Here is a 144,179-nt window from a genome sequence, read left to right as displayed (position 1 = left end):
ACATCTGATGCAATAGTGGCAACAGCCCTTGACTTCAGCCTGCATGCAGGGCCAGTAGAATCGGTCCCTCACCAGGTGGAAAGTCCTCTCAGGCCCTAAGTGGCCATGGTTGTTGTGAAGGGAAGTTAATATTATCTCCCTGTGTTTTTCCGGTAGAAATAACTGCCATTATGATCCCTCTCTCGGTGCAGTAGACGGGCCTCCTTCAGGCAGTCAGTGAGGAGCATGTCAGGGCATTGGCTCTCCAAGGCCTTCAATGCTAAGCTACAGAGAGGATCTTCCAACTGGTCCTTTTGCAAGTCCTTCTTAGAAAGCTTTGGTAGACCATCATCCCCTACTTGGGTGACATTGCAATAACAATTGGGGACACCAGCAGCTGAAACTCCAGCTTGGTTTTCTGCTCCTTGACACAAGGCTCAGACCCCTTCAGGTGTCAGCTGGGCCCATTCTTCTGGAGGGTCAATGTGGCCTTCTTGACAGAGCATCTGCGCCTTTTTTTCCCGATCCCCGGTCGATACTTCAGGCTGAAAGTAAACCCCGATAGAGAAGCCAACCATCTGTGACCTGTGGCATCCAACTTGGCAGTGGTGAGGATGTAGGTGAGGGGATTATTGTCGGTCTTAATCACGAACTCCGCTCCATATAGATAATCCCTCAGTTTATCCACTACTGCCCACTGCAAGGCCAGAAACACAAGTTTGTGTGTGGGGTTGTTCTTTTCGGTGGGTGCCAGGCTCCGACTTACATAGGCAATGGGCCGTAGGTGGCTGTCGTGTTCTTCATACAGTACCTCGCTTAACCCATCTCACCTGGCATCAACGTGTTGTTCATATGGCAAACACATACCTGAAGTCTATATTTTGACTTTTTGGGGAATAATTAGGGATACAGGAATTGGGAGATCAGGGAATGTAGGTTATGGTTTTGAAGCACTCTGCACTGACATTTTATTAAACTTTTAAGAAAATACAATGTGGTACTGTGATAAAAGAAGCTCACAAACTATGCTATTAAATTGTTGTGCGACTAACCAATTTCTTAAAATGTTAGGGCTTTAGCTGTGTTTTATTTATTTTTATCTTTTAGTAAACTGTCCTATAGCATTTAGATCTGTTGTGGCTGCTACCACCTCTGTTTAATTCTGCACTCTTACAGCCGAATAAAAAAAAAATCAGGTAGCACAGTCACAACTACCTAAGCTTTTTTGTGTTAAATTGGATCAGATTGGGGGCATGCTGCTAAATTTAAGCCAAGCTAAATGTAAGAAATTAAGAATCAATTACACACCCAAAATTTGTAATGCCAGAATACAATGTCACTGACGATGTCTGTGAATATTGCACTGTTGCATAATACCACATATGCTTTACAGCATCTCCCAAATGTTTAATATAAAGTATTGTTGTTTTTCACAAGTTGCCCTCAAAGTTGCATTAAAAGTACCCTCTATCTGCTGTACATTTATTTTTAATTTTGTTTTGTAAATGTCCACCATGTCAGCGTCCTTTTTGACAATACTTAAAGCAGGATTTGACAATCTCCCCAAGAAAAGAACCTGGGCAGTGGCCAAGCTCTATTGCATAAAGAGCACCAGTTCTTTGTTGCTTTGGTAAACCCCCTCCTGCATTAGAAGAAAGACGGGCTTAAAAGGAATTTAAAATCTTACATTTCATATATATACTCGAGTAGAAGCCGACCCGAATATAAGCCGAGGCACCTAATTTTACCAAAAAAAACTGGGAAAACTTATTGACTCGAGTATAAGCCGAGGGAGAGAAATGCAGCAGCTACTGTAAGTTGAAAAGAGGGTCAACAATGCCTATTTGCAGCCTCACTGTGCCCATCTGCATGCCTCAACCTCACTGTGCCCATATGCATGCCTCAGCCTCACTGTACCCATATGCATGCCTCAGCCTCACTGTCCTCAATTATGTAACGCTGCATTTACTGTGGGGGTTTACAGGCATCTGCAGTGGGGTTTAATTGGCCATCAGGGAAAGCTCCCTGCCTCATGTACCTGATCTCCCGGCACAGCCTGTGTCCATCTGCAGTCTTATAATCTTCCAGCTGTCCTGTCAAGGTTTCTGCCTGCAGTGTGGTAATGAAGGGTAATGGTCTGGGGGAGGAAGGAATTAATTCTCTACGATCTCCTGGTGTCCTGCTGAAAAAGGTCCCCCGGCGGATAATGCCCCCCCTGTACTGCACAAGCGCAACGCTTGTGCAGTACGAACCACAACCGCCAAAAATAGCTGAAGATGAACAGCTGTAGTCTAGTCGGCGGCCATGCAGTGTACCAAAGCCCCACCTCCACCTTGTCCGTGACAGAACACTGACTCAGTTTCCCAGCAGGGAGTCAGTGTTCAGCCTATCACGGACGAGGACAAGGAGGAGGCGGGGCTTTGGTACACTTTGGTACACTGCACGGCCACTGACTAGACTACATATCACAGCGCCGGGAGATCGTAGAGAATTAATTCCTTCCTTCCTCCCCCAGACCATTACCCTTCATTACCACACTGCAGGCAGAAACCTTGACAGGACAGCCAGGAGATCGTAAGGCTGCAGATGGACACAGTGAGGAAGGAGACTTGAGTATAAGCCGAGGGGTGCATTTTCAGCACAAAAAAATGTGCTGAAAAAATCGGCTTATACTCGAGTATATGAATATATATATATTCATCTAACTGTGAATATAACTGTTTGTTCAGCTTTAGGCTTGCATATAACAGATTAACAGCTAGCATTTAGTGCCTACACCTTGGGAACTCATTTACTAAAAGTGCGTCTAACCGATAAACAAAATAATAAAAAAAAATATTCACTTATACTTTAACTCTCAGATGCATACACAGGATGACACAGGAATCTGAACCTGCATTGTGCTATGCTGTGCTGTGTCATCCTGTGTATGGATCTGAGAGTCAAAGTGTAAGTGGAAATTGCTTTTTGTGTCATAATAAATGCTTGTTTTTAACCACTCCTATGCCCTTCTTTTTGTCTTTTTTTTTTTTTTTACATTTCTAGCTTTTCAATGTAACCTTAATGGTACTTTGGCTCATTTTATTGTGCATATTTCTTTAAAGAAAAATCTGAAAAATATATTTGATTTTGTTATTAGATGTCTGCACTAGGTTTTCTCTCTTTTTGACTGAAACATACTATTAAAGTTAATATAGCACAAGAATTATAGTGTAGAGGCGAATACACAATAGATTATATCACTGTAGCATTTCCTAAACATTTACATTCAGCCAAGAAACAGTGGGAAAAGTATGAACCATCTGTCTGTAGGTTCTTGGCATCATATTCTAATTAAAAAGTCAGTGGGTTTCCTATTGAGGTAAGACTGAAGATCTGCTGATTACAGCAAACACTGCCTTTTTTAGACTAGTATAGTGTGAGTAGAGTAACTATGTCCCATTGGTGCATGCCACTGTTTTATTCTCTTTCAAGAATAACCTCCTATGGTGGATTTTCATAAAAGCCAATACAGCTGAGAAATACTTTCACATAATAGATTTCCGGGACAATGTAGTTTTATTTCCAGAACTATGACACGGCATAGCTAAAACAAGTAGATCATGTAATACATTTTTATTTTTATCTGGCTGTTTAGTAGGGAAACTTTGCCAAATGTGGATTTGGTTGAAACCCTCAGCTTCCCCTTAACAGTCTGTAGATTTATCATCATAATGTCACTGCGATTCAGCTCACAAAATCCTACCAATAGCATGGAGTTAACCCATCACATTAAGTGGAAGCATAACATAATAGTGTTGTATGTACATCTGAAGACCATATAGGTTATTTTATAACAGGGGTTGTTTAAAAAAAAGTGCAAAAACTGAAATCTCACAACACCATATAAGATCAATAAACACTACATTTAATCATCCCAATGTATTTTTGCGTTACAATGTAGTTCTGCATGATAGTTACCTTTACATGATTTGTACTGTTGTCTAGACTGAAATTATGCAGTTATCCATTTGGAAGAGACCAGCTGAATGTGAATCATCATATCTTATCATATGTATGTTAACCCATAAAATGTTGTTTCTACTTAGTGTTTGCAATTATATTTTCTTCCTTTGTCAGTTACATGTACCTTGTACATATGCAGGTTCTTCTTTGTGCGTGTTAGTGCTTCGCTATGGTTGCCATGCTGATCTTCCTAACTCACTCCACATTTTTCAGACAATTGTCTGTCTTACTGAAAAGAGTATACTTTCTGCAGTTTTTAAAGTGAATCTCTAAAGAAAAGAAAATGTTAGTAACTGCTGATTTGACTTAGCGAGATCCTGACTCAAAACAAGGAGGTCGGCATTAGAGTCCTGGTGCTTGATATACCCATCTTAGTTCTAGGTCAATAGCTCACCTAGTAAACAAGGAATGATAAAAAGGACAGTCTCAGAGATATCATCTTTTAAAACCAGCACTGGCGGAACTACCAGGGTCGCAGCAGTCGCACCTGCGACTGGGCCCTGGCTTTCTGCAGCTGTGGGGGGGCCCCAAGACCCAGCATCTCCCCCTGCACCTCTGGCTGTCAGTTTAGTATGACGTGTGGGGAGGTGAGAGGCGGCGATCGACAGCTCTATGGTGCCTGCAGGCGGCAGGATCTCCCTGGGGCTAGTAGTTCTCTCTGGGGACCCTGATGTAAGGGGGGCTCTGGGGACCCTGATGTAAGGGGAGGGCTCTCTGGGGACTCTGATGTAAGGGGGGACTCTCTGGGGACCTTGATGTAAGGGAGGGGGCTCTCTGGGAACCCTGATGTAAGGTGAGGCTTTCTGGGACCCTGATGTAAGGAAGAGGTTCTCTGGGGACCCTGATGTAATCAAGGGGCTCTGGGGACCCTGATGTAAGTAGGGTGGCTTTTTGGGGACCCTGATGTAAGTGGGGAGGCTCTTTGGAGACCCTGATGTAAGGACGGGGCTCTCTGGTTTACCCTGATGTAATGAGGGGGGCTTTGGGGACCTTGATGTAAGGGGGACTTTCTCTGTGGACCCTGATGTAATGAGGGGTGCTCTGGGGACCCTGATGTAAGTAGGGAGGCTCTCTGAAAACCCTTATGTAAGGGGGAGGCTCTTTGGGGACCCTCATGTAAGGAAGGGGCTCTCTGGGGACCCTGATGTAATGAGGGGGGTTCTGGGAACCCTGATGTAAGTAGGGAGGCTCTCTGGGGACCCTGATGTAAGAAGAGGCTCTCTGGGGACCCTGATATAAGGGGGGTTCTCTGGGGACCCTGATGTAATGAGGGGGGCTCTGGGGACCCTGACGTAAGTAGGGAGGCTCTCTGGGGACTCTGATGTAAGGGGAGGCTCTCTGGGGACCCTGATGTAAGGGGAAGCTCTCTGGGACCCTGATGTAACGAAGAGGCTCTCTGGGGACTCTGATGTAAGGGGGGGCCCTCTGGGGACCCTGATGTAAGAGGAGGCTCTCTGGGGACCCTGATTTAAGGGGAGGCTCTCTGGGGACCCTGATGTAAAAGGAGGCTCTCCGGGGACCCTGATGTAAGTAGGGAGGCTCTCTGGGGACCCTGATGTAAGTGGGGAGGCTCTCTGGGGACCCTGATGTAAGTGGGGGATCTCTGGGGACCCCGATGTAAGTAGGGGATCCGGACTCAGATATGTAAAATATGTAACGATATATATATATATATATATATATATATATATATATATAAAATATAAATGCACACACACATGTACAGTGGGGACGGAAAGTATTCAGACCCCCTTAAGTTTTTCACTCTTTGTTATATTGCAGCCATTTGCTAAAATCATTTAAGTTCATTTTTTCCTCATTAATGTACACACAGCACCCAATAGTAACAGAAAAACACAGAATTGTTGACATTTTTACAGATTTATTACAAAAGAAAAACTGAAATATCACATGGTCCTAAGTATTCAGACCCTTTGCTGTGACACTCATATATTTAACTCAGGTGCTGTCCATTTCTTCTGATCATCCTTGAGATGGTTCTACACCTTCATTTGAGTCCAGCTGTGTTTGATTATACTGATTGGACTTGATTAGGAAAGCCACACACCTGTCTATATAAGACCTTACAGCTCACAGTGCATGTCAGAGCAAATGAGAATCATGAGGTCAAAAGGAACTGCCTGAAGAGCTCAGAGACAGAATTGTGGCAAGGCACAGATCTGGCCAAGGTTACAAAAACATTTCTGCTGCACTTACGGTTCCTAAGAGCACAGTGGCCTCTATAATCCTTAAATGGAAGACCAGAACCCTTCCTAGAGCTGGCCGTCTGGCCAAACTGAGCTATCGGGGGAGAAGAGCCTTGGTGAGAGAGGTAAAGAAGAACCCAAAGATCAATGTGGCTGAGCTCCAGAGATGCAGACGGGAGATGGGAGAAAGTTGTAGAAAGTCAACCATCACTGCAGCCCTCCACCAGTTGGGGCTTTATGGCAGAGCGGCCCGACGGAAGCCTCTCCTCAGTGCAAGACTCCTGAAAGCCTGCATGGAGTTTGCTAAAAAAACACCTGAAGGACTCCAAGATGGTGAGAAATAAGATTCTTTGGTCTGATGAGACCAGGATAGAACTTTTTGACCTGAATTCTAAGCGGTATGTGTGGAGAAAACCAGGCACTGCTCATCACTTGTCCAATACAGTCCCAACAGTGAAGCATGGTGGTAGCAGCTTCATGCTGTGGGGGTGTTTTTCAGCTGCAGGGACAGAACGACTGGTTGCAATCGAGAGAAAGATGAATGCGGCCAAGTACGGGAATATCCTGAAAGAAAACCTTCTCTAGAGTGCTCAGGAACTCAGACTGGGCCGAAAGTTTACCTTCCAAAAAGACAATGGCCCTAAGCACACAGCTAAAATAACGAAGTAGTGGCTTCACAACAACTCCGTGACTGTTCTTGAATGGCCCAGCCAGAGCCCTGACTTAAACCCAATTGAGCATCTCTGGAGAGACCTAAAAATGGCCGTCCACCAACGTTTACCATCCAACCTGACAGAACTGGAGAGGATCTGCAAGGAGGAATGGCAGAGGATCCCCAAATCCAGGTGTGAAAAACTTGTTACATCTTTCCCAAAAAGCCTGGCTGTATTAGATCAAAAGGGTGCTTCTACTAAATACTGAGCAAAGGGTCTGAATACTTAGGACCATGTGATATTTCAGTTTTTCTTTTTTAATAAATCTGCAAAGGTGTCAACAATTCTGTGTTTTTCTGTCAATATGGAGTGCTGTGTGTACATTAATGAGGAAAAAAATGAACTTAAATGATTTTAGCAAATGGCTGCAATATAACAAAGAGTGAAAAATCTAAGGGGGTCTGAATACTTTCCGTCCCCACTGTATTTGTGTGCTCAAGCATATGACTTTCTTTACTTGCTGCTATGGGTTCTAGCCCCAGATCTTTTGTTGACCTAGCAACACCCCTGGTGGGGGCCCTTCACGGTTTCTTGCACCGGGGCCCTGAAGATTCTAGTCACGCCTTTGAAAACCAGTAAGCCATGGCAGCTAAGATATTTTCTTTCCTGAATCCTTCATGAAGGATTCAGTAAACTCAATATGTAACATTAATATACAGTATCTCACAAAAGTGAGTATACCCCTCACATTTTTGTAAATATTTTATTATATCTTTTCATGTGACAAAACTGAAGAAATTAAACTTTGCTACAATGTAAAGTAGTGAGTGTACACCTTGTATAACAGTGTAAATTTGCTGTCCCGTCAAAATGACTTAACACACAGCCATTAATGTCTAAACGGCTGGCAACAAAAGTGAGTACACCCCTAAGTGAAAGTGTCCAAATTGGGCCCAAAGTGTCAATATTTTGTGTGGCCACCATTATATTCCAGCACTGCCTTAACCCCTTTGGGCATGGAGTTCACCAGAGCTTCATAGGTTGCCACTGGAGTCCTCCTCCACTCCTCCATGACGACATCATGGATGTGGTGGATGTTAGAGACCTTGCGCTCCTCCACCTTGTGTTTGAGGATGCCCCAGAGATGCTCAATAGGGTTTAGGTTTGGAGACATGCTTGGCCAGTCCATCACCCTTACCCTCTGCTTCTTTTGCAAGGCAGTGGTCGTCTGCGGCCCAGTCTCCGAAGGGAGGGGACCATGCTCTGCTTCAGTATGTCACAGTAAATGTTGGCATTCACCACCATGCTTGACTTCCACTACCATGCTTGACTGTAGGCAAGACACACTTGTCTTTGTACTCCTCACCTGGTTGCCGCCACACACGCTTGACACCATCTGAACCAAATAAGTGTATCTTGGTCTCATCAGACCACAGAACATGGTTCCAGTAATCCATGTCCTTAGTCTGCTTGTCTTCAGCAAACTATTTGCAGGCTTTCTTGTGCATCATCTTTAGAAGAGGCTTCCTTCTGGGATGACAGCCATGCAGACCAATTTGATTCAGTGTGCGGCATATAGTCTGAGCACTGACAGGCTGACACCCCCACCCCTTCAACCTCTGCAGCAATGCTGGCAGCACTCATACGTCTATTTCCCAAAGACAACCTCTGGATATGACGCTGAGCACATGCCCTCAACTTGTTTGGTTGACCATGGTGAGATTGGTGACTCGCGCTAAACAAATTGATATGTGTGTGGCTAGAGGGTACCACAACCATAAAAAATCAAAAAATGCAAACAAATATGTATAAATGTGATAGTATAACACACTATGCAAACTTGTTACAGAGGGTCTAAATGGGCTGTGAGATCCTGCTAATCCGGAACTCCCAGGAGTCAGGATGGAGGCTGGAAAGGGACGTCAGGAACTGTGGTAGAGATGAATGGGTCCACAGGGAAGAACTCGGCCCTCAGCAAGATGTTATCATCATATAGAGAAAAAGAGGAGGGCTCCCATAGTGTAAAATCAAACGATATTTATTTAAAATAATAGTAAACACTCACATGTAGAGTAAGAAATAACATCCTTCTTCCAGAAGAAGAAGAATCTGTGGCACCGGCCGGATGACCACAGATAGCCCGTCCTGCTGGATATACAACGACAGTGGGACGTGCCCCTGGAAGACGCAATTCTTTTGCGAAACGCAGCTTAGGGCTGAGCGATATCATCGAGTCACCTCCCACTGTCGTTGTATATCCAGCAGGACGGGCTATCTGTGGTCATCCGGCCGGTCAGACTGGGCTTCTTCTGAGGATGTTATTTCCACCTGCTCCCCATTCACACCTGAGACCTTGTAACACTAACGGGTCACATGACATCGGGGAGGGAAAATGGCTAATTGGGCCCAATTTGGACATTTTCACTTAGGGGTGTACTCACCTTTGTTGCCAGCGGATTAGACATTAATGACTGTGTGTTGAGTTATTTTGAGGGGACAAAAAATTTACACTGTAATACAAGCTGTACACTCACTACTTTACATTGTAGCAAAGTGTAATTTCTTCAATGTTGTCACATGAAAAGATATGATAAAATATTTACATAAATGTGAGGGGTGTACTCCTTTTGTGAGATACTGTAAGTTCCTGGCAGCTTTAGCAGGTAATTGTAACAGCTTTAGAGATCTTGATTCGTAGCCAGAGACCACTGATGGAGTTAGTAACATTATTTGAATTGAATATCATATAGATCCTGTTCTTTTAACCGCTTACCAATCGTATAACTTACATATATGGCAGCAAGGCGGCTCTCCTACACAGGATCACATACCTAGTACATGATAATGCATTTCCAGGTTTGGGGCGTGTATGCTGTGATTATACACAGTGGGAGCTGATCTACAGATATCGCGGACTTAATGTCCGCTGGCACCCGCCAGTCATTAGGCAGAAAGCCAGAACAGCAATCTGAACGGCAATGTAAACAAGGCAGATCGCCGTTCAGTCTGTAGGGAAGTCATTGATCCTCTATTCCTGCAAAGCAGGAACATGGATCAATGCCTCCCCCCACTAGTCAAAGCACCTCCCACACTGCACACAAGAACTGGCTAGGTACACAGTTAACCCTTTGATCGCCCATGATGTTAACCCCTTCCCAGCCAGTGTCATTAGTACAGTGACAGTGCAAATTTTTAGTACTGATCACTGTATTAGTGTCACTAGTCCCCAAAAACAAGGGTCAGTTAGTGTCCAATTTGTCTGCCACAATATCACAGTCCCATTATAAGCTGTTGATCGCCGCTATTACTAGTAAAAAATAAATAAATAAAAATTCCATAAATATATCTCATAGTTTGTAGACGCTATAACTTTTTGCGCAAACCAATCAATATAAGCTTATTGGGATTTTTTTTACCAAACATATATGTAGCAGAATACAAATTGACCTAAAATGAGAAAGAAATTTTTATTTTTTTTAATTTTTTTATTGAATATATTTTATAGCAGAAAGTAAAAGATGTGTTTTTATTTTTCCAAATTGTTGATATTTTTTTGTTTATAGTGCAAAAAAAAAAAAAATGTAGAGGTGATCAAATACCACCAAAAGAAAACTCTATTTGTGAGAAAAAAGGGACATACATTTTATTCGGTTACAGCATCGCACAACCGCGCAATCGTCAGTTAAAGCAATGCAGTGCATATAGCAAAAAAAGGCCTGGTCATGAAGGGGGGTAAAAAATTCTTTTCAAATGGTTAAAGCATGTTAAACAGCACAGTGCCTATGCGATGTCATTTGTCCCTTTGTATACCTGGTTGATCCTGCCAGTTCCTGTGTCCCCCCCCTGTATGTACTGACCACGGTAATCATGCTGATCTCTGATTACCATGGTCAGGTTACATACCTCTGTCATCCCGCTGCTCTCCTCTCTCCCATCTTCCCTTCCCTTTCACCCTGTCAGCTCGGGAGTCTGTGTAGTGAGCTGTCTACCCCCCCTCCTGCCCTTTTCTGTAAAAAGTTACTGTCAATTCCTGCCAGCTCCTCTGTAAAAAGGTGTACTACACAGTGTGTGTGTTTTTTTAAATTCTGCAGATAAATGCCTTTGTTCACATCGCCAATGTGCGGTGATGTGATCGGCCGGCTGATGTCATAAGAGAAACTCAGCCCCTCCCACTGTAGTCCTTAGATCAGGGAGGAGACCACACATCAGCAATAGGAAAAAAGGTATTTAGCTGACGAATAAAAAAAAACAAAACACCACTTTACATACAGTATAGTTACATAGTAGAGAAGGTTGAATAAAGACAATAGTCCATCCAGTTCAACCTGTGTAGGTGTACGTGTGTCAGTGTCTATAATTATTTCCCATATCCCTGTATGTTGTTGTTTTTCAGATGCACATCCAAGAGACTTTTAAAAATATCCATACTCCCCGCTGCCACCACCAATTTTAAAAGAGAGTTCTACATCCTTATTACCCTGAGAGTGAAACCCCCCCCCACGCATTTTAAGGTTAAACTGCTTCTCCGCCAATCTCATTGTGTGGCCCCGTGTCCTCTTACACTCCCTGAGACTGAATAGTTTTTTCCTATGCTGGGATCACCATTGAGATATTTGTAAATCGCTATCCTGTCCCCTCTCAAGCGTCTCTTCTCCAGCGAGAATAAATTTAGTGCTTGTAGTCGTTCCTCGTAATTAAGGTCCTCCAATCCCCATATTAATTTTGTTGCCCTTCTTTGGACTCTCTCCAGCTCCAGCACATTCTTTCTGAGGACTGGTCACCAGAACTGGGCGGAGTACTCCAGATGTGGCCTAACCAGAGTTTTATAAAGTGGCAGGATTATCGTTTTATCCCTGGAGTATATCCCCTTTTTTATGCATGCTAAATTTCTGCAGACTCTGGTAGCTGCAGCTTGACATTGCATGCTATTGCACAGTCTGTCATCCACTAGGACCCCCAGATTTTTCTCCATCCTTTATTCCCCCAGAAGTTATTCCCCTAGTGAGTAGTTTGCATTTATGTTTTTTTCCCCCAAATGCATTACTTTTTATTTCTCCACATTAAACCCCATTTGCCATGTAGTTGCCTACTCAATTATTTTGTTCAGGTCTTTCGGTAAAATTTCTATACCCTGATGTGAAGTTATTGCCCTGCTTATTTTTGTATCGTCCACAAAAACTGAAATTGAGCTATTTATCCCATCCTCTATATCATTTATGAGTAAATTGAATAGAACTGGTCTCAAGACAGAACCTTGGGGTACCCCACTTACCACTCCAGACCAGTCTGAGTACACATTATTTATCACCACCCTTTGGACACGCCCCTGTAACCAGTTTTCTATCCAAGAACAAACCCTATGGTCCACGCCTGCAGACCTCAGCTTGTAAATTAGGTGTTCATGGGGAACTGTGTCAAATGCTTTTGCAAAATCCAGATACACCACATCCACAGGCTTCCCCCTGTCTAGATGGCCGCTCACTTCCTTGTAGAATGTTAGCAGATGGTCTGGCAGTAACGACCCTTAGTAAACCCATGCTGATAACTAACTACTAATGATACTTTTTTCTTCAGTAAATTCTTGGATATAGTCCCTTATCATCCCCTCTAATAATTTACCAACAATTGATGTTAGGCTGACTGGCCTGTAGTTCCCAGGGATTTGTCTCTGCTCTTTTTTGATTATTGATACCACATTGGCTTTTCTCCAATCAGCTGGTACCAATCCTGTCATTATGCTGTCCACAAAGATTAGGAATAATGGTTTAGCTATAACCTGACTCCCCTGGGGACTCTTGGGTGTAAGCCATCCGATCCTGCTGATTTATTTATATTAAGCTTATCTAGTTTTTCCTTGACTCTGGCCTCTGTTAGCCACAAGGGTACGCCCTGTGATGTGTCACTAACAGTCCTGTCGTGGTTGGTACACCCCTCCTTTTTCTGCGTAAAAACTGAGGAGAAGAAGGCATTTAGTATGGTTTCCTTCTTTTGTCATCTGTAACCATCCTTGTCTTTTATGTGGGCAATGTGCTCTGATCTTGCCTTTTGTTTAGGATATTCATTTAGGTCCAAATCTGGAAAGCAGCCAAGTGACAACCATGTCTCACCCATGGGATTGCAGGCTGCACATCCTCCCCTTTTCCCAACAAACAACAAGGTAACAACTGAAATATAATAATACAAAATAAATATAAATACACTAAAGTTTATGGCAAATATACTGCACAGAGTAGTCTCTCTTTTGGAGTCTTCCTACTGGAGCTCTCTGCTGCTCCTCTCCTCTGAACGCCCCCATAACAACCAGACTGCTATGGGGGCACTCATGAGGGCTGGCTCCTGAGCCCAGCTGTGTGCATCCAAAGACGCCCCCCCCCTTCTCACAGCACCTGCAGCCATCAGAGCCTCCTGTGCGTACAGGAAAATGGAGAAGAGCTGCAGCAGATGGGCACAGCACTGAAGGGGTTTTTTTTTACACCATACAGAGAATGCATTAAGGTGAAAAAAAAACAAAAAAACGTTTGACCTATTGCTTTTGCCTTTAGAACCACTTTTAAAAATAACACTGTGAATGAAAAAGTTGTCAATAGCAAGCAATATTTTCCTTGTCAAAAGAAGTTTATTGAGTATACAATATTATAAAGATACATAAAGTAAGTTTACAAGGATCTATAAAGTAAGCTCATTGTTTTACAGTAGGGATTATATAGGTAAATATCATGAAATTTCAAATATTAAACATTGGGTTCACGTAAACCTAAATTAAAGATATCATTTCCTTAGTTACTTTTGTAGGTATTTAAATGATTTATACCTACTATATATATTGTTTACAGGTAGAGTGTATATAGGTCAAATAAATTCTGATAATGAGCTTTAATCGTAAGGTGGAAAAAAGGAAAGAGAAAGAAGAAAAAGGGTAGAAAGGCAGAGGTATGGTCCACAAGGTTGTCCCGCTCGACAGTTTATTATTCTTTTTAGTTCTCTTTGAAGCCTTAGAATGGGTATCTCTGTAAGTCATTTAATCTGTTACCATGGCAACATGACAGAGTCATTGAAATTTGACAGGAACTGTTGTTTTATCCAAGGATGCCAAAGTTTTTCAAATTTTGGAATTTGATTTTGATCGATGGCTACCATCTTAGCATGGGACATTGTATTATTCATTCTGTGAATTGTTTCTGCTAGTACCAACGTAGGAGATTTCCATGCTTTGGCCACTGTTTGTTTTGCAGCCGTTATTAGTTGGATCATAAGTTTGAATTGAGAGAGTGTTAACCATTCCGGTTTTAGATTAAGTAAAGTTATATATGGTTGTATTATTTTTTTAAATATTTTAGATGCAATCACGAAGACTTCCTTCCAGAAGGTTTGGATTACTGGGCACGTCCACCATATGTGTAAATGTGTGCCTATTTCTGGGCATCCTCGAAAACAAAGAGCTGAGGTATTAGGTGAATATTTTGCCACTCTAGCGGGTACAAGGTACCAGCGAGTTAGGACTTTATAATTTGTCTCCAGTGCTAAGATGTTGGGTGAAGATGACTTAGATGTGAGCCATATGTTAGACCAGTCCGTGTCTTCTAAAGTTCGTCCCAGGTCCTCCTCCCACCTCTGAACGTAAGAGGGTCTATTAAGATTTACTACTCCATATAATTGATTATAAAGTGATGAAATTGTACCTTTAGCAAATGGATCTTTTGTACAGATTGATTCAAAAATGGATAATTGGGATAATGGTGTATCCCCCCTTTAGGAATGGTGTATAGAAATTTTTGATTTGGAGATATCTAAATATCTCAGAGTTTGGTAGATCATATTTTTCTCTAAGCGATGGGAATGAAAGGAATGATTTAGATGCTATGAAGTCATTTAGTGTCTGAATGCCTGATGTTGTCCAAGCTTTAAAAGAATTTGGGTAGATCCATGCCGGATAAAAGGCCGGATTTCTGATAAAAGAAAGGAGAGGATTGTGTGGAGATTGTAACTGATATTTGGTTTTTAGTTTATCCCAGAGAGATAAGAAGTGTTTAGTTATGGGATTATGAATTTTAAAGCGGTCTTTAGGATCAAGCCATAACAAGTTTGATATTAATAGAGGGTCATTTTCTAAAGCCTCTATAAATACCCATAATGGGATTTCTTGTTTTGCATGGTATTTGGACAGACTGGCCAAATGTGCTGCTCTGTAGTAGTTAGTAAAATTAGGGTATCCCAGGCCTCCTTTATTTTTGGGAAGATGTAGTGTGTGTATAGGTATACGTGGTTTAGAAGAGCCCCATATAAATGAAGTTGCTCTTTTTTGTACTATTCTCAAAAAATAGGAAGGAATTGGAATAGGGAGGACTCTGAATAGATAAAGCAATTTGGGTAGAATAGTCATTTTGATTGCATCTTAATCTATCCAGGATAAAGGAAGTTGCGACCATTGTTTTATTAGATTTGTGATCTGTCTTAATACAGGAGGATAATTGGTTGAGAATAAGTCAGAATGAGATGCTGTTAAATGAATTCCAAGATATGGGATTGATTTTTCTGCCCATGTGAATGGAAGTGCAGCCCTAGCCGGGATCAATTCCATGTTTGTGAGCGAAATATTAAGCACTAGGCATTTCTTAGGATTAATCATAAGGCCGGATAGGGCTGCAAATCCATCAAGAGCTGGTATTAAGTTAGGACCAGAGACCTGTGGTGATGATAGAAAAAGTAATATATCGTCTGCAAATATACATAATTTGTGTGTAATACCTCCTACTTCAATGCCAGTTATAGTTTGGTTTGTTCTGATGTATTGGGCCATGGGTTCGAGTATAAGGGCAAATAATAAGGGAGATAATGGGCAACCCTGTCGGGTACCTCTTTCAATATTAAAGGCATCAGATTTGTATCCAGCGTATTTTATATAGGCTTTGGGTTTATTATATAATGCTTTAATCCATGTTAAAAAGTGGGGTCCAAAACCCCATTTTTGTAATGAATATTGCATATATTGCCAGGATACTGTGTCAAATGCCCTCTTAATATCGAGAGATAGAAAACATAAAGGGATTTTCCGTTTTTTAGCAATATGTGCCAATAACACTGCCCTGCGTATATTATCGCCTGCCTGTCTATTTGGCATGAAGCCTACTTGATCTCTATGTATTAATTTTCCTATAATGCTATTGAGGCGTTTTGCTATTATTTTTGCTAATAATTTAATATCAAGGTTTAACAGAGAGATAGGCCGATAATTCACACAGGAAGTATCATCAGAAAGGGGTTTTGGGATCATACAAACAATTGCCATTAGTGTTTCTTGCCGAAAAGAATGTCCTTCTAGAAGTTTGTTAAAAGTTTCAGTGAGAATGGGAGAGAGTATTTCTGAGAATGTTTTATAGTATAAAGCCGAGTAGCCGTCTGGGCCTGGTCTTTTGTTAAGTTTTAGGTCTTTTATGGTGTTAGCAACTTCATCTATAGTTATAGGCTCATCCACACTGCTTTTTTGATTCTGAGACAACTCAGGTAAGGTTATTTTTGAGAAGAAGGATTCAGCCTCTGTAGGATTAAATTCATTGTTTGTCTTGTATAAAGTTGCGAGATGTGAGTGAAATTTATGGACTATTTTAACTGGATTACAAGTATAAACATTTTTTGATAATTTCAAACGTATTGGTTTGAAAGATTTGTTAGTTGAATTTAATGCCCGAGCCAAATATGTACCTGGTTTGTTTGTATTCATGTAGAAATTGTGTTTGGAGCGTTTGAGGGATTTATCAACTGACTCAGTGAGAAATAGATCGTATTCCAATCTAGATTTTTCCAGATGAGATTTTGTACTCTGAGATGGATTATCTTGGAATGATATGTAGGCTGCATTAAAACTGAGTTCTAGTTTTTTTGCTAGATTTTTGCGTTCCTGTTTAAATAGTGCCATTTGTCTTTGTATTGTACCACGCAAGACAGGCTTATGAGCTTCCCACAGTGTTATTGGATAAATGTCTGTTGTATTATTAATTGATATGTATTCCTTTAAAGCTTGTTCAATGGCCATCTGATGTAGTGGGTGTTTGAGCATTATGTCTGGTAAGTACCACGTTGGGTCATGCGCTTTTGGTATGGCTGAGGCTATAGTAGTGTATACTGCATTATGGTCAGACCACGGAATTGGAATTATATCTGATGCAATAATTTCTGGTATCATTCCTATTGTTAGAAAAATATGATCTATTCTGGTGAAGGTTTGATGAGGGTGCGAGAAATAAGTGAATTTCTTTTTCATTGGGTTACTTTCTCTCCACGAATCTACCAGATTGTATTTGGAAAGAAGTTGAGAAAAAGGTAATCTAGAGGTTATTTTGGATGGTGTAAAAGGTGATTTATCTAGAAATGGGAGGAGGACCTGGTTCGAATCCCCGCACATTATCACTGTTCCTATTTTGTGTGTATTAATCACTTGTAATATATGTGAGAGGAATGGTGTAGGTTGTTTGTTAGGAGCGTAGTAGGAAATCACCGTGATTGCTGTATCCATTATATAACCCATGAGTATCAGGTATCTACCTTCTGGGTCTTTAATTTCTGATGATAAGGTGAATGGTGTGGATCGGTGAAATGCCATTAGAGTACCCCTTTGTTTGGTACAGGCAGAAGCCGTGTAAATTTGTTGATAAAAAGGAGAAATATATTTTGGAGTAGAATCTTTGGTGAAGTGTGTTTCTTGGAGGCATACTATGTGAGCCTTCTTGTTATGGAAAGTACGGAAGGCTTTGGTCCTTTTTTGAGGGACATTTATTCCCTGAACATTCAGGGAAAGTATATTCAGTGGTGCCATGGCAATAGATCAAATAGTTTTGACTTACTTTTTGTTATGCAGAGCTGACTGCGCAGATCAACCTGTGTGGACTGAAGAGATGAAAAGATAGAAAAGAAACCAGTGAATTCTGGAGTAAAGAGTAAACAAAAAACATATGAGATTAGATGATACATTGTATAAATTATTTTTTGCAAGTAATCACAATTTACCCGTGAAGGAGAATAAATATCTCTCTCAGGGGAATAAGTGCCTTCGTCACACTCCCACATAATATGGTTGGGAGAACGAGGAGGGCTAATGGAGGTACACGGATCTTCCGCTTACAGGAGAGAAGTGCTATGTCAAAAGACATCAAAATGATGATTCATTAATTGGAGTGCAGAATATAGTTTTTGTTGAAATTATTTATTCCAGGGTGGTTGTATATGGTTAGTCTTGCCCTAGGCTAAATAATTCAGTTAGAAAGGTACTGTTAATAACTTTGGTATTGATGAAGATAGTTTGAATTATTTTGGGATTTTAACCCTTTTAGAGTAAACAATTACATATTTTATTCATATGTAACTGTTTAGATATGTTAACTCATAAAATTGAGGTTGTATTGCTTCAGATTAGAATAAACAAAAACATAGTTCTAGGAACTAGTTAGGTACTAATATATTTGTTTTAAGAAAAGAAAGAAAAAGCTTCCATTACTTCTGGATTATTGAACATATTTGTCCTAAAAAGTAATAAATCTATTGTTATTACCTGAAAATATATAACTGAACAAGAATTTCCTTATTTCACTTATATATTCTAAGGCTATATGAATCAGAAGTAATAAGAAATATAACTGGAATGTAACTTGATCCCATACAGTGTGTGACTATCAGAATGCAGTTACATTCAGTTATAAATACAGGTTTTTTATAGAGAACCATCTCTTAGTATAATAAATGAAGAGATATCAGGAATTAGGATGTCAGTCCATTGAATCTTCTTGGTCCATGGATAATGTGGCATAACGGCCTCTTTTGTGAGAATGATGATTCCCATTTTGTTCTGAAATTTTCTGGGTGCTGCCTGAAGGTGAAGATGATGCCATTCTTCTGCGTGTGGGAGTGTTGCTGCTTGTGGGTTCTGTCAGATTTAATTTTAAAAGGGTTTGTTGTAGTTCATCTGCTGATCTGCTTCTGTAAATTGTACCTTGGTAGTTAAATCTGACTGAAAAGGGGAAGCCCCATTGATACATAATGTTGTGGCGTTGCAGTTCCATTAGTTGGGGTTTCATGGATCGTCTTTTAGTAATAGTAAGTTGGGATAGGTCAGCAAAAATTTGATAATTGTGTCCTTGAAAATTAAGTTCCTTTTTTTCTCTTGCAGCAATTAGTATTTGTTCTTTCGTTCTGTAATAATGAAATTTTGTGATTATATCACGTGGGGGTCCATCTTTCTTTTTGGCTGTGAGGGCTCTGTGTACTCTGTCCAGTTCTAAACGTTCAATAGGGATATCTGGCTTTAGTTCTTGTAATAGAGCAGTAATAGTAGATTGCAGGTCTGTGACAGTTTCAGGTATTCCCCTTATGCGCAAGTTTGAACGTCTGGCTCTATTTTCGTAATCTTCGAGCTTAGTTTGAAGTATTAAATTCTCTTCTTTTAATTGTTCCAATTCTGTTATATTTTCTTGGGTTGTAATTTCAATTTCATCAATTTTTATTTCTAAGGCTGCGGTGCGGTTTCCCAGCTCTCTTATTTCTTTGGTTAGGCTGTTTGTTATTTGGTCTGAGGTTTGTTTTAAAGCCTTATGAAGCATCTTTTCAAATTGTAATAATATTACTGGGGATGCTGAGGAGGCTTGTGGAGAAGTTTGTGAGAGGATTTGTTCTGTATCTGACTCAAATGGAGAGTCTTGCTGTGACATTTTCTGTCTGTGAGAGCGCCCTGATGCTGTATATTGTGAGGTGACTGGAGCTGCTTCAGCTGCAGTGAGTGCCTGTGAGCTCTTTGTGAGGTGATTTTTATTTCTGCCACAGCTTCCTCCCAGTACCATATTTCCTGCCCAAACTTTCACAGTTTGTTCCCTGGGGCAAAAAGGTTCAAATGGATATCTTTTGAGCCTGCAGGCTCCGCTTTGTCCTTCTCTTCTCTCCTCAGCGGTGTGGAGCTCTAACAATGCATGTCTGCTCCGCTAGGCTCCGCCTCCTGTCTCCTCGCAAGCAATATTTTCAAGGTACAAAGCAAAGGACAAAATTAACTACCTATCCCCTTTACTATATTTAAAACTGAATCTTTATTTTTTGAATAGAGTTTTTTTCAACCACTTGAAGTAGGCGCATACAGAAAATAGAACTTTTCTCTGAAAACAGACTATTTGTTATTGAATTCTCTGCACATAATTTTCAAAGTGTCTTTGTTAATAACTACCTGTAATGTGTAACGGTAAGTAATTACTTTCAAACCTGCAGTGGAAAGCAGCAGTTGTACAGGTAAAGGTAATGCTTATCCTTATCCAGGTTTGTATTTCCTTTCTTTAATTATTAGAGTAAGGACAAATATATTTTTTTTAGCCTAAATATGGAATCTTGTACAATAATATTTTGCATTTATCTTAGCCAGCAGGTGGAGCTCTCTTCTCTTTCTCACATGTCTATCTCTATTTACAAAAAAAAGTTTTTCTCAGGTGCCCAAGTTAAAAAGTAGGCATAGAACTGAATAACTCATCTCAGCAACTTCCTGCAAATAATCCAGGCCTTAATGGATGGATGTTCACTCTAAAGTTTTAGCTGGAAAGACGAAGACAGAAAGAGTGGCACTGTCTATGGTGCTTTTCTGTTTTAGGTAACCCATAGTGCTCTAAGAGTCCTTTGTAATGGATGAAATGTTTATTTGGAAGAAATAAACTGTCTAGATGAAATTGTATACACCTAGAAAAGGCATCTAAAATAAAATTGTTTGAAAACTGTTGCAGTATTCCTTTAAATCTTTTTTAGATCTCAATGTTATTGATTTTTGTTTTAGGTTTATTGGTCCATATCTCAACAAATGATACATAGGTTTTCCTTATATTGATTCAAGGATTAGGTATGCAAGGGGGAAAGCTGTAAAAGCAGAATGTATGAAGTCCAGATTACATTTTGTATAGAATCCTGTATAATAAAAAGCCAACATGTTTTGGGAGCTCAAGGGGTCCATCTTCATCAGGGCTTGGCACTGTTAAAGGAAGCTTGGTAATTAATAACCAGCCCAGAAGCTGAGTAGCCTCCCTGGCGGTATGATTATGTCAGATTTTTGTGTCTCAAAGCGGTACAATTGTTTTGCATAAAAATTTGTCTTTTAATATTGTAGGCCTGTAATTCTTAGCAATAACACACTTAACCACTTAAGGACCAGCCTCGTTTTGAATTTTAGGTGTTTACATGTTTAAAACAGGTTTATTTGCTAGAAAATTACTTAGAACCCCCAAACATTTTTTTTTTTTTTTTTACCACATCAGCAGCACTTTAGAGAGATTTAACTCAGCGGAGTCATTAATATGTGTCCCCTCTCGTTTTTGCATCATTGTGGCATATAATATTTTATTTTCACATTTTCAATTTTTCTTGTTAATAAAACTTTCAAATTTTTTACTTTTTTATCTGCCAAAAATATAAATAAATATTTATTCCCCCCCCCCCCCCAGAAAAAACAAAAAAAAACCAAATCGCCTCCCATCCTCCCCCCCCCCTCCAGCCCTCAAGAATCCATAATTATCGTATATCTTTCCGAATTCCTGAACTCTAGCCATTTCGCCCAAGTCCTATGGTATTTTTCCCGTAGACCCTCCTTCAGGTGAATTGATTCTTCCATTCCTCTTACCCATTCCACCCTTATTATCCACTCCCTTAACCTTGGGGCTTCCAACCCCTTCCAGCAGCACGGGATCAGTGCTTTAGCTGCGTCTAGGAGGTGTGGGATTGCTGACTTGCCATATTGGGGTATCTCTTTCTCCGTATCGTGAAACAAACACGTCCATGGGTTCTTATTAACCTGCTCCCCTGTTATCTGCCGAATTTCTCCCAAAATTTCCTCCCAATACACCTGTATTTTGGGGCACTCCCACCAAAGATGCGCAAAAGTTCCGACCGCCCCACACCCCCTCCAACATGTTGGGGGGGTCTCAGCGTCATACTCGTGCACCCGCTGGGGCGTCCTGTGCCACCTCATTATCACCTTGTAAGCCAATTCATATGTCCGAGAATCTCTTGCCGTTAAATATACCATCTTTAATATCTTACATCTATGTTCCTCGTCTTTTAAGTATCCTATTTCTCTTTCCCACTTCTCCAGAAAAGTAGGGTGCCCTTTACTTGCTTCCTCCCTTAGTACTCTATAAAATTTAGATATGCTACCTTTCACACTAGTGGGGATGCTTAATAATTTTTCTATGGCTCTTAATTGGTCTCTTCCTCTCAGTGTTTGTGGTAGTGACTGTGCAAAGTGCTGTATCTGAGAGTACCTCCATTTGTCCAGTGGTTTGTTCCCCCATACCCGTGTAATTTCTGTGTAAGTGTACAATCTGTTTCCCCTCATCACATCCTGTAATTGTATCACATCTTTTTTCGCCCATCTCGTGAAATATAAGTGCTCCTCCTTTCCCGGTAAAAAATAATCAGTATTCAATAGTGATATCAGTGGCAAATTATGTTCCCAGTGGAATCTCTTACTTAGCCCATCCTAAATTTTAAATGTGTTCCTATTCAAGAAATTAACTCTGTTTCCCAACTCCCGAAATTGTGGGGGAATCCATATCAATTTTTCTATGTCAGCCCCACTCTGTGCAATTTCTATATTCACCCAACTTTTCTCTTGTTTACTATATAACCAATCAGTGATCCTAGCGATAACAATAGCTTGATAGTACTTTTTAAAATCCGGTGCCCAAATAAACCTTAAAGTTATAGACTGTAATTTATCAAAAAAAGTAGAAGGGAGAACTATTGGGGTCATTTGGAAGGTGTATATTAACATAGGCAGCACAAACATTTTTACCGCGTTTATCCTGCCAATCCACGACAGAGCTCTATACCTCATCCTGCCTAATAAATCCTTGATTTTATTGAGTAAGGGAATATAGTTAGCGGCAAACAAATCCACCGGTGTTGGTGTTAATTTTATGCCTAGGTACCCCCAAACATTATATATATTTTTTTCTAAAACCCTATAGAATAAAATGGCAGTCAATGCAATACTTTTTTTTGCACCGTATTTGCGCAGCAGTCTTATAAGCGCACTTTTTTGGGAAAAAATTCACATTTTGAATAAAAAAATGAGACAACAGTAAAGTTAGCCCATTTTTTTTATATTGTGAAATATAATGTTACGCCAAGTAAATTGATATCCAACATGTCACGCTTCAAAATTGCGCCGCTCGTGGAATGGCGTCACACTTTTACCCTCAAAAATCTCCATAGGCGACGTTTAAAAAATTCTACAGGTTGCATGTTTTGCGTTACAGAGGAGGTCTAGGGCTAGAATTATTGCTCTCGCTCTACCGGCCGTGGCGATGCCTCACATGTGTGGTTTGACCACCGCTTTCATATGCGGGCTCTACTCGCGTATGTGTTCACTTCTGCGCGCGAGCTCGTCGGGATGGGGGTTTTTAAAAATAATTTATTTATTTTTATTATTTATTTTACATGATTTTATTTATTTTTTACACAGTTTAAAAAAAAATTGTGTCACTTTTATTGTCATTATTACAAGGAATGTAAACATCCCTTGTAATAGAAAAAAGCATGACAGGACCTCCTAAATATGAGATCTGGGGTCAAAAAGACCTCAGATCTCATATTTACACTAAAATGCAATAAAAAAAAAAAAAAAAAAGAAAAAGTAATTTAAAAAAATGACATTGAAAAAATGTGCCTTTAAGACGTATGGGCGTTTTGACGTCGCTTCCGCCCAGCAGTGTCATGGAGACGAGTGTGCGCCATCTTAGCCTCACTCGTCTCCAGGCACAGCACGGAGAAAGACGCGATCGCCTCCGCAGATACCGATGGCTCCAGTAAGCGGCGGAGGGCACCGGATCGCAGCAGGAGGGGGGCCCCCTCTCCCGCCACCGATAAAAGTGATCTCATGGTGAATCTGCCGCAGAGAGTTTGAAACACAAAATCATAAATTATAATATAATAAATAACTATAAATAATTATAAAAAATAATAATATAATAATAATACAATGAATTTCCCCACGATTCACTATCGCTAAATTTTGCAAGTGTTCTAATTTACTATCGCTGTTTTCTAGCTGGTCTAAAACCACTTTTGACGTAAAGGGACACTTTTTGGTGTGCATACAGGGCATTGGACAAAGCACTGGGGACAAAAGGGATGTGAAATTATTTCATACAGTAATGTAATCTTACAGATTACAGTGTACTGTATGTGTTATGTATTTTAAATTTTTTGAATTTGCCGCCAGACTCCGCCCCCGTACATCAAGACGCTCGCAGGGAACGGAGCCTGGCACACAGAGGCATCAGGCGGAGGACAGAGTCCGCAGACACAGCGGGGGGACATCGTAGGATCCTGGGGACAAGGATGCACCAGCATCCTGCAATGCAATCCCGAATGTGGCTCGGGGTTACCGCTAATGGTACTGAAATTTAACCCCAAGCCACACTCGGGAAAACCGCCAGGGAGGTTAAGGAACCAAAGCATTGGCTTTACGAGACAAGATTCTGAAAAAATGTATTTGAACCTTACTTATTTTGCATTTGGCGCTTTTCTATTAGCACACCTAGTCCCTGCTAAAGTTAAGAGCCGACCTTCAGCCACCATTACTGGAAGGCATGCCTAGGGGTTATCATTCCCTCTACTATGCTTGTACAGTGCAAGATCTGACTGTAAACACCCAGTGCTATTATAGATCCAGCATTGCAAACCTTCCTACTCCTTCCATAAATTTATGCGCATTAATCACTTCATCTTTGCACATCTTTTTCTCTTGATAAATTTGAATCTCAATATATGTGGTCCCTTATCTTGTTAACGTACCAGAAGTCAATAGGGGAAGAACACAATGCCTAAAATCAAAATAAATTACAGTGACTGGCAAAAGTATTCAAACCCCTTGGCATTTTTTGTGTTTTGTTGCCTCTCATCCTGGGATTAACATGGATTGTTTGGGGATTTGCATCATTTAATTTACAGAACATGCCCACATCTTTGAAGATGTTTTTTTTTTTTTTATTGTGAAGCAAACAACAAATACGACAAAATAACAGAAAAAGTCAATGTGCATAACTATTCACGCCCCTAAAGTCAATACTTTGTAGAGCCACCTTTTGCGGCTATCACAGCTCCAAGTTGCTTTAGATAAGTCTGTATGAGTTTGCCACATCTTGCCACTGGGATTTTTGCCCATTCCTCCTTGCAAAACTGCTCCAGCTCCTTCAAGTTGGATGGTTTGCGCTTGTGAACAACAATCTTTAAGTCTGATCACAGATTTTCTATTGGATTGAGGTCTGGGCTTTGACTACATCACTCCAACACATTTACATGTTTCCCCTTAAACCATTCAAGTGTTGCTTTAGCAGCTTGTTTGGGGTCATTCTCCTGCTGGAAGGTGAACCTCCGTCCTAGCCTCAAATCACACACAGAGGTTTTGCTCAAGAATATCCCTGTATTTAGCACCATCGATCTTTCCCTCAACTCTGACCAGTTTCCCAGTCCTGATTGCTAAAAAACATCCCCACAGCATGATGCTGCCACCACCATGTTTCACTGCGGGGATGGTGTTCTTTTGGTGATGTGATGTGTTGGATTTGCGCCAGACATAGCGTTTTCTTTGATGGCCAAAAAGTTCAACTTTAGTCTCATCAGACCAGAGCACCTTCTTCCATACATTTTGGGAGTCTCCCACATGCCTTTTTGCAAACTCAAAATGTGCCATTTTTTTTTTTTTGCTGAAAGTAATGGCTTTCTTCTGGCCACTCTGCCATAAAGCCGAACTCTATGGAGCTTATGGCTTATTGTCGTCCTATGTACAGATACTCCAGTCTCTGCTGTGGAACTCTGCAGCTCCTCCAGGGTTACCTTAGGTCTCTGTGCTGCCTCTCTGATTAATGCCCTCCTTACCCGGTCCATGAGTTTTGGTGTGCGGCCATCTCTTGGCAGGTTTGCTGTTGTGCCATGTTCTTTCCATTTGGTTATGATAGATTTGATGGTGCTCCTAGGGATCATCAACGATTTGGATATTTTCTTATATATCTAACCCTGACTTGTACTTCTCAACAACATTGTTCCTTACTTGTTTGGAGAGTTCCTCGGTCTTCATGGCAGTGTTTGGTTAGTGGTGCCTCTTGCTTAGGTGTTGCAGCCTCTGGGGCTTTTCAAAAAGGTGTGTATATGTAATTACAGATCACGTGACACTTAAATTGCACACATCATTTCACTAATTATGTGACTTCTGAAGGTAATTGGTTGCACCAGAGCTTTTTATGGGCTTTATAACAAAGGGGGTGAATACATACACACATGCCAATTATCATTTTTTTATTTCTGAAAAATAGTTTTATGTATATATTTTTCTAATTTTATTTCACCAACTTAGACTATTGTGTTCTTATCCTTCACATATAATTCAGATTAAAAAAACATTGAATTAAAGGCTGTAATGTAACAAAATAGGTAAAAAGCCAAGGGGGGTGAATACTTTTGCAAGGCACTGTAACTAGGACACACCAAGGAAATTTCAAAACATTTATTTAATCTATGTAATATCCTGGTACAACTTAGAACAAGGTGTGATGGAATGTATCTGGTCTTATTTATGGCCCACTGATGTACAGATGATGGGTACATTCATATCAAGATTTTATCCCAAATCAAATATGGATTTTATCCTGAATCTCATTAGAAACTAATATACAGTGCCTTGTAAAAGTATTCACCCCCTTGGCTTTTTAACTATTTTGTTACATTACAGCCTTTAGTTCAATGTTTTTTTCAATCTGAATTATATGTGATGGATAAGAACACAATAGTCTTGGAGCTGTGATAGCTGCAAAAGGTGACTCTACAAAGTATTGACTTTAGGGGGGTGAATAGTTATGCTTTTTCTGTTATTTTGTCATATTTGTTCTTTGCTTCATAATAAAAATAAAAAAAAACATTTTCAAAGATGCGGGCATGTTCTGTAAATTAAATGATGCAAATCCTTAAACAATCCATGTTAATTCCTGTTTGTGAAGCAACAAAACACAAAAAATGGCAAGGGGGGTGAATACTTTTGCAAGGCACTGTATTTAGAAAATATATTTGAATAACATTAATCAGTTAAATTGTTATAGTTACAAAACCCTGACAAATCTGCCCACTCTTTTAATGCATAGAGTTGTTTTCAATGTTTTGTTGAACATTTACTTTTACCAGTCTAATTATAGTGTACCTGGTGATATGTTAAATAGGCGGAAATTACTTCTGTTCTAAAAAGGCATAGCTCTATGTGATTCCAGCAGTGCCTTTTACAAGGTGTACAACTGAGGTGACATTCAGAACAAACAATGGGCATAAAGTAAACAGTAAATTAAGGCAGCAGGGATTATTTCTTAGAAATGCTATAACAAAAGCAGCAGCACCTTGAGAGACAAATATATTCAGAAGGTGCAAAAATCACTAATGAATAGTAACTTTAGGCCTATAAATTCCCCTGCAGCCATTAGAACAATCAGAAAAGCTGCCCTGTAATGAGCACATTGTTGTTTTAGATTGATCTTAAAGTTTTCTTTAACCCTTCGCTTCAATCCTGTCATGATAATTAAATTGCCCAGAAAGTTGCGTCTGCAAAAGAAGAGAGTAACTATTTACCTCTGTGTTGCCAAACTATGGGAATCATCTATTGAAGTGGGTTCAGCAATCAACACTTTCGGAGCATGTCGTTCTCTTGGTTCCCACCTTTGTTCAGTGGTCCTCCACCAATTCCCTCATAGTTACAACCCCAGTTCCAAAAAAAATTGGGGCGCTGTGTAAAATCTACATAAAAACAGAATGCAATAATTTGCAAATCTCTTAAAGCTATATTTTTTTCACAATAGAAAAAATAAAACATATCAAATGTTTAAACAGAGAAAATGTACAATTTTAAGAAAATAATAAAGACATTTTAAAATTGATGGCAGCAACACATTTTAAAAATTAGGAGAGGGCAAAAAGTAATTGGTACTACTAAGGAGGGGCTGGAAGAACATTTTGCAACTAATTAGGTTAATTGATAAAAGGACAGTAACATGACTAGATATAAATAAAGCATCTTAATCTTTAGAGAGTCAGAGTGTCTTAGAAGTAAAGATGGGCAGAGGATTACCAATCTGTGAAATGCTATGTCTAAAAATTGTCAAAACTTTGTTGAATTTTTGAATAATGTTCTTCAATATAAAATTATGAATGCTTTAAATATATCATCATCTACAGTACATAAAATAATCAAAAGATTCAGAGAATCTGGAACGTAAGGGACAAGGCCGAAATGCAATATTGGATGCCCGTGACCTTCAGGTGCTCAGAGGGCACTGCATTAAAAACAGGCATGATTCTGTAATGGACATTACTAGCTGGGCTTAGGAATACTTCCCAAAAAACACTGTTTGTAAAAACAGCTTACCGTACCATCCAAAAATGCATTGTAAATCTCCTTTATGCAAGGAAGAAACCATATCTGAACATGATCCAGAAACTCCACCATTTTTTCTGGGCAAAAGCTCATTTAAAATGGTTTGTTGCAAAATGGAAAACTGTAGACATATCTAAATTTGACCTCTGAACTAAAGAAGAGAGGAACCTTCTGGTTTGTAATCAGCACTCAGTTCAAAAGCCTGCATCTCTGATGGTATGGGAGTGCATTAGTGTGTATCAAATGGGAAGCTTGCACATCTGAAAAGTCACCATCAATGCCGATTTTAGAGCAGTATATGCTCCCATCAAGTCCCATTGGGAAAAGAGAGAGCGGGCAGCCATCCAAAACCTTGAGCAGGGATTGGATAAAATAACTTTAAGGTCGCACGCACTCGCCAACCCCAGAAGGAGGGGGGGACAGGGTTATGTTGTAGGGGAGGGGCAATAAAAGAAACGTGCCCCTACAGCACTTGGCCTGTAAAAAAGCACTCAGTTCAAAAGCCTGCATCTCTGATGGTATGGGAGTGCATTAGTGTGTATCAAATGGGAAGCTTGCACATCTGAAAAGTCACCATCAATGCCGATTTTAGAGCAGTATATGCTCCCATCAATGATGCCTTTTTCAGGGAAGGCCTTGTATATTTCAGCAGGACAATGCTAAACCTCATACTGTATCCATGACAACAGCATGGCTTTCTAGTAGAAGAGTCCAGGTGCTTAACTGGCCTGCCTTCAGTCCAGATCTTTCACCAATTGAAAATATTTGGTACATCTTAAAACAAAAAATACGACAAAGAGGACCTAGGACTGTTCAGCAATTAGAATCCTATATCAGGCAAAAATGGGACAACGTTCCTCTCCAAAAACTGCAGAAACTGGTCTCCTCGGTTCCTAGACATTTAAAAGAGGAGGGGATGCTACACGGTGGTAAACATGGCCCTGTCCCAACTTTTTTGAGATGTGTTGCAGCATCAATTTCAAAATTACCTTTTTTTTTAAATGGTACATTTTCACAATTTAAACCTTTGATATGTTTTCTATTGTAAATAAAATATGGGTTTATGAGATTGTAGATATGTAGATTTTACACAGCATCCTAACTTTTTGGAATTGGGGTTGTACAGTAAACTGCCTAGCAAAAACTGAGTTTAGAAACCTGATTTAACTCAACCACCGGGGGAAAAGACAACACATATATGGCAACTCACTGGACTATATTAAATTGTTACTTTATAATAAAAGTTTATCAAGAATAATTAGAATATACAAATCCATATATTAAAATTGGTACCACATACACACAATTTAATATAGTCCAGTGAGTTTCCATATATATATATATATATATATATATATATATATATATATATATATATATATATATATATATATTGTCTTTTCCTCTGGTGGTTGAGGTAAATCAGTTTTCTTAAACTCAGTTTTTGCTTAATGGTCCTTACCAATGTACTCCCACCAATTAGAGGACTTTATTATATACAGTTGAGATCATAAGTTTACATACCCTGGCAGAATTTATGATTTCTTGGCCATTTTTCAGAAAATATGAATAATAACACCAAAACTTTTCTTTCACTCATGGTTAGTGTTTGGCTGAAGCCATTTATTATCATTCAACTGTGTTTACTCTTTTTAAAGTGGAGTTCCAGTCCTCCAAACATTTTTTTTTTTTAGAGACAGGTCTGGAATTGTCATAACATGTAGATGAACATTTCTAACATGTCATATTTTTTGCACTTTTACTTTCTTTAAAAATAATTTGTTACTCACTGATCTCGGAAGCAGGCAGGTTCCATTTTAGCTGTAGGCATCTGAAGCCCTCCTGTGTTAATTTCTTGGATTTCTGTGGAGCTGGCTACCCAGCATGCACCTCTAGATCCTGTGCATTATTGCCTAAGCGAGGCCATCCTTCCTGACAGGTTGCTATAGCAATGTTGGCGTTGGCGTAAGTTCCGCCCCATTGCTATAGCAACCTGTCAATCAGAGGACAGGACAGGAGAGGAGAGGAAGGTAACATGTCTCTCCAGCTGCCGCTGGGTGTACTGTGTACTGTGGCATTGCTGTAAAGTGGTATCAGGGCCAGCGGGCTGCAGCGCTTTGCTGAACTCAGGCAGCGGCGGTGTGACGGGGGGGCTGTTAGAATGTTTCCCCCACTTGCCCCCTCCTGCCATTCTCCTGTCAGCAGAGAAGAGAGAACGGCTCTCTCATTACATTAGCTGCCCAGCTTCCTGCTGGGCTCTTTTTCCCTCCCCATTGCCCACAGTGGAGGGACAATCACAACAGGAGTATCATGGGACATTTAGTCCCAGAAGATCTGCGGCCCCATTGTTCTCCGCAGGGAGAAGACTACAGCTCCCAGCATGCACTCAGCTGGGCTAACTCACGTTCACGTCATTTTCTTGCTACAAATAATGTGAGATTTCGGCAGTAGGCGATTCACAAGGGCTCCTGGGATACATGGTGCTACTATCCCAGGAACCCTTGCGAATGGCCTAGTGACGTAATCGTCTAGGCAGGGGAAAGGCAGAAGTCATGGAGAAATAATAAAAAAAAAAGGTATTACGAGCAAAAAACAAATATATGCCCACTTTGAAAATTAGGAGCTAAGGGCATGCAGCACAGACAAAGTTAAAAAAAAAATGGGTGGAACTCTGCTTTAAATCATAATGGGAAGAAAAACTACCCAAATGACCCTGATCAAAAGTTTACATACCCCAGTTCTTAATACCGTGTATTGCCCCCTTTAACATCAATACCAGTTTGAAGTCTTTTGTGGTATTTGTGGATGGGGCTCTTTATCTTCTCAGATGGTAAAGCTGCCCATTCCTCTTGGCAAAAAGCCTCCAGTTCCTGTAAATTCTTGGGCTGTCTTGCATGAACTGCACATTTGAGATCTCCCCAGAGTGGCTCAATGATATCGAGGTCAGGAGACTGAGATGGCCACTCCAGAACCTTCACTTTATTTTATTCTGCTGTAGCCAATGACAGGTCGACTTGGCCTTGTGTTTTGGATCATTGTCATGTTGGAATGTCCAAGTACGTCCCATGTGCAGCTTCCTGGCTGATGAATGTAAATGTTCCTTCAGTATTTTTTGATAACGTACTGCATTCATCTTGCCATCAATTTTGACCAAATTTCCTGGGCATTTGTAGCTCAGACATCCCCAAAACATCAGCGATACACCTCCATGTTTCACAGTAGGAATGGTGTACCTCTTTCATAGGCCTTGTTGACTCCTCTCCAAATGTAGTGTTTATGGTTGTGGCCAATAAGTTACATTTTGGTCTCATCACTCCAAATGACTTTGTGCCAGAAGGTTTGAGGCTTGTCTCTGTGCTGTTTGGCGTATTGTAAGCAGGATACTTTGTGGCATTTGCATAGTAATGACTTTCTTCTGGCGACTCGACCATGCAGCCCATCTTTCTTCAAGCCTCCTTATTGTGCATCTTGAAACAGCCACACCACATGTTTTCAGAAAGTCCTGTATTTCACCTGAAATTATTTGTGGGTTTTTCTTTGCATCCCGAACAATTTTCCTGGCAGTTGTGCCTGAAATTTTAGTTGGTCTACCTGACCGTTGTTTGATTTCAACAGATCCACTCATTTTCTACTTCTTGATCAGAGTTTGAACACTGCTGATTGGCATTCTCATTTAATTAGATATCTTTTTATATCCCTTTCCCATTTTATACAGTTCAACTACCTTTTCCCACAGATCCTTTGACAATTCTTTTGCTTTCCCCATAACTCAGAATCCAGAAATGTCAGTGCAGCACTGGATGAAAGATGCAAGGGTCTGTCAGGAGTCCAGAAACGAATTGACTTTTTAACGAACCAACTAAATATAATTATTTTTGACATATAAACATTCTTTATTTTACGATGCTAAATCTTTTTTTATAAAATCAGTGCAGATATACAATTCTTTTTATTAGTGCTATTATGGTTTACATTTTTTTTGGTATTTAGGCTGGGGTGCAGTATGTAATGTATATTGTTACCCATATGAGGAAAATACATGGATATTTAGAAAGTCCACAGTTCTAAAAATTAATTATAATAATAAAGTTATGTTCACAAGCAAAACATATTTAACTCCTTTACAACCACCTGACTATCTGTAGTGGTGGGAGTATAGCTGGGGTTGTTCTTTGACAGCGAAGTCCCATTGCTGTGTGATGAAGACTGAAAACTGTTTGCATTCTTTATTCATAAATGCATTGTATCAACAAAGTCAAAGTGGTTTACCTCACCGTGTTGTAATATCCACACGCATCTGATTTGTTTTCCCATTGACTACAGGGTATCAATACTAGGGCTGGCAGACAGCAGCTTTCATTTCTGTGCCCTGTATCAGCTTGGGCAATGTATAAACAGATATGCAAACCCAATCTGGCTTAGCTAGCTGAAGACCTTGCTCTGGCACTGGAAAGCCATAAACTTATGTGGATGGAACAGACTGCTTGTATTGGTGTAAAAACTTAAAAATCTGTGTTCTGTTCATTAAAATAGCCTAGGACAGGTTTTTAGTGCCTATTCCATTTTCCTTTAGGTTCAAGCTACCATTGGGTTCCATTAATGACAGAAAAGATTAGTCATAGTTTTTAGTCATTAGTCATATTACTAGATTATTTTTGGAAATAGAAAGATAAGGTGATAACTGTTAATCTATGTACATTTGCTTTTTCATATGAGAATACGCCACTTCATTCTGCAAGCAAACAATTTTAATATTAGCCCTTTCTCTATATTTTTGGTATTGTATTAAACAGGTCGAGGTTAAGGAAAATAATAAAGCAATGATTGCAAATCTGCGCTTTAGGATTTTTATTTTTTTTTTTGTAAGTAAATGGAGTGAAATACATGTTTCAATGACACTGTCTATCACAACAGATATAAAATTGTATAAACCTGTTTTTAGAAAAGGCAACTAATTTTTTCTCAAACAAATTTTGCTTGCCTTAAAAAATCGAAGAATCGAAGACACGTTGTGTAGTTGGCTCATATAATTACTCTAGTTCGACTTAATACAGATACCAGCAGTGATGCTATTAAACTCCCTGGAGGCTGTCATTTCCAGATAATTAATGGTACTTGTGTCAACCACTGCTGGGATCTTAATAGTGACAAGTACAGGATTAAGCTCCCTGTAACCACAAGATGGAATTGTTCTCTAAAATTGTGTAACTGCATCTCAAGGAAATAGAAGGTGTTTTGGTGTGTCTGAGTATTTAATAGAAATCCTAATGGTATTTGACAGAGATGACTAATTGCAGACTCTTAAAGAGACCTAAGCCACAATATACATTATGGCTTCATATATATTCATTTTATTTCTTTATAGTATATGTGAGAAGATTAAATATCTATGAGATCAGTGTCATTTTCAATGTCTCTTAATTAATTAGTCAAAATGCAGCCTATCAGTGCCCATCCGTTTTTTTTTTTTCAAATTGTCGGTTTTTTTCCATCTATAGCGCAAAAATTAAAAACCGCAGAGATGATCAAATACCACCAAAAAAAAAGCTCTATTTGTGGGAACAAAATGATAAACATTTAGTTTAGGTACAGTGTTGCATGAACGCACAATTGTCATTCAAAGTGTGACAGCGCTGAAAGCTAAAAATTGTCCTGGGCAGGAAGGGGGGAAAGTGCCTGGTATGGAAGTGGTTAAGCTGCATCACCATCAAGCTAATCACATCAGACATTCTATTTTTTTTTTTTTTACCTGAAAATTTTAAATCAACATGATAACATTTCTTAATTAAGGCTTAAAATATGAAAAAAGGGAAATCACAAATGTATTGCTTTCATATTGTATTTAAAGTTTGCAGTGCACTATACAACAGTATCATGTTAAACATGACAGAATGCAAAACTCACAGTTCGAATTATAGTGACAGCCCAATAAACAATACTGACCAGCCATTTAAGATGACATTTTTATTGTTATATATTTCAAAAGGATCTCATAAAAAAGTTTATTTGCAAAGAGGAATACATTAATGTTATAACAAATGTGGGCTCTGTGTGCATTTTAATGTATTTTATGGGCATTGACATATGACCAATATGCAAATTACAGAAGCTAGTTCATAATTCAGCTGCTGACTTACTGATTGGATAGAATGTAAACTTAAATTACATGGTCAGCTTTACTTTTTTAAATAACCCCTTTACATGTAAATTTATATTCAATGTAATTTATCTGTAAATGCTGTAATGTTCCAGGTGTAATACATAAGAGTAACGACAATAAAAACCTAAGATAAAAATTCATGAAATTATTTTGAGTAATAATTTTTGCCAAACGTTGATTTTCCTACGTAATTATTTCTTTTTTGTTTGGGTGTTTTTTATTGAATGTATGGTTATTGTTTTTGTTTTATCTATAATGAGCACATTTATTGAATGTTTTGGTGCATTGGGGGATCAGGGCTTTTTTCCTAAGAGAATAGGTGCAGGTACCCACATCCCCACCACCAACTCTGGTTCACTCTTTTCTCTGCCCTTTATCCACCTCCCAAGATTACCCATTTTTAAAGAAAATCACCCAGCAGCAACAATACATTTCCCAGCCACAACACTAGATTCCCCACCAGAATAATAGTTTTTCCCAGCAACATCAAATAAAATCCCCCCAGCAGCAACAATAAATCTCTCAATAGAAACAAATCTTCCAGTTTACAGAATGAGGTGGTGCAGAATAAGGAATGTAGGGAATAGTATATGGAATGAGGTGTTGTAGAATATATATACTAGCACCTAGCAGTATACAGAATGAGGTGGTGCAGAATAAGGAATGTAGGGAATAGTATATGGAATGAGGTGTTGTAGAATATATATACTAGCACCTAGCAGTATACAGAATGAGGTGGTGCAGAATAAGGAATGTAGGGAATAGTATATGGAATGAGGTGTTGTAGAATATATATACTAGCACCTAGCAGAGATATTTTTGTACCTTAATAGAATGATCCTGGCTCATTTAGACCTCCACTGGTGCAGACCCACCCTTGATTGCATTGACAGTTGTGTGTGTCTGGAGGACTCTTGAAGTGGTCTTGCTTTGGATTTTGGTCCATGTCTCCCCAAAACACACAGACTCTAGGACCTGGATACAGATTTGGGGCCTTTTTGCCCAAACCAGCAATGACTGCTTTGGACTGTAAGACTCCTAGGTGTGAATTCTACTTGTTAATTGAGCCACCTATTGTTTTTGTCTGTCCGCTAATCTTTAGAGATTTGGACAGCCCTAGATCTTCTTACTGGGAACTGGTGCCGAATGGTCTGGGTGGGCACTGAGTCACCTAGGCTTGTCTAGGTGACTAGTTAGTTTACTGTTTAATTAGATTACTATTTATTTTGGCTGTTCCTTAGCTATGTTAATTATCTTACTGTTTGTATAACGTGATCAAGCTCTTATATGATTTTGTGTGGTATATATATTCTGTGTGTCTGAGTTTACAGTAAAGTGAGTTCCAGTTTGCACCTAAGCTAGAGTCGTCTAGTTCTTGGGTGCTTAGCTATAATACCTGGTTCCTGGTTCCAGACTGGAGGAAGCTGTATCTTAACAGAGGCACCCAACCAGGTCCTAGATTGCCAGAGTCTGTGTGTTTCAGGAGGCATGGACCCGAATCCGAAGCAAGATCACTCCAAGGGCCCCCTAGGTACACACCTCCCAAAGAGTAGAGCTCCCTCAAAAGTCAGGGCCCATAGTCAGTAGGAAAGATGCCACCCTGCAGGTCCCTCCAAAAGCCTCTGTTCTGGTGGGTCTGTTGCAGAAAGTATAGCATGTCATATGTAATGAGGCAGTGTAGTATAGGGAACATGCCGCATGGCATATAAAATGATGATGTGTGGAGACAGAATGTACATATGTGGCATATGGAATGTGGCGGTGTGGAATAGGGAAAGTTCAGCATTACATATGGCATGAGGCTGTGCAGAGAGGGAACATACAGAAACGACATATGAACTGAGATGGTGTAGAATAGGGAATGTACGCAAGGCATAAGGAATGAGGCAGTGCAGAATAGGAAATGTACAGCAGGTTATATGGAATGAGGATCTGTGGAGAGAAAATGTACAGCATGGCGAATGGATGCACAATAGGGAACAAATATCATGGTATTGTATATGGAATAAGGCAGTGTAGAATAGGGAATGTACAGCAGGGCAGAATGGTGCAGAATGGGAGCATATTGCATGACATATGGAATGAGGCGGTTCAGAATGGGAACATACAGCATAGTATACAGAATGAGGTGGTGCAGAATAAGGAATGTAGGGAATAGTATATGGAATGAGGTGTTGTAGAATATATATACTAGCACCTAGCAGAGATATTTTTGTACCTTAATAGAATGATCCTGGCTCATTTAGACCTCCACTGGTGCAGACCCGCCCTTGATTGCATTGACAGCTTAGCCAATCAGTCTCCCAGATGAGAGTTGGTTGCCTTATTAGTTAAACTGTGACCCATTCTGACCTTCTGTTAGTACAAACCCACAGTTACTGCAGTTCCAGACAACTCAGCTGTAAACAAGCAGCCAGGGTAGAGGAAAACTTACACCGCTCACTTCCTCTGCAGGGGTCTGCATTAGATGGTATCATCAGTCAGAGCCTGGTAAGGAAGTGAGAAATTTAACTTTGTCTGTCCTGGTTCTTTGTTTATACATGTGACAGCAGTCACAGTGACACAGTTTGTCACTGTGGATCCCACTGACTGGAAGTCTGAAAAAGCCACAGCTTAACTAAGATGCCAAACACTTCCACTGTCCCTGAGTGGCCTGGTGCCACCCTGCCAAGACCTGTGGCTGCCAGAGGTGCTGGTACTGTATACTGGCAAGTATCAACTGAAAAAAAAATCCCTGGAGGTGATGCTTAAATTGTGTTTTCAGGATGTTATGTGTGCATGTAGTTAATGTAAAATGAAAATGCAATAAACACAATACCACTTGTGTGCTTGTGTCAGTGTTATACATATTATGTAGACATCCTACCGTATTCCTTTCTATCCTATAAAATATTAAAGCTAAGTGCCACTTTCACCTGGGGGATTCTGCCTTCAATCCAACCCCCAGGTCATCCATTGGTTTTTTCAACTGTACCTTGCCCACCAGCAGTAATACATCACTTTCCATGAAACAGTGAGATGACCCCTCACATAGAACTATCATTCATATATAAAACAGAAGGGCATCAGAAGCATCTTGCATTTATTTAGTTTTATATTCTCAGTGACTATACTCCTATCTCTCTGACTGCTCTATTCCTCATTGCTCAGCCACCCCCAGCTCCCCTTTGCAAGAAGAAAACACTCCCTATTTTCTTTTTTACCATCCGAAGTTCTAAGGCTCCATGCATACTGAAGCTCATAAACGGTCGTTTTTGGGAATTTGTTTTTTTTTTTTAACAGCCCATAAACTCCCCTCTATGTTAACCCATGTGTTCATGTACACGTGGACGTTTTTGGATGTTTATCAGCAGTGGAGTTTATGAGCTGTTTTCTGAACGCCATAAAATCGCGTTCAGAAGTAGTTTTTCTGACCACAAAAAACATCAAATGCTCATAAACACTGACAAACGTCGATAAACGCTCAAAAAAGTGGCTCACCAGTCTTTAACGTTTTTGATCCATTAAAAAAATAAAATGCTGAATAACGCTAACGCGGAAAAATGCTAAAAAACATTGAAAGATAAATAATAAACGCTATTGCAAAAACGTTAAATAATGTTGAAAGACTCACTGCAAAGCTACTCGCGTTTTATAACATTATTTTAATGTCCAGTGTGCATGGAGCCTAAAAGTTTCCAGCACACAGAAACTTTCATGGCTCATGCAGCACCTGTCTCTGCCTGCTGGCTTCTCCAGGGATACACTCTCTCCCCTGCCCTTTTTGCCCACTTTTATACGCTTCTCTTTACATATGGCCTGTCATTACATGGCACAGCTACCTGTAGCATTTAAGATCTGCCCACCACCGGAGGGAGAAGAGTGTGAAAAGGTCCTGTGGTGAGACTCAGCAGGCAGGAAAATAGGTATGTATGGGTATTTTCTTGCATAGGTTTGGGTTGTTTCCCAATGGCTTTTCCATGTGATCACACAACAGTAAAGAGCTTTGCACTTTAAAACAAGCATGTAGGTCTCATGACAATACTCATCTATATCGTACAGTGTGATGGCAAATTCCAGTACGGTGTGCAAGAGATGCCACATTGAATTTAGGGGGTGGGGGGTACAAGTGTATGTATGTGGCGGGGGGGGGGGAGGGGGTTGTTGAATGAAGCCAGGGGTTGGACTTTAAACAACTTTTTGAAAATGTTTGCAAATTTATAGATGTATGAGAGATCAGAGTTGGGACAGCTGTATGCAAATAAATACTAAGCCTCATAGGAGTGCACACAGGGTGTGCTGGGTTTGCCAGGGCACACTCTTATCACCCTGTGCAGTGCTGATTCCCCCTGCTTCCTGGCGTCCCCGTCTCACCCCTGCAATGCTGCCAGCTCCCCTCCTCTCATCTTCCACCCGCTGCTGCAGGGGATGTTTTAGGAGGGATGAATAAACACAGTGAGTGATCTGTACCGATCTCTCTTGTCTTAATTCTTAATGGAAGCATAGTAAACTATGTTTACTATGCATCAGTTTGTGAATGAACAGGAAGCCGCTCATCACTTCCCATTCGTTCACTGTCCAGTGCAGCTGGGGCTGCAGAGAAAGGAACTGGGGAAGCTCTGTCCTCAATACCTTTCTCTCTTTTTAGACCATTGATATTTCACCAAAGCCCCCCAATGAGGCTCCTAAAGAAATTGTAAAAAATTATAAAAAATAATATTGTAAAAAATGATTTAAGAAATAATAAAAATTCAAACTACTGACACCGTCCACTGCCCTACTGACACCAATCTCTGCTCTACTGACTCCGTCCAGGGCTCTGCTGATATAAATACGTGTGTTTGTGCTCTGGGGTGCACACCCTAATGTAATAGGCTGTGCACACTAATGCTAAGCTTAGTTTTTTAATTGTAATCGTGAACACTGCAATAACTGCACTTTGCCAACATAATGAAAATGTTGATTCAAGAATAAGAAAAAAATCAAGTCTATTTTTTTTTATTTCTTTATTTAAAGTGTTTATTAAATTAACAATAACAAAATAACAGACGCCATACAAGAATCATTCTTTTTACAAAGGTTTAAGTGGTATTAAACTTAAAAGCAAACATTTATTATATTGCGGCTTAGTAATTCTTAGATGTGGTGACTACATTAGTCTTCTTTTTTTTGGCTTACTTTCACTTATTTTCACCTGGTGACCTGGCCAGTAAGTCTGTTGTTTTTCAAAAGAACAAGCTGACCTACAGATGTAGCAGTTAGCAGGATGAGACAAATCATTTAACATTCACAAGGAAGCTTACAATGATATTTATGTAAAACCTTTATCCCCCTCTCCCCCCCCAAAAAAAATGATGCTGTAAATGCTCAAAAAGCGAGAGCTGAAGTTTGGCTTAAATTTGTTAGTGTATTTCAGACACCCCTTGTGGTGAGGTGAGTGGCTGGTGAGGCACTGGCTAGTATCAGAGCCAGATACACACAGGTTACATACATGGCAAATGTGAGAGCGAGAGCAATAATTCTAGCACTAGATCTCCTTTCTAACTCTAACTATGTAACCTGTAAACCTTTTTAAAGCATCTATGGAGATTTTTAAGTACTGAAGTTTGGCGCCATTCCACAAGTGTGTGCAATTTTAAAATGGGATATATTAGGTATCTATTTACTCGGCGTAACATCATCTTTCACATTATACAAAAAATAGGACTAACTTTATTTAAAAATTTTTTTTTTTTATTCATGAAACACTTTGAAAAAAAAAACGCGTTTGAGAAATTGCTGCACAAATACCATGTGACATAAAAAGTTGTAACGACCGCAATTTTATTCCCTAGGGTGTCTGCTAAAGCAATATATATAATGTTTGGGGGTTCTGAGTAATTTGCTAGCAGAAAAATTATGATTTTTACATGTAGGAGAGAAGTGTCAGAATTGGCCTGGGTGGCAATGGGTTAATTACTATAAGTAAGTCATTTACAAATAATTGTTATATAATTATTTTGTAAGGTAATTTACTATATTTTCAAAAACTGTAATCAAGCAGGTGGCTTAACGGACAAATTACTGAAGTTTGAAGTTATAACTTCAAACTAGTAATTTCCACAGTAAATAGTTAAATAATAAATTACTATCTTATAACATATAGCATATTAATATGTTATTTAGCTTGATTAAAACAGTACCTTTTCAACAGCAGCAGATCCCCCCTCTTAACTGTGTGAGAAAAATATGGGATTATGGGTAAATCTTATACCCACAAATACGTATTTTTTCCTTGTATTTAAGAGGGCTGGGCTGGAAGGCACCATGTGTCTTTTAGACACATGTCCCCTTCTATGACACTGCAGTGAGAGGAGAGCCTCCACTGCAGCATTTTTATTGGACAGCTTGTTCCAATGGTGCTTTACCAAGACTCCAAGCTATCCATTGAGCTCAATGTCTCTGACAAGAAGTGAGGAGAGGCACTGTGAGCTCATCCTCTCAGTCTGCTGCAAACAGAGTGTGCCAGCTTGTATTTAAACTGGCTGCTTTGTATGTAGCTTCTGACAGGCTGCACAGGGAGCCCCGTATCTCCAGAACCATAGATGATAGAAGCCCCAAATTTTGACCAGTGATGGGGTAGGACTTCAGAGACCCCCCAAATTTGGGGTCTCTGTGACCCCAGGTCACCAAGTAACAACCCTCGAAGCTCGATCATTGTTTAATTTATTTATGATCATGGCAGGTGAGGCTCTGCCTCCCGTGACTACACGTCCCTGGTGTATTTAAATTTGCTGGTACATCTAACACCCCCCCTACCATCTGACAATGATGCTGTCCAATGGTGTCCCTGTGCTCCTTCATCCAATCCAGAGTAAGGGCGCTCTAATACAGGAGGTGTGTTACTGACCGGATCACCAGGTGAAAACAGAGGGGAAAGTTTAAAAAAAGAAGACTGATGCAACCACCCTATCTAATGATTGGTAAGCTGCAATGTATTAAATATTTTGGTTTGGGGTTTATTACCACTTTAATCTCTTTCTGTGTTGAGTAGAAAATACTGTACTCAACATAAAAGAAAACAATAAAACACAGTATATAGCTATGTATATGTATACATTACCAATGCATAGTATACAGAAGCATTTGTAATAACTTATGCTTAAGTAAGAATCTTAAATATGATGATCTTGTTATGTCCATGTTGCAGGAACTAGGCATCAACTATCATTATCATTAAATCATATTCTCTTGGACGTTTGGCATTTGTTTTCAAATGTTTGGTTCACATAATGGGCAAAAGAAGTAGTTCTCCAAAAAGTATATGTCCCCATCATACAACCATATTATCTGTTTTTGTCATTTGATATCCTAACACATAACTGTCAGCCTTGAAAGTCAGAGATACCCATTTCAATGCACAATCATCAAATTTAGATTTTTGTTTTAGACTTAGATGTTTAGATTTAGAATAGTCTAACCTCACCAGTAGTAACTGCTTGGCGTCTTCATTGCGCTGCCTCTGATGTACCACGTGTCCTGTCTACCATCTTGTACTAGTCTAAATAGTTAAAGTGGTTGTAAACCTATACATATACCCAGTGAAGTGACTGACCTAAGGTGATACACAGGGATGAAACAAATCCCCCTACATAAGTTGTTCCTATTTATCTGCAGTCTTCTTTTCTTTACATCTGTTCAAATTCCAGAATTTATAAAGCTTGTCTGAGAAAAAAGGGGTAGGAGAGCTGAAGTTACACACTGCAGAGCTCAGTGAGGAGAGCTCTGTGAACTGATTGGAGGGAAGGGAAACACTCGATTTATACAGCACACAGGAACAGAGATGAGGATGTCAATCAACTGGAGATCCCTCCCCTGTTACCTTTTTTCTCTTGGTGTCAGATAAACTTCTCAAAAATGATTCTTGCTGATAGCAGAGGAACAAAGCAGCAGACAGAAATTACACATAGTGCTTTTAACTGAGACAAGTACACACTATAGAGGTATATGCTTTGTTCATATTTCATGTATGAAGTTTATGACCACTTTAAGAAGGATGCAAGCTTAAATTTAAACTACAACCATCGATTTAATGGTTTAAAAAAATAGTTATATTCCTGGCATGCTAGTAATACTAACTGTCACATTTGCTTGTGCTCTCAACCAAACTGTCCAACCATCAAATGGCTGGTGTCATAACATGTGGGTACATATACTGCGGCAAGGCGGCTCTATTGCGCAAAATCATGTTCCTGTATGTGATTTTGTCAATAGCCACCGGGGGGGGGCACCCGCTGTTGCTCCCCACAGAGGCAGAAAGACAGTCTGCCGATGTAAACAAGCAGACCGCTGTGCTGTCAGCCATTGACACTCTGATCTAGTGTTTCTGCTTATCAGGAACGCGGATCACAGTGTCCATGCAGTGAGCCCATCCACCCCACAGTAAGAAAACACAATTGGGGAATACACTTAAAGCAGAGTTCCGCCTGCCCCTTTAAAAATTAAAAGTCAGCAGCTAAACATACTGTAGCTGCTGACTTTTAACATTTGAACACTTACCTGTCCTGGAGTCCAGCGATGTCGGCACCGCAGCCGATGTTTACATCAGCTGGTTGGGTGCTGCTGCCGCCATTGCGGGTGAGGGAACCCTGCAGTGTAGCCTTTTGGCTCCACGGCTGGGTCCCTACTGTGCATGCACGAAGCCTGCTCCACTCTCTCACTAGCCCAGCAGAAGGGGAGGAAGAAGGGGGGCCGAGCTGCAAATGTACTTCACCGCGGTCCGTTCTCCCGAAAGTGGGGACAGGGTACCTGTAAAAAAAAAAAGGTACCCCCTCCCCCCTTCCCCCTGAAGGGTGCCAAATGTAGCACCGGAGGGGGGGAGGAATCAGATAAATGGAAGTTCCACTTTTGGGAACCCTTTGATCAGCCCTGATGTTAACCCCTTCCCTGCCTGTGTCATTGTTACAGTGTCAGTGCATATTTTTTAGCACTGATCACTGTAATAATGTCACTGGTTCCCAAAAAAGTGTCAAAAGTGTCAGCTAGGTGTCCGATCTGTCCGCCGCAATGTCGCAGTCCCACTAAAAATCACTGATCACCGCCATTACAAGTAAAAAATAAATAAACAAATAAAAATGCCATAAATATATCCCTATTTTGTGGACGCTATAACTTTTGCGCAAACCAATCAATATACACTTATTGGGATTTTTTTACCAAAAATATGTAGCAGAATACATATTGGCCTAAATTATTGAAGAAATTAGATTTTTTACATTTTTTTTATTGGGATATGTTTTTATAGCAGAAAGTAAAACGTTTTTTTTTTTTGCTCAAAATTGTTGATCTTTTTTTGTTTATAGCGCACAAAATAAATACAGCAGAGGTGATCAAATACCATCATTAGAAAGCTCTATTTGTGGGAAAAAAAGGAGATCAATTTTATTTGGGTACAGCGTCGCATGACCACGTAATTGTCAGTTAAAGTAACGCAGTGCTGTATCGCAAAAATGGCGTGGTCATTAAAACCTTCCGGGGCTGAAGGGGTTAAAGTTTATGCTAATCACCATAGTTTCTAGCTGATTTTGGTGAAAACCTGTCAATTTAAAGCAAATGTTATGAGTTCTTCTTTTCTAATCCTGCAGCTATTTTCTTTATATGGATTTATTTATTCCCAAACATACATCATATTTATGCTCCCCAAAAAAAAAAAAAAAACTACTATGTGCTTTTCTGCTAAATTAAAATATACAAAATATTTAAGGTCCAAAAAAAATAAAATAAATATAGGACTAGTGTTGCTTTTTAAAATATTAAAATAACATTTATGATATTTTAAACCTAAAACATTTAAAAAACAAACATATACTGTCTGAGCTGGTTTTGGATATTATTCACAATTATTTTTACTGTTTACACTGATCTAAACAATAAAAGAGCAGTAGTTCTTAAGCATTTGTAGACTCTTAATTTTGCTGTGTGACACTGTCCTGGAAGAACGATTTAGTATTTGACTTGGAAAAATATGTAAATGAATTTATTGCACAGGCAATTAACTAAAGCGTGTTTACTTTGAATATCAATCCTGCAAATCACTGTTATTGCAAATGTTTTCTAAGTTACTGCATTGTAAAGATTAATCCTTTTTTTCTCAAATTCAAAAAAACAAGCACAAACATCACATTTACATGTCTGTAAACCCACAGATGTATGTCAGAACAGGATCATATAAAATGTATGTAATATTTTATTGACTATAAAAAGATTTTGCACATCAAATGTGGAATGTCAAATTGCCCATATTGGGCTTGATGTACTATATATGAGGTGAAGTGAGGTTAAAAAAAATTAAGTGACCCTGTGTTCACGCCAAACGTTCAATCATGTACAAGGTAAATTAAATATATAAGTACTTCCCCTTTATGTGATTTAATGTTCATAGTGATCAGTCTCACTTAACCTCACTTTATTGTTTAGTTACATAGGGTCTTTATTATTTTATTATTCAATGTTCTTCAGTGTTTTTTTAATTAATTTTTATTACATTCTGCGTACAGTACAAAAATACTTTACATGCCTTACCTCAAAAAAATTTGCATATATACATGACACAAAAGGAAAAAAAATAAACAGACTAACAGGGTACAACTCCAAATAACCCTATACGTTATTTCTTAAACAAAATTTATGGAATAAACTTTACCTTCCACCCCCCCATTCTTCTCTGGGTTTGATACTCCCCTCAATTGTTTAATCAATGTTCCAGCTGCTATCCCCAACCCCTGCCCTTCCATCCGCACAACCTAAGTATCTCCATCCTCACTTCCTCCAATGTTCTTGTAATAAGCCAAGCTAAAAAAGGGGGGGGCTACAAATATGTGTTAAGTGCTAAGATAATAAAATTCTCTCTTCCCCTATACCTCCTTCTGTTCTTATCATTTCCCCTTCCCTTCTGTGACTTTCCCATAAAAAGAAAAAAAAAAATGCTCAATTTTATATTAGTGGCTATAGAGGGAGGGAACACTTTCCATCACTCTTCCCTAATCCCTAAGTCGATTTAATATTTAGTGGTTCTGCACTGGCTGGTGATGTGATCCCTAAACAACTCCTGTAAAGAGGACCATTAGAGTAAGTCAATAGGAATCTTCATTTGTGTTGTTGCTCTTTTCTAACTCCATAATGTATATCTAATGACAAACCAATCTCCCAATCAAATCCCTTCCTCCCACATAAAGGGAGATGCTCACTTAACCTCACATTATCCTTTCATTAAATAGGGCGTTCATTATTCAGCGTTTATTAGGAGTTATTTATAATGGGCTGAAATATTATAAAATTAGATGTGGGAAACAGAATGACAAAAAAACCCTAACACTGTTTTTATTTCTCCAAACTAAAATATAACAGATGACAAGCTAATTCAGACCTTTTAGGTAGTAGCTCTAGAAATAATCCTTGAAAAGCTTGTTACTATTGGGCCAGCAGTGGAAAGGAACGAATCTGGTGTTACTGAAGCATCAGTTTTATGCTTACTATAGGGCTGTGCTTGAAAATGTATCAGCTTTATACTCTGGTAGAAAAGTTGTGATTATTTAACTTTTTTGACACTGTAAGTGAAATATTGCATTTTATTGCATATTGCATTTTTGTTTACTTGGATCAATGATGACTCTTATATAGTTATAGATGTGTGTGTTCATAAACCAAACATAATGTATAGAATAAGAATTTTTAGCATAAAGAAAGCATCTCTCAAAGCTGTGTGACCTTGACAGGGAAACTGATCCATTTTCTCACTTGCTAGTCTTTACAATGTAGCTGTTCCAAACTCATCCCATTCATTTTGCACTCAATGATGATAAATTATAGAAATATTTCTTGAGGTAGACATCTTGGAAAGTATACATGCATTAGATTCTTACTCATCTCGTACTTATGCAGCCCTAACAAGTTTGTCTAGATATGGCAAGCTACAATAGTAAAATAAAATCATATACATATGTACATCACATCAATATATTTGCATATATACTAACAAGTTGGATTCCATGAAAATAACAATGCATTTATAATATTAATGAAAAATAAAAATATATGTATAAAAAAAGGTAAGAAACATAGTGGAAGAGGTTATCTAGAACGGTACATCCAGTCTGCTTTGGCCAGAAATATAACTGTCTTCAAAAGTTAATCAGGTCTTTGCAATACTATGCACTATTCATACTGTGGACCTCAGGCCAAGGCTTAGAAAAAGCTTAGAAAAAGGAGGTTGGGCACGTATGTATGACCAGTAGTACACTAACTTGTATTAAGGAGATGATTAATAGTCTACATGTACTAATCTGTACTTTCATACAGCAGTAGTCAGGAGTGATGTAATCGGGATTGTGCTGTTTGTAGGAATAATAGTTGGAGCCCACGATGGATATGTGTTGAGATTGAACATTGGTATTGCCCAGGTCGATATACAAAGCATCACAACAAGAACTCCTAATATATTAATACCCAGTCCAGCCTTTACCTATAAGCAAAGAACAAGCAGAAAACCAATATATAAGGAGCCATGGAGATAAAAATACAAAACAAATATAACAAACAAGTTGTTAAAATTGTTGCCAGAAACTATAACACTTAAAAAGTTCCAGGAACACAGTTTTCCCTGTAGCTTTTACTGATTTTTTTACGTTAACATACAGCTAACCAGGTAGATGTAGCATATGTTACATGTAAAATGGCATATACAGCATGAATAGACACACTTTATAAACATTTGTTATTCTGGAGAAAATACATTTATCAAGAAAGAATATATTCTTTTTATGATAAGAGAGAAAGATACATAACATCTAAACTTTTTTTCTACGTCAGAACGCACAAGACAGAAGAAAACGCCAACCTGACATTCAGCTATTCAAAGTGACTCCTGGGGAAATGTTGGGGCATCAAGAGATTTTTTTAAACAATTTTATTGATTTTGTATACTATTCAGTCTCATTTTGGGCATCATATGTTTTGGTGTATTCTAATTGTAATGGACAGAAAAGTATCTGGGTAATACAGTATTTGTTTTTAGTAAACCATGCTTGCTTTAACCTCCCTGGCGGTATGATTATGTCAGATTTTTAAATCTCAAAGCAGTACCATGTTTTGCATAGAAATTTGGCGTTTTATATTGTAGGCCTGTAATTCTTAGGAATAACTCACTTAAATCTGCCCAAACAAGAGTCTAGTAGACATCCCGGGTTTTTTGCACTTTTTGAATTTGCTGCTGGGCAAATTCGCCCCCATGCTTCGTGACGCTCGCAGGGAATGGAGCCTGGCACACAGAACATCGGGCAGAGTATCCGGCGGAGGACACAGCAGGAGGACATCGCAGGATCCTGGTGACAAGGTAAGTATGCTGTACCAGGATTCTGCAAAGCAATCCCAAGTGTGGCTCGGGGTTAACGCTAATGGTACTGAAATTTAACCCATGAGCGGCACTCGGGAATACCGCCAGGAGGGTTAATCAGCTTATATATACATTACTGTTTTTTAGGTGGTACGTTAAATATGGTGAATTTTAACAATGTTTAGACTGTTTACCAATATGAAAAAAAGCATCTCTATTGCCAACCAATTTAACCACTTGCTAACCAGCCAACTGCTTGAATAGGCACCACAATGTACCAGCACCTCACCACACTCATGCACACTGTGCACGCCTTGGGCAACTACTGTGTCCACTGGACACAGCGGATTGCGGTACTCAGTATTGGACCACCGTAGTTGGCCCAGATAACACGTGAACGCTGTGTGATCACATGTCACCTAGTAAACTACATGAATGGAATTCGTTCGTGACATCATAGTTACATAGTTAGTCAGGTTGAAAAAAGACACAAGGCCATCTAGTTCAACCATAAAAAAAATAAAAAATAATATCAAACAATCCCATATACCCAGTCCTATACCCACAGCTAATCCAGAGGAAGGTGAAAAACCCCAGCAAAGCATGATCCAATTTGCTACAGCAGGGGAAAAAATTCCTTCCTGACCCTCGAGAGGCAATCAGATTTTCCCTGAATCAACTTTACCTATAAATTTTAGTACCCAGTTATATTGTGTGCATTTAGGAAATAATTCAGGCCTTTCTTAAAGCAATCTACTGAGCTGGCCAGAACCACCTCTGGAGGGAGTCTATTCCACATTTTCACAGCTCTTACTGTGAAGAAACCTTTCCGTATTTGGAGATGAAATTTGAATTGTCATGAATTGCTTTCATTCATGACTCATTGTTCACTAATTAGTAAACAATGAGTCATGAATGAAAGCAATTCATGACAATTCAAATGATTGCTGTTATAGTGATCATCACTGTAACAAGCAATCACAGTGTACAGTGTAAAATAAAATAATCCCTGATCACCCCCACCCAAGTAGTGCAGTGTCATATGATGTACTGAAAAATTGTGGGTAAAAAAATCAAATTTTATTTAATTTCTTCATTTTCCAAAAAATTGTGACATCACATCGCAACTTCAAGAAACTTATCATGCCTCTTACTAAATACCTTTGTCTACTTTTCAAAAAGGGGTCATGTAGGGGGTATTTGTACTGTCCTGACAGTTTAGGGTCTCAAGAAATGGGATAGGCAGTCAGTACATCATGATTGCTCAATTTTCAAATATAAATACTATAGTTTGTAGACTCTATAACTTTCACACAAACTAAATATTATACACTGATTTTGGTTATTTTTACCAAAGATTTTTTTTTTAAATCTTTGGTATATTTTCGTTTATATAACAAAAAAACCCCAAAACAACACAGCGGTGATTAAAAGAAAGCTCTATTTGCCTGAAAAAATTATATAATTTTCATTTGGGTACAGTGTTGCATGACCCAGCCAGTTAAAGTAGCACTTGGGTTGATTTAGTAAAACTGGAGCACTCAGAATCTGGTGCAGCTGTGCATGGTAGCCAATCAGCTTCTAACATCTAGCTTGTTCAAAAAAAGCTTTGACAATAGCACTTGGAAGCTGATTGGTTTCCATGCAGAGCTGCACCAGATTTAGCCCTCTTCAGTTTTAGTAAATCCCCCCCTCCACCCATGTCCTGGTCATGAAGGGGGTAAAACCTTCTAAAAGTCAAATATTTAAAGAGGGAGTTTAATAGTAGGGGTTTTCCACTGACTATTAATTAAAATATGTATTGCTATGGATGCCTTTCCTCTTACCATGAATTAAACTGTAAAGACAGAAGAGACTACTGTCTACACCAGTGTGTTATAGTAGTAGTATGAATAGGGGTGTAGCAGAGGTTCATGGCCATCGCTATTAATTGGATGTATTATGGGTATAAAGTGTCTGGTGTCACCAGGGAAGTCACTGGAAGAGAAGGACACTGAATGGGGGGGTGTATATGCAGTGCAACTTACCATGTCTATAACTTGTAGATGACCGTAAGAAAAGACAATGGCATTTGGAGGGTTTGCTACAGGAAGCAGGAAGGCAAATGATGTACAAAGAGTTGTAGGGATGAGTATGTAGAGTGGGTTCACATGTATTGCTTCAGCCTGTGTAGGAAAAAATAAAATATTTTAATTAAATTAACCGCTGGTTTGTAAGTATTTCACACAACATGAAAAGCTAAGGATATATGCTCCAAATAAAATATATTTAAGAAAATAATAATATTTTGTGTTATTTGATAGAGAATCCCACATAGTATAAATCAACACATTCGTAGGTGCGTATATAACCAAAGTGCATCCAGTGCAAGTTAAAATGTGATTAAGTGCTTAAAAGTCCATAAACATGCATGCAGATCTGCGTGCAAAATATTCTCAGGTGCAGTGTTCCTTGCGGCGAAAAACAATCAATCGCAAGTCCATAAAACATGTATTGACTTCCGTGCTAAACACAGGTGACAGTAGTGGTCAGTCTTCATGCAACAGTGTGCACATTGGTGGGCAGTGGCCCCTTACCTGAAGGTAATGGGGTAAACGCGTTTAGCCAATCAGAGGCATGGCAGCCTATGTAGAGATCCTGGGTCTAGTCTGCAGTGGAGGATGGTGGAAATATGGTCCTATCCTGATCGCTTCTATTGTAGGGGCGTCTGGTCCTTCCAAGTAGTGTCCCGGGGTCACCCAGATTAAGAAAGGAAGCCCACAATAGTGTAGTATTGCATGGAAGCGTATCAGTTTTATTACAGCATAAACTACAGTACTTACATAAAACGTTAAAAACCGGATGGAGATCCGACGAGCGGCGAGCTCGTAATACCAATAACAGTCAGAGAGTGCCTGTCCCGTCCCTACGCGTGACTTTTAAGCACTTAATCACATTTTAACTTGCACTGGATGCACTTTGGTTATATACGCACCTACGAATGTGTTGATTTATATTGTTTTTAGCCAGTTGGCGATTGATGATAGTCTTAGCCAGCTGTTATTTTTATCCAAGCTATATTTCTATCCAAGCTATATTCACTCATACTTTTATGTTTGCTACTGTGATGTTTAAGCACCAATCACTTTGCACGTTATATTGATTATTATTTATTGTGTATTTTTATTATGATTTTCTTGACCATATACACTATTAGCACATAAGGACACTATTGCCATATTAGGTCATCTCTCTATTGCTCTGTTACATTTGCAAAGCCTATTTTGATACACTTTAAGACGCTTACGAGCACAGAGCCTTTATGCGCCTATCTCATTAGGATTAGCGCAGCACCACACTTTATTCCATTCTTGTTTTAACCGGGGACAGGCTGCACCCCATTCGGTGTATGCTGTTTGTCCTTGCTTTTATTGAGATTGGGTGTCCATTCTCTCCTCTCTCTCCAACCCCGATCACGATAGCGCAGGAATACCCCATAATTATCTCTAATCCCACATAGTACTGAAAGGGGACATGGGTTTGGAAAGCTTGACATGTGGCAACAACTAATAATGTGAAAAGAAGCTTAGAGGTTTATGTGGCTCATGGTTAGGTCTGTAGCCTGGTCTTCGGAACTGGTTGCAGAGGAGTAACATCATGGACCTGACTGTCAGTTTACTTTTTACAATGCTGCTCTTGTTTACGTTTGGGGAGAGGATATTTGTGTCTGATCAGTGACAGAGACAGTTTACAGGTATGGTTGTAGGAGGGGATGCTATTACATAGCAAAGAGCAGCCAGTGTTAAGCCCACCCTCCAGTCACTAGAGGGCGCACAGAGGATGCATACTGCTAAAGACTCTATAATTTCTACAGACTGAGACTGAGGAGAGGAACTGAGGCTGCAAGCAGGCCACAGCACCAGAGAGAAAGAAAGACACAGTGACATCCATTCTGAAAATTGGGGGGATGCCGTGGATGTTGGTTGAGCTTGTTGTCTAATTGAGGAACCAGAGGCTGAAGACATTGACTGAGTTATACTTTGCCCTGTAAGTAGCAGGGGATCCCCTTCTGACACAGAGTTGGTGAGAGGCCACTGATTAACCCTGCACTACACCTTAATAAAAGAGAGACAGAGTTGTCTGCAAGAAAAACAGTGTCAGTGTCTGCAGCTGGCACTAAAAGATATTAGCAGAATTGCAAGATATATGCAGAATTGAATATTTCCACGTAATACCCTGTGGTTTTCCTAAGAGGTCATTTTGGGCAGGTCCACATAAGATTGCACTGTGTAGCAGAATGGCATCTTCTGCCTTACCTTTCATATTTACCTACCTCTATCAGATTACTGCAAAAATACACTTGTAAGGATAATAAACACTGCTGTTGTTACAATAGCCTGCTTCCTTAATGTAATATATACAGTATATATATATATATATATATATATATATATATATATATATATATATATAATATGTATTAATTTTATTGTCTGCTGTGTATATGCATAGATCACTGGTGTCCAACCTGTGGCCATTTATCACTTTTTGTGCAGCCCTAGAGGCCTCTGCAGACACTAATCTGTATTTTCCTATTGTCCTGTTATAGCAATGATTTCTATAAGTCTCATGTAATATGTCTCCAGTCTCCAATGACTTCTATAGCATGTTCACAGTCTCTAAAAGCCTCATGTATCATGTCCACTCTCTCTAACTATATTTTGTATATTGTCTTCAGTCTCTAAAAATCTACTGTACCATGTCTGCAATCTCTGACCATCTCTTGTATCATGCCACTAGTCTTTGACAAAATATAAAGACATGATGCTGTTATATATTTGCTGTCTCTGACACTGAATGTCACAGAATTTTAAGTGTGGCTCTTTGGTGATGTCGGGGCCAGGGGTTGCAGTTGAAGCCCTCCATATCAAGAAAGTTGACCACCACTGATATATATGCTTAAAGAGACTATCAGGGATAAAAATGCTGCAGGTATATAGTGTGGGCACCTAGTGGAGCTTTTCCTATCAAAATGCCCATAAATATTTAGCTATAACTGCAGCCATTTGACGACTGCTGCAGGTAGGTTGCAGGCACCTCTACAGTAGAGTGAAATTTGAGTTTGACCCAAAAAGTCATTTAACCTGAACTCCAGATGTTTGGCACACATTTCAGTATACCTTCCATAAACCAAACCCAGATATGTTTGGCTCATGAATACTCCACAGCACGGGGGTCAAACTGTCGGCCCTCCAGCTGTTGCGGGACTACAAGTCCCATCATGCCTCTGCCTGTGGGAGTCATGGTTGTAACTGTTAGCATTGCAATGCCTCATGGGACTTGTAGTCCTGCAACAGCTGGAGGACCTCCAGTTTTACACCTGTGCTCTACAGTATACCAGCACTTTATACCTGCAGGTGTTTTTACCTTGAGTCTTTTTATTCTTTTGTAACTTTAACAGAGTGGTACAGTGGAGCTGTTTCTTTTAAACACCTTTTATTTGAATTTACTAGTAGAATGGCGACAGAGACTTGCAGCACTGGGGCTGCAGGTTTAGGGAGTTAGTAGCCTATGCAGCTTTTGACCCTGTTGAAAATGTGATCACTGTGGGTGGCAGTGGAAGTCAGCCATTTACAAAAAAAAATGTGACTTTGGTAAAGATGAACTGCAGAGTAGCCAAGACAAGCAGCTCTGAGGGGTTTGGGTGTGGCACAGCAAGACACAGAGGGGGAGAGTAAGAGCCGGTTCACACTGGGACGACTTGTCAGGTGACTTAGCCGCCTGACAAGTCGCGTCCCGTTCTGTACAATGGAACCGTTCTAATTGGAGGGATGCCCCGACTTAGAAAAAGGTTCCTATACGACTTTGGGGGCGACTTGAGGCAACTTGCATTAACTTCTATATAGAAGTCGTTTTGCAAGTCACCGCTGCAAGTCGTGCTGCCTCAGTGTGAACCGGCTCTTACTAGAACTGGTGCACACATAATCTGGTGCAGCTGTGCATAGTAGCCAATCCGTTTCTAGGTTTAATTATAAAGCTTAATTGATCAAGCTGAAGTTATAAGCTGATTGGTCAGCTGCACCGGATTGTGTGTGCATCAGTGTTAGTAAATCTGCCCCAAAGGATCTTAGTGACTGAAGCAAAAACAATGATGCCTGCTTATTAATATACACTGAAGAAATAAAGTCCTCCCTTCTTTTCAACTGGTGTTGCCTGTTACCTGCTATTATCACTTGCATTCAGCAACTGTACCATGTTATCCCCTGCTAAAGTGCTTTCCCTTTTAGAGCCACAGTGTTCTAAAATGATTCAAAATGGTATTATTGAGCACTGACAGTATATTCTTCTGCAGCACTAACAGTAACTAACATAGTTCTGGAGCTGTCAGGTCACCATTTGGTATCATAGTTAATAAAAATTAAAAGGTCAAGATAATGACAATAAATATAGTGGTGTCGCAATCTCGGCCTCTTCATTTTTTTTGAACTGCAGTACTGCCACATTTTAACACAGTTGCAGGGTTTATCTAGACATATTATGGTATGTTGCTTTTTTAACTATTTTAACTTAATGCCAATGCTAAAGGTCAAATACAATATGGCTCATTACTATAGTGTCTAAAGTTCATCTTTAACCTTTACAATCAATATTGTTGCTATTTTTGTCATAAATCCAAAGGTTTCAGCTGGGACGATACATAAGATAAAAATGAACCCAATACAGTATATCTAAAGCTATACAATATATGCTAATGTTTACAAATATATTGTGAACATTAGGATTATCATATATGCTACATTATATCCTCTAATTAATCAAAATTATGTTGCAATTCTTGCAATGACCATAAATATGACTTTTTTTCAACTCACCAATGGAGCCAATATAGGTAAGAATATGGTAATTGTTGCAGGATTGCTGGCAACTTCAGTCACCGAAGTCACAATTACACATGCAATGAGAACCACACTCCAAATAGGTAATGAGCCAAGTGGAGTCATCTTGTTCCCTATCCACTGTGACAGTCCAGAAACCTGCAATGGGATAATGAAAATTATAGCTCTAAGAACTGCTAATGCAAATACAGCAAATTGGCACAGATCAATGACACATACAATATTTTTTTCCTCTTTTAGGCTAGGTTCACACTAGAACGTGGTGTGGGAAACGTGCATTCTGTGCACATTACTTGTACTGAGTTCAAAACGCACTGCAGTTGCGATCTGCAGCAGGTGTCAGTTAAAGGAGAAGTACAGCCAAAACTCATTTGGCTGTACTTCTGGGGATCACAGGAGTGCAGTTCGTTTTGCACTCCTGTGACCCATTTTCAGCAGACAGTGGGCTGAATTTGAAGTCACAGGCTCTGGAATGATCGCAACAATATGATCAGGATCCACCCAGGAGCCTGGACCGGCACCCAGCTCAGCCTCTCAGTGAGCCGCTGAGAGCCTGAGTCAGCCATTCCCCCTTCCGCCCCCTCCATAAACCAGCTGGTGACTGACAGTGACCTGCTCTCTCAGGGAGCTCTGAGAACTGAGTGATCGGCCTTGTTTGATTGCTCAGTTCTCAGTGTTAGAGCCGACTCAGGACAGATGCAGCATCAGACCGATGCTGCATCTACTTAGGTAAGTATGATTTCAAAAATGAATCCCATACTTCTCTTTTAATGACACCCCACAAGTAGGTTGCTAATGCAGTGCTTTGCTTGCACTGTATCACATGCAATCCAGTTGCAGTGCGTTTCCAAAAGTAATGCATGCAAAATGAATGGACTTAAACTGCAGTGCAATGAATTGCATGTGACTCACACAGAAATGCGCAGTGTGTTCCAGTGCAATTCATATTGTGAGATGGGGCTTAGCTTACACGTTCAGATGGCTGTTCTTCACTTTTGACTTTTGTAGAGTGTATTGTACAGCCAAAACCCTCTGTTTTGTTTATTCTTTGCTGCTGTGTAGACGCAACAGGATGTAAGAGGAAATCTCTACAAAGTGAGGAGAATTCCCCCATTAAAAAGTTGTGATCACAGCAGGTGTCCATATTGGAAAACTTTCTGGCCTCCACTTGTACTGGTGACAACTTTAGAATTTTGGATTTCCCACCACTTTCTGTCTCACTGATAGTGGTCATCAGTACCCAGCAGCTACGCAAGATACAATAAAAATCAGACGGAGGCTCTAATCCTTAAACAATACATCTAAAACAAACAAAAAATGGCTTCATACTCTTTTGTAAAAAGTCCTATGGTTCTACCAGGAATATGTTGATTGTGTAAAATGTGCAAAAGTAAGCCCACCTGGGGAAGGTGTTATGGAGCAAGGACTGCAACATATGTTCCATTTGACAGTATACAGTATTAGTACAAGCTTAGCAAACAAAAACTCCCCATGTTTTACAAATACCAGTCATCTAATGAGCACTTTAAGGAACACATGCCAATATTTCCCTTTTGATGATTGGGTGTATAGGCCCTTATTATAAAAAAAAAATCACGTCTAAACTTACACAACTCATTAATGTTCTGAATATCAAACTTTGCTGTTTCAGTGTAGATAGTGTTCATTTTGTAGCTTAAATATAATTGAACGTTACTCATCATGTTAACTTCTTACTGAAGGAATAACATACCACAGAAATAATCTCACAAATGAAAAGAAAAACATTTGGGGAAACTGAAAAATATTACCAGTAGTAAACTGCTTTTCATCATTAATATGAGAATGACTAAAAGACAAAAACATATTACCTCACATCCTTCTGCCAATGCAAATCCACCACCAACAAGAATAGCAATATCCCAAGGCATACAGGCCTGAAATTCTTTCCACGTGATGAGTGGGGCATAATCAAAAGAATCTGTTGAATGTAAGAAGGATCTCTATTACAAATAATGGGAATAAACTGCCAAGGTCAATGCAAGTGAAATACGTTTAAGAACCACTGTTTGACAGGCACAAGAGCTTGAACTTCAGGATGCAATGTTACCTAGCTCTGGGAGGGCCAAGCAGTGTGTCTTAATCTAAAGTGTAAAGTCTATTTATATGTATTCTAAGAGGACATGGGTGCTTGCATTATATGCACATCTAAAGTTGAACTGTACACTCCACCTATCAAGAGTCTGCAAAATGAGAAAGGGTTACATGTTTACGTGCGCTACAAAAAGTTTTGGAACTTTTTTCAGAAAATCTCTCCTTCAATTCTTCTGCTTTGACCCACAAACAGTGTGATGTTGCAAGAAAAATAAAATGTTTGCATTAGTTGTATACAGTATGTAGTTTGGTAATTGTGATTAGGGATGAGCCAAACACCCCCCGGTTCGGTTCGTGGCAGAACATGCGAACGGACCGAAAGTTTGCGCGAACATTCGAACACCATTAAAGTCTATGGGACCCGAACATGAAAAATCAAAAGTGCGAGTTTTAAAGGCTAATATGTAAGTTATTGTCCTAAAAAGTGTTTGGGGACCTGGGTCCTGCCCCATGGGACATGTATCAATGCAAAGAAAAGTTTTAAAAATGGCCATTTTTTTGGGAGCAGTGATTTTAATAATGCTTAAAGTGAAAAATTAAAAGTGAAATATTCCTTTAAATATCGTACCTGGGTCTGACTATAGTATGCCTGTAAAGTGGCGCATGATTCCCGTGTTTAGAACAGTCCCTGCACAAAATGACATTTCTAAAGGAATAAACGTCATTTAAAACTGCTTGCGGCTGTAATGTAATGTCGGGTCCCGGCAATATGGATGAAAATTATTGAGAAAAACGGCATGGGTACCCCCCAGCCCATTACCAGGCCCTTTGGGTCTTGTATGGCTATTTAGGGGAACCCAGCACCCAAATTAAAAAAAGAAAAGGCGTGGGGCTCCCAGGCCCTATATACTCAGCAGTATACAGGCGGTCCAAAAAAGACAGGGACTGTAGTTTTGTTCTTAAGTTGAATCTGTTTTTGGAATTGTAATTTGGAACAGGTACATTTTGTAAGTGTAGCTCCAGCCAAAAAATCAATTTATAAGCTTTTTGGATAACATAGGGAAGGCTTATCACCCCTGTAACATTTGTTTTGCTGTTTGTGCCCCTGTTCAGAAGATTTCACCTCACTTTCTCTCACATATTAATTCTTACAGGAGAGAATTTCCCTTGCTAGGGGTAGATTTCCTCTCACTTCCTGTCTCCCTCCGTTTGTAAGTAGGAGTTGTTTGTAAGTCGGATGTTTGAAAGTAGGGGACCGCCTGTATATACTATACGGCCTGCCATATATACTCTGCAGAAAATTGGGCCTTAGGTGTTGGTAGTACCAGAACACTGTAAGCCCTCACAGTTACTCTTGGTAGGCGCTGGAATGGGCCCTACTGTGAAATATTATATCAAAAATTCGAATTACATGCCCCTGTTGAACAGGGGCAGAAAAAATGGGCCTTTGGTGGTGGTGTGGTGGTGGTGCCACAACACTGTAAGCCCTCACAGTTACTCTTGGTGTGCGCAGGAACGGGCCCTGCTGTGAAATATTAGATCAAAAATTGTAATTACAGGCCCCTGTTAAACAGGAGAAGAAAAATTGGGTCTTAGGCAGTGGTGGTGGTGCCACAACACTGTAATCCTTCACAGATTCTGTTGTTGAGTGCAGGAACAAGCCCTGCTGTTAAATATTTGATCAAAAATTGTAATTACACACCCCTGTTAAACAGGGGCAGAAAAATGGGCCTTAGGCACTGGTGGTGGTGCCGCAACACTGCAACCCCTCATAGATACTCTAGTTGAGCGCAAGAACGAGCCCTGCTGTGAAATATTATAGCTAAAAATAGTAATTACACGCCCCTGTTAAACAGGGGCAGAAAAATTGGGCCTTAGGCACTGGTGGTGGTGCCACAACACTGCAACCCCTCACATATACTCTAGTTGAGTGCAAGAACGAGCTCTGCTGCGAAATATTACAGCAAAAATTATAATTATACGCCCCTGTTAGGCAGGGGCAGAAAAATTGGGCCTTAGGCACTAGTGGTGGTGCCCTGAAACAAAAATGTTCTTAGAAGCTATCAACATGAACACTAAGGAGAAATAAGATAGTCACTCAGCATACCAGGATAGTCACTCAGCATAGGCAGTCTTCAAGGGATCTCACATTCATAGAAAAATTAATCGGTTACATCAGCATTAGGTGCTTGGTAGCTGGTGATCCAAGACTGATTAATTTTTATGAAGGTGAGCCGATCAACTGAGTCCGTGGACAGGAGTGTGATTGGTTACAAAGCCTCCAGCAGCACTGAATGTGTGTTCAGAAAGAAAGATGGGTGCAGGACAAGCCAGTAGCTCAATTGCATATTGTGCAAGCTCTGGCCAGTGATCCATCCTCAAGACCCAGTAACCCAGAGGATTTTCGGTTGGAAAGGTCTCCAAGTCTGATCTTGCCCCTAGGTATTCCTGCACCATGTAAATCAGATGCTGGCAATGGTTGCTGGAACTGATTAGATCTTGGGGCTGCGGACTAAAGAATTGTCTGAACGCATTGGTCAGACGCCACCTTCTCCACCGCTCCTTCTGTGACTGACCGAAGCCTCAGTAACACGTTGTCCAGGAGGACTAGGAAATTGTAACCTCCCAGGCTCTGGAAACGCATTGAACAAACCTTTCTGCAAGGCCTCCCAAAGATGTTTCATCCTCTGCCCCCTCTGTGAAAGCTGGATAAGTTCCGCAACCTTACCCTTGTAACGTGGATCAAGAAGGGTTGCCAGCCAGTAATGATCCCTCTCATTGATACCACAAATCCGAGGGTCCTTTCGCAGGCTTTGCAGGATCAGGGAGGCCATGCAGCGAAGGTTTGCTGAGGTATTCGATCCGGAGTCCTCTGGGTCACTAAGGATGACATGATCCACAGCCAACTCCTCCCAGCCAAGTACAAATCCATGGGTTTCTGGGGACTGAAAACGATCCCTTAAAGACTGCTGCTGATGCTGAGTGCTAGGCTCCACCTCCATGCTGACACAATCCTCATCCTTCTCCTCCTCTTCCTGTGTGATCAGAATACTGTGCCCGCAGGAATACTGTTTGGATAAAGGGGGCCTTGAGAGGTAAGGAAGTCCTCCTCTTCCTCCCTCTATTCTGCCTCAAGTGCCCTGTCCATTATTCCACGAAGCGTGTGCTCCAACAGGAAGACAAGAGGGACAGTATGCATGCACTGTCACTGCTCACCATCCTCATGGTCTCCTCAAATGGTGACAGGACAGTGCATGCATCCTTGATCAGTAGTCACTGGCGTGGCAAAAAAATAACAGGCTCCCCTGACCCTGTCCTGGTGCCATAATCACACAGGTACTCATTGATGGCCCTCTGCTGTGTGTGCAGTCGCTGCAGCATTGCCAACATTGAGTTCCACCTGGTGGGCATGTCCTAAATGAGGCGGTTCTTGGGCAGGTTGCATTGCTTTTGAAGGTCAGCCAGCCGAGCACTGGCATTATATGACCGGCAGAAATTCCCATAGACTTTCCTGGCCTGCCTCAGGAGATCCTGTAAGCACGGGTACCTTCACAAGAACCGCTGCACCACCAAATTAAGGACATGAGCCAAACAGGGAACATGTGTCTCTGACGGAGGGCAGAGAGGAGGTTGGTGCCATTGATGCAAACCACCATTACTGGCTGAAGCTGGCGTGGCATCAACCACCTCTGAGTCTGCCCCTGCAGAGCTGACAGAATCTCTGCCCCTGTGGCTCCTGTCCCCTAAGCAGACCAACTCAAGCACCGCATGGCATCTTTTTGCCTGAGTGCTTGCGTAGCCCCTTGAACGCCTACGGAGCACCACTGGTTCGGAGGACAAATCTGCAGAGGAAGAGGCCATAGAGGAAGAAGAAAAGGAGGGGTGGAGGAGAGAGGTCTGGCAGAATCACCACTACTAGCATTTTGGAGGTACCGCACATTCCATAAATTCACGAAAGGGGACAGAGTCTACCAGCTGAAAAGGCAGCAGTTAGAGTGCTAGCAATTTAGCCAAACTAGCATTCAGCCGCTGAGCATCTGGATGGCTGGGATCAAATTTCTTTTGACAGTTTAGCAACTGGGGTAGGGAAATTTGCCTGCTACAATCGGATGTTGGTGTAGCCATAGCAGATTGCCCGCAAGTACTTGGCACACATAATTCTACACCTTCATTCCTCTCAGTGCAGGTTTCTGAGAGGACTGAAGGTATAGTGTGGTTGAAGATCCCAGCTGATGAGGAGCAAGGAGAGGTCCGCCTTGTTCTTTGGTGTGGGTCTTTATAGTGCTGTTGCCAACGGACTGCATGGGAGGTCGACATATGTCTGGTCAAGCATGTGGTGCCCAAGCAGCTGCTGTTTTGGCCACGCTTGATACACTTCAGACATATGTTGCAAACAGCGATGGTGCGATCTGCTGCACATGTATCAAAAAAGGCCCACACCAAAGAACTTTTCAAAATACGGGGGGGATTCAGCAGCGTCCTGCACATGTGGAGCTCTGCAGTGTGATGCAGTCGGGTGGCTGCCCTTAAGCTGGCCCCTGGAGGGCATCCTGCCTCATTGGAGATGTGCCTCCTCCTCCTCCTCCTCTCTTCTATCAGGCACCCACGTAGAATCAGTGACCTCATCATCCCCTCCTTCCTCATCACTGGAGCAAACCTGGGAGTATGCTGCAGCTGGGGGAACATGACTGCCAGTTTCTTGTCCTTCTTGGGCACCCATTCTCTCTGGGCTCACGTTACTGCCTTCCTCAACCTGGGTACCATCATTGGAGCCTTCAAAACACTGCACATCCTCTTACAGCATGTACACTGTGGCCGAACAGTTCGGGGGACTCCTCTGTGCATGATGGTGGGGCTAGGGAAGGAGTGACTAATGACATTGAGCCGATGGATGCTTTGGCAGCTGCATTGGCAGGCAAACTACTCTGAGCCTGGGTGACAGAGGATGAGGGGGATGAGGACGGCTTAGTTATGCACTCTACCAACTCTTCTGCATGTTGTGGATCAACGCGGCCAGCTGCTAAAAAAAAGGACAAGCGTGTCCCACGGCCATGTCCTGAGGATGCACTGTGTCCACGACCAGCACTGTTGGCTGTAGACACAGAGCCTGCTTGCCACCTTTTAGTGGCCTGTGAGCATCTGCCTCTCCTTGGTGGCCTTCCAGACATACTGTAAAATTTTATTAGCAAATCACCGCCTGAAGTTTACTAGAAAAAGTACACCAGGAATGACCTGCAGTCAGATATAGGCTTGGCTAGACTAGAATGCAGTAGATATATATATGTAGGAGACTGTATATATGTATTTAATGCACTATAGATCACTGAATCACCTGCCTGCCTGCCTGAAAGTATATTTGAAAACGTACACCAGGAATGGCCTGCAGTCAGATATAGGCTTGGCTAGACTGGAATGCAGTGGATATATATATGTAGGAGACTGTATATATATATATTTAATGCACTGCAGATCACTGAATCACCTGCCTGCCTGAAAGTTTATTTGAAAACGTACACCAGGAATGGCCTGCAGTCAGATATAGGCTTGTCTAGACTAGAATGCAGTGGATATATATATGTAGGAGACTGTATATATATATATTATGCACTGCAGATCACTGAATCACCTGCCTACCTGCCTGAAAGTGTATTTGAAAACACACACCAGGAATGGCCTGTAGTCAGATTCAGGCTTGGCTAGACTAGAATGCAGTGGATATATATGTAGGAGACTGTATATATATTTTATGCAGTGCAGATCACTGAATCACCTGCCTGCCTGCCTGAAAGTATATTTGAAAACGTACACCAAGAATGGCCTGCAGTCAGATATAGGCTTGGCTAGAGTGGAATGCAGTGGATATATATATGTAGGAGACTGTATATATATTTAATGCACTGCAGATCACTGAATGACCTGCCTGCCTGAAAGTGTATTTAAAAATGTACCAAGGAATGGCCTGCAGTCAGATATAGCCTTGGCTAGACTAGAATGCAGTGGATATATATGTAGGCAACTGTATATATATATTATGCACTGCAGATCACTGAATCACCTGCCTGCCTGAAAGTGTATTTAAAAATGTACCAAGGAATGGCCTGCAGTCAGATATAGGCTTGGCTAGACTAGAATGCAGTGGATATATATGTAGGCAACTGTATATATATTTTATGCACTGCAGATCACTGAATCACCTGCCTGCCAGAAGTATATTAGAAACAGTACACCAGGAACAGCCTGCAGTGAGATATAGCTAAACTGTATGCATTGGATATATATATATATATATATATATATATATATATATATATATATACACGAGACTGACTGTATATATATATATATATATATATATATATATATATATATATATATATATATATATATATATATTAAATACACTGGAGCTAACTGAATCACCTGCCTGCCTGAAGTATATTTATACTAGGAACAGTACACCAGGAACTGACTGCAGTCAGATCTAGCTAAACTGGATACAGTGGATATATATATATATATATATATATATATATATATATATATATATATATATATATATATATATATATATATATTAAGTGCACTGCAGCTAACTGAATCACCTGCCTGCCTGAAGTATATTAGAAACAGTACACCAGGAATGGACTGCAGTCAGATCTAGCTAAACTGCATACAGTGGATATATACAGTGGGGACGGAAAGTATTCAGACCCCCTTAAATCTTTCACTCTTTGTTATATTGCAGCCATTTGCTAAAATCATTTAAGTTATTTTTTCCCTCATTCATGTACACACAGCACCCCACAGAAATAACCCAGTCGTAGGGATTATGAACTACGGTATGGCTGTTTCCATCCAAGATAGACCTTTTAAACCATTTTATTGAAATAGATTTTTCTGCAAGCAATACACCATGTTTCAATTATAAAATCTGAATATCAACGATGTAAAGATTACATTACAAATGAGAACTGGATAAAAAAATATGATCACCTAAAAGAAATCTATCAATGTAGTTGGATATGAATTTTAGGAAAGTGGAAATTGACTGACTGATATAATCTTTACATTTCCAAATTTGTATTTGAAATAGATTTACAAATAGTCTGAAAAAAGAGGCACGTGCTTTATGTAAGGACTGTTCATGCATTTGACAAAATTAACTTCTGTGAAATCTGTTCCTTTTTAGGAGAATACTCAACTGTTATTGCCAGTGTTTTTTCTTTTCCAAGGATATGCAGGGATGATAAAGAAAAGGAGACCCAGCAGTAAAGCTGAAGTAGAGTCAGTAGCAAACCCACGGTAACTAGAAGTAAAGTTTAATAATATATTAAAATGACCCTTTTATGGAAACGTCTCATAGAATGCAAAGATAGAGAAAGAAAATAAATATTTTAACGTAATGACTGTATGTTTTATACAGAAAGCCATTTCCCTTAATGGTGAAATAATTTATATTGTATTTATTTATTACAGGTATTTATACAGTGTAAACAATTTATGTAGTGCTTTACATATATTGTACATTCATATCAGCCCCTGCCCTCAGGGAGCTTACAGTCTAAAGGTCCCTAAATCTCATGCATACATACATAAACTAGGGCCAATTTAGACAGGAACCATTAAACCTACCTGCATGTCTTTTGTAATGTGGGAGGAAACCAGAGTACCCAGAGGAAACCCACGCAGGCACTTAGAGCACTGTTTTAATAGCATTACTTTCTATTAATTGTTAGTTTTGTCTATACAAAGCTGGCAGATTTATTAAAAATTAGTTTGGCACAAACTCTTCAGAAAATGTAAAAATAAATGCTAATAATAGAGCACTGAAATTTTTTAAAAATCTTAAATGGGTTTTTTTGTTTACTTGAAATTATTAGTTACTAGCACCCCTTCCTCTCCTAATACAAGATAGTTAGCCAAATAGCTTTAAATAGTTCAGTGTTTAGTAGACTCTGACATTCTACCCATTTACCTAGCCTCTGGAGATGTCAGCAAAGCCTGCCTGGAACCACTTGGGGAATCATTGTCAATACACCCAGGAGCAAATTCCAGCAAATTCAAAGTGCAAACATTTGCTTCTGTTTTGACAATGGCACCAGATCTCTTTATCCACTTGATCGAGATCTGGTATTTGCGTCATTGGTGGGCAAGCTAAAACCTTGTACACACACAGGCAGAATGACGGGAGACATTTGCCGGTTCAGAAAAAAACGGCCGAGATTCTGCCCGTGTGTATGTTGGTCTGTCCGACAGAAGTCGGCCATTTGGCTGGCTTCTGTCGGACATGAATGCTGGAAAACCAGCAGCTGTCCGACTCCCGATCAGCACTCTCAGCCAATGGCAGAGAGTGCTGATCAGAGTGTTCCGGCGGGGGGCTTTCTCCCTGTCAGAGCACAATAGTTCAGCGGGGGAGATCGCTATACTAATCTTGCATGGTTAGTACAGTGTCTCCGACTGGAGCTGTCAGTTTTTTCGTGCAACCCACTGGGTTGTATGAAAAAAAAAAACCTGTTAGTGTGTACCTGGCTTAAAGGATCCAGCAAAAGACAGCCAACTCTCAATCATGTGGAAAAAAAAAAAAGGTAGGTGTGTCTTAGAAGAGTAGAATGACTACTAGACTAGGGGACAAAAAGGGAATAAAGTGCATAGGGAGTATTTGTTTTTTTTAAGGGTCACAAGTTACTAGGTAGAATCATAAAGTACATTAGAATAAGATTAATGATGGAGGTGCAAGATTTTCTTTAAAGGAGAAAGCTTTTTGGCCATGATTCTCATATGGGTCACAGTAGTGCAATTATTTCTGCTAGCTGGCGACTGACGTCAAAGAGCTGCTCCAGGCTCTGGAAGAATCCTGACCATATTTTTGAGGTCCACCCAGACGTTTGACCGGCAGCTAGCTCAGCCTTTCAGTGCACCCCTGAGAGCCTGAGCCAGCTGCTTCCACCCCCTCCACAGCCCAGCACTCCAGTGTCTGCTGGAGGGGCAGAATCACTACTCTCTGCTCAAAGTGGCCCGAGAAAGTAGCGATAAACAGTCATGTGATCACTTGGTTCTCGGCCCTAGAGCCAGCAGGGGACAGCTGCAGCATCAGATTGATTCTGCAGCCACATAGGTGAGTATGACTGTTTGTTTGTTTAAAATCCTACACTTCTCTTTTCCAGAGATACTGTCATCAACATACCAGTAAAGCAAGAAAAATGATTTTTTTTCTGGACAGTTTGAAAGCTTTTGGTTAAGAAGCTTGGAAAGTTGGGCACTGCCATATCGAACATATACCAATGCAAAAACTGTTTTAAATATACAGTTAAGCGGAGATCGGGTGTTTTTAGTATTTCTTACAGGGCAGCTTTAATACCATACAACACCTTTAAATAACAAGCTCGGGGATGCACTAAACCTGCACGTGAAATTACAGTAAAATAAAAAAAAAAAACTATTGCTGCTAATTGACATAACCTTCCCTGCTGGCTTCTGTTTGTAAAACAAAGCAGCCAGGGACTACAGGCTGATGCGATCAATGATATTAGCCGGTGTGACAGACTGGTTTGCTGAGTTTATCAGCTAGCCAGGGAGTTTTCATTTGCTATGAGAGTTCAGTGGATTAGGTTATCTTATATTGGCAGGTTGCTGGGGTGTCATTCCTTATGATTCTTAAATAATCTACATCACTGGATGAAGTAATTGACTAAGAATTCACACTATGTGACTTTTAAAAAAATAAAAATAAAGGGCTTTGTCATGCTTCGGGTACATTTATTTACATTTTCCCACTCTGTCTGCTGATGCAATTCTTTTACCCCTCCCATCACCTTCCTTCACCCACCTACATAACCCTTTTTTGTGGCTGCCAAGAACGGTGCAAAGAGGAATACTATATAGTGTCAACTGAGGTCTGTTGGCATGGACCATAAGGTGTGTTCCTGAATAGAAAACTGGTTACAGGGAGCGTGTCCAAAGGGTGGTGATAAATAACGTGTACTCAGACTGGTCTGGAGTGGTAAGCGGGGTACCCCAAGGCTCTGTCTTGGGTCCAATTCTGTCTAATTTATTCAGAAATGATATAGAGGATGGGATACATAGCTCAATCTCATTTTTTTGCGGACAACACAAAAATAAGCAGGGCAATAACTTCACATCAGGATATAGGAATATTACAGAAAGACCTGAACAAAATAAGGGAGTGAGCAACTACATGGCAAATACGGTTCAACCACTTGCCGACCAGTTCACGCACATTTACATCGGCAAAGTGGCTCCTTCCCGCGAATCGCTGTACCTGTATGGCGGCTCCTTTAAGAGCCATAGCAGGTGTGCACACACCGCTGGCAGGGGGACCCAATGCGCTTGGCCGGCGGCCGCAATGTTCGCCAGCCATGCGTGATCGTGCACACAAGAGCCAGAATGGAGATTTGTGTGTGTAAACGCACAAATCCCTGTTCTGACAGGAGAGGAGAGATAGATCGTCTGCTCCTAGTAATTAGGAACAACGATCTGTCTCCTCCTCTAGTCAGTGCTATCCCCCCCACAGTTAGAAACACTCATGAGGAAACACATTTAACCCTTTGATCACCCCCAGTGTTAACCCCTTCCCTGCCAGTGACATTTATACAGTAATCAGTGCATTTTTATAGCATTGATCACTGTATAAATATCAATGGTCCCACAAAAGTGTCAAAAGTATCCAATCTGTCTGCCGCAATGTCTGTCTGCCACAAAAATCTCAGAACACTGCCATTACTAGTAAAAAATAAATAAATAATAAAAATGCCATAAAAATGCCATAAATCTACTCCCTATTTTGCAGACACTATAACTTTTGCGCAAACCAATCAATATACGCTTATTGCGATTTTTTTTACCAAAAGCATGTAGAAGAATACATATTGGCCTAAACTGATGAAGAACTTTGTTTTTGCAGCAGTGTCTGCATAGTCTAAAGTTGATAAAACAATCACTTGCCAGCCCTTTCTCCTACACCGCTGCTCCGGTGTCAGTGTCATTATAAAACAAAGCTTGTAAATATCTCAATAGCTCTGTTTTTCTGGCTGCTCTCCTCCTCCCTAGCTTTAGCTTTAGATTGGAGGAGGAGAGCAGTCACGTGACCATCTATGTAACGTAACCAGAGAGCAGTCACGTGACCAGGTCAGTGGAAAAAACTGAGCTATGGAGGTATATGGAAGCTTCATTTTATAATATGAGTGGCACAGGAGGAGCAGTGTGGAAGGGGCTGGCAGTGATTTTTTCTTAACTGTAGAGAATGCTGGCAGCACTGTCCCAGGAGACTGGGGGTCTCCTGGAAGTGCAGTGGAAGGGGGCTGTGCACTGGATGGGGGGCTGTATACTGGGGAGGGGGCTGTGTACATGATGGGGGGGCTGTATACTGGGGAGGGGGGCTGTATACTGGATGGGGGCTGTGTACTGGATGGGGAGCTGTATACTGGATAGGGGGATGTGTACTGTATGGGGGGATGTATACTGGGGAGGGGGGCTGTGTACTGGATGGGGGGCTGTATACTGGGGAGGGGGACTGTGTTCTGGGTGGGGGTTGTATACTGGAGAAGGGGGCTGTATACTGGATGGAGGCTGTGTACTGCATGGGGGGCTTTATACTGGATGGGGGCTGTGTACTGGGGAGGGAGGCTGTATACTGTATGGGGGCTGTGTACTGGGGAGGGGGGCTGTATACTGTATGAGGGGGCTGTGTACTGGGGAGGAGGGCTGTATACTGTATGGGGGGGCTGTGTACTATGCAGGGGGAGGGGGACTGTGTACTGTAAAGGGGGCTGTGAAAAAAAAAATTACTTAAACTTCCCTCTTAAAATTGGGGTGCGTGTTATATGCTTGTTTGTGTTATACGACGATAAGTACGGTATATATTTAACTATGGATGACAGCTCTAAGTCTGTTGAGGTTGCTGATCCACTTCCAAGATGGCAGCACCCAGCAACAGTCTCAGGTTTTTTGGATGTCTACACAGGGGAGGCTTTCACAGGTAAATAACATGCATCAAATATGTTAAATGCGCACATAATCCTATGAGAAGATTTTTGTTGAAATTAATGGTCTTGTGACCAGGTCTCTTTACGTGACGGAGCTACAAATACTGGTTAAATAATAATGTTAGAAACAATCCTTACTTTGGAAATAGATTGGACCACCCAGGGAAAAATCCAGGATCTCTTGTAAACCACAGCAGAGCCATCAGCAGAAAAAGAATGAAGGTCATGATTTCTTGATAGCTACAAAATAACGTTTACAGAACTTTAGGACTCTTTATATGATTTCAACTATAATACCTACATATTTGTATTTAGCTTACCTGATAGGGCCAAGTTTTTTGTATTCTTCCAGGATGACTTTTGCAGAAGCCTTTTCTCGTTGTGATTTTTCTTTGCCACATCTAAACAACTCTTTAACGCTTAAAAGATACATATTCTGATTACTAATTGTTTTCACTATACATTTTGGATTTTGCTGTAGGGTGAGAGGCTGAACACGGACAGAATGCTAAAAAGATGTATGTGCTATTTGTTTGGGGAATCCATTATGGGGCACACTATTAGTCAGGAATAAACATGAGTTTAGGTGGTGCCTTGGACAAGAAGATATTTAAGTTTTTTTTTTTATGCTACAGATTTGCTGTACAAATCCCACCTGTGTTGTTGTTATGTTTTTTTTTAATGCCTTGCTAAATAAAAGTGTAGTAAATCCTACTTATTGGGTGTTCCTGTCTCATGCATGGTTTACAGCTCATGCCTGTCCATTTTATACCTTTTTTATACAAATATGCAATTATACTAATTTGAAATGTATGCAAGAATGTTTACTATGTAAGTCAACTGGTAAATTATAAACCATTTAAAATGAAAGATAAAATGAAAGACAATCACCTGCCACTTCTAAACTGGGCTTTGCAGTGCAGGAGATTACAAGACAGTAAATCAGTGACAGATTTGATATACTCATACTAGCTATATTCAAAAATCCATTTGAGGCTTTTTTTTTAACAGAAATATTATGTGTCCTACATATATTGTCAGGAGTTCGGCTTTATTCTTTAATATTTATTCTGTGTGCAAACTCTACTGCAATTAACATTTTTTAGTCCTGTTTCTTTAATACATAGCTCTCAACATAATTGAAATTTCCTTACTTGAATCCTAAGAAGAGCCATTGCAGCCAAAGCCATGAAAGCAGGAGCAGAATGATACTGACTGGAAGGCAAAGCACGAACCACGTTCCAAAATTAATTTCTCTACTCATAGGATATCGCCTAAAAATAAACCAGCAGACAAATGATAATGCCACCTTTTGTTTAATAGAATTAGGCAAAATGACAACTTGATCAATGCAGCCACTGTCAGGATGGATAATCATTTTAAGGAAACACCATTTACTAAGGTAGCAGAAGTGATTATTAAAGCTGAACTCCAGGCACGACATTTTAATTTAAATATTTTCCCCAATAGCTACAAAAGTATAGAAGTTTGATTTGTGTGCAAACCCTAATATTACCTTGTAAAACAACAGTGACATCATCACTCGGCTGCACATAGTCTGTGCACAGAGCAGAGCTGTATGTTTGGCCCACAAGGTCCATTGACAACAGATTGTCTAAAGAAAAAGAAAGTGCAGAGCTGACCAGTCTTACCTACAGAAAGCTGCTGCATAGAAGCAAAAATGCAGTAGTTGTTTCATGCTGAGTTACTCAACATTAGGGATGAGCTTCGTGTTCGAGTCGAACCCATGTTCGACTCGAACATCGGCTGTTCGATCGTTCGCCGAATTGCGAACGTTATGGGCCGTTCGCGCTAAATTCGTGTGGCGCGTCACGGCCCATAATTCACTGCGGCATCGCAGTGCATTGCTGGCTGATGATTGGCCAAGCATGCACTATGACCCGCATGCTTGGCCAATCACAGCGCTGTCAGTAGAGAGAGCTGTAATTGGCCAAAGCCAGGGTGGCTTTGGCCAATTATGGCTCAGGGGATTTAGTACACACCCCACACTATATAAGGCCGCCTGCACGGCGGCCCTGTGTAGTGTGTGTTCCGGTGTGCTGAGAGATAGAGAGAGAGAGAGAGACAGTGTCATTTGATTTGAGTTAGATAGATTAGGCAGAACAGTCAGTCAGTTAGCTGCACTTACAGTGTATTGTGTATATATATGCATCCCAGGTGTTGCATATATATATATACACTGTATTCAGTTTAGCTAGATCCGTTCCTGTTATCTTCTATCTAGACTATTTACATTTAATGCAGTGCGTCCTGCTCACAGTGTTCAGCTAGATCCATTCCTGCTATTTACATTTAGTGCAGTGCGTCCTGCTCACAGTGTTCAGCTAGATCCGTTCCTGTTATCTTCTAGACTATTTACATTTAGTGCAGTGCGTCCTGCTCACAGTGTTCAGCTAGATCCGTTCCTGCAATTTACATTTAGTGCAGTGCGTCCTGCTCACAGTGTTCAGCTAGATCCGTTCCTGCTATTTACATTTAGTGCAGTGCGTCCTGCTCACAGTGTTCAGCTAGATCCGTTCCTGCTATTTACATTTAGTGCAGTGCGTCCTGCTCACAGTGTTCAGCTAGATCCGTTCCTGCTATTTACATTTAGTGCAGTGCGTCCTGCTCACAGTGTTCAGCTAGATCCGTTCCTGCTATTTACATTTAGTGCAGTGCGTCCTGCTCACAGTGTTCAGCTAGATCCGTTCCTGTTATCTTCTAGACTATTTACATTTAGTGCAGTGCGTCCTGCTCACAGTGTTCAGCTAGATCCGTTCCTGCTATTTACATTTAGTGCAGTGCGTCCTGCTCACAGTGTTCAGCTAGATCCGTTCCTGTTAAATTCCTACTGACCGGCAGGCTTGTCTGGTTACAGTATATAAAGCTACCTGAAGAAAATTACAGGTGTTCTATTTGATCCTATTAGTACCACGGTCAGGCAGCTAGACTATTTACATTTAGTACAGTGCGTCCTGCTCACAGTGTTCAGCTAGATCCGTTCCTGTTATCTTCCTACTGACAGGCAGGCTTGTCTGGTTACAGTATATAAAGCTACCTGAAGAAAATTACAGGTGTTCTATTTGATCCTATTAGTACCACGGTCAGGCAGCTAGACTATTTACATTTAGTACAGTGCGTCCTGCTCACAGTGTACAGCTAGATCCGTTCCTGTTATCTTCCTACTGACAGGCAGGCTTGTCTGGTTACAGTATATAAAGCTACCTGAAGAAAATTACAGGTGTTCTATTTGATCCTATTAGTACCACGGTCAGGCAGCTAGACTATTTACATTTAGTACAGTGCGTCCTGCTCACAGTGTTCAGCTAGATCCGTTCCTGTTATCTTCCTACTGACAGGCAGGCTTGTCTGGTTACAGTATATAAAGCTACTTGAAGAAAATTACAGGTGTTCTATCCCAGCTTAGTGCAGCTACAGGCCATTAGTATGTCTGGAAGGCCAAGAAGGAGAGGCAGACAGTCACAAGCCAATAAGAGAGGGCAAGCAGGCTCTGTGTCTAGTGCTGGTCGTGGAGACGGTGCATCCTCATCAGCACGTGGCCATGGGACACGCTTGGCCTTTTTTTCGGCAGCTGGCCATGTTGAGCCGCAACATGCGGAAGACTTGGTCGAGTGGATGACCAAGCCGTCCTCATCCTCCTCATCCTCTCTCACCCATGCCCAGGGTGCTTTGTCTGGCAAAGCAGCGGCCTCTTCCCTCAGCTCAATGTCATCAGTGACTCCTTCCCTAGCTCCACCATGTCCTCATGAGGATTCCCTCGAACTGTTTGACCACAGTGTTGGGTACATGCTCCAGGAGGATGCCCAGCGTTTGGAAGGCTCTGATGACGATACTGAGCTCGATGAAGGCAGTAACATGAGCGCGGACAGAGGGGGTGCCCAAGAAGGACAGCAATCTGGCAGTCATGCTCCCCCTGCTGCAGCATACTGCCAGGTTTGCTCCAGTGATGAGGAGGGAGGGGATGATGAGGTCACTGACTCAACGTGGGTGCCTGATAGGAGAGAGGAGGAGGAGGAGGAGGAGGAGGAGGAGGCGGCAGCACATCACCAACGAGGCAGGATGCCCTCCAGGGGCCAGCCTAAGGGCAGCACATTGACTGCATCACACCCCAAAGCTCCACATGTGCAGGGCGCTGCAGTCTCTGCGCGTTATTCAAAAAGTTCTTTGGTGTGGGCCTTTTTTGAGACGAGTGCATCAGATCGCACCGCTGCTATTTGCAACATATGTCTCAAGCGTATCTCGCGTGGCCAAAATATCTCCCGCTTGGGTACCACATGCTTGACCAGACATATGTTGACCTGCCATGCAGTTCGTTGGCAAGCGTATCTAAAAGACCCACACCAAAGAACAAAGAGGATCTCTCCTTGCTCCTCATCAGCTGAGATTTCCAACCCCACTAGACCTTCAGTCCTCTCTGAGACCTGCAGTGAGAGGAATGAAGGTGTAGAATTAGGTGTGTCACAGCCAAGTACTTGTGGGCAATCTGCTTTTGGTACACCGACGTCAGATTGTACCAGGCAAATTTCCCTGCCCCAGCTGCTGCACCGCCGAAAGAAGTTTGCTCCCAGCCATCCACATGCCCAGCGGTTGAATGCTAGCTTGGCAAAATTGCTAGCACTTCAACTGCTGCCTTTTCAGTTGGTAGACTCTGCCCCCTTCCGTGAGTTTGTGGAATGTGCGGTTCCTCAGTGGCAGGTACCCAAACGCCACTTTTTCTCACGGAAGGCGATTCCGGCTCTCTACCGGCATGTGGAAGGCAATGTCCATGCCTCGCTGGACAGGGCGGTCAGCGGTAAGGTGCATATTACCGCTGACTCATGGTCCAGCAGGCATGGACAGGGACGTTACCTAAGTTTCACGGCGCATTGGGTGACTCTGCTGGCAGGTGGGAAGGATGCAGGACAAGGTGCAGTAGTGTTGGAGGTTGTTCCGCCACCACGCCTCCAAAATGCTGATTGTGACACACCTCTCTCCTCCACCCCCTCCTCTTCTTCTTCCTCCATGGCCTCTTCCTCGGAACCAGCGGTGCTCCGTAGGCGTTCAAGGGGCTACGCAAGTACGCAGGCCAAAAGATGCCATGCGGTGCTTGAGCTGGTGTGCTTGGGGGACAGGAGCCACACTGGGGCAGAGGTTCTGTCAGCTCTGCAGGGGCAGGTTCAGAGGTGGTTGACGCCACGCCAACTTAAGGCAGGAATGGTGGTTTGCGACAATGGCACCAACCTCCTCTCTGCCCTCCGACAGGGACAAATGACCCATGTGCCCTGTTTGGCTCACGTCCTTAACTTGGTGGTGCAGCGGTTCTTGGGCAGGTACCCGGGCTTACAGGATGTCCTGAGGCAGGCCAGGAAAGTCTGTGTGCATTTCCGCCGGTCATATAATGCCAGTGCTCGGCTGACGGACCTCCAAAAGGAGTTTAACCTGCCCAAGAACCGCCTAATCTGTGACATGCCCACTAGGTGGAACTCAACGTTGGCCATGCTGCAGCGGCTGCACACGCAGCAGAGGGCCATCAATGAGTACCTGTGCGACTATGGCACCAGGACAGGGTCAGGGGAGCTTGGTTTTTTTTCCCCACGCCAGTGGGCCATGATCAGGGATGCATGCACTGTCCTGTCACCATTCGAGGAGGCCACGAGGATGGTGAGCAGTGACAGTGCATGCGTCAGTGACACTGTCCCCCTTGTCCACCTGTTGGAGCACACGCTGCGTGGAATAATGGACAGGGCACTTGAGGCAGAACAGAGGCAGGAAGAGGAGGACTTCCTTAGCTCTCAAGGCCCCCTTTATCCAGACAGTGTTCCTGCGTGCCCGCCGATCACACAGGAAGAGGACGAGGAGGAAGAGGAGGAGGAGGAAGATTGTGTCAGTATGGAGGTGGAGCCTGGCACTCAGCATCAGCAGCAGTCTTTAAGGGATCAGTCCCAAGAAACACATGGACTTGTACGTGGCTGGGAGGAGGTGGCTGCGGACCATGTCGTTCTTAGTGACCCAGAGGACTCCGGACCGAATGCCTCAGCAAACCTACGCTGCATGGCCTCCCTGATCCTGCAAAGCCTGCGTAAGGATCCTCGTATTCGTGGTATCAAGGAGAAGGACCAATACTGGCTGGCAACCCTCCTTGATCCACGTTACAAGGGTAAGGTTGCGGACCTTATCTTGCCATCGCAGAGGGAGCAGAGGATGAAACATCTTCGGGAGGCCTTGCAGAAAGGTCTGTGCAACGCGTTCCCAGAGACTGGGAGGTTACAAACTCCTGTTTCTGGACAACGTGTTGCTGAGGCTTCGGTCAGTCAAAGAAGGAGCGGTGGAGAAGGTGGCCGTCTGACCGATGCGTTCAGACAATTTTTTGGTCCGCAGCCCCAAGGTATGATCGGTTCCAGCAACCATCGCCAGCGTCTGTTTTACATGGTGCAGGAATACCTAGGGGCAAGATCAGACTTGGACACCTTTCCCACCGAAAATCCTCTGGGTTACTGGGTCTTGAGGATGGATCACTGGCCAGAGCTTGCACAGTATGCAATTGAGCTACTGGCCTGTCCTGCATCCAGCGTTCTTTCGGAACGCACATTCAGTGCTGCTGGAGGCGTGGTAACCGATCACAGGGTGCGTCTGTCCACCGACTCGGTCGATCGGCTGACCTTCATAAAAATGAATGAGTCTTGGATCACCACCAGCTACCAAGCACCTGATGCTGATGTAACCGAATAATTTTTTTTGAAATCTCAGATCCCTTCAAAGACTGCCTATGCTGATGCTGAGTGACTATCCCTGAGTAATTATCCTCTTCCTCCTCAATCATCACGCTGATAGCTTGTAAGAACATTTTTGGTTCTGGGCGCCACCACCAGTGCCTAAGGCACAATTTTTCAGCCCCTGTTTAACAGGGGCGTGTAATTACAATTTTTGATGTAATACTTTGCAGCAGGGCTCGTTCCTGCATTCCAACTAGAGTGTCTGTGAGGGGTTGCAGTGTTGTGGCACCAGCACCAGTGCCTAGGGCCCAATTTTTCTGCCCCTGTCTAACAGGGGCATGTAATTACAATTTTTGATGCAATACTTTGCAGCAGGGCTCGTTCCTGCGTTCCAACTAGAGTGTCTGTGAGGGGTTGCAGTGTTGTGGCACCAGCACCAGTGCCTAAGGCCCAATTTTTCTGCCCCTGTCTAACAGGGGCGTGTAATTACAATTTTTGAAGCAATAATTTGCAGCAGGGCTCGTTCCTGCGTTCCAACTAGAGTGTCTGTGAGGGGTTGCAGTGTTGTGGCACCAGCACCAGTGCCTAAGGCCTAATTTTTCAGCTCCTGTTCAACAGGGGCATGTAATTACAATTCTTGATCTAATATTTCACAGCAGGGCCCTGTGAGGGCTTACAGTGTTGTGGCCACAGCAACACCTAAGGCCCAAATTTCTGCTGAGTATATAGGGCAGGACCCTACTTTCAAACATCTAACTTACAAACGACTCCTACTTGCAAACGGAAGGAGACAACAGGAAGTGAGATGAAATCTACCCCTAGGAAGGGAAATTCTCTCCTGTAAGAGTTAATATGGGAAAACAAGTTCTCCTTTCCACTGATGCTTTCCAATCCTTGTTCCACAAAAAAACCCAAATTTTCAAAAAACATTTTTCATTGGGACAAAAAAGTGAGGTGAAATCTTCTGAAGAGGAGGAAAGACAGCAAAACAAATGTCACAGGGGTGATAACCCTTCCCTATGTTTTCCAAAAAGCTTAGAAAAGATTTTTTGGCTGGAGCTAAACACGTTAAAAATGTTCAAAATTACAAACAGATTCTACTTAACAACAAACCTACAGTCCCTGTCTTGTTTGCACCGCCTGTATACTGCTGTTCAGAGTATATAGGGCCTGGTGGCCCCACACCTTTCCTTATTTTAATTTGGGTGCGGGGTTCCCCTTAATATCCATACAAGACCCAAAGGGACTGGTAATGGACTGGGGGGTACCCATGCCGTTTGTCTCACTGATTTTCATCCATATTGCCATGACCCGACATGACATTAAACCCGCAAGCAGTTTTAAATGAGATTTTTTCCTTTAAAAATGACATTTGGTGCAGGGACTGTTCTAAACATGGGAAACACGCGTCACTTTACAGGCATACTATAGACACCCCCCAGGTACGATATTTAAAGGAATATTTCACTTTTTTTTTTTTACTTTAAGCATCATTAAAATCACTGCTCCCGAAAAAACGGCCGTTTTTAAAACTTTTTTTTGCATTGATACATGTCCCCTGGGGTAGGACCCGGGTCCCCAAACCCTTTTTAGGACAATACCATGCAAATTAGCCTTTAAAATGAGCACTTTTGATTTCGAACGTTCGAGTCCCATAGACGTCAATGGGGTTCTAACGTTCGTGCGAACTTTCGGTCCGTTCGCGGGTTCTGGTGCGAACCGAACCGGGGGGTGTTCGGCTCATCCCTACTCAACATATGTGAAGATAATACACATAGAACACCAAGATTGAACTAACTGTACAAATGCATTTGCATTAAGGCAATGTTAGTTTTTGCCTGGAGTTCAGCTTTAAGTATATAATGTGATGTATTAATTAGTATTGTGAGTTGAGGTGTGCAAAGTACACTAGAGCACTAGACAGCAGAAATCACATTTTCTTAGATGACTCACTCTTTCTTAAGTTAATTTCCAACCATTCTTCTGCAAATGTTCAGCTTAGCCTAAACATGCTAATTTAAAGTAGTCTGTTATGCCGCGTACACACACGATCAGAATTTCAGCCCACAAAAGACAGATGAGAGTTTTTCGTCGGAAAATGCGACCATGTGTATGCTCCATCGGACTTATGCTGGCCGAATTCCAGCCAGAAAAAGATTGAGAGCATGTTTTTTCGGTCGGGAAAAGTTCCTATCCGAAAATGCGATCGTCTGTGGCAATTGCGATGCGCAAAATTCCTGTGCATGCTGGGAAACAATTCGACGCATGCTCGGAAGCATTGAACTTCGTTTTCTCGGCTCGTCATAGTGTTGTACATCACCGTGTTCTTGACGGTCCCAAGTTCAGCGAACTTTTGCGTGACCGTGTGTATGCAAGGCAAACTTGAGTGGAATTCCGTCGGAAAAGCCGTCATATCTTTTTCCGACGAGAAGTCCGATCGTGTGTACGCAGCATTAGACTTTTGGATGTACTTATGCATGGCCCAATTGCACTGTGCACTGCAAATGTAATTTTGAATAAGCTGCAAGTCCACAATATCATTGCAGAAATGAATGAATCAAAATAAAAATCACCATTCACAGGTGTCAGAAAATAGTTGGTGTCTGTGCATGCATGGGGAGTTAGGTGTAGTTGGGCACTTCTGGGTCCAACTAAATCCACAGATAGGGATGACAACATTGATGCAAAATGTTTTTTTTGTTTTTCTTTAGCACTGGTTCTGCATTCTACATGAGAGAGAAATGTACCCATGTAATGTAAATGTAAATGTAATTGGCCCCAGGAAACAGTCACATGACTGGCAATAAAAGTTAATTTGGAGAAGCAGTGTACAATCTTGGAGGAGCAAGGAATAAGGTAAGCATTCCTCTCATTTACATCCCCCTTGGACTAAATGTGCAAAACAGCTGATGGGGCACTCAAAAAGTATTTTTAAAGGCTGACCAAAGTTCATTTTAAATTTACACCATGCAATGTCATACCTCTAATTTTTCATTAATAATAATAATAATAATAATAATAATAATATAATATATATTGTGTATGGGTGAATGCTAAAATTTATACTTACGTTTGGAACTGTTCAGCAAATATCAAGTTAGTAGATGTACCAGTAATTGTGGTCAGGCCACCAAGTGTGGATGAATAAGCAATACACAAGCACATTGCTTTGCACATCATATGATTCTTTTTGTTTCTGTATCTGTCTTCTGAAACTGATTGAGTCTGCATTGGAAACAAAGACAAAGACTACCTGTAAATCATCTCTCTGTTAAAAAGTATACTCCTCATCCATTAAAAAGTGTACTCCTTCACATGTTCTGTATAATATAAAAAGAAGAGAGCACTCCTTGTTTTCAGTTAGCTTCTGGAGATTTCTTGCACCTTTTGAGCTTTACATCCTCAGTGAGCATGTGCTGTCCCTGTATCTTCTACCCCCTACAAAGCTCTCCTTTGCAGAAGAAAGCCTTCTGTCTCCTGCCAGCAGTCCAGAGGGGTTCCTTCACACAACTTACTTTATACATTCTTGTTTATGTACCACTCACCTCTCTGCTCCTTTTCCTTCTCCTGCAGGCTGATCACTCAAAGAGAGACTACAGATAAACTACATGCCCTGACAACATTTCAGCATTACTCCCATTACTCTTAGAGAGATATGAATGGATGTGGGGCTTTGGGACAGAGGCATAAATAAGGGGGGGGGGCATAAAATCCCCCTAGAGCATTCCTGGTGCAGCTACTGCTGTATTTTAGCATGGACAGCAGCCGCTTAATTCCTTCTCTGTTCCGTCACATGACACAAATGAGGGAAGATGTCCCCTCATTCTGAAGTTCCTGGTGACTGTGTTTCATATAAGAGGAAGATCTTTAATATGGGTGGAAGAAATCTGTACTAAGGGAAGTTGTACTTTTGGGGATCTGTACTAAGGTGGGAGGACTGTGCTGGGGGCTGTACTAAGTAGGGCGAAGATCTGTACCAGGGGGCTCTGTACTGGGGGGAGATCTGTATGTGGGTGGAGATGTACTGGGGGGGAGCTGTATTGTGGGGAAGATCTGTACTGGTTCTGTACTCCTCATCCTGGCACTCTGTGCATTATGTGATTTTGACCCTAGGTGCTCTGTGCATTCTGCACATTTGACCCCTGCACTCTGTGCCTTGTGCACTTCTGACTAATACACTCTGTGTGTTACTCACTCCTGACCCCTGTGCTCTATGTATAAGTCTTACTTGCAAGACTTACTTACTGTATGATCATGTAGGATTAAAATCTAGGCTATACGCTGGACCAAAGTTGGTGTCAGGTACTGGTATGGAGATCAAGATGCTAAGAGGGCTCCCCTTGCGGATACTCTAAATTCTTATGATCGGTGAAGATCATGATGGGATGTGCTGCACCTTCAAGCAAGTATCTCCATTCCTCCAAAGCTGTTTTAATGGCCCAAAGCTCTCGAACGCCGACATCATAATTCTTTTCCAGTTGTGTCATTTTTCTTGAAGAAAAGGATATCATCCAGATACACAACGATGAAGTTGTCAATATAGTCTCGAAAAATATAGTTCACAAAATGCTGGAACGTGGCTGGAGCATTACAGAGTCCAAACGGCATCACCAAATATTCAAAGTGTCCGAAACGAGTTTGGAATGCCGTCTTCCACTCATCCCCCTCACGAAAGCGAACCAGAGTGTAAGCACCTTGTAAGTCCAGTTTAGAGAAGACTTGAGCAGAACGGAATCGTTGGAAGAGTTCCGGGATGAGGGGGAGAGGGTAGCGATTTTTGATGGTGATCTTATTCAGCTCTCGGTAGTCTACACAAGGCCTCAGCGTTTTATCCTTCTTTTCAACAAAAAAGATGCCCGCATCTGCAGGGGATGAAGAAGGACTAATAAACCTCTTTTCCAGGTTTTCATCGATGTATAGTCATAAGGTCTCAAGTTCAGTCTCTGACATGGGAAAAATGCGACCAAAGGGAATTTCAGAGCCTGGAAGCAATTCAATAGGGCAGTCATAGGGACGATGAGGTGAAAGAGAGTCCGTTCTTTTCTTATCGAATACATCCAGGAATTCTTGGTAGGCAGAGGGTACATATGGATTGGTACTAGAAACAGGTTGTATGGTCAGGCAACTGGTAAAATCTTTAAGACTAGGGGCAAGGCAATGCTGCTGACAGTAGGTAGATGAAAACAGAACTTCATTCTTGAGCCAGTCGATGTGAGGGTTGTGTGCTTGTAACCAGGGGACTCCCAGAATGACCGGAAACATAGGAGATCATATTATATCAAAGAGTACCAGTTCTTTATGGCCAGAATTGAATGTCATAGGGATTGGCAGAGTCTCATGGGTAATCAGTCCAGAACTGGGTAGACAGCCATCGGCCAAATGCACTGTTAACTGCTGCGTCTTGGTAACAAGGGGAATTGAAAGTCCTTTGGCCAAGGTTATGTCTAAGAAGCAGCTACTGGCTCCAGAGTCGATGATAGCAGAAATCTGGACCTCTCTTTCTGCCACCGATAGGGAGATAAGAAGAGCAGGGTGAGATGATATAAGTCCTGACACTTGACAGTGCATTAGGGGGCTTGTAGGATGACTTCTTTGGCCTGATGTGGCAATTTTGTAAGAAATGACCTTTGTCCCCACAATAAAAGCAAAGATTCGCCTCTCGGTGGTAGAGCCTTTCTTCAGGCGACAGAGCAGGATGGACCAGGCCAATCTGTCTGGGCTTGACTTCAGGCATAAGAAAGCTGGAGTAACCGGATGCCGAAGGAAAGGAAGTTTCAGGTAATCTTTGGGCTGGTTGGGCAGTCTGGGATTTTTCAGGGTAACGTTCTCGTAAGCGCCTATCCAGCTGTATGGTTAACTGGATGAGGCCCTCTAAGGTATCCGGGATTGCTACCCTGGCTAGCTCATCCTTGAGGGACTCTGATAAGCCCAGTCGATATTGGTATCTTAGGACAGCTTGATTCCAGCATGTATCTGCAGCCCATATGCATAAGTCCACTGTGTAATCTTCTGTGGGGCGCTGCCCCTGCTGCAGGGTGTGCAGGGCATTCCCAGCCTTAGCCATACGTTGGGGGTCATCGTATAACTGGGCTATAGCCTTGAAGACAGTGTCAACAGTGTCAGTGATGGGACTCTTTTGTTCTAACAGTCCGTGGCCCCAGACCGGGGGATCGTCCAAGAGTAAGGATATAATGAATCCTTGCAGTCTCTGCACCACTTGGGTAAGTGCAGAGACCTGTTGACACATAGCCTCTACAGGGGAAGCACCTCTGTCGATCTCTGACATGGCTGGATTATACTGTCAGGTACTGGTATGGAGATCGAGATGCTAAGAGGGCTCCCCTTGTGGCTAAGTGCAGCGCGCCCCTGGAGTTGGGAACAGGGAGCACGGTGCCCAAAGAAGCATGGTTGGCCAGGTGCTTATTTGCGGTCAGATGGGCTTGGCTACTGAGGGATGACCAGAGCAGGCAGAGCTGAACCTGCTGTGTTCTGGTAAATGGAGAAACCGGCAGTCAGGCCAGAGGTCATACTGTAGTGTAGTGTATAGTGTAGACTATAGTTAGTCCAGAGCATAAACGGGGGTGAGCCAAGATCAAACACGGAAGATAGGAACAAGCAGGGTCCAACTACAAGCTGAAGGTCAAGCCGGGTAATTAGGAAACAGAGGCAGGGTTCAGAAGCAGGCCAAGGGTCAAACCGGAGAGAGGCCAAAGCAAGCCGGGTCACAACGGGTAATCACAATCAGGAAACAAGGTCAAGGCACACAGGGAAGCTGTCACGCCACTTGCGTGCTGTCGCGTGTGCACAGTATTGCGGGTGCGTGTGCGCCGATGCGGGCTGGCATGCGCCAGTGCGTGCTGACGCACGGCGCGCGATCGTGCACGTCTTCGAACCCTCTGTGAGGGTCTATGTAGGTTCTGGGCAACATTGCCAGTTCTGTGACAGCCATGTCCCTGACAGCTGGCCTAAAAAGCACCCATGGTAAACGAATGCTCACACTTGTGTCACTGTAGGTTCCCTTGGCACTTAAATATTTTTAGGCCAGGTCAGCATGACTTTAAAGAAACTATAATAGTTTTTGGGTTAATGTTTTAAATGTACTCCATGAAGTTAAATACTATAGGCATATAGGCTGTTCAATTTTCTACGGCAGGGGGATTAACCCCAGAGCTGAGTGAATGAGGTAAAACTCTGCTGACTTCCATCATCCAATCATGTGCAGACAAAAAGGCTTTTTTTGTATTCTCCTTGAATGAGATTAGGTATTCTATGCAAAAAGAAGTTTAACTTCAATTATTCTGTGTAAAATTCCCTTGCAAAATTAAAAGCCTAATTGCCTTTAGTAAATCAACCCCTATGGCATTTACCGTTTTATGCCATAAAGTTGCACTCAGTTGGGTAAGGTCTACAAATCACTTTAAGCTGGTATTCTGTTTGACTTTTTTAAATTCATTCACTTAAATGTCATATAAGATAAAAACATGTTTATGTACTTTCAAAAGTAATGTTTAATATTTTTAAATCTGCATTTTTAAATAAATAATACCTGTTTTTTATGCTTTAATATCATTGTTCAGTTATGGCCTCTATGATTAAGCCCCTAAAAGGGCCAAACGCATCTCACACTCATGCAACAGGGAGTCGTGCCTGTGTCCAGATTGCTGCCATTTTGTTCTACTGAAGCCTGACAAGCTGGTCCTGTCTGTCTTGCACGAGTCCACCCACTTGCCGATCCAACTGATACAGGTTTGTGGGGCAATTGAGTGGTACTATTTTCATTGTTTTGGGCTACAAGTGGCCATTTCATCTAACATTACCTCAGAATGGTCCACTGTTATCACAGTTACAGCATGGGCAAAGACATCAAAAATACAATATAAGCACATTAAAACACATTTCCCAAAATAAAATATTCCAATATGGAATACCATAAAGTTCCTTTTTCTTTAAGTTATATGACAGTTGAACTCAGAAATTAGTAATACCATCTCATAACCAAAATCAGATAGCATGCACTCTGGTAAGCAAAAGATTGTAGGAAACAATAGACCTCTTCCTACTGGAAGAAGGGAACATGGTAGCGCACTGGGTAGAGATAGAAAAAAGAGAAAGGGTTGGTGGTAGTAAAAAAGAGAAGAGGTTCCGTCCTATTCTGTCTTGCCACCTGTGGCTGAAATGAAAGCAGTAATAAGACCAATGAGTTCTCAATTAACTTTAAAGCCTTTGTTCTCCCAATATTCCCTATTCCTGATATCTGCCTGCTGTACCATGTACTTGTATGAGAAAGTATCCTGTTCTCATTAGATTGCTTCCTTTGTGTGAAATCTCTGGTGATTCTACCAGTCCCTCTGCTTTCCTATTAAAAACTGACTACACTAAACAGAAGAACATACCATGGCCAGTTCTCCAGCTGTGCTGGGAATGCAGTCTGCTCTCCTCCAATGATCAGACTTGTCCTGACACGACCCCCATGCACAGCCATTCACTGGGAAGCTCAGTGTACAGCTGTTTCTCCTCCCCCAGCTCACTATGCAGCTGAGAACAGAGGGAATGTGATCACTTATAAAAAACGTATTTATAATGTTTTTTTTTATATCAATACACAAATGTTTTGCCTTTCATCTCTATTTCAAACGGAATAGGTCATGTTACAAGGTGATTGAAAGGTGCGCCCCTTTTGCTTGAGCTGGACCTTAGTGGGCACTGAGAGATTTCCTTGATCGATCGGGTAATCAAGACACCATAGATGTGTATGGGTTATCAAGAGTACAATGTATTGAAGAGTTTTCACATGTTATATAGGGTAGCAACATAATACAACATTAAGGGGCAGTCCCTTGGAATATCCAATCATAGAAGTACAAGTACCATGAGTTATATGTCACATATACTTGCATAGTATTCTGCCTAGAGATATGACTATAAAGTTCTTATCTAACTATACCTTCTTAACCCTTAACTAAACTATAGCATTTGGAACATTGGTCCGAGGCTGAGGTGTGAGGTACGCGATGTCTCTTGATAATGTTCTGAGATAAGTCTCACTTGCAACCAAAGGCGGTTTCCTGCTAGCTGCAACTGCACATTCTTCAATAAGAAATACATTATTTTGCAAATAAGCCTTGCGTGTGCATTTCAGCTTCTTCTAACATAAGCAGTTTATAAGTTCAACTTAAAGCATCACTCTAGACTAGATATCTTACTTGATGAGCCATTTCCTAACAGTGATCATTTACAATCACTTTAAGTAGTGAAAGTCAGATACTATTCTATGCTATGGAGAACAGTGTTCCATGTTCTTCTACGGCCCAGTTAAAGTGGAGTTCCACCCAAAAGTGCAAGCTTCACTTATATGTCTCCTCCCTCCGGTGCCACATTTGGCACCTTTTGGGGGGGGGGGGAGCGGGTACCTGTTTTTGACAGGTACTTGACCCCACTTTCGTCGGACGTTGCCACAGCGAGGTACGTCAGAAGTTCAGCCCCCTCCTTATCCGCCGCCGGGCCATTCCGAAAGCGCAGTGCGTTTCGCATATGTGCAGTAGGCAAGGCTTTACTGCCGGGATCCCTTACAAGCCATGGTGGAGGCATGGAAACATTGGCTGGGGTGCCGACATCACTGGATTCCAGGACAGGTAAATGTCCTAATATTAAAAGTCAACAACTACAGTATGTGTAGCTGCTGACTTTAAATATTTTCGTGGGGGGGCTGGACCGCCGCTTTAAAGAAGCTAAAATCAGATACCAACCTTTGCTCTGGAGAACTAGGTGTCCCATGTTCTTCCACAGGCTGGCCGTCACAGGCCATATAGTTAACAAAAATAACATTGAAAGTGTTTATTTATCACATAAAATAAAGTCTTATTTGTAATGTATGACATATCCTGCAAAGACAACAGTCAAAAGATCTTTACTAGAATTTACCTTTGTTTAAGGCACACATTAAATATCAGAAAAAAGAAATTCTGTCTGCTTAAAATTCTTTCAGCGTCTATACATTATAACGAAACCCTTTATACTATGCACTTGATGCCTTCTTGGACAGATTTGACACCAAATTATGATTACTGAATTAGCGATCTGTCCAACTCTCTTCCTGTCAAGACTGTCAAGTAGAAATTACCAGGGAACCCACATCTTTTCACATGATATAATAAAACAGTTTTGAACACTGGCAACTAGAACGAAAGGAAATAGATTTTCAGGGTATAATCATTTCTGTGTATTATTCATTGATAAGCTGCAGCACACAAGCACGTTTATAGATCAATTATAGGTAGTTTAAAGCATAAAAAAGATCTATTGATCAGTTATTTTTTGAACTTCTGACATGTACGTGACTATTTGTGTAATTAGTTGAATTTTCTAAAATAGAGAAACCAGAAACATTTAGGCATGTTCCATTAAAAATCAGATTCTTGTTGTTGGTAGCAGGAATCTGGCAGGTTTTTAAGGTTAGTGTCACAAATGTGGCAGGAATATATGTTACTGCACCCTTAGATACTGTTTTCTACTAGTCAGGTTTGTGACTTTTCAGTTCGATTTTGTTAGCCAGTTGGTTGGTGTTTATGAATCCTCTGGTAGGACACAGTGTAGCATAGTTGCCAACAAAAAAAATCAGAATTGGAGCATGGTAGCTTATAATTGTGAATTAGCAATATTAAAAAAGACAGCAGCGCTTGCCAACATTGAACATTACTTGTGGAGCATATACCTGATAATAAATAAAACTAGATGTCCTGGTGGCAAATCTGTTGCAAATTTCAAAGAAAGAAAAGCTGGTGATGTATAAAATAAGCACAGCATTAGTAAACAAAATTGGCCTTGGTTAACTTGTAACGCTTTCTTCGGGAACTACTATTACTAAATAGAAAGGCTAAAGAATATGGTTTAATTCTAAAACCTAAAACATCATAAATGTCATTAGCTGGTTACTATAACTGGAATACAAAAATTCTCATTGCAGACAAACAGAACTTCTGACAAACACAATATTCAGTAGTAATGCATGTTGCTGGCCATGGTATATATATAATATACAACTTAGAGATGAACCCATTCATCAAGTGACATTCCTCAAGAAATATTCCTTCTATTCTATGAATTTATTTGGAGGAAATAAAAATAGTTCTGCAAGCCTCTTCCATTTTGCTCCTGCAGTTTTCGAATATGTTACCCTGCACATGAGGTCTTATGTTCCTCATAAATAAGCAGACATTGATTTACCTGCCACTGTTGATAAGTCAGATATTTTATTTTATTCAAGAGTGACCACAAGAATGTATGAGTTAACACTCAAGTCATTTGGGACTCTAGTAACATAATAACATACAAGACAAGCACACTTTATAGGTGTGCTACATTCTAACACAAGAAAATATAATAATGTTATGTGATTTATTTGATAAAAAATGTGAGGACTGTCAGATATTGAGGTTTGAGCAGTTGTCAGTCTAGGACAGGGGGCTCCAAACTTTCTGAACAAGGGGCTGGTTTACTGTCCTTCAGACCTTAGGAGGGGTCGAGCTGTGGCCAGTGGGAGTAGAATATGCTCGGCATCAGTGCCCCATCATTGATTCTAATGGGATGAATAATGCCCTATCATTGGTGCCAGTTGGTGGAATAGTGTCCCAAGGGAGAGATAAAGGCAAGCAAAGGGCCACATCTGGCCCCTGGGCCACAGTTTGGAGACCACTGGTCTAGGATATCAGAGGACAGCAATGCTGGGGCTTGTAGTTCTATAAACTGTCAATAACAATGCTGGGAGTTGTAGTTCTTCAGAGGCTGTACAGAAATGCTAGTACTTTCAGTTAGGCCTTATGTACACTGCAGCTGGTAAACGGATGTTTAGGAGCAGTTGGGCGTTTTTTTAGCTCCTGAACTCTCCTCAATATTATTTTATGGTTACATGTATGAGAGGGAGAGAGAGAGAAAGAGAGATTATATCTTGTAAAAATAGGAGTGACATAATCACTGTATGTATATATATATATATATATATATATATATATATATATATATATATATATATATATTGATAGATATACTGTATATAACTTGTTGTAGCACCTAGGTTTTCAGTAAATAAGCATAATGTAAAAATACATAACAACTTTATTTGATAGTTGTGCCGATGAATGATATCAGCTTGTTTGGCTTTACAATGTTTCTTATCTCTGTATAGTTAAGCGTCAAAGATATTCCTAGTGACACTGTTTGAATGAACTTGCTTGGGTTCAAGGTAGCTAAGGTTAGTTGGGGTTGATGTACTGTGGATCATTTCCCAAACAGTAATAGTGACATTTGGGCTCGGCTCACACTGGTGTGATGCGGGAAACCCTGCAAATCCAGTGTGGGTTCCCGTATCGCACCTGAATCGCTGGCGGTTCACACTGCCCTATGCGAACCCCTGTAGGTGTCAATACAAAGTTAATGACACCCCCAGATCGGTTTGCAGATTGCAGTGCGAGCTGTAAATTCGGACAGTCCTGATGAGGCTTAATTTTTTTTAAGCCTCAGCAGGACTCATCCCAAAATAACTGTCACACTGGTCCTGCTCAGTTTGAAACATTTGTCACTGTCAAAGTGAATTATTAATTTTATGAATAATTCACAACTGCTTACAATTAAAGACCAATCACAGTCAATTTTGCTTTCTGCATACATTTGCTGAACATTTACACTCTGAAAATAAGAAGATTTTGTGTAGGATTTTAGAACTCCATATTATCTTGATAGGAATTATGAAACCTAACTCCTGAAATTTAATTGGAAAAAAAAGGAAGTTTTGTGTGCAAAAAAGGAGAACATATTCTCTTTGTTCTGGGGTGAACTGTGATCCTGGGTCTCTTTCTTATTTTTGCAAGTAGGATGGGGATTAATATTCTTGGGGGGGGCAATTTAACTTGACTTTTGAAAAGTTTGAAAAGGGTTGGTTTCTAGGCACATGGCTTCAAAGGGTGTATTGGTTGCCTTTTGGTTGGGGGTGTAGGAAGAGAGGTAAGGAAGTGACAAATCTGCATTATTATCCAGAGTGTGAATACAGTAGTAGGCTCTGATTCTATTTGTTCTATAGTGATTGAAATCCACAGTCTTTAAAAGAGTAGTATGGGATTTGTGGAAAAAAAAAAAAAACTCACCTAGGTGGATGCAGCATTGGCCCAATGCTGCATCGCAACCCCGCCGGCTCCAGACCAACAACTGAGTGACCAAATACTGCTGAATGCTCAGCTGTCCATCTTTAGGCTGCAGAGAACTGGTGACTGCAAGCCAACGGCTCTACTCTGCCCCTCCAGTGCTCACTGTAGAAGTGGGCTTTGCAGGGGGCGGGGATGCGAGAGTGGCTAGCTCAGGATCTCAACGGCTTGCTGCGAGGTGGACCCAGCTGCTGGTCCAAGCATCTGGGTGGATCCAACTGTAAAACAAGACACAGAAGTGCAGGGTGAACTGCCCTCCTGTAATCCATAGGAGAAGTACAGCCTAAAAAGCTTTAAGTTTGGTACGGAAGTTAGCATTTCCGATAATCAGAGTCATAGGAGTGTAGTGCATAGCCTTCGCTATTAGTCCATGTCCCTGGGTATTCGATTGAGTACAATGACTGGGTTCAGAAGGTAGTGGCTAAGATAGAGAAGACCCTGTAGTGGGAATTCAATATGTTGTTTTTCAAATTTAAATCCTCTTCTTACATGCAGCATGTTTGCACCAACCCACCACTCTGGTAATACAAACAACTCTATGGTGGAGCAGGGGAGCAGGGAATCACATGCCTCTCCCTTATTTCTTGTGTTTAGACAGACAACTGCTTTGAAATTTGGTTTTATTTCAATTTTGAGTTTTATTTTAAGGAAGGCATTTGGGAGCTTGACCATTAAAGGGATTGTAGTTAAAACAAAAAATAGGTTTATGCTTACCTGCTCTGTGCAATATTATTGCACAGAGTAGCCCCTTACCTTCTCTTCTGGGGTACCCTGCCGGCTATCTCCTCTTCTAGCAGATGGGGGCAGATGTGCCAGAGAGCGCTTCTGAGTTCTGAGGCGGGCTGTGTGCATTCATAGACACACACACACAGCATGGCTCGGCCCCACCCCCTGCTCTCTGCTCATAGGATTTGACTGACAATGGCAAAAGCCAATGGCTCCCACTGCCACCTGTAAAAGCAAGGAGAGGGGAAGGAAGATATACAGCTGGGCACAGCGCTGGAACGATAGAGGACTCAGGTAAGTGTTAGGGAGGGGGGGACAGCTAGTGGAAGGTTTTTGACCTTATTGCAGAGAATTGTCAGGATCACTTATTGCTCCTGTTCCTCTTTCCAGCATCCAGGGTTTTGGCTATGGGACTCTCCTTGTCTGTTTGTCCACCTGCAGGCTGATTAATGTGATCAGTCTCTGGGTGGAAACCAAACCAAGCCTGTTATAAGCCAGCTCAGACCTTATTTGGATGCTTGTGATAGAAAGTGATACGAATGTTGTTCCTGATTAAGCTCCCTATCTGATTGCCCTGATTTGCTAGTTTGGATTTCCCTGTGTATGACTTTGGACCGGATTATCAGACTATTCCTTGAACTGAGCCTGCCTTTTACCTGGACATAGAACCATATTATCTGTCTGCTAACCGCAAGTATCTATTTGCTTTGCTCAGTTCGCATCTGCCCTAGCGTGGTGGCCAGACACTATAGCATTGTGTGTAAGTCCTGGGGGCAACAGAGTACCGGTAGGCATGCTTGCCTTATGGGAAAGAGGGCTGCTATAGGTGAAGAAACATAGTAACCAGCTATAGTGTCTGACCCCCTGCGTTGGGGTAGACGTTACAAGAATACATTAAGGTAGAACGCCTTTAGGGTTTAGAACCACTTTAAGCTTTGAAGAAGTTAGAGAAGTCTGTGGAGGATGTTAATCTTCTAGAAAGTTATGTTTTAATTAAAATAATAGCTCAATCAGTAGCTATAAAGAATTCCAAAAATGAAAGGACATTAGCCCTAAACTGATGTGTGCCTCCATTATTGCCTTCATTAGGTAAACAGATAGTGATGCTAAGTGGGGGATTTGTCTGGGGCCTAAATGTAATATATGTACAGAATCTATTAACTAGGGTAGAATCTCTATTAAACCTAGTGATTTGTCCTTAAACCTGATGTTTGCCATTTATTTAGTTGTTAGCTGATGACCCATAGTGAGATACATCTGCAGGTCGACTCCTGACAGCAGTATGGTTGTCAATGGGAATACATATACACATTCACAAAGATGTTTGAGCGACCAAACAATTATAATTTTACTAAAAGGGGATAATAAACACTTCTCACTTTATATGGCAATGTGAGTTTGACTTTAGCAATGGACTTTGGTTGTTCAGAGAAACTAAGAAAATAAAGGGCAATTAGTATTATACATGTTAATGAACTCATCTAATTAATGAGCACCGTAAACTTGCACATTGCCATCACAATGTGCGACGTCGTCGGAAGTTCCCGCCCCGTTGTGATGGCAACGAAGATAACACTGAACACACACAATTTGCGGCGGCCATCCGCACTGACTCCTGGGAATAATTACACAGACCTCCCAGGAGACAGTGCTGCGCCGGATATTACGACCATACCCGCCCATACCCGCCCATACCCGCGGGGGTCATAGACAGGGAACAAACAAGAAAGCACAGATTTACAGGTATTACAGGTACACCCTCTTAAAAAAAAAAAATTCTTCCATTTAACAATGTAAGCAATGCAATAATGCGATGGAGCTAAACTTAGAAATTTGTGTGGACTTCCGCTTTAAAGGTCGTTGGATTCTCCCTCTAGCTGCTGATTATATATTACACCCTGAATTTACCGAACTCATGGAGAGACTGATCAGATGATACAATAAACTACTTTTAGATTATATAGTATTTCATTGGTCCACAGACTCTGTGCAAAACTGACAAGCAAGAAGTCAGTCTGCCTGTTTATAATATTAAAAGCTGTTTTCTTCCCATATACATTTTTCATTGAAAAGGATATAGAGCAAAATCCTTAAAACATTAGCACACATTAATGAAACAATTTATGATAAGCTGTTAAAATAACCTACAGACTCCTTTTAATCAGATATATGTTGTTTAACCAAATACATTAATAGCACAGACAAATTAGGACAATTAAATTATTTCCAGAGTACCTTGTTCCAGATCACATCTAAGAGGAAACTCAAATAGTTATTAGATCTAGTTTATCAGTAGATACGTGCAATATAAAAATCATGTAACAGCTGTAAATAGCTGTAAATAGGCAGTTCCTCTGGATGAATTCAGCTTATTTAGTTCTACCATGTTTCTGCTTTCTGTATTGTTTTGTCCTAAGTGTCAAAGGCATTGCCATTGAACTTCCTTGGGTTCAAGGTACCTTAGTTTAGTGGAGGTTGATGACCTGTGGATCATGACATTTAAAGTGACACTAACTTGCAAACACAAATGACAATAGAAAATATAAATGATCAATAACAACCTATGATAGAGTATGATCTTGTCAGCAAAACTGGTTTACTTAAAAAACATTTTGCTGTCGCTAGGCAGAAAAGAAGCAAAAAAAAAAAAAAAAACATATCTAGAAACTAAACCAAAATTTAACCTAACCCCTAAACATAACCATTAAAAAAATCTGTACTTAGAGAACATGGAAGCAGCCAAAGTGACATCTCCCTAGGACTAATGCGGCCAACACATCTTTGGTGTTGGTAAGTTCCAATACATTACATTTTCCAAGTGTTCATATTGGCCATAACAGAAGTTATTTGTAAAGGTAGTTCTGATATATACAGAATACAAGTGGAGATGCAGATCTTTAATATGGCCATCCTTGAGTTCTTGTCTTTAAATATTCAGCTGATGATTATAGTATGTAGGCTTTTTTTATTTTCTCCCCTATGTTAGTAGAACATTGATCACATTGGTATCTTTATAGTGTTAATAGCCTTCAGAAAACCTTTTCCCTGATTCTGAAGCCAAAGCATTCTCAGCTCCGGTTATCAAACCCTCATTGCAATCTAATTGTGTACATCCTTAACCATTCAGGAAGGCATTACTCCTGTTACTGCTTCACCCAATGCCAGTGTGCAGCTAGAATGACATCTAAAAAAAAGTGCTTTTCGGGGAAGAGTTTCTGAAGAATAGAAGGATTGGCTGCAGTCACAGGGCTTCCTGTTCTAATCTTGTATTTGGAAAATTATATAAAAGCCTAATAAAGCTAAAACAAGTGTACTTTCCAACTTTACTATAGCTGTCATAAGTTCTGAATTGCAATTGCAACATACTAAATGATTGGAGCTGCGTGTTAATCATTCTTTATAATTATTGCTCTGGTTTAGTATTGGTCACTTTACTTTCATGGACCATTAAAAGGTCATACACACTAAATAGTGAATATAGACTGTGTGTGTGTTTACCGTGTTTATGGAATTGCATGTTTCCTAACCTTATTTACTTTAGTTGCTTTTATGCTTTTCCAAAATGCTTAGGAATTGGCTTCTCCCACACAGCAGATGACTGATAGCAAGGCTAGTTAATAGTAACAGAGGACTCATTCACACTGCCTGCATGCTTAATGCTCCTTTTTGGAGTGCAGGTAGCTGTCAGTGCCGCTATAAGGGGGAAAGGTGATGCACATTTTAGCGCATTACAGTGTTTACAGTGTTTACTTTTTTCATTTCTTAAACTTTATTTGAGGTGTCAAAAGTGACATTTGATTCATATGTCCAAACAGCTGTGCTGTGACAGGCGGTGCCTCTCAGTGCACTACGGTAAGTTGTGTCACACCCAGGCCTTTTATTGGCAACATCGGATGTGCATTGAAGTTTCTCTTTTTAATGAATAGCACATTTTGGTTGTGTTCTTTTTTTGATGGATATCCTATTTTTACGTAAACTCCTTGCCCATCTGCAGCCTTGCTCCTCAGTGCAGCCTAATCAGTGCCCATCTGCAGCCTTGCTCCTCACTGCAGCCTGATTAGTGCCCATCTGCAGCCTTGTTCCTCACTGCAGCCTGATTAGTGCCCATCTGCAGCATTGTTCCTCACTGCAGCCTGATTAGTGCCCATCTGCAGCATTGTTCCTCACTGCAGCCTGATTAGTGCCCATCTGCAGCATTGTTCCTCACTGCAGCCTGATCAGTGCCCATCTGCAGCATTGTTCCTCACTGCAGCCTGATTAGTGCCCATCTGCAGCATTGTTCCTCACTGCAACCTGATTAGTGACCATCTGCAGCATTGTTCCTCACTGCAGCCTGATTAGTGCTCATCTGCAGCATTGTTCCTCACTGTAGCCTGATTAGTGCTCATCTGCAGCATTGTTCCTCACTGCAGCCTGATTAGTGACCATCTGCAGCATTGTTCCTCACTGCAGCCTGATTAGTGCTCATCTGCAGCATTGTTCCTCACTGCAGCCTGATTAGTGCCCATCTGCAGCATTGTTCCTCACTGCAGCCTGATTAGTGACCATCTGCAGCATTGCTCCTCCTCACTGCAGCCTGATTAGTGCCCATCTGCAGCATTGCTCCTCACTGCAGCCTGATTAGTGACCATCTGCAGCATTGCTCCTCACTGCAGCCTGATCAGTGTCCATCTGCAGCCTTGCCGAAATAGACAGAGCCGGATCTCCTGTGTACTCGGCTCGACGTCACGCTCAGTCCTGCCCCTTGGCCCGGATCCTATGATGGACATAACACCGGTCCAATGCAGGTCAATGCTAGGGGCCATCCAGGGGGTGGGACTGAGCGTGACTGCGAGCAGAGCCAAGTACACAGGAGATCCGGCTCTATTTTGGCGGTGCTTGTCCCCTCCTTCCCCTCGGTGGCAGCCTATATTGGCGTATAACATGCGCACACGATTTTCCCCCCATTTTAAGGGGGAAAATGTGTGTGTTATTACGCCAAACTCATAAACGGTGCATTAAACGTATCCTCTCTGCAAAATACAAGCATTAAACGTATTCACTCTGGAGAAGAGACAGTTGAGAGGAGATATGATAGCGATGTACAAATACCTTACTGGTGACCTTAGCATAGGAAAAAAAACTTTTCAATGGGAGGGAGTTTAAAAAGACACGCGGTCATTCATTGAAACTGGAAGAGAAGTGGTTTAACCTTAAAGGGGTTGTAAAGGCAGAATGTTTTTCATCTGAATGCATTCTATGCATTAAGATACATTAAAAAGCTTTCTGTGTGCAGCAGCCTCCATCACCACCCCCCACCAACACTTACCTGAGGTCCCTCTCTGTCCAGTGATGTCCACGAGTGTCTCAGCCATCCAAGATTCTCCTTCCTGATTAGCTAAGACACAGCAGTGGCGCCATTGGCTCCCGCTGATGTCAATTACAGTCAGCTATCCAGTCAGGGGGAGAGGGGGAGGGGCTGGGTCAGGGCTCCATGTCTGAATGGACACAGGCAGCTGTGACTCAGCGTGGGTGCCCCCATAGCAAGCTGCTTGCTGTGGCGGCACTGAACAGGAGGGAGGGGCCAGGATCACCAAAGGGGGACCCGGGAAGAGGAGTATCTGGGCTGCTCTGTGCAAATCCATTGCAACAGAGTGAGGAGTGAAATGAAAAATTGACGCCCTTAGAAATCCTGAAGGCGGTGATTGGTTTTCGGGGTCCTGTACACGGCTAGGCTCCCAAAAAGTCTCACACATGTGGTATTCCCGTACTCAGGAGAAGAATGTATTTTGGGATGTAATTCCACATATACCCATGACATGTGTGAGCAATATATCATTTCAGTGACAACTTTGTGTAACATTTTTTATTTTTTTTTTGTCATTTTCCAAATACTTGTGGCAAAAAAATAAAACATTCGATGGGCTCAACATGCCTCTCAAATTCCTTGGGGTGTCTACTTTCCAAAAAAGAGGTAATTTGGGGGGGGGTGTACTGCCCTGCCATTATATCACCTCAAGAAATGAGGCAGTCATAAACTAAAAGCAGCATAAATTCCAGAAAATGTACGATAGTTTGTAGATGCTATAACTTTTGCGCAAACCAATAAATATACGCTTATTTATTTATTTTTTACCCAAGACATGTGGCTGAATACATTTTGGCTTAAATGTATGACTAAAGTTGAGTTTATTGGATTTTTTTTTATAACAAAAAGTATAAAATATATATTTTTTTTTAAATTTTCTGTCTTTTTTCATTTATATTGCAAAAAAAAAACCACAGAGGTAATCAAATACCACCAAAAGCTCTTTTTGTGGGGAAAAAAGGATGCAAATTTTGTTTGTGTACAGCATTGCACGACCACGCAGTTACCAGTTAAAGCAGCACAGTGCCAAATTGCAAAAAGTGCTCTGGTCATTAACGGGGTAAAACCTTCCGGGGCTCAAGTGGTTAACTTACAGTCTCCTAACCGTCCCTAATATATCCCTATTCTGTTTGTTAGCTTTCTCTATGCTTTCCCAAAAACAGATTCTATTTCAGTGACAGTCCATGGCTGCTCTGTACCTTTTTACAGTTTGGGGGTTGGCTTGTCCAAAAGCTCTGTAATTGGTCTTTCCAATCCTGATGGTCATAGTTAAAAAGCCATGCAGTGCATTATGTTTTAAAATAAAATCCTCCCGGGCAAAACTGCTTAAAAATTTGCTGTGAACATGAATCTTGAATCCACAGAATTGCCCTCGAACTAATGGTACCTAAACCTAATCCCTTATTCAGAAGGTGTGTCACCTGTCTGGCTGTGTGGTGTGAAAAATTTACGTAAACCAGATGATCAGCTGGACAGAAAAATAAATTCCTTTCCTGGTAAAACAGTAATCATAGATTTATGTCAGAATTGTTGCTCTACATAAAGATGGCCTAGGGCGAATATTGCCAAGACCCTGAAACTGAGCTGCAGCACGGTTGCCAGAACTATACAGCGGTTTAACAGGACAGGTTCCACTTAGAACAGGCCTCTCCGTGGTCGACCAAAGAGGTGCAGTGCATGTGCTCAGCATCATATCCAGAGGTTGTCTTTGGGAAATAGAGGTATGAGTGCTGCCAGCATTGCTGCAGAGGTTGAAGGGGTGGGGGGGTCAGCCTGTCAGTGCTCAGACCATACGCTATACACTGCATCAAATTGGTCTGCATGGCTGTCATCCCAGGCCTCTTCTAAAGATGATGCATAAGAAAGCCCGCAAACAGTTTGCTAAAGACAAGCAGACTAAGGGCATGGATTACTAGACCAAGAAAAACATATTTGGTTCAGATGGTGTAAATCATGTGTGGAGGCAACCAGGTGAGAAGTACAAAGACAAGTGGGTCTTGCGTAGAGTCAAGCATGGTGGTAGGAGTGTCATGGTCTGGGGCTGCATAAGTGCTGCCGCCACTGGGGAACTACAGTTCATTGAGGGAACCATGAATGCCAACATGTACTGTGACATACTGAAGCAGAGCATGATCCACTCCTTTCAGAGACTGGGCCACAGAGCAGTATTCCAACATGAGAACGACCCCAAACACACCTCCAAGACGACCAATGCCTTGCTAAAGAAGCTGAGGGTAAACTGGATGGACTGGCTAAGCATGTCTCCAGACCTAAACCCTATTGAGCATCTGTGGGGCATCCTCAAACAGAAGGTGGAGGAGCGCAAGGTCTCTATTATCCACCAGCTCCGTGATGTCATCATGGAGGAGTGGAAGAGGACTGTGAAGCTCTGGTGAACTCCATGCCCAAGAGGGTTAAGGCAGTGCTAGAAAATAATGGTGGCCACACAAAATATTGACACTTTGGGCCCAATTTGGACATTTTCACTTAGGGATGTACTTACTTTTGTTGCCAGCGTTTAGACATTAATGGCTGTGTGTTGAGTTATTTTGAGGGGATAGCAAATTGACACTGTTACAAGCTGTACACTCACTACTTTACATTGTAGCAAAGTGTAATTTCTTCAGTGTTGTCACATGAAAAGATATAATCAAGTTTTTACAAAAATGTGATCGGTTTACTTACTTTTGTGAGATACTGTATATATATATATATATTGGAGCGTAATGTTTATTGTGGTATTTTTCGGTCTCAGTACCTCTACCACCAATCTGTTTTTCATAAATTTTATCTACTGCATTTTAACACTATTTTTACCAGTTTGTATGTATGAACATTTTTCTTTATCTAAAGATAGGGTTCTCTTTTGTGTGTTTTCTTTAAGTTTCACATTGCACCACCCTGGTCCTTGTAGTCCTCCTGGCCCAGTACTTTCAAACCCGCTAACCATCTAGAGAAGGGGCAGTTAGCTCTGAAACGCATCACGCATCACCAGCCCACGCTCTCCACATGTGCATCCCATGGCTGCACACATTATCCCCACTGACAGTGCAGGATACAGCGTGCCAGTAATGGCTGTGGATTTAACAAATCATCGGCTGAATAACGGTACTGGGACTGCTTCTTGTCTACATCTTGGAGCTATGGAGACAACTTTTTTTCACCTTTGAACATATACTGAATATGACTGCATGTTGCTTTTTATCTGTTGATAAAACTATAATATTATTAACAACCTCCTATGTCCTGTCATATGCATTTATCATCGTCTCCTGATATGTGACTGTGCCTAGGAACCCATATGGCTACAGCTTCTTAGCTGTGTATCCGCAGTGTGATATAATCTAAGACACTGTGCCTCTGACTGCTAGTCTTATTATTCGGTTATATCATTATTGTGGTGCTTAAAGTTCCCCTTGTTACAGAGGGAGCTGTAACGAAGGACCTGCAATACAAGGATCTCCCTGCGTCTGATTCATTCCCTCAGCGGTACTATGATTTATGCCCCTCTTCTGATAGTCATCAGGGCCCAACTTCAACATGAAGAAGTAAAGCCTTGCTTCTACCAAAATGGCTTTGACCACACAAAGACACAGCGTAGGACAATGCATGGTAAGTCAATGAGGGGAAAAAGATCAGCTTTAGACCCCCCCCCCCCCCCCCACAGTGCTCATGGCTTATAAATCTTCTTTTTACATTAAAATACTGCCACTATATACCTTTTTGGATGATCTGTATACCATGGTTACATGATAAACTGCACAGTTTCTCCAGTGCTGAGAGTTTCAGGTAGGAGGAGATTTCCACTACAGCCTGTATACACGCCCACATGTGTGATGTCAATATCATGTGACCTGGCTAGCTCTGAGAACAAGTAAATGTCCTCTCCAGCATAAAAGACACCACTAAGCTACCCTGCCTGTGTTAGCTGGCCTTCCCCGGAGAATGCTGGAGGGGGATTATCTATGCATACAGGATAAAACAGCCTTTTTACAAAATGCAGCAGATTAACCCCTTAAGTTCCACCGTGAGTATAGCAAGCATGCTATGCTGCATATAAAGACTGATTTTACTGTTGTGGGTTTAGTAACATTTTAAGTCACTTTTTTATTTTCTATATAAAATTCATCATTGCAGAATAAACCTAATACAAAAGTCCCTGCTCATACTCAAGTGACTGAAGTCACTGATATTGTAACTTATGTCTGCTACATTCATTGTTTTTACCTTTCTGCAGCTGTAAATACCATTTACCTATGTAAGCTTGTGAAACAACGAACCAAAACAACTACATGACTGTGCTCCTTAATAATGACAATTTCTGCAGGCAGAGGTAGGGGGAAGACACATCTGGGAGTTTTGTTTGATATTTAGATCTCAGTGCAGTGAGAAACATTTTAATAAGTTGCTATTCAGCTGGCAGGAACTTTAACTTAAAAAGTACAAAATACTGCAGAAAATGTTGGATGTGTGTATTTAGCGATGTATCCATAAGGCAATGATTATTCTGAGTAGGTCTTCCACCAAAGGCTAAGATTAATGTTTTCAATGCAAGTCATACAATTTATATAATCAGTGAGATAAAGATAATAAAATAAATGTATTTCTTTAAATGCATAGCATTAATGCAACATTTCCTAAACATGATACAGTATATCAATGCTTTTAAAAATATTTATAGACATATGTGCAATAATCTGAAATATAGAATGATTATTACTTGACTATGTGCTCTGAGTACTGTCTAAGCAGGATGTACAACGTCTTATATATTGGTACTTGATCTAGATCTTACCGCATTATATTCTTCCTGTTTTTTATGTTGATCCTTATAGTCTTCAGCAGTCTGATTGGAGATGAAAAGTAAACATTTACTTTACATATGATTTCACAAAAATACTTGTTTTATTTGTGATCTCTACCTTATTGCCCATTAAAATATACAGTAAATGGCAAAATAAGTGCATTTATTTCCTATGACACTCCTAACCTGACCTTGCATAGTAGAGGTTGTTTGCATGTGACTCCACAAGTCAGGTAGGATAAATGCATATATTTGCATGTTCATATATCTAAGCACTTAGAAGACACTCTTAGCAGTTACCGTATCACAAGAACAGCAACACTTGGCCACAAACATCCAACTCAGCCTGTAGCATTTTTCACTCTAGATCAATAAGTGGAAGCATATTCTACCCATACATAAAGGCTGATTTACCAAAGGAGCTGAGAATTTCTAACTGAAAAAATGCGTAAATATTCACTTCAATTATCCAAGGATGTGAAAAACATCTGAACATGATAAGATATACAATAGCAACAGGTATTTGTTTGACGTGATTGGATAACTGAAGTGAATATTTACACATTCCTTAATTAGACGCTCAAGCCCCATACACATGGGCTGAATTTTGAGGGGCATATGTACTTCAGCCATTTGGCGGGCTTCTGTCGAAGGGGCATGACCGAAAAAGGTTCAGCCACCCGGCTCCCGCTCTGCTGACTGGAGTGTTCTGGCGGGGGGGCCATCCCCTGTCAGAACACAATAGAACAGCAGGGAGAGCGCTGTAATAACATCGGATTGTTAGTACAGTGGCTTCAACCTGAGCTGTCAGTTTTTTTCATTCAGCGCGCTGGGTTGAATGAAAAAAAAACAAACTAGCAGTGTGTACTAGGCTTAACTCCCTCAGTAAATCCTCCTTATTATATTACTGTCAGAAATTGATCCTATCCAAATTGGTGATCCATATATATGCATTTAATAAGATTTTTAACAAGCAGATAAATGAGTTATTGTTACACAAATACAATCTAGTTATTTTTATTATAGGCATTTATATAGCACCAACAATTTAGCACGGCACTTCACATATTGTGCATTCACATCAGTCCCTTCACACAAGCAGTTTACAATCTAATTTATCCCATATGAACACATACACATATTAGGGCCAATTATCCTACCAGCATGTCTTTGGAGGAAACTCACACAAGCACAAAGAGAACATGCACACTCCATGAAGGTAGTGTCCTAATTGAAATTCATGCCATGGACCCTAATGCTGCAAGACAGTATTGCTAACCACTAAGCCACTGTGCTGCCACATGTTTAAATTATATTATATAGCACAATGCAGGTCTGCCTATAATGGAGGTATAGGACGCATTACAGGTGAAATTTTGAGTTAATCTTCAAATATGTAAATAAATGCATCACAATGGTTTCTGATATAGTCTTTCAGGATGGTTTTCTAAATGAATCATGTATTTGAATGCATTGCTTGTGCATAATACAAAGCTTGACTCTCTTTTGCATTCAAATAAGTAAGCATTTATCATACGCTTTGTCACATGTTTATGACTCAAGAGGGTATAAAAAAAATCCACGTAAGAAATACAAGTAATGATCCCACAATATGCGCTTGACCTAAATCACCCCAGTCAATGTCTTTTCAATAGAATCTTGCACTGTTGACATGACAAATGACATTGCCTCTTCATTGAAATTCCCTAGATGCACGTTTCCATTTTCTGTAAACTAATTTGCTTTGTTTTAGGAATACAAATAACCCTAAAAACTGCAATAATCCAGAAAGTAAAAAGGCTATAGTTCCAAACTCAGGTTTTTATGTAGTTTGAAACCTATTTACCAAACAGGAAGAGATGAGGGTCAGACTTATTAAGGGCCCATTCACACCTTAGCATTTTCAGCTCATAAAACGCTCATCTCATAGGTTCCAAAACGCTCAACAAGCAAAATCCCAATAATTTAAATGGCCCCTGTTCACATCTGAGTGTTCTGTTGCCTGAAGCAAAATGCCTTAAGTGTGAAGGGCAGTGAAGGGAAGTGAACTGAAGTGATTTTGAACCAGATTTGTACTCACTAAAAACAGCTAACTGAATAAAAAAGCTCTATGCAGTTTGGTCAGTTTTAGAAAGGCACCAAAATGATCTATCTGAGCACAGTGAAGTTATTTAAAACTAAATACGGACTTTAATACATTAGTGCTACAAAGACAAGCAAAACAAAATAGACCTCTCGGACCTCTACTATTCTCAGCCTTCACATCCTCCTTGGGTTAGCTGATAGTCTCTCATGGCTTTCAATATGATTTTTACGCTGACAACACTGGAATCTATCTCTCTCCCAGCTCACTCCATCCCCCTTCTCAGGTATCACTAATTTACTAACAGAGATATCTGTATGGATGTCACACCACTTCCTCAAAATCAACCTGTCCAAACCTGATCTCATAATATTTCCTCCCCCACGTGCCCCTTCCCCTGACTTCTCTCTCAAGAACAATGGCACAACCATCAACTCATCACCGCATGCCTGGGTGCTATGTGTTATCTTGAACTCTGAACCCTCCTTTCGGCCCCAGATCCAATCAGTTCCCAAAGCCTGCCACCTTAATCTCCACAACATCTCCAAAATACGTCCCTTCCTATCCAATGAAACCGCAAAGCTCCTAGTTCACTCCCTGGTTATCTCTCACCTTGACTACTGCAACTCCCTCCTCATTGGCTTATTTTTAAATAGTTTATCCCCTACTCAGTCCATCATGAATGCTCAACTATTTCCAACTCTTTCCACTTTTAGGCGATCCCTAAAAACTTACTCTTCAGAGAAGCCTATCCTGCCTCCACCTAACAACTGTACTTTGATTTTCTCCATCAGCTCACCCCCACAGTTATTACCTTTTGTATCACTTCACCCTCCCTTTTAGATTGTAAGCTTTAATGAGCAGGGCCCTTTGATTCCTCCTGTATTGAATTGTATTGTAAGTGTACTGTTTGCCCTAACGTTGTAAAGCACTGCGCAAACTGTTGACGCTATAGAAATCCAGAATAGTAAAAATAATTTTAAAAAAATAAAGGAGAGAACACAATTAATGAGAACTAATTAAGGTTATAGTGGTTGTAAACCCTTTATATATATATATATATACCCAGTGAAGTGACTGACCTCAGGGGATACACAGAGGTGAAACAAATCCTACTATATAAGGTGTACCTGTTTATCTGCAGTATTGTCCTCTCTATGTCTATTCAAAGTTCATAATTTATAAAACTGTGCTTTCAGAAAACAGGGGATGGGGAGCTGAAATTATACACTGCAGAGCTCAGTGAGGAGAGCTGATTGGAGGGAAGGGACACACCCCCCTTTCTACAGGACACAGGAACAGAGCTGAGGCTGTGTGCTGGAGCTTCCGCCCAATCACCTTTTTTTTTTTCTTAGTGATTCATGCTGATAGCAGATGCACAAAGCAGCAGACAGAAATAACACTTAGTGCTCTTAAGCACTTCTTGACACAAGTACACAGTATAGAAGGATATGGTTTGTCCACATTTTATGTCTGAGGTTTATAATAACTTTAACTAAGGGTGCACTCACACTGGCAGTTTTAACTGAGCCCCGGGATGGTTCACCCTCATGCACTGATTCATTTGTGTTGTGTGAGTGCTCTGAGCCATGCCTGGGAGCAGTTAGGTGCACAGTGCCCAAGACCACTTGGAAGACATGATCTTGGGAACTGTCTACCGATCAACTTCTGTACAACCGCCCTGTTGTAAAATGTACTCTTGATCAGCACTGCCAGCTATATTTAGGATAGCTGATCACTGTATTATGACAGCAGGATAGTCTCCCTGCTATCAGAATACGCAGGCACAGTGGGAGGATTCCACCATTCGCCTCAAATGTGTCAATATGGGAATCAAGTCTTTTGAATCATAAATGAATCATCTATGGGCCGCTTTCCTTCTGTTCTTGGTACTATGTACTCTGTCTGTCAGTCTGGAATCTGGACTCTATTTGTATGTGCATGAACTGATTGTCAATCTGCTGACTCTGCTACTGCCTGCTGTTTGATCCAAATATTTGTTTGAAGAGAAACTTTCTCTAAAATTAAACTTTCCCCCTCTTAAATCCTCCTCCCCCTTCAGCTACACAAAAAGACCCTCCTTCCCCCTTTTTCATTTTTTGCTGTTCCCTGTTTTTTCTATTGTCCACACTCTGACTTAGATGAGCCTCTTTATGCCAAAAGTGACATGCTGGCACCCCACCCAGAGCCATCTGTGATATGCACATCACATATTCCAGAAGGCTATGACTCCCATTCATAAAAGAAGCAGAAGGGTGGGCCTGGAGGTTTATTAGCAGGAAGCAGCTACCTAAACCCATGAGAAACAGCCTCCTCCTGATGAAATCATGGAGGAAGATGGCATTGTGGGACTGGAGAGGTGGCAGTGCAGCAGATAGCATCAGGAAAACACTGGATCCACTGGGTTGGTGAATATCTGAATGAAGGATAACCCAGCAGGTAAATGGGAAGTTTAAAAAACTAAATGGGCAGTTAAAGTGAAATTCCTTTTTAAGAATTTACACCTCTAGCATTTGTCTTGCCTATTATCTTCTACTGCTCTGATAACACTGAAAGTCTAAGGAACTCTGTGACATACTGACTGCAATACATTGAAGACCAAAATACATGGTAACAATAATGTAACCAATAATATAACCCCCATTTGCAGCTTTATTCATACAGGAGACTGTGTCAGCATACCTCTTCATTCATACAGGACCACTCTGTCAACACAAAACAGGACTGAGCTGTCCAAGTGACAGCCAAGCCCTGCAGATTCCACCGGGATTGCCATTGTTTGCAAACTTCATACTTGCAGTACCCTAAGCAGGCACCTTTGCAGACTATGCAGAACCTATCCTTTCCAAAGGACAACAGGCTAGATTTTAATTTTTTATTTTGGTTTTCCCAAAACACTTTAATCCCTAACATATTTTGCATACCTACACACATAGCAAAGTAACCATTCAACAACATTATTTCTATTGACTTAACTGCAATACACGTCGTATAGTGACATATAAGGTGAAGAGATAAGAATATATCGAATACTATAGTCTCCTGTGGTTATGCACATATTGCTGTAGCTAGAGTTGTACAAATTCCAGGCATAATTAAATGTACAACCACCTGTTAGTTTGCATTCCTGAAACCAATGCAAACCATATTCCTTATCAATAATTGAGCCATTATTTTACAAAAGTTATTACAGCTCATCTAAATAAGGGATTTAAAATGTCTTTGTAATGTGATATTGGCAATCTTTCAATTTTTTAATTTGAATTTAATATTTTACAAATAAAGCAGATACCAGCAAAGTGTTATTCTTAATTATCAATTTACCAAGGTAATAAAAATCTCCTGTGTGGCAAAGCTCTTACACCTTTACAAACATAACCAAATATTTACAGGATTCATGGGCATATATAAAGGTAAAAAAACAGTTTAGGAAACTGATTCCATTATATAGTTTCAGTGAACCTATATTTACTTACAATTTTGCAGACAATTCAATATAATAGGAGCATGAAAAAGATAAAAAGAAAATGTCTTTCCCAGAACTAAGGGTGTTTTTGAAGTGGACACAAAATTGCTCACTTGAGGAACCATTAACATAACCATTGACATGATTTGACATGGCTTAAGCTGGGGCTACGTGACTGATAAGATCTTTTTGTTAGAATGTGATTTTACCACTTATTTATTGGCAGTAATCCAATTTGAAATTTTTACAGCATGGAAATCATTGTGATGCTATGAGTCAACAAACAGTTAAATCTCTCAGTAACAGAGCTAGAATAGGTGATGATCTCCTTCCTATATATCAAGCAAGCTTGCTAGCTGACTGATTTCAAGGTATTCAAACATACAATATCATAAAATATAAACATACTCTGCCTTTTTCATCATTCCATGTTGTTACTGTTCCATTAGTATACCTGCAAGACAAACACAGCAATGAATTTAAATGATTTTAGGTGGCTCTGAAAAAGTATATTGAGGTTTGTAAAATTCTGCCCTTACCCATTCTCATATTTTTCTGGATCACTTTTTGTAGTTATCTCATCTGTGTTTTCTGTAAGGTATTAGCACAAAGCATAACATTGTGAATGATTCTATGATGTGCTGCCTGTCATACCAATGAATGCCAGTTGAAATTATAGTTGTGTGGAAAACACATTTTGTCTATGCCCACCTTTACAAAACTGCAATTTTAGAAGAAATACTGATGGAAGGCAACATGGTTTAATATCATATTTCTGGAGTTTCACTTCCTGGTTGAGGCAGACAGGTGGCCTTTGGAATGTAACAAGTTGCACATCAAAGCTTTGTATCATATCAGATTATTAATCTGAAGAAGCAGGGCTGAACAAAAGCTTGGCTCTGGACCGCCTGATATGATAACGCTATGCAAGCCAACTTCAAAGAGGGCCATGGTGGCCAGGATAATTGATGAAGTTGGGTTACAAATATCAAAGGATCAAAGGCAGTGAAGATTGACCCAGAACATGGACAATGCTGCCCCTAGAGGCCAATACAGCAGGGCGGACAGAAATATAATATATTGAGAAGGACTGCCCCGTAACTACTTTCAGTCCAGACCCAACAATGGGGTTGGGTCTGGACGGTGTATGGATGGAGTTTAAAAAGTGCACATAGGAGGCAATTTGTCCCTTTTCCCTCTTGATGGCTCTCTGTGCCGCATGGCTCTCTCTGTTACCATCCCAAGACCAGCTGATGATACCATATCTATAGGACAGCTTTGTGATAAGTAAGGTATATTTGATGTTTCTTGTTGTTATATGCTTTGTAATATCTTTTTTTAGTATTTCCATGTTAGCGTTTTCCTATTTTCTTGGGAAATAAATAAGACATTGTTTTATTAAGCAGTGTGTTTGTTTTCATAGTTAACCTTATATTATTGAGCTATCAAAAGTATCTATCAGAGTTTTAACAGACTAGCTAACTATAGGAATAGACAAATTAATACATATATGGAATAAATAGAGGGAATCCGTAACCACCTTCAGATAATATTTAGTTTAGAAGTTATTTCAATTAGCAATTTTATTTCTAATATAATTTCAGATTTTGTGCATGAAACATACTATATGTTGTGCCAATAGTAAACAATTATCAACTTTGAGACACAAGTATGTATATTTCTCTAGATTTTAGTAATGGAAAACAGTCATGCAATTTGTCTGACTTTAGAACTGCAAAATTATTAAATAGGCCCCCAAAAATTATGAATACAGCAAAAAAACCCCCAAAAACTTAAAGTGGAAGTAAACCCATCGATTTAACAGTTCCAAGAAAACAGTTACATTCCTGGCATGTGCTGAGAATGTAACTGTCACATTGGTTGTACTCTCAACCAAACTGTCAAACCATCCAATGGTTGGTGTCATAACTGATCACATGGGCAGCATCATGGTAGCTGAAGATTAAACAGAGGCCAAGATGGCGGCTTCCTTCACTGAAAACGATAGGAGGATTTACTTCAACTTTGAAAGTCAGCTCCAGGTACCATATGTGTAATATCTGTAGACATGTTTTTAGCCCCTTACCCACTTGCTCAAGTAGGCAAAATATCAACATGGCTTTTGAACCTTAAAATCTTATCCAGAGTTTTCTACTGTTAGCATAGACATAGGACATTATTTTATATCTATGGCTATCTTTATGCTTGTATGTTAACCACTAGTCTTACATTACTTATGTTGGCGGAATTCATCTCTGCAACCACTTGCTACAGAAGGTTGCTGTGATAATGTGCTTGTACCATAGAATTTGTCTTTCCTGTATGTTGGCCTGTTGTCCCTGCACCTTGCCTTTACATTCCTATGTCTTAATAAGTCTGATCTCTTTTCAACATCCTAAATCCTGTCCTGTCTGTCTTACATCTGGTGTCAGGGGGCTGTAGGAGAACTGGCAATAGTGCACATTGCCATGCACACTAATGCAAGAAGTGCGAACGGGCACATGCAGATTTGCAACGGAGCTAACAGGCTAACACGCATACGCAAAAGTGGCAATTGGCGAAAGCGCGTACGCACAACGTAACAGATGTGGCCACTTGCTGGCCTATATAAGACTGCTGCTAAGCCCACCTCATTGCTGTATTGCCATCAGCCTTACTCTGTTCCTGAGCCTCTGTGCAAATACTGTTTGGATCCCCTGTTGTGACCCAGCTTGTTCCCGACCTGTCTGATCTGCTCTCCTGGTTTGACCGCCTGGCTTGCTTTACCGACTTGTTGCCTTCTCCAGCACCTGATCCCGGCTTGTATCACAGACTTTGCTGCAGTTGTTCCTGCCTGTCTTCCTGTACAAGACCTTTGGCTTGTCTCTGTTTCTGCAACCTGCCTCTTACTCCTGCCGGATCTACTGTGTTTGACCCCTGGCCTGGCTTCCACTACCGTCCCTTGCACACACCTTGCCAAGTATTACTGAGGATTCCTAGAGACTTTGGTCCAGCTGTGTTTCCTGCATTACCCAGTATTCTTCAGGTGACCACCAGCTCTTCTCTTATGAATCCTTCTGGCAACCTGTGCTTCTCTGGGCACTACACCCTCTGTACCCAACCTCAGGGGTGTACTGCACTCAGCTTTAAGGGGAGCCCTCTTGGCATTTCGGCCTCCAACCAGGTACATGACATCTGGACTTCAGGTTGGTATGCTCTTACATTTTGTGCCATATGTTCAGTATCCTTTGCATTCTGATCTTATCTAGATATTTCATTTCTCTGTCCTTAATACCTTTGTCTGAAGATTTTATTTTATGCTGTACCCTGTCTTCACAATTTTTTCACACTTGTAGCCATTCCAGTGCTATACCATGCACTTTCATCTTTATACCCTGATTTTCTTTACCCATTGTTTCCTGTAGAGTATCAGTGTTCTGTCATCTCTTATGTGTCCTGTACTCCAGTTACAATGATCCTTTTCTGTTTGGATATTGGCACTTCATGGCAGGATGTAGGAGGGGATTCACTGCGCCATAAGACCTGAGGCAATTACGTACATACTAAACTTCAGCAAACGCTGAAAGCAAGAGGGCACTGAGACTTTAGAACCCCTTCTTTTACCTACAGATAGATGCTAACTCTTAAAACCTCTTGTATGTTTCTGTCATATTCAAATTATTTTTATTCCTCTAACTCTAAACCCTGATTTAGTCAACTTCTTCTTCTGGCTCTCAATCTTCTGTCAGCCACATGTTTTAGTTTAATAATTTTGTCCTCACTTCCCCCAGCTGTAGGAGCTTCAGCTGTATCAATCATCACAAGGCAGAAATGTAAGCCATTCAATTCTTTGCTGTAAGGAGCATACCAGGGTAATTTCAGACTTGCTTTCCATTTTTTATCTTTCCCGGTGTGTTTTGTATGGTGGGTAAATGGTGAATATTTTTTGTTGAAACACATTACAAGTGTACAGCAACAATTCTTTATGGGTGTACTGCTTATGCGGGAAGGTCAGACGCATGTGTGTCCTAAAGTTCAATAATTAATTGTAACTAAAATGTTCCAGCTTTGCCTCATTTGGTGTTGCTATATAAAAAGAATGCTTCAGGAAAAATCCCTTGATTTTTCATAGCAGTCAGTCAGTTTCCAGCTTTAATTTCTGCAGTCCAGGTATCAAAATGGCTTGCTATTGGCAATAAAGAGGTTGTGGTTATTTCACTTTTCATACATGAGTACCATTGTCTCTATATTGAAATGTGCAAGATGGAGAAGATGTGAAGCTTCCTTTAGCAAAGATCAAGATATAGGCATAGACATAGACTGATTAACATAAAGTTTGATGGCTAGCAATGCACACTGGTTTTAGTTAAATAGGAAATCATATGTACCTTCAAGTTCAAACACCTCACTGTAAATGCCGTCTGAGGAATTAATTTGCATGGCATCAACTTCTGCCTCAGCATTAATGATTTGCTGTGCTACTGCTTCTACAATTGGCATCACCATGGCAGCAGTAGAAGTGTTGCTGAGCCACATGGACAGAAAGCCAGTGCTGAACATAAATCCCAGCATAAGCCTGCAAAGTGTGCACACTAGAATTAGCAAGCTAACAACCAATGCATGTATAAACAGGAAGCAATCAGCGCAAACAAGTAGGTGAAATTAATGGATGCAAGCTGAACACTATAGGTAATCACAAAGCCTATATTCAATCTATAAAAGAATGTTAGTGCAGCGCAATAATATGAGGAAGAAAGTCCATTTCAAAATATAAGGACTCAGATGTCCAAAATGAACAATGGCAAGTTCCCTCGTGATGGAAAAGGAGATAAATTCTCCAGTGGTAAATCGGTGACAATATCCTCCACCACAGACAAACAGATGTGCTTACCGCATCAGGTGGACCTCTTATTATAGGAGGTCAGAAACACATATACACTCCAATGCAGCTGCGGGGGTCCCCAATCCAACACCATGAGACACCGATCCAGCAGTGAGATGCAGCGGTATTGGTTCCCAAAGTGGCAATAATAATGTGAAGACATAACGGTCCCACAAAGAAAAAAACGCTCTAAGTGCACTCCGTAAGTTTATTCAAGTAGGTAAAAAGCATAAAATATAGCGCTAACAAGCGCATGCAATAAAAATGTCAATGAAAAGTTTCAATGGCTAAAACGGCATGTTCTCATACAAACAACTGAGAGATGGCAGCGGGTGACGTGCATAGTATAAGCTCCTCCCCAGATACTATGCACGTCACCCGCTGTCATCTCTCAGTTGTTTGCATGAGAACATGCCGTTTTAGCCATTGAAACTTTTCATTGATATTTTTATTGCGTGCGCTTGTTAGCGCTATATTTTATACTTTTTACCTACTTGAATAAACCTACAGAGTACACTTAGAGTGTTTTTTTCTTTTTGGGACCGTTGTGTCTTCACATTATTATTGCCGCTTTGTGAACCAATACCGCTGCATCCCACTGCTGGATCGGTGTCTCATGGTGTTGGATTGGGGACCCCCACAGCTGCATTGGAGTGAGCCTTCATCTCTCAGTGGATATATGCGTTTCTGACCTCCTATAATAAGAGGTCCACCTGATCCGGTAAGCGCATCTGTTTGTCTGTGGTGGAGGATATTGTCACCGATTTACCACTCGAGAATTTATCTCCTTTTCCATCACGAGGGAACTTGCCATTGTTCATTTTGGACATCTGAGTCCTTATATTTTGAAATAGACTTTCTTCCTCATATTATTGCGCTGCACTAACATTGTTTTATTAACAACCAATGCATACATGTGTTCTCTGAAAAGATAAATATGCTTTAAACAAAGTATTATGTTTCCAGTACTATGGTTGTGGACAAAAGTCTCCACAAATTAAATTATGCTGTATCATGTATCTATATGGGACAGGGGGTCGACCACCCCATTACCTGATGTACCACCCTATGCAGACTTGTGGGGAGTTCAAAAGATACCTTATTAGTGTTTTGCCAGATTTATCAGGTGCCAATGTTTTACACCTTACGACTAGTGCTTTCTACCCTTGACTTCATGACCTACTTCAAAATGGCCTTGAAGAAGTACATGTCTCCCTTGTGACCTATCTGACCCAACACCAATGGAGCGTAGGAAGTTAAGATTAGAAAAGGATGAAATGGGCTACCTTTCATCCTTTCCTACAAACACCTCACATAGAAATGTTATTTTTTCAACAAGTTTACAGAACAATCACATACAGCTTTAAAGGCCTTGACAAGGGGAAGTGAGGAGGGGATTTAATAGACTTGACAGCCTCCAGTGTGTTGTGTGAAACTGAGGTTCATTAACTTTTAAACATACTGCAATAAGGTTTGCATAAAGTTCTGAACTTATATGAACTAATAATTCAGCAATTAAGTGCACCCAGGCTAATTAAAGCTAATTTCTGATGAGTTGCTATGGATTAGTGCTCATGACCTCTCTTATAATGCTCCTAATGTTACATACGTAATGCCTTAGGAAGACCCCTACACACATTAGAACCTATGGAAACACATGGCTATTCGTATTCATACCCTGTTGTCTGCTTACTTTTGATTTTGTGATGCACTACCTTGGTAAATTACATTGTTCAGATGTTATGAATATGTCAGCTTGTGACAAGTGAAAACTTACCAGCCAGGATTGACGCCCACCAACATCACCATTCTTAAGGCTATTCTTTTGTGCAAGTTCCATTTTTCTATTGAGGTTGCCAAACAAATGACCCCCGTCAACAACAAATGGAAGTCTTTGAAATACGTGGATGCAATCTGAGAAAAAAAATTATATTTTAGAGTGCTAGAATTTCCATCAAAGACAACTTTTCTAACAGTTATTTGTATTTAAAATGAAAACACATCAAAATGTTTCTTTTAGAAAAATTTCAAAAAGAATCGAGCAACAGGATTGACTATACATGTGTTGCAGTAACAAATTCACTTCCAACCTGTAAGCCAATCAGTTTTGAGATTATTTCTGATTCTTTGGGCTGGTTTACACTAGGAATTGCACAGGAATGCACTGCACATTCCTGTGCAATTCACATGCAGTTCAGTGTGGTGCGATTTGAGGCCAATCATTTTGAATGGACTCAAATCACACTGCACCAGACCAAAAGTAGTGCAAGCATGTACCATGTGATCCAGGGCAGCTAAATGCACTGTGTTTGCAACCTACGTTTGGGGTGTCGTTAATGTAACATTTACATGTACTGCAGATTGCGACTGTGATGCGTTTTGAACGCAGGACAGAAAACGTGCACCGAGAGTAGGTGAGCAGGGCCTCAAGGTAATTGTACTCTGCCCATTCCCAACAGGTGTTTGTGCTGCTTTAGGGTGTATTCACGCAGGTGATTAGGAAAATACAGGCTGATCTCTTATTTTACAACTTCCAGCAGATGACATCTCTCCCTAAGCACAGGTAACTGCTGGATGTGCGAATACATGGAAAGAGCCATTGCTCCTGTCAGCCTGTCGTTACTTTGCGTCATCCACGTTATGTACCAAGGACCTCACCAGCAATTGTAGATCCACTATTTGCGAAGCCTGGGAGCCCTGTTGCTCTTCCACCGTTCCGATACGGCCCTTGGCCTCCGTGAGCCTCCCTCTTATTTTATCCAGATCATGGCAGATTAGGGTGCATTCCGATGACAGGTGATCGATTTGGACCATCAGTATGGCCTTGAAGCCCTCTATAGCCCGGCTCACATCCCGGCCACGCCCCCAACCTGTCATTACTTTGTATAGACTTCATAGTCAAAGCTGTTCACATACACCTGTGATTCCAACTGCTAGAAACTGCTTATGTTTGTTGCAGGAATCTGCTGTATACCCCTAATCATCCATGTGAATGTAGTCTTTTTGAACAAGTTAAAAATTATGTTGTATTGCATAGACAGAACTGGACTAAATTCATGTATATATAAAATGCAAATGTATATGTGTGCTGTGTACTAATCAAACAGGGCAAACTTTGTAATTTTCCTTTGTTAATTTCCCCGCCTGTTAACGAAAAGCTGTGCTAAAATAATAAGTTGGTCTTCTTTAAAGCGGAGTTCCACCCAAAAATAGAACTTCCGCTGTCAGGATTCCTCCCCCCCTCCGGTGTCACATTTGGTACCTTTCAGGGGGGAGGGGGGAGCAGATACCTGTCTAATACAGCTATTTGCTCCCACTTCCGATGAAAAATTGCTGCAGTATCCGTGGCGTTCTACGCCATGTCCGGCCCCTCCCCTGTCCCCTGGCTGTCTTCTGGGAGACACACAGGTCCCAGAAGACAGCAGGGACCACTCAGAATGCGCAGCACGTCTCATGCATGCGCAGTAGGGAACCAGGCTTTGAAGCTGCAAGGCTTCACTGCCTGATTCCCTTACTAGCAATGCCGGTGCCTCCACCACTCCGCTTTAAAAACCACCTTCTGAAAATCTTGGTTTCCTGGGTGTCAAGCTGATCTACTATTTTCACTGACCTAAAGAGCATGCAGTCAATGAAATCAAAAGGAAATTAAGATGTGTGAACCACATACTTGTCCTGGGTCAGTGACTGAGAATATAGTGAAGTTATTTAATCATCATAACAGCCAGGCAACTAGCATTTTCAAAAAGATAGGTCAGCAAATGTACTTTACTCAGTTTAGGTTCCTCTAGTCTAATGACATGTCAAAAAGGCTTACTTAACTTTTTTTTAACCTCTAAGTCATTAAAAATCTGCAGTATGGGATCATTAAAGGGCTTGTAAACCCTCGTTTTTTTTTATTAAATAACAAACATATCATACTTACCTCCACTGTGCAGCTAGTTTTGCACAGAGTGGCCCCGATCATCATCTTCTGGGGTCCCCCAACAGCGCGCGCGGCTCTTCCCCGCATCGGTAAACCCCCTAGGAGAAGCGCTCTCCCTGGGGGTTACCGTGTGGGTGCGCTCCCGAATCCAGCACTTGCGTCCATAGACACAGAATGCCGGACTTGGCCCCGCCTCCCAGTGCCTGCATCATTGAATTTGATTGAAAGCAGCTGGAGCCAATGGCTGCGCTGCTATCAATCTATCCAATCAAGAGCCGACAACCCCGGCCAGAGAGGTAGAAGCGCTTCTCTGGCGGGGGAACGAACGGGCTCAGGTGAGTAAAACGGGGGGGCTGGGGGGCTGCTCAGTGACAGAAGTTTTTGTCACCTTAATGCATCCTATGCATGTTTGGCAAATATTGGTATCATATACAAAGAAAATTAAATATCATGTTTTAGTGCTCAAAGTTTATAATGCATGGTTGTTTTTCAAAATGGATCTCTTAGGCCCTTTGATGTGGCGCCACCACTTGGTGGACTCCACTTGTTTAGCAGGAGATCACTCTACTGCTCCCCGCTGAGCAGACGATGACAGGTCTATCTCTGCTCACTGTGCAGAGCAGAGACGGACCCAGTTCCGCTCTCCCTGTGGGGAATTTGAGTGAAAATGGACCGCCTGTGCGTTTTCACCCGATCATATCCAATCCGAACCACCAGACGGATGGAAAATAGGATCACCATCCATCTGGATTTGGATTGGATAGCGAAGGGTGTCAGCGGACATGTCACCGCCGCTCCATAAGGGGTGAATGGAGGGTCCGATCAGGCAACAAATCCTGGATTTATTTATTGAATTACACACTGAACATTTTTGAAACCTTTATTTTATACTATATAAGCTATTGGATCTTTCTTGATTTACAAATTAAACACTAGGGTTGTTAATGATACATATAAATGTTTTTATGCATGTTTTATTTCATGTTTTTCCAAAAAACAAAAAGCAGCGTGATGGCTACTCAGATATAACACATTAAAGTGGTATTAAACCCAAAACCAAAAATGTAAAATATAGTAGCTTAACCACTTCTCTACCAGCCCATTGTCATATGACGTCCTCGGCTTCCCGGCGGTATAGGGGGCGTGCGCGCCCGCCGTGTCACCGAGGAGCCAATGTGCGTGCCCGGCGGCCACAATGTCCGCCGGGCACTCGCGATTGCTCGTTACAGAGCAGGAATGTGATCCACGTCCTGTCAGGGGAGAGAAGACAGATCCTGTATTGCTAGTATATAGGAACACCGATCAGTCTCCTCCCCTAGTCAGTCTCATCCCCCCACAGTTAGAATCACTCCCTAGGTAACACATTTAACACCTTGATCGCCCCCTAGTGTCTAGTGTTAACTCCTTCCCTGTCAGTGACATTTCTACAGTAATCAGTGAATATTTATAGCACTGATCGCTGTATAAATGTCAATAGTCCCAAAATAGTGTCAAAAGTCTTTCTTGAAAAAGATTTGTCAACCGCAATGTCACAGTCACGATAAAAATCGCAGATCACCGCCATTACTAGTAAAATAATAATAATAAAAATGCCATAAATCTATCCCTAATTTGTAGGCGCTATAACTTTTGTGCAATCCAATCAATATACGCTTATTGCAATTTTTTTTACCAAAAATATGTAGAAGAATACATATTGGTCTAAACTAAGGAAAAAATGTGTTCGTTTTTTTTTTTTTTTTTTCTAATTTGGGGTATTTATTATAGCAAAAAGTAAAAAATATTTGGGGTTATTTACTAAAGGCAAATCCACTTTGCACTGCAATTGCACTTCCAAGTGCACTTGGAAGTGCAGTCGCTGTAGATCTGAGGGGGACATGCAAGAAAAATAAAAAACAGCATTTTAGCTTGTACATGATTGGATGATAAAATCAGCAGAGCTATCCCTCATTTCAGATCTTCCCTTCAGATCAACAGCGACTGCACTTCCAAGTGCACTTGCAGTGCACTTATAGTGCAAAGTGGATTGGCCTTTAGTAAATCAGCCCCATTGTGTTTTTTTCAAACTTGTCACTCTTTTTTTGTTTATAGTGCAAAAAATAAAACCGCAGAGGTAATAAAATACCTCCAAAAGAAAGCTCTATTTGTGGCAAAAAAATTATAAAAAATGTATTTGGGTACAGTGTTGCAGTGTTGCATGACCGTGCAATTGTCATTCAAAATATTACAGCGCTGAAAACTAAATAAACTAATAAAACGTTTTATGCCCCTGTTGATGACTGTGTGGTCGAAACGTGTGTAGGGCCAGCTATTTCAGCTTCCCACATTGCTATTTTTATACCTTTTATTTGCTTGTGATCACCTGTATTTGTACGGTTTTTGGACATTAAAAACCATATTTTTGATCTACACTATGTGGAGTTCCTTTTTCTTTTCCTCCATGGTACCACCGAGAATCATTCAGCTCTGATCGATTTGTTCCGGTATTGGAGATCGGGTGCACTGGAGATCCATCGCCTGTTCTAGACAACCACCCCTTCATTGGTGATTGAGATCTGGATGACATCATCTGGTTGGATATCCTGGTTAATTACCTCCTTGCCTTACAGACGCACTGCTATACGGCTGATCCGGTAAGAGTACCCATCTTGTCTTCTTGAAGATTGAAGTGTGTTTTGTCACCTGTGGTCGCCTCCCCACCTGAGTGCCCTTTATTGTCCCAAGACACCGATACCCCCCTCGTTTTGGAGAAGACTCCCCACTTTCTCACCGTTTATGGACTGTGAGGGTGCCACATCTTTTAGAGACATTAGTTTGTTCATTCACAGCACGTCACTGTATTGTTGAAGTTTATCACCATATGTCACACATTCAGTGGTACATATTAGTGTATCCGTCTGCATGTAGATTCAGCGCTGCACTTTATTGTTTTATTATTTTGTGAACTTGGTTTGTTATGTGCTAGCAGCTTTAGTTGTCCACAGTTTTAGCTTGTTTCACTGGTAGCGCAGTATTTTCTTTTTATTGTGTTCTTTAGGGTGTGAAAATGCCCTGTATTGAAGTGGTTAACAATCATTAGATGTGGTGGCTGCATCAGGTTTTTTTTAGGCTTTTTCCACTGTTATCACCTGGTGATCTGGCCAGTAACACACCTCCTGTACTAGAGTGCCTACACTCTAGCTGAAGGAGCACCCTCCCTTTAGACAGCAGCATTGTCAGTCTGGGGGAAGTGGAGTGTTAGAGGTACTAGCAGATTTAGATACACTAACAAATTGAAGCCAACTTCTCATACTGTTGTTGCAACAAACTTTTTTTTCCTTTAGGGATAAAGGTTTTACATAAATAAAATAAAAAAGCTGAGGATTTTTAGCATATCTGCTAGTGTTAAATGGTTTGTCTCATCTCTGTAACTGATACATTCTGCTGGAGAGCTTGTTGTTTTTTTAAAAACAACAGACTTACTGGCTGGATAACAAGATAAAAATAGAAGAAAGAAAGCCCTAAAAAAGAAAATGAATGCAGCCATCACATCTAAGAAGCTGCAATATAACAAATGTTTGCTTTAATACTGTTAATACTGTTAATGTTAACTGTTTAATACCACTATAAAAAGGAGGAGGACTGCACTTACGGATTTAGATGGTAGAATCCCGAACAATGGAAACATTAGGGCTGGGATAAAAGCAGTGACAGACAGAGGCAAAGCTTCCGACAGCCAGAAGATAGCCACTACAAACAGTACATATGCACATTCTGCCTCCTGTAACAAGAGAAGCACAAGATGAGGGTTACATGGAATCTTCCGTGAAGGTGTTTTTTCCTCTTTTCCTATAAAGGGATTCAGACACATATAAAAAGAGACGTATGGAAATCAGAAAAACAAATAAATCATACTCACCTAGATGGCTGCAGCACTGATCCCATCTACATCTGTTCTCTGCCTCCTCTAAGACCGAGAACTGAGCGATTAAACACAGCTGATCGCTCAGCTCTCAGTCTTCAACCTGCAGAGAGCTGCTGACTGTCACCGTCTCTCTGCTCTGCCCCTCCAGCACTTACTGGAGAGCTGGGCTGTGGAGGGGTCCGGAGCTGCTGGCTCAGTCTCTCAGCAGCTTGCCGGACTCTGCCCCGCCCCGGCACCCGCGTCATTTGATTGACAGCAGTGGGAGCCAATGGCTTCACTGCTATCAATCTATCTAATCAAGAGCCGAGACCCCTGCCAGAGAGGGTGTGCGCGTCTCCGGCATGGGAACGAACGGGCTCATGTAAAACCGGGGGGGGGGGGGGGGGGGCTTGCTGGGGGGCTGCTGCTCAGCGGCAGAAGTTTTTTCACCTTAATGCATAGAATGCATTAAAGTGAAAAAATGCGAGGGTTTACAACCCCTTTAAGTATTACTAATGATTGATTGGGAATGACATGCATAACAGTGACAAAAATATATACCTCAGCGGTGACAATAGCAGGGAGAAGAAGAGAGAAACAGCCACATGAGGGGAAGTAGATAAATGCTTCCTCTGTTTTCTCATTGCTCAGCAGCCCCAGTAAATGTTAGGCTGGATTTTTATATACAGTATATATATATATATATATATATATATATATATATATATATATATACTCTGTGGGGTTGATTTACTAAAACTGGAGTGTGCAAAGTCTAGTGCCGCTCTGCATAGAAACCAATAAGCTTCCAGGTTTTATTGTCAAAGCTTAATTGAACAAGCTGAAGTTAGACGTTAATTGGCTACCACACACAGCTGCACCAGATTTTGCACTCTCCAGTTATAGTAAATCAACCCCTATATGTGTGTGCATGCGTATATACAGTATCTCACAAAAGTGAGTACACCCCTCACATTTTTGTAAATAACTTATTATATCTTTTCATGTGACAACACTGAAGAAATTACACTTTTCTACAATGTAAAGTAGTGAGTGTACAGCTTGTATAACAGTGTAAATTTTCAGTCCCCTCAAAATAACTCAACACACAGCCATTAATGTCTAAACCGCTGGCAACAAAAGTGAGGACACTCCTTAGTGCAAATGTCCAAATTGGGCCCAATTAGCCATTTTCCCTCCCCGGTATCATGTGACTTGTTAGTGTTACAAGGTCTCAGGTGTGATGTGGAGCAGGTGTGGTAAATTTGGTGTTATCGCTATCACTCTCTCATACTGGTCACTGGAAGTTCAACATGGCACCTCATGGCAAAGTACTCTCTAAAGGGGATCTGAATAAAAGAATTGTTGCTCTACATAAAGATGGCCTAGGCTATAAGAAGATTGCCAAGACCCTGAAACTGAGCTGCAGCATGGTGGCCAAGACCATACAGCAGTTTAACAGGACAGGTTCCACTCAGAACAGGCCTCGCCATGGTCAACCAAAGAAGTTGAGTGCATGTGCTCAGTGTCATATGCAGAGGTTGTCTTTGAGAAATAGATGTATGAGTGCTGCCAGCATTGCTGTGGAGGTTGAAAGGGTGGGGGGTCAGCCTGTCAGTGCTCCATACGCCGCACACTGCATCAAGTTGGACTGCATGGCTGTCGTCCCAGAAGGAAGCCTCTTCTAAAGATGATGCGCAAGAAAATAGTTTGCTGAAGACAAGCAGACTAAGCAGACTAAGGACATGGATTACTGGAATCATGTCCTGTGGTCCGATGAGACCAAGATAAACTTATTGGTTCAGATGGTGTCAAGCGTGTGTGGCGGCAACCAGGTGAGGAGTACAAACACAAGTGTGTCTTGCCTAAAGTTAAGCATGGTGGTGGGAGTGTCATGGTCTGGGGCTGCATGAGTGCTGCCGGCACTGGGGAGCTACAGTTCATTGAGGGAACCATGAATGCCAACATGTACTGTGACATACTGAAGCGGAGCATGATCCTGTCCCTTCGGAGACTGGGCCGCAGGGCACTATTCTAACATGATAACGACCACAAACACACCGCCAATATGACCACTGTCTTGCTAAAGAAGCTGAGGGTAAAGGTGATGGACTGGCCAAGCATGTCTCCAGAACTAAACCCTATTGAGCATCTGTGGGGCATCCTCAAATGGAAGGTGGAGGAGTGCAAGATCTCTAACTTCCAACAGCTCAGTGCTGTCGTCATGGAGGAGTGGAAGAGGACTCCAGTGGCAACCTGTGAAGCTCTGGTGAACTCCATGTCCAAGAGGGTTAAGGCAGTGCTGGAAAATAATGATGGCCCCACAAAATATTGATACTTTGGGCCCAATTTGGACATTTTCACTTAGGGGTGTACTCACCTTTGTTGCCAGTGGTTTAGACATGAATGGCTGTGTGTTGATTTATTTTGAGGGGACAGCAAATTTACACTGATATACAAGCTGTACACTCACTACTTTACATTGTAGCAAAGTGTCATTTCTTCAGTGTTGTCACATGAAAAGATATAATAAAATATTTACAAAAATGTGAGGGGTGTACTCACTTTTGTGAGATACTGTATATATATATATATATATATATATATATATATATATATATACATACATATATAGTGTATATATACACATTCCTCACAACTTTTTGAGATGGGAACGATGGGAACGAGGGACACCTATTAGCAAAAGTATGTAGGCATAGGAAACAACCCCTGCCATGCCCCCTTAAAGGAGAATTAAAATTCTTAGTTAAACCCACAAGTGCTTTTTTACCACTACTATTCCTTTATACTGGCTTTTGAATTTTACAAATGTAGCAATTTAGAAATAGGGTGAAAGGTTTAGCACCGTAAAACATTTTTTAAAAGATAAATAGTGCATTTTATATACTGTACAGATCAGACCAAAATGAGGGACAAATGAGGAGGAAAAAGGGCAAGAGGGACATTTTTCCAAATCAGGGACAGTCCCTTGAAATCAGAGACAGTTTGGAACTATGTACACATATACAGTATATATACAGTATATAATACATATATTGTATAGATAGATAGATAGATAGATTTTTTTGCTTGATATGATAAGGTGATTAAAGTGAATGCAGCTTCATTTAAATCACTAGGCAAAGTGAAAATGTTCTACTCCTTTAGTAAGTCAACCCCAGCATGTGTATACAGTCATGGGACATATTTATAAAGCAATAAATGTAACATATAACATACATTTACTGAAGGTGATCAATTACTGTAATTTAAAGATAAATGCACCAGAAAGATAAATGTGCAGTGAATAGTTAGGTTAGTCTGGTTGAAAAAAGTCAATCTAGTTCAACCAATAAAAAGAAAAAAACAAAAACAAAACAAAAAAATTTTTACAATCCTATATACACATAATCTCATAGACACAGTTGATCCAGAGGAAGGCAAAAAACCCAGCAAAGCATAAACCAATTTTCTATAGAGGGGGAAAAATTTCCTTCCTGATCCCTCAAGAGACAATCGGATATTCCCTGGATCAACTTTCACAACTTTATAAATATACCCCGTAAAGTAATACAATAAATGTATCATGTAATCCATATTTGTGTGCAAAAGCAAAACCAAAATTGACACTGAACATATTGCTAGGCTATATATATTCATATATTTACATATTCTCCACAAGCAGTAAGTGAGCTTTAAATTAAGCCTTAATGACCTCTGCATTTACAGCTAATGTAGTCCTTGAAGTTCACAACAATAGCACTGAAATTATTAGTCATTCTGTCAGTATCTGTAATATAAACCCAGAACAGGAGGTCTGGGAAGGAGGAGAATTACTGCAGTACTTCAGATGTGAACTTGAGAATGAATTGTTCCACAGCATCTATATAAATTGGTGAGAGTTTTAAAACTCATTTACTATTTATTTAATATATGTAAACATTGTAATGTTCATAGCTTGACCAGAGGTTTATCCCCTTTAAAGAGCTGCCAGAAGAACCTTTCCTTCAGTTACATGTAAAATGTTTTCTGACAGTTTCCCAGTCAAAGGAAATGTGTGCACCTATTCTTTCCCTGTAGTACTCCTGCTCCCAAGAGTTGCTTTTTGACCTTTGCTGGCATTCTTCTGAAATCTGCAGAAAAACTTGCTGACATCATGCTTATTGACAGGGTGTAATTACGTAGTTTGACATTCCTAGCTTTGTTGAAATCAAAAGAGCAGATAGAGCATTCAAAGCAGCTTAAAATAAATGTATTTTATTTTAGTAAGCATGTCTTTTCATAGCAATCTTTTAGGTTATTATTAAAGAAAACTTTTCATTGTTATATACTGAGATATTGAATTTATTTACATTTAGAAGCTGGTTCGTTTAATGGACAGGATATTCCTATTGACATAGCTCATAACATTGTGAAGGTGCCACCCACTTTTATCCAAAAATGAGGTAGTCGGGCAGGTGTGCTGGCAAGACTGAGAGGGCAAGCACATAGGCCCCCTCTGCATAGCCTTCTTTTAACAAATGCTAGGTCTCTTGCTCCAGAGATGGATGAACTGCAATTACAGATCTCTACACATAGTCTGGTTGAAAACTGTTGCGTGGTGATTATAACAGAGACTTGGTTTATACTAATGTTCTGGATACTGCTATTCAGCCGGACGGACTCTTCATCGACAGGATAGAACCAGGGATCTGGGGAAGAGTGGGGGGGGAGTTGTATACATATTTTGAGTGCTTGGTATACAGGCAGCAATACTTTTGATAACTATTGTTCCTTAGATCTAGAATATCTGGTAGTCAAATGTAAACCTTTTTACTTGCCAAGACAGTTCACACCGGTATTCATTCTCGCAGTTTATATACCGCCAGATGCAAATGCAGCAGTGGCTCTGGATTCGCTGGTGAAAGCTATAGATAAAATTCAACGTGCGCAACCTGATGGGTTACTGGTGACTGCCGGAGACTTCAATCATGCAAAATTTGTGAGATGTGCTACAAGAGGTGGGAATACGTTAGATATGTTTTTTCTAATATCAAGAAAGGTTATAGAGCTATTGCCTTACCGCATCTTGGCTCATCTGACCATCTCACTCTCTTTCTTATTCCATTATACATCCCCATTAGGCGAAGAAGGGCACCAGAGGTTAAGGAGACAATGATGTGGCCAGTTGGTTCTCTTGAGCAGTTGCAGGACTGCTTTGAGAGGACCAACTGGGACATATTTGAAAAGCAGGACCTAAATGTGTATACTGATGCGGTGTTGAGTTACATACGAACCTGTGCAAATAATGTCACAGTGGGTAAACACATTAGGGTTTTCTCTAATCAGAAGCCCTGGATGACAAAGAGGGTTTGGTGTCTCCTGAAAGACGGGATAGTGCTTTTAAGAGTGGGGATAGGACAAAGTATAGCGAGGCCAGGGCGAAGTTAAGAAGAAGTATAAAAGAGGCTAAAACTGATTATAAAAGTAAAATCGAGGAATATTTTAAGGAAAACAACCCACGAGAGGGCTGGAAAGGGCTACAGCACATTCTTAACCAGAGGGAGAATAAGAACACAGATGCAAAGCCAAGTATTCAACTTGCTGAGGAACAAAACAGTTTCTTTGCACATTTTGAGGTCATAGATTCTCAGGAAACAAATTATTCAGAGTTGTGTCTGAATGACATCGCGCCTCTTGTGCAAGAACACAAGGTGCGACAGGCATTCAAGTCTGTAAATACTAGGAAAGCAGAGCATCCAATAGTATCCCAGGGGAGGGTCATTAAAGCATATGCAGATCAACTAGCAGGTGTCTTTACTAAGATACTTAATCAATCATTATCATTAGTTGTAGTTCCAACCTGCTTAAAATCAGCTTTTATTACTCCAATCCCCAAAACTGCAAATGTAGATAGTTTAAAAGATTACAGGCCTATTGCGTTAACCTCGGTAGTTATGAAATGCTTTGAGAGAGTGGTGCTAGGGCGTATTAAAATAGCCTTACCAGACAACCTCGATCCTCATCAGTTTGCTTACAGGGCAAACAGAAGCACAGAGGATGCCCCTGCATTGCATGGGGCTGTAAGTCATCTTGAGTGCCCTGGAAACTATGTAAGAATGCTGTTTATTGATTACAGCATTTAATACCGTAATTCTGGATTTACTAGTTGCTAAAATGCTGAAGTTGAAGTTGCCAGGGTTCCTTTGATTGTGGACAAGGGACTTTCTGGTGAAAAGCCCACAAGTGGTCTGACTAGGTAAATATGTCTCCTCTGAGTGCATTACCAGCACAGGAGTGCCACAGGGTTGTGTAGTGAGTCCTCTCCTCTACTCGTTATACACTCATGACTGTGCTTCCTACTTTCCAACAAATAGTGTCATCAAATTTGCAGATGACATTACTATAGTTGGTCGAATTCAGAGTGGGGACGAAGAGTATTACAGGAAAGAGGTTGAAAGAATTGTAGAGTGGTGTGAGGACAACAACCTTTTTCTAAACACAGGGAAAACAAAGGGAGTGATATTAGATTTTAGGAGGAAAAAATCTGACTTGGCACCACTCTATATTAAAGGGAAATTAGTGGAGCGAGTCCCTGTTTTAAGTTTTTAGGTGTTCACATCACAGAGAAATTAACTTGGTCAGTGAATGTGAGAGCAGTTATTAAAAAGTGTCAGCAATGCTTATATTTTCTGCGACTCCTTAGGAAACATGGTTTAGGTAAAAATATCCTAGAGTCCTTTTACCGGTCATCTATTGAAAGTGTGCTGACGTATTGTAATTTGGCCTGGTACTCTAATTGTATGTTAGTAGAAAAGGCTGCTCTCCAGAGAATCATAAACATTGCACAAAGAGTTGTGGACTGTAAGTTTGTCTCTTTTGACCAAATTTATCAGTCCCGCTGTGTTGACAGAGCAGAAAGGATAGTGCGCGATTTGTCCCACACTGGACATCATCTTTTTGAACTGGTGCTATCTGGCAGACAGGAATATTAGGGTGAGGACGAATCATTTCAGGGAAGTTTTTTTTCCCAAGAGCTATTAGGTCGATGGATGAGGTTTTTTTAACATAAATATATAGACAGTAGTGATGACTAAGTATTTGCAGTGACAACAGCAGTATGGGGACTAGTAAATAATAGAAGTAATAGCTGTACTCCGTGCTCAATCAAAATTCTTTTTTATTCAGAACATCCCAAGTGTTGACAAAAGACAGAAAGCTTTCTGTCTTTTGTCATTATTGACTACATGTCTATTATTGACTACATGTGGAGGCGAGCTGAGGCGGGCACCTGTCCAGATTTTCAGGCATTTAATCTCACCTGGAGCAGCAAGTTTTCTTGTTTGGTTGTTTGGATATGGGGACTAGTAAGGTGTGCTTGGCCATTGCTGTTTGTGTTTTACTTTTAATAATGTGAGTGTTTTATATGAAGACATTTTATTGTGCTTTGTTGCAATGACAATAAAGTAATTATCTTATCTTAAATAGTACCTAAACTCAAACAGGAGAACCAAACATGTTGTTGCACAACTTCTTGTAAAGTCAGAACATTTCATTTTTTTCCACACAGGCATAATAATTTACTGATGCTTACTCGGGAACTTGTTGGCAGAAAGTCAGTGAGTAAAAAAACTGTGTGTAAAGATCTGAGTAATGTAGCGTATAGGTGAGTAAAAGTTCGTAAGCTAATAGATGAGTAAATTTCTTCTTCATTGCCAGTGTTGTAATATACTCATGTAAACATGCCTATAGACGAGTAAACATGCGTATTCGAGTAAATTACTGCACTCAAATGTAAAATTTTCTATTTTTCATTTACTGCTCTGTACTCAACGCTGTATTACTGATGTTTACTCAGCTGTGTGCATTGTTCCATAAACAACAATGCATCTCATTTCAAATTAGTAAAAAATGCATTGTTTATTACTCTTGTGTGTAAGAGGCCTTACAGTCCATAACAACTTGCAGACCTTAGGTGTATGAAATATGTCCTAGAAAAGTTCAACAACGTTCCTAGGGTGAACCACTTACTCATGTGCTCTTCTTCCCCATTGTTCCTCAGTCACTATTGCTGGAAAGACCCAGGTGTAAAAATTACAGCTGGGACTTGCTCTGTATCACAAGAGTGGCTGTATCCACTGCTGTGTAAAACAAAGCGTTTCAAAGAGTCTGTTATTAAGAAATACAAGATTACAACGTTATTGTTGTATTGGCTCTGTTATATTCATATGTGGATCAAAATGTCATTAGTCATTAGTTAACCCTAACCATCTCTAATTAGCACCTTCCTCCCTTTCCTCTCATTTCTTTCTGCTGAATTTTTTACTTGTATTTCTTTTTACTTAATTTGATTGTTATTTTTTCAGTGTCATATTAAAAAGGGCATCTTTATTTGACTTGATTTACTTTTAAAATGAAACATCATTAACCACTTCAGCCCCCCAAGGATTTACCCCCTTAATGACCAGGTAATTTTTTGCAAAGTGGCACTGCGTTACTTTAACTAACAATTGCGCAGTCGTGCGACGTTGTACCCAAACAAAATTGACCTCCTTTTTTCCCCACAAAGAGAGCTTTATTTTGGTGGTATTTGATCACCTCTGCAGTTTTTATTTTGTTGCACTATAAACAAAAAAAGACTGACAATTTTGAAAAAAAAAACAATATTTTTTACTTTCTGCTATAATACATATCCATAAAAATATATTAAAAAACAAATTTATTCATCAGTTTAGGCCAATATGTATTCTTCTACATATTTTTGGTAAAAAAAAAAAGAAAACAATAAGCGTATATTGATTGGTTTGCACAAAAGTTATAGTGTCTACAAAATAGGGGATAGATTTATGGCATTTTTATTATTTTATTTTTTTTTTTACCAGTAATGTGATTTTTAGTGGGACTGCGACATTGTGGCGGACAGATCAGAACTGACATTTTTGACACTTTTTTGGGAACCAGTGACATTAATACAGTGATCAGTGCTAAAAATATGTACTGAAATTGTACAAATGACACTGGCAAAGAAGGGGTCAACATCAGGGGCGATCAAGGGGTTAAATGTGTTCCCCGTTTGTGATTACTAACTGTATGAGGGACTGTATGACTGGAGAAACACACAGATCAGTCTTCCTGCTTAGCAGGTAGACAGATCTCAGTGTCATGCCCTGAGAGAACGAACATCTGCCTTGTTTACTTCGGCAGATCTTCGTTCTGTCTCTGCGGGGAACATTCACGGGCGGCCAGAGGACATCAAGTCCGCCGGACCCGCTGATTGGCTCCCCCAGTGACCAATCAGGGCGCGCGCCCACGGATGCTAGTGCACAAATCGCCGTACCAGTACAGCGATTTGTGCAGCCGAGCCACCTTGCCGCAGTACATCTGCAGCGGGTGGTCAGCAAGTAGTTAATGGGTAATTGTAAATGGGACCAATTATAGAATAACATGTATTCTTTTTGTCTACATTAAAACTAGCTGTTTTAATAGTAATACTTGTCAAAATAGAAATAGAAAGAAGTGCAGCTTTGTTTTATCACATCTTTTCATCTATAGCAAGGGTCTCCAAACATTCTAAACAAAGGGCCAGTTTAATATCCTCCAGACTTCAGAGGGGCCAGACTGCGGTCAGTGAGAGTAGAAAGTTTTCTGGTGTTGGTAAAAATGCCCATCATTGGTGTCAGTGGGAGGAATAGTGTCCCATCATTGGTGTCAGTGGGAGCAATAGTGTCCCATCATTGGTGTCAGCGGGAGGAATAGTGTCCCATCATTGATGTCAGTGGGAGGAATAGTGTCCCATCACTGGTGTCAGTGGGAGGAATAGTGTCACATCATTGGTGTCAGTGGGAGGAATAGTGTCCCATCATTGGTGTCAGTGGCAGGAATAGTGTCCCATCATTGATGTCAGTGGGAGGAATAGTGTCCCATCATTGATGTCAGTGGGAGGAATAGTGTCCCATCATTGGTGTCAGTGGAGGAATAGTGTCCCATCATTGGTGTCAGGGGGAGGAATAGTGTCCCATAATTGGTGTCAGTGGGAGGAATAGTGTCCCATCATTGATGTCAGTGGGAGGAATAGTGTCCCATCACTGGTGTCAGTGGGAGGAATAGTGTCCCATCATTGGTCTCAGTAGGAGGAATAGTGTCCTATCATTGATGTCAGTGGGAGGAATAGTGTCCCATCATTGGTGTCAGTGGGAGGAATAGTGTCCCATAATTGATGTCAGTGGGAGGAATAGTGTCCCATCATTGTTGTCAGAGGGAGGAATAGTGTCCCATCATTGGTGTCAGTGGGAAGAATAGTGTCCCTAAGGGCCAGATAAAGGCAAACAAAGGGCCGCATCTGGTCCCTGGGCCCCAGTTTGGAGGCCACAGATCCATAACTTGCATAGATAGTAAAATAATTCTTGGAAGGCAATGTTGCCTAAGGAAAATCCTTATTTGTCCAAAATAAAAAAAAAAAACAATATAGCAACTAAAACTGCTTAGTCTTTAAGAGGTATAAAAGTGCAGGAGCTGATGTGGTCACTTCAAACAATATTATGCAGACAAAAAATATTTTCCCTTTAAATAAATCATTAGAACATTACACCTTATTTAGGCCAGTTTCTGTAATATTATGCCGTTACACTGTTTGGGCTGCTACACAGCTTAGGCTGGGAGATTGTATCATTTCACATATTAAAAATATGGCAAATGTTACTTTGGTATAGTGAGACTGTGGCAAACAGGGTGGCATCTGTGTTTTATAACTACAGCCACTTACAGTGTACAACCCAATATTGTGGTGAGAGGCAACTTTTTAAAATATTCCTCATAGCTTCCAAATCGCTACTTACATTCCACACAGAGACTAAAATATCAGCATTCAATAAACTAAATAAGTACTTCAGTAAACACTATGATCTGAAAGTGGTATGTAATAATATCCATACTTGACAAAAATACTGAACACTCTGGTCAAATTTCTAACAATGGAAAAATATGTGCAAAATTTAAGATACCCTTTGTGTTTTAAAAATGCATTAATTTTAACATATACATGCGCACAGGGTGTGCATGCTAGCTAGCTCTGAGGAAGGGGGTGCGCCCCCGAAACACGTTAGCTGTACCCCGTGTTCTGTGCATGTACATGCACTGTGTTTATGGCTTTTTGTCAGTTGCATTTTGTGAGTACCCACTTTTATACAATTTTTTATTATTAAATTATCTCATGTAATGCACTAGCTGAGACCTTTAGACCAGCAGTGTCCTAATTAATATAATTTCCTTTTTATAGCACTTTTTATAGCACTTTAAAAGACACGATTAAAAGTCTGAAAACAGAAACAGACTCTTTTCCAGTAATAAGAACCACTGTGTTTCTGTTGAATAGTGGGATGGTGGGTAGGTTTACACTTGCAGCTGTCATTGCTGCACCTCTAAAAATGATCAACATTGAATTGCTTTTCAGAGACATTTGACAGGTGGCTTGGAAGGCTAGTTGTGCCTCTGGGATGTCTGTTTAATCCCTTGAAGGCTGCACTGCATGCTGCAACTGCAAGAATTACCCTTAGATGCAGGGCAATTGCAGCACTGCCCTAATCACCTAAAAAAGATTGCATTTGAAAAAGAATTGGTGCTACCCTCCGAACATCACTTTTGGTATAATTTTTGCCACAACATATGTTACCCTTCGAACATGGCCTTTGGTATAATTTTTACCCTGGCATATTCACCACCCCCTCTGGCCACCATGTTAGGTTAGGGAGGATGCAGTGGGAGTGGATTCTTGGATTACACTGGGAGACAGCTGATTTGAGGAAAGGCACACACCCCCGTCGACATAGGCAGAATAACGAAGATAATTTCAGAGCTGTGCTGTGATTAGACCCGCTCTCTGCTAATCAATTTAAAGCACCCACACCGACACAAATTTCCCGTCTCAGAGAACTTGTCAAAAGTTATCATGCTGATAACAGAGGAACAAAATAGCAGAAGGACACGAGACTTAGGCCTTTGGAGAGAGATAAGAAAACACTAGAGATATATGTGCCTAGGTCAAATTTCATGAATCTGGTTTACATCGGGTTTACTAACAGATTGAAAACAAAGAGAGACATACAATATGCTTGTTGCTAAGCTTAATAATTGCAAGCTCACTGTGATAGATGCTTTTAGCAGAACTTTTGAGCAGGGCATACATGATTAGGTTTTTGTTCGAACATTTGTACAGAAAGAATGAAAACTCATTCAATTTTTCTTTTTTTTGCCATCACTAAGTAAACGTATTTCCTTTGAAAGCCCTTAAAGTGGTTGTAACGCTCTGAAATGAAAAATGAAAAGAGCATATCCCTCTATAGCATGTACTTACCTTAATCCAAAGCACCTAGTGTTGTTTCTATCTACTCTGTCATTCCGTTATCTGCACGACTCATTTCTGACAGGTCAGGCCGACATAATCTCGGGAGATAACCCCACCCTCCCAGCATACCGAAGGTGATTGACAGCCTCAGTTGTGCATGTTTCCCTATAAAACTGTGCGGGGGGGGCATGTTAATTTCCTCAACTCAGATCTTCGATTACATTCAGCTTTTCTCACTATACTGTGCTGTGTATGACATCAGATTCCCCCTCCCTGCTTGCGGAGAATTATCCTTTGATCTGTGTGTTTTAGAAGGCTGCTGAGAAAAGAAGACTGCAGATAAATAGGTTCAACTTATGTAGGAGGATCTGCTTTAATCACTGTTTTTATATTTGCTTGGAGTACGTCTTTAAGTGTGTTGCTGTTGGCCAATATAACCAATAACAGGAATCTAATTTAAATGGACTGTTTTACTAAAAGAGTAGAGGGTCTTCACATAATAAATTGTGTTGGTATTCACTTCAAGTATCCAGTCATGTGCAGGTGAAATAGATAAAAATCATGTGAAGATCCTTGGCCTTCATATTTAAATAAATACGCCTCAATATTTTATTTGCTTAAACATGTGTTACATGATGGATTGTGTAGTATACTAAATGTTTGGAACAAGTTATGATCATCTGGCTATTAAGGTCAACTTTGTATTAAATAAGATGTTTATTTGAGGATTAAGAGCTTGACGCTTTTCATTAGCTGGCTAATCTTTCTTAAGTATTTATGATGTTAGAAAAGGCTGAAGTATTACAGGTATTTCAATGTCCTGCTTTGTAAATAACTTCCTGTGAGACACCAGGGTTGACTCTGATGGAAGTTGGAATAGTATTATAGTGCATCTGGTTGCTAGGCAACAAAAAACTCTTATTAAAGCCACCGCTTGTACAGCGAGTACAGCTGAAGAGAATACATTTTTTTTTTATATTTCTGTTTAAATAATAGGTTAACTTTTCTTGTGACCTAAAATATAAATGTGTAGGATCAGAACTTAGGTGTCTTATAAAATGACAGGAAATTCTTAGTGCTAGGAAAGTGCTTGATTATCTAAATTGCCTATCCTTAAGTCACCTTCAAAATATAGGAAATGTTTACAGAATATCCACTGCAAATAAACTAGTATTAACTAGGTGACAGGGCCAATTTGATGTCATTGTGGGTGCTGGTGTGTGTCCCTGAAGGCAAACAGCGTGAGGTCGTCAACATACACTCGCGCCAACATGGATATCAATGTGGGAGCAGCAGCTACTGTATGTCTGTGCAGCTGCTGCATCCCAATTGAAGGGAATAGGACTGCCAGCTAGTGAAAGCATGGAACACCTGAGCATCCCATGACTGGGACCCCAGCCCTCAGTGGGACCCCAAAGGAATGGCACAAAGGACTGGGTATCATTTTCTCTTTCCCACCTCTTTTGCAGGTTGCTATTGGCAATCGCAGCAGAGGACTGCATGGCAACAGGAAGTGGGTTGGCCTGAATTTGGCGGGCAGCTACCGCTCCCGGGCTGCCGCTGCCTCATAAGGACTGGACTGGGGCTTCCAGTCTCCCTCCCATCTTATTATCTGGTGCCTATTTATTGGGGGATTAGTCGTCCAGTTTATCTGGACGGACTTTGCAACTAATTTTGTTTGTTTTTGATGGTTGAGCCCACGGGTCTCCAAACTACGTCCCTCCAGTTGTTCAGGAACTACAATTCCCCTCATGCCTAGTCATGTCTGTGAATGTCAGAGTTTTACAATGCCTCATGGGACGAGTAGTTTCGCAACAGCTGGAGGGCCGTAATTTGGGGATCCCTGGAATTTTGCCAAAACACGGCTATATATTGGATAAATAAATCTGTTTTTTGATTGGTTTAATTAAGGTTACCCCATAAAAAGCACCATGGCCAAAATAATTCCAATAAAGTGTGTAAGTTTAATTTACTACCGTGTACTGTGTATTATTTGCTTTTTAACTCCTTTGTGCTATCCCATGTGGGCAAACACAGCTCTCACATGGAGTATGCTTTAGTTTGACGAGTAAACAAAGCCTTATTGTATGATTTTTATTCTATTTCTGTCTTGGTGACAGCTTAATATTCTAAACAAGCATGGGGAATAGAAAGTCAGAGAGAAGTCAGAACTTCTGAATCTTTCTAAGTTGGTGACTTAGAAAGTTTTGGTGCTGTGTGGCAGCCAGATAACTAGCATTTCAGGAGGAGAGGTTAGTAACAGTTAGTAACCGTACCTTCCATATGCTGATCGGTGCAGATTTTCTTAAAAATGTTTGAAAAAACCTAAACTTTTTCTTCTACTTTTGGGTAGAATGTAGAAGTAAAATAACCTCTGTCAGATTTTTATTGCTGTCCCAGCTGCGGAATTAAACTTCACTATTGGCCCTGGTGACCATTGTCTCCAATACCAAAAGTGATGGGAAATATTTTATTCACTTGCGAACCAGGCTTTTTCTTGCACTTGTTGTTTAACCCTTTCATGACTAAGCCTATTTTTTAAATTTGGTGTTTACAAGTTAAAATCCATATTTTTTGCTAGAAAATTACTTAGAGTTCCCAAACATTATATATATATATATTTTTTAGCAGATAATCTAGAGAATAAAATGGCGATTGTTGCAATATTTTTTATAACACGTTATTTGTGCAGCAGTGTTTTAAAAGCAAATTTTTGGAAAAGGGACACTTTCATGAATTTTAAAAAATCCAAACAGTAGAGTTACCCCAATTTTTTTGTATAATGTGAAAGATGATGTTACGCCGAGTAAATAGATACCAAACATGTCACCCTTTATAATTGCACGCACTCGTGGAATGGTGACAAACTACGGTACCTATGAATTTCCATTGGCGATGCTTTAAAATTTTTTTACAGTTATCAGGTTTGAGTTATAGAGGAGGTCTAGGGCTAGAATTATTGCTCTCGCTCTGACGATCGTGGCGATACCTCACATGTGTGATTTGAACACCGTTTACATATGCGGGCGCGACTTCCGTATGCGTTTTCTTTGCTGCGCGAGCTCGCGGGGACAGGGGCACTTTAAAAAATTTTTTTTTTATTTATTTTATTTTATTTATTTTTTTACTTTATAAATTGTGTTTTAAAAAAAAATTTTTTTTTTTTACTTTTATTGCTGTCACAAGGAATGTAAACATCCCTTGTGACAGTAATAGGTGGTGACAGGTACTCGATCCCTCCTCTGCACTTCAAAGTATTCAGATCGCCGAAAACGGCGATACTGAATACTGTGTACTTTTTTAAATTCGGCGCCATTGGCAGCCCGAGTAAACGTGAAGTGACGTCATGACGTCGCTTCCGCATTTACAATGAGAAGGCTGGAACGAAGCCGCCCACAGCTTCGTTCCAGCCCGCCCCCAGCCGCCGACGGCACACGATTAGACACCAGGCCTCCTGATCGCACGGGAGGCCCGGTAACAGCGGCGGGACGCGGAGGGAGGGGGGGATGTACCCTCCCGCTCCTCCGGTATAACAACCGAGCGGCTTTTAGCCGCATTGGTTGTTTTACTCGGGTAGCCAATCGCCCGCTGTAAACAACAGTACCGGGATGATGCCTGCAGCTGCGGGCATCATCCCGGTATAACCCCGGAAAGCCGAGTACGCATATCTGCGTACGGTCGGCAGGAAGGGGTTAAATCAGTGTTTTTTGCTAGAAAATTACTTATAACCCCCAGACCATAGGGAATAAAATGCAATTGTTGCAGTTTTTTATGTCACACGATATTTTCACAGTCGTTTTGCAAATGCAATTTAATGAATTAAAAAAACAACAAAACTTAATATTTACCCCAATTGTTTTGTATAATGTGAAATATGATGTTACGCTGAATAAATAGATACCTAACATGTCACCCTTTAAAATTGCGAACCCTTGTGAAATAGTGACAAACTACAGTGCTTAAAAATCTCAATAGGCGGCGCTTTAAACGCCTTTACAGGTTACCTGTATAGAGTTACAGAGAAGGTCTAGCACTAGAATTATTGCTCTAACTATAATGCTCGTGGCGAAACCTCACATGTGTGGTGCGAATACCTTTAACATATGCGTGTGTGACTTACGTATGTGTTCGCTTCTGCACGCAAACACAGAGGGATGGGGGCACTTTAAAAAAAAAAAAATTATGTTACTTTTTCCTTTTTCTTTTTACACTGTCCCTTTATTTTTATTCTCTTTTTGTCACTTTTATTTCTATTACAAGGAATGTAAAAATCCCTTGTAATAGAAATAGAAAGGATGACAGGTCCTCTTTACTAAGAGCTATGGAGTCAAAAAGACCCCAAATCTATTTACCTTTAAAAGCAAAGGATCAAAAAATAATTTTCCTTTTGATCTTTCACTTTAAAAGAAAATAAAAAATAATTTACTCCCAGCCTGGACCGGAAGTGTCGCTCTGGTCCTTCCAGGCCATAGAGTGAAGCAAAGAGTATTAACTCTTTGATTGTACATAGGAGCAGCTGGCCACACCATCGGATCATTTCTTGGGCAAACCGATGGAAACGGTGAGCCCGAGAAATGGGATGTCCCCACCTGCCGCTTTGGAAACCATTCCAGTGGCTCATGAGCCACTCTGACCAGTTTCCTCAATAAGCTGGCCACCGGCTGCAAAAAAAACTATACCAGGGTTATGGCTGATATCTTCAACCATAATCCCGGTTAATTTCTTGCAAACCGCAACATACTGTATATACACATTGCGGTCGGCAAGTGGTTATAGTTGTGACAGGAAGAGAAGGTGAAGGGAAATCTTTCAATGAATACACTTCTTCTGGTGACAGCTAAAAGGGGTATCCTTTCACTTTGGACAGATCTTCCTCTTACTTCCTGCTGGTAAAAGACATGAAGGGAAATTTCCCCAATAGGACACAGGCAGTAATAAACACCTGACAAGGGTCCCTAATCACTCCCTACTCCATCCAAAACAAAACAAAAACGTTTTAGCTTTCCATATATTTTATGTAATGTCATAATGTAAATACGTTTTGTTGCTTATCTCTAGACACGTTTTTACATCCAAACCTATAATACCCCCCCACCATACGGGAGATTTCACTATAATTTTTTTGAAGCTTGCTAATATCCCCAGAGATAAAGATCTGCAGGGATTCCCTATAAAATGGGACATAGGCATGCCTCGCAGATCTACATCAGTGTAGGGGTGGGCACAACTGTGATAGCGTCCTCAGATCCTTGGCAATCAGAAGCTGGTTGGTTAGAGAGTGAACTAAGGGGGACAGAAATAGACAGTGCAAAGCCGTGTGGTTGGTGACAAGTGAAAAGTGAACTCCTCTGTCAATGCAGTTAGCTCTCTTCCAGTTCAGATACTACTGACCAGCCTGGGTGAATGTCCAGATCATGGAGACCAACAACATTACACACACAGTTAGCAGGACCCATTTACTTCAGAACTCCTCCATTCTTCATTAAGATTTAAATAATTTTTAAACAGTACCTAATCTTCAAAGTTTAAAGTTTAAATTCTGTGACTTTCTTCATTGCAGTTTCCTCCTGCAGCTCCCACTCCATCATCTGGCACCTTCCCTGTACTGTGTATAGAAGTTAAACTTTAAACTTTGTAGATTTACAGTTATGTCTAAAAGGAACTATTTACAGCTAATGAAAGCAGCAAAGAGTTTAAATAAGCCTTGTGTTGTGTACAGGATGCTGGAAATGTGCCCTGGACAGCAGATATATCCCCCCCCCCCCAATGCTGGGTGAGGAATTTTGGGGTAGTATGGCTAGAGAGGAGAGAACTGTTTTTTAGTACTCTGGATTGCTACGTTCTCTTTAGAGACCCAGAATTTTGGGAGTTCAAATAGTTTTGGATGGGAGTAACCCCCAAACCCTGATTATGGGAACTTTGGTTTGGTAGGGATTAACCCAAGTGCCTCAGAGTCCTGAAAAGTAAAAGGAAACAGTCAGCTGCTGGCAGTGAGAGAATGAGCTGGTAACCTGTGTGAACAGGGTGAACTGAGTTTAGGATTGAGCCACAGTGGCTAAGCTGTAAAAACCTCCTCCTTGGGACCCTTGAAGCCAATGGGAAAACCAAAACCACAAAATATGGATCAGTTTGTGTTCTTTGTTTGCTGAAAATAACCCTGTTTGTGGGGTAAAAAATGTCAGATGGGCAGAGGATGGGAGGTCAGTAGGGCAGTGTACAGGGGGTCAGCAAAGCTGACAATAGGGGTCAGTAGGGCAAAGGACAGTTGCCCCCCAATGTATCAAAATAATATATTTTTGCTAAAATAACTATTTTAGAACACAAATATAACATAACAAAATGCGTGTATTGTGTTAATGAACAAAGCTCCATATGTAACTGAGGTTTTGGGGCTCATTCACATGAGTGTTATGGTCTGTACAGTGTGAATCCGTGTTTTTTTTTATTGTGGCTGGAGCTGTGTGTAGGTAGCCTATGGTATGCTATGGGGATGCAGAGGAACACAGCTAAAGGTTCTGATTTGACAGGTGTGTGGGTTCATGTGTACTGCCCCAAACATAGACAGTGTGCATTCAGGGCCACTCACCCACACCTGCACAACTGTCAAATTAGAACCTGTGGCGGTGTTCATACAGCCGCTGTATCCTCGTAGAGTAACATGGCTGCCGCCACATAGATAAACTGCTTATTCACACTGTATGGGCCAGAGATTTTTTTTTTATTAATTTTTACATTTTTATAATTTCTTTACAATTTTAATATTATTTTTTACAATTTTAAATTTTTTTTTTTTACACAACTCTGTTGGAGGGAGGCAGGGGCGTTGGAGAAATATCAGGGGTATAAACAAACCCCTGATGTCTGACTTTTGAGACAGAGAAAGTGACTGAGGACAGAGATTTCTCAGTCCCTTTCCCTGCAACCTCAACTGCACTGGTTAGTGAATAAATGGGAAGTAATCTGTGCTGAGCGACTTCCTGTTCATTCACAAACTGAAGCATAGCAGTTTACTATGCTTCTGTCATGTATGATCACTCACTGTGTTCATTAAGAAAAGGAAGGAGCCGGAAAATGACATATTTACCACCTTGAAACATCCCCCACTGCAGCCGGCGGGAGAGGAGAGAAGCCGGAAGTGCTGCAGGATGGGGGGGAGACAGGGAGAAGAGGATGATGGACAGGGAGGATGATGGGGGCAGCAGGGACCAATTACAGAACTGATCCCCTGTATGGCTGTCTTTCTCTGCAGCAGCTAAAAGTGAGCTTCTCCTCCTCTCCCTCCCACTGGCTTACAGATATTGCACAGAGAGCCATACAGGGGGTTGCTTCTGTAAATGCCTCCTACTGCCCCCATCATTCTCCCTGTGAGCAGAGCATCCTAGGTGGAGGAGGGAGGGGGCGGTGGGATTTGAGAAGGAGCAACTGAAAGCTGGGAGGTGCAGCCTACCCTAGCACCCCCCTAGATCCGACCATGGACCTTACAGAGGTTCTCTGAACAGGAAGTACAGGCTTTACCCAGCTTTGGATATACTTTTCCATAAGGATTGCTGAAGAATGGAGAAGGAGCCATCAAAAACAGAAGGATGTTAACCAAATTTGATCAATTTACTTCATTTGTAGATTTATTTATTTGTTTCCAAAGTTTGGCTGTAGCCTCCCTGGCGGGTTTCCCGAGTGTGGCTCGGGGTTAAAATTCAGTACCATTAGCGGTAACCCCGAGCCACACTCGGGATCGCATTGCAGGATCCTGGGGCGGCGTTACTTACTTTGTCCCCGGGATCCTGCGATGTCCCCCGCAGTGTCCGAGGGCTCCGTCCTCCTCCGAAGCCTCTCTGTGCCAGGCTCCGTTCCCTGCGAGCGGCGCGACGCACGGGGGCGGAGCCTGGCGGCAAATTCAAAAAAATGTCAAAATCATAACACATACAGTACTGTAATCTTACAGATTACAGTACTGTATGAAATGATTTCACATCCCTTTTGTCCCCAGTGCTCTGGCCCATGCCCTGCATGCAGTTTTATATGATATACACTGTTCTTTCTGCCTGGAAACTGGAGATTGTCCATAGCAACCAAAAAGTGTCCCTTTACGTCAAAAGTGGCTTTAGACCAGCTAGAAAACAGCGATAGTAAATTAGAACACTTGCAGAATTGAGCGATAGTGAATTGTGGGGAAATTTATTTTATTACTATTTTTTTAAATTTTTTTTAATTATTTATTTTTATTTATTATATTATAATTTATGTTTTTGTGTTTCAAACTTTATCATACCCGGGATATCTACTAGACTCTGGTTTGGACAGATTTAAGTGTGTTATTGTTAAGATTTACAGACCTACAATATAAAACGCCAAATTTCCATGCAAAATAATTGTACCGCTTTCAGCACCTAAAATCCGAAATAATCATACCGCCAGGGAGGTTAACATTTGCTCCTACTTGTTTTATAACAAGTTCCATGTTGTACTTTTTCACTTATGTTCACTAGTGTTTGCCAAGATCTGAAAATAAACCTTTGACCATTAATTAAATCAATGGACATATACTTCTTAGAGTCTATAAAACCCAAGCAAAAATAAATAAAACATAACCTTTGCACTATGTTTTCAGTCTGCTGTTTCCTCTAGGTGCATGTCATTTCTTAAGATATTATTACAGTAATGCTTACTTAATACAGTGGTGCAGACAGCTATGTGCTCCTTCTAAGCTAATGAAACATGTTTTCATTCCACTGCTCTATGCACTTTATCTTCTATTGTTTATTTGTTGCCTGGCATGGCAACATAGATAAACTGCTTATTCACACTGTATGGGCCAGAGATTTTTTTTATTAATTTTTACATTTTTATCATTTTTTTACAATTTTTTATTTTTTATTTTTTTTTACACAACTCTGTTGGAGGGAGGCGGGGGCGTTGGTGAAATATCAGGGGTGTAAACAGACCCCTGATGTCTGACTTTTGAGACAGAGAAAGTGACTGAGGACAGAGATTCCTCAGTCCCTTTCCCTGCAGCCTCAACTGCACTGGTTAGTGAATGAATGGGAAGTAATCTGTGCTGATGCTAACATTTGCTCCTACTTGTTTTATAACAAGTTCCATGTTGTACTTTTTCACTTATGTTCATTAGTGTTTGCCAAGATCTGAAAATAAACCTTTGACCATTAATTAAATCAATGGACATATACTTCATAGAGTCTATAAAACCCAAGCAAAAATAAATAAAACATAACCTTTGCACTATGTTTTCAGTCTGCTGTTTCCTCTAGGTGCATGTAATTTCTTAAGATATTATTACAGTAATGCTTACTTAATACAGTGGTGCAGATAGCTATGTGCTCCTTCTAAGCTAATGAAACATGTTTTCATTCCACTGCTCTATGCACTTTATCTTCTATTGATTATTTGTTGCCTGGCATGGCCACAGAGGAGAGTTGCTGAGTAGGGATGAGCTGAACATACCTGGGTTTAAGGCGGGTTAGGCGACCATTTGAGAAGTTCGGAAGCCGAGCCCGAATCCGACTAAAGTCAATGGGAGCCAAATGTAAAAGAAATCCATTCTGGGACCTTTCTGGGTTAATAGTTAAGGGATTGCAAAAACTATTTGACTTAGGGGACTTGACACTGCCCTAAGGAACATGTACCAAGGCAAGAAAAAATTCCATTCCATTCCATTTGGTAGGGGCAGCAATTGGAATAATGCTTAAAGTTTAACAAATGCAAAATTCCTTCAAATAACATACTTGGAGGTCCCCTGCATGTGAAGTGCCACATCTATAACATGTACACAAACTACTATAGCAAAACTGATATTTACAAAAAAATGCCATTTCAATTGCCAGCAATTGCCAGCTTTAACTGCTTTACTTTTGTTTGTAAACAAAGAAGCTGGTAATTCCCTGCATCTATAACAGACCCCTATCCCATACTAAAGCCTTATCCGAGTATGAAGTCTGGCAAGCCAGGAAAGTCTGCGTCCCCCCCCCCCCCACCTGTACTAGACCACATGTCCTCAACAATGGGTGGTACCTTTCCAGGGAGACCTTTGTGGCAAAGCACTTTGTCTCCGTGTTAATGAAGACAATGTCCTCTTTCCACAACTCTGGCTTGATGGTTGTGGGGGTCTGCGGGCAGGGGCTTATCAGAGTCTGGAAGCCCTCTTTACCAATAAGTACCCCTACTCATTCAAAAAAGTAAATACCTTTTAAAAATCCTTTTTTACAAGTCCTTTATTGAAAAAAAAAAAGTCCCACAATGTACATCTATCATCAATTGCATCATCCAGCAATACAGGTTCATCATGATGAACAACACCTGCCAACTCACCTACTCAACTCAACGACTTCTTGCCTATGAATGCATAAACTCTGGAGGATGACAGCTATGTATTAAAAAAAAAAAAAAGAAGAGAAAAGGGTCTCTCATGACGTCATTGACCACAAATGGACATGACCGTATTTGGTTAATGATGGGTCACCTGGGAGACCTGTCATTCATGGACAAGCAGTCGTCAGGATTGGAGTATGTTGGTGGATTTTTTTTCAGTGGGTTGATGGGCATCATTTATTGTGATTGATGTGGATCTGCATTAATGGACTACCGGATTGATGATGGATATACTGTGTGGGACATGATTAGTTTTTTGTTTTTTTCTTAATAAAGGTCAGGAACTGTGTTTTTTTTTTCACTAGTTACTTTTTTGTGAATAAGGAAGTGTGGTATATGGGTGCACCCTTATTGTTAAAAGCCCCTATTTGAAGTAGCTCACAACCATTGGGCCAGGGTTGTGAGGAAATGGTCCTTGGCCTCATCAACACGGGGGCAGGGTACTTTGGCAGGAGAGTCCTCCCTGGAAAAGTAACCCCCCACGCTGAAGTGGCCTGACTCGGTTCAGGGGAGGGGGAAGGTCTCTCACATTCACCCCCCCCCCCCCCCCCTCGGCCTGCCAGGCTGCATGCAACAGGTAGAATATAAAACTGCCAGAGTTGACTTTGGTTAGTGGAAAAGACTACAGGTGACCTTTTTCAAATTCTGTGATGGTTGCTATACAGGTAGTTTTTTTCTGTGGATTGCATTCTGAGGAAACATTTAAAATAAAGGGTTCACAGGATTAGTAAATTTTAACTTTACAATACTTTTGGGGCAGTTTACATTTTTTGTATTATTACATTTTTACTTTCTGACATTATTTACAGATTATGGAAAAATAAACACATGTTGTATATATTTATTATTTTTTTTAGGTTGCTTAAGGTTTACTTGAAATGAGTATAAATGCAAGACTTTCTTACATAAAGTAATAAACATATGGGTATAAAGACTAAACATTCCTTAACTATTGGTTGCATTATGCAACACCAGGAGGTTGATCCCCCTAGCAACATGATTGTTCACTTTTTAAAGCATATGTGCACTTTGTAATGTGAATGCTTGTGAATGATATGAAACTGTGTTCACTTTGAACACCCAATCATGTGCAAGGAATACTAAATAACAGGATTTTTTCTAGCCCTTGATTGCATATCCAAAGTGAACACAACTTCACCCTATTTACGTTTAATTCACTTTGCAAAGCAAACATAGACTTTGCAAAATGAACATTCACTTTACTAGGTTATTAGCCTCTACGCATTTAGTAAATCAACAGCATAGGGATGTCAATTACCCAGTATCACTGTTGCCTAATGTGCTGCAAAAAGAAAAGCAATATGAATGTATGGCTAGATATAGAGACAGACAACAGATAATTGGATTTAACATGATGAAATAATCTTATGAAGTAGGACCTACTTTGGAGCAAGCAGCCCAGTATTCATGGACCAGCATCATCCTTATTCATAGGACCACATTACCACTTAGAAAAAAAATGTGGATCACAGGCCATATTATAGGTCAGATCACCAAGCATCGTTTGAGCACCATATCATCAGATTACTAACTATGACTGATGGTTTTGTTATTTATAAGGAAGACTTAAGATCTTACTATTATTTTAGAGCCCATAGGTAAACAAAATAAATCTCTAACAGGCATGCATTTGCCCTCATGTATGAAAGTGTCTGAAAGGAAAACCAACTATCATGTCCCTTTTCATATACACTATATTGTCAAAAGTATTTGGACACTTGCCTCTACACGCACATGAACTTTAATGGCATCCCAGTCTTAGTCCGTAAGGTTCAGTATTGAATTTGCCCACCCTTTCCAGCTATAACAGCTTCAACTCTTCTGCGCAGTCATGTTGGAACAGGAAGGGGCCACCCTCAAACTGTTCCCACAAAGTTGGGAGCATGAAATTGTCCAGAATGTCTTGGTATGCTGATGCTTTAAGAGTTCCCTTCACTGGAACAAAGGGAAAAAAACCCAACCCCTGAAAAAAAAAAAACACACCATAATCCCCCCATAAATGATTTGGACCAGTGTACAAAGCAAGGTCCATAAAGACATGGATGGGCGAGTTTGGGGTGGAGGAATTTGACTGGCCTGCACAGAGTCCTGACCTCAACCTGACAGAACACCTTTGGGATGAATTAGAGTGGAGACTGCGAGCCAGGCCATCTTGTCCAACATCAGTGCCTGACCTCACAAATGTACTTCTGGAAGAATGGTCAGACCTTCCCCTAGACGCACTTCTAAACCTTGTGGACAGCCTTCCCAGAAGAGTTGAAGCTGTTATAGCTGCAAAGGGTGGGCCAACCCTATGGACTAAGACTGGGATGCCACTAAAGTCCATGTGCGTGTTTTGACATTATAGTGTAGGTTCCATAGTGTTAAGTGTATTGTGATGTGTGTATTACAGAACCAAGCAGATGTTTTTTTTTTTTACATGTTTAAAGTTTACTAGATGCACAATATATTAAAAAAACACTTTATGCTAAACTAGTTATGTAATTAAAATGAATTTTGGCTCAGATGCAAAAAAAATCTGAGTTGAAATGCATTACTTACCTTGGTTTTGATGATTAGTGGAACTGGTAGTAGAAGCAGTGGAGTTAGTACAATCAATAAAAGTCTACGGTACATCCATATGTAACTGAGAAAAACCCGCATTCTGACAGAGAGCAAGTTCCTCTTACCTGTAAGAGATAAAAAAAAAATCACACAACCCTTAAATAGACAATCTTGATTAATGTTTCTCTACACAATCACCTTTAACCGCTCACTAGCTCCTTTCCAGACCTAGTTAACAATAAAGTTTTATAGTTTTACAATAGGAACATTAGTATTGATTTGAAAAAAAGAACTGCAAATAACAAAACTAAACGTAGGCAAAAACATGGAGATTATCTGCAGAGAAAGTTAATTTCACACTTAGTGCCCAGCAACTTCCTCACTGAAAATGTATTCATTGGCTTATTGTTCAGGAGTGGGATAAAAAAAAAAAAAAAAAGCTATATATATATATATATATATATATATATATACACAGTGAGTACGGAAAGTATTCAGACCCCCTTACATTTTTCACTCTGTTATATTGCAGCCATTTGCTAAAAGAAATGGCTGCAATATAACAAAGAGTGAAAAATTTAAGGGGGTCTGAATACTTTCCGTCCCCACTGTTTATATATATATACACACACTCCTCACATTTTTGTAAATATTTTATTATACCTTTTCATGTGACAACACAGCATTAACTTGAGATCCTACAGTGATGCTGAGTTATGGATATTTATGTTTCCTCTAGTCAACCAGTAGGAGTTTCATTACCACTGGTGCATGCTGAGAGAGAGCATGATTATATCAGGTGGACCTTGTGAGTTCTCTCTTTCCCCGAGCTGCTAATTGATCTGATTTTCTATGCCTGTAGGCTGTGTGAGGACTTGCATGTGTTCTGTGCTAAGAGTGAGGCCAGAAGTGGTCCTACCTGGTTAAGGAGAAAGCTGAACGATGATTGAGACCCAGAAGGAGGACCTTGCTTAAGGAAGGAACCTGGAAGAGGATGGTTATCTCTCCAGAGCCTGATGACCCTCTTGGAAGGATGCATAGAGGTCTAGAAGGATACAAAGTGGCATAGAAACAAGTACCAAGAGGAGTCTGCTAATCAGTCAAAGATGCTACTAGCCATGTTGCTAGTGTCAGCCTAAGGGCTCTTTACACTGTACAAGCTGGGGGCAAGTCTGTAAGCATTGCTTG

General features: G+C 40.9%; 1 protein-coding gene across 1 annotated transcript; it reads right to left on the bottom strand.

The window, feature by feature from the left end:
• Positions 1-46,497: 46,497 nt before the first annotated feature.
• On the bottom strand, positions 46,498-143,181 carry SLC13A1 (solute carrier family 13 member 1). The gene is made up of 16 exons (XM_073619787.1): positions 142,989-143,181; positions 117,473-117,601; positions 111,697-111,833; positions 109,426-109,613; positions 105,598-105,649; positions 105,467-105,512; positions 99,501-99,551; positions 78,510-78,664; positions 69,881-70,000; positions 69,047-69,145; positions 68,865-68,966; positions 63,927-64,030; positions 56,502-56,611; positions 54,628-54,789; positions 49,804-49,941; positions 46,498-46,906 (listed from the first exon to the last, which is right to left on the bottom strand). Exons 1-16 carry the CDS (start codon positions 143,088-143,090, stop codon positions 46,736-46,738), a joined length of 1,866 nt encoding a protein of 621 aa, XP_073475888.1. The 5' UTR covers positions 143,091-143,181; the 3' UTR covers positions 46,498-46,735.
• Positions 143,182-144,179: the final 998 nt, after the last annotated feature.

The sequence above is a fragment of the Aquarana catesbeiana genome, linkage group LG03 (assembly GCF_042186555.1).
Source record: "Aquarana catesbeiana isolate 2022-GZ linkage group LG03, ASM4218655v1, whole genome shotgun sequence".
Taxonomy (NCBI): Eukaryota; Metazoa; Chordata; class Amphibia; order Anura; family Ranidae; genus Aquarana; species Aquarana catesbeiana.
Note: the sequence above shows the minus strand (reverse complement) of the source record. Positions and strands in the feature narration are given on the sequence as shown.

Bases quoted from the DNA above. Each gene is read 5' to 3' on its own strand.
- SLC13A1 (XM_073619787.1), bottom strand. From the start codon at position 143,090: ATGCGGGTTTTTCTCAGTTACATATGGATGTACCGTAGACTTTTATTG. The intron at 99,552-105,466 runs GTATGTTTATAT...ATCTCCAATCAG, and splicing joins GGAATGATGAAAAAGGCAGA to ACTGCTGAAGACTATAAGGA. The intron at 46,907-49,803 runs GTAAGTTGCACT...CTTTGCTTATAG, and splicing joins ATCTACAAGTTATAGACATG to GTAAAGGCTGGACTGGGTAT.